The 144179-nt window shown below is 37.5% G+C and overlaps 1 protein-coding gene and 1 long non-coding RNA gene across 5 annotated transcripts; one reads left to right on the top strand and one right to left on the bottom strand.

Moving 5' to 3' along the window:
- Positions 1 to 24780: 24780 nt before the first annotated feature.
- EPC1 (enhancer of polycomb homolog 1) lies at positions 24781 to 117241 on the bottom strand. 3 transcript variants are annotated; one of them, XM_055334486.1, is made up of 15 exons: positions 116285 to 117241; positions 54811 to 54970; positions 43474 to 43619; positions 42895 to 43101; positions 42366 to 42514; positions 41322 to 41481; positions 40126 to 40302; positions 39954 to 40043; positions 39715 to 39863; positions 37337 to 37689; positions 29715 to 29833; positions 29548 to 29634; positions 28583 to 28724; positions 27925 to 28288; positions 24781 to 26163 (listed from the first exon to the last, which is right to left on the bottom strand). In XM_055334486.1, the coding sequence occupies exons 1-15, from the start codon at positions 116285 to 116287 to the stop codon at positions 26091 to 26093; spliced, it is 2379 nt and encodes a 792-aa protein (XP_055190461.1). In that variant the 5' UTR covers positions 116288 to 117241; the 3' UTR covers positions 24781 to 26090. The 3 variants fall into 3 exon arrangements, with proteins under 3 accessions (XP_055190461.1, XP_055190459.1, XP_055190460.1); XM_055334484.1 differs by lacking the exon at positions 116285 to 117241 and adding an exon at positions 91260 to 91639; XM_055334485.1 differs by lacking the exons at positions 29548 to 29634; positions 116285 to 117241 and adding an exon at positions 91260 to 91636.
- On the top strand, positions 92170 to 123989 carry LOC129515561 (uncharacterized). Of its 2 annotated transcripts, XR_008665600.1 has the most exons (4): positions 92253 to 92302; positions 105106 to 105295; positions 111628 to 111734; positions 123461 to 123989. It is a non-coding gene; the product is annotated as an uncharacterized LOC129515561 (long non-coding RNA). The 2 variants fall into 2 exon arrangements; XR_008665599.1 differs by lacking the exons at positions 105106 to 105295; positions 123461 to 123989 and adding an exon at positions 115456 to 116277 and having other exon boundaries at positions 92170 to 92302.
- Positions 123990 to 144179: the final 20190 nt, after the last annotated feature.

The following is a 144179-nucleotide window of genomic DNA, read 5'->3' as shown; positions in this document are numbered from 1 at the left end:
TGAATGACAATAGATTATAGGGAACTTAATAAAGTTACTCTGCCCATCCATGCAGAGATGCCTTATATAGCCTTGTTAGAAGAAAATCATGGCACCCATTAAGACATATCATCATGTACTGGACCTATGTAACCTTTGTCAACATTCCATTAGGACTTGGATCCAAAGACCAATTGCCTTCATGTGGAACAGGAGACAATGGACCTTCTAGGCATTGCCCCCAAGGTATCTCCATAGTCCCACAATTGGTCACAGGTTGGTAGCCAGAGATTTAGAAAAATGGATATTGCCAGAGAAGATGGTGCTTTATCATTATGTACTTGATATAATGTTAACTTGTGATGATTTATCCACCTTGTCTCAAGTAGCTGTGTCATTACAAGCATACTTGTAATGACATAAAGTCATGAAGATGGGAGGTAAATCCTGACAAGATCCATGGGCTGGGTCAATCAGTTAAGGTCCTTGGTGTCATTTGTTTAGTAAGACAAAGTGATGCCAGAGGCCATCAATGATGAAATACAGGCTTTCCCAACCCCTACAGTGGTAAAGGAATTACAGGCTTTTGTTGGTTTATTGTGTTACTGGAGACGTTTTATTCCCCAACTAGAGCAGATATTAAGACCTTCATGCACCTTGGTTAAGAAGGGAAGCCGGTGGGATTGGGGTGTTAGCCAGAAAGAGGCTTTCTTAAAGGCAGAAGTGGTAGTAAAACAAATACAGGCCATGGGGGTATTGAGGTCAGGGGTGAGTTGTGAGTTAGATGTGAATTCATATCCAGAGGGTTTGGCTGGGGCTTGCAGCACTGACAAAATGGGAAAGGAATCCCGTTAGGATTTTGGCCTCAATTATGGAAGGGAAGAGAAACCAGGTATAGTCCTGTCAAGAAGTAACTAGTGGTTGTATATCCTGTACTGCAGCAGAAGGAAGGACTGGCTTCTGACCTGCCCGTGAGGATATGAACCGACCTGCCAGTAGGAGGGTGGGTGAGGACAGGTTCAGCAGACCTAAGGCAGCCTGTGCCCGTACAGAAATTGGCACATTTATCTACAGCAGAGGAGCCCTTAGGATACCAGCCTGTTGTCTCATTGGCTGCACAGGCCAACAGTATGCCTCCTCCCCCCAAGGACAGGAAGGGGTAGGCTGGCCTCCAAGGGACATGCAGCACTGATGGTAGTGCCAGGAAGCCCTCCTAGTTGGCATTCCTCTGTCACTGATTGGATTATTTTTTAAAGATTTTATTTATTTGAGAGAGAAGGAGATCATGAGCAAGGGGGAGGTGCAGAGGGAGAAGCAGACTCCCCTCGAGCAGGGAGCCCAGTGAGGGCATCGATCCCAGGACGCTGAGATCATGAACTGAGCCAAAGGCAGATGCTTAACTGACTGAGCCACACAGGCACCCCACTGACTGGATTCTGATGTACTTTGCTTGGAACAAGTAATCAAAAGTAGTGAGCAGAATTGAAAGCAGTAGGGGTCGTGACGATGTGTGAACCTGTGCCCATCCATTTGACCACTGGCAGCTGGGCAGTGTGGGAAGGGTTAACATGGTGGAGGCCCCAGTAGCACAAAGGAGGCGGGGCTGCCTTAAACAGACCCCTGCAGGGAGCAGAGCTATGAGAAGATATTTGGGAATATGCACTAAACCTGATGCGGTTACCCAAATGTGGCCTGTCCACTCACTCCCCATCCACACCACCAGGCAGCTGGAGGCAGACCAGCTAGCCTGAGCCTGCGCCCTTCTGCTGGAGGAAATGCTGATTCCATCTGATGTAGCAGAACGGGTCTACCGTGAATCCGGACACTGAGATCCCAGCACTACTTGGGAAGTAGTAAAAAGATTACATTTTCCTTTAAAATCTGCAACCTGCTGACAAGGATTGTCCCAGGTGCCACTGCAGGCAGTGGCTGTTGTGTTGTATCAGGGCCATTTTGGGTGGTCTATGCCTTGTTTCTCACTACAAACAGACGATTTAGGTATCATCTGGTATCAAAAGGACACGAGTATACGCTGACCTGTGTGACATTTCCACAGGACTTACGTGAGACTTTGCCTGTAAAAAGAGCCAATTGGGCTGCGCAGACAAAGGGATTAGCAAAATGAGAGGGTATGTACCAAGGCCAACTCAGAGAGTGAGTGATTGAGGGGTACGGTCTACCAGCCATGATGTCCAAGTATAGGCAAAGGCCTTGGGATATGTTATGGACTTTCCACCTACCATACAATCCCACTGCTGATGGATTGGACCAATCGACTAATAAAAAAACACGTTAAAGACCCACCAGACAGCTCCCTCAAAGGATGGTCTCTAAGACTAACAGACACAATTCAAGTGTTTAACATTCACGAAGGGCAGAACAGACATCATGCAAACATCTAACCACCCCCTCAGCTGGCTTCCTATGGTCACAGGTACCTTCAGGAGGCTTGGGGCCTATCCACCAGAGGGGTACTCACTTTGCAATTACCAGGAGACCTCACACATGATAGACTACAGTTCACTGGAAATTCACATGGAGTGACCCCTCCACATGGCCTGGTGTCCTAATCCCCTGGGGCCAAGGGCTGATGTCTGGTATTAACCCCTTGTTCAGTATCAGTCAGGGCCCAGGGCACACTCACACAGAGACAGACACACACAGACACACACACACACACACACACACACATAACTGTTTCTGAACTCCTGATGCTTGGCACTGGGGTGGAGTTGTCAGTATGGGTGCCACCGAAATGCCTATGTCCAACATAGGCACATCTTCTGAGAATACTAGGGGACAAACTACATGGTATCATCTTCCATAGAAAATACCTAAGCCAGGGGTAGTATTGGCTCACGGGGACCAAACTGCTACCATGTTCTTGCTAAGTGAAGATTTGTCATCTCTGTTGCCCATAAACCATTTATCTTATCACCTCTGGTCCCACATTGCAGATGCTCCCTCCTGTCACATCAGGAAACACCTTTTTGTCATGGGCCACCGCTTACTCCGAAGTTCATAATTGCTCTGACTGTTGGGTCTGAGCCCTCCTCTATCTTCTAACACGGGGTAGAGAAAGGGCAAATGAATTTGGTACCAAGTTTTAGTGTAGGATGATAAAGTTCTAGAGATGGATGGTGGCACACAAGCAGAGGGGTAGAGGGAGAGGGAGACACAGAATCCCCACTGAGCAGGGAGCCCGATGTGGGGCTTGATTCCAGGACCCCAGGATCATGACCTGAGCCAAGGGCAGATGCTTAACCGACCAAGCCACCCAGACACCCCGGGTCCTTTTTTTTTTAAATTGGAGGAAAAACTCCCAAAACAACAAAGAATGTAAGGGACACCTTCTGGCCTTTCTGAAACCCCGATTGTGCATGATCATTCTTGCCAAGTGCTGCCTTTCCCATCACCTCTCCATGGGGGCAGTGAAGATGGCCTTCTTCCAGGGCCTTGGGAATCACATAGCTCAGCAGACGACAGACTGAAGAACATTTTAAGTTCGTTCCAAACGAGCTCTAGAGCTCTGCTGTCACTGAATTTAAAAGTCTTTTTCCCGAGAAGAAAATGTTTGCAGCTGGGGCCTGAATTAGCAGTTTTGTCTCCAAAGACCGGAAAACACCTGGTCCTAGCAGACTTTCTATTGAATTTTATGTGGTTTTCAAAAATAGACTAATTCTTAGCTGACTGGCAAGATTGAGTTATGTTAGGTTGTCTAACACAATTTTATCTGAGCTCAAGCATCACACAATATTTTTTAGCAGGGAGGAGAATACACAAAATTACTATCCTATCTTTCCTGGATCAAGTTGTAACTCTGATAACTCAGGAATCTTAGAGCAAAGCACATATTACTGAAGAACATCCAAATCAGAGTGTGCAATCGATTAAAAAACCTTCAAACTAGGGAGCCCTGTTACTCTGAGCTGGTTCTCAGACCAGCAATGTTAGCATATTCTCTGCGTTATTGTTAGAAGTGCAGGATCTTCAACCCTGCCCAATACCTACCGAATCAGAACCTGCACTTTAGGGACGCCTGGGTGTCTCAGTGATTGAGTGTCTGCCTTTGGCTCAGGTCATGACCCTGGGATGGAGTCTGGCATCAGGTTCCCCACAGGGAGCCTGCTTCTTCCTCTGCCTGTGCCTCTCGCTCTGTGTGTCTCATGAATAAATAAATAAAATCTTAAAAAAAAAAAGAACCTGCACTTTAGCAACATTTCTAGGAGTGTTCATTAAAGTTTGAGAAGCATTGTTATCAAGCCCGGCATCTCCGAGGGTGGTTTTTAGACCTTCCTCAGCAAAATTGCCTGGGAATACTTATTAAAAATGTGTATTCCTGGGTCCCACCCAAGACCTGTGAAAATTACCCCATATGAGTCTCAGGCAAACCAGCTTGAGAACCATTGCTGTAGTTCTTTAAAAAGAGAGAGAGAGAGAGGTTTAAGAAGCTATTCTGATGATTCAGTCTCCCCCACCCCTCAAAACTCCCTCCTTTGGGAACCACCTCTAAGAGTGTGAGGCCTCTCAGGGGGCATATGATGGGGGCGGGGGAGAGAAGCAAGACTGTCCGTGCTGGAGGGTTTCGAGGTGGCTTTGACACCACACGCTCAATTTGAATGAATTTTTAAGGATGTTTCTTTGTCGTATTCCATTTTCTCAATCTCAGCCTCTCTCTCTCACACACGCACACACACACATGTGCACACGATGGGGTTAAAATAAGAAGGGGAATCAGAGGAAGACAACCCTCGCAGATTAGCTTTCAGAGGGGTAGACTGCTACCTGACAAGAGGCTCAGACCTTCACTGCACCTGTCTCTGGGTAGCTGCCTTATGTGTTGTCAGGCCTCAGTGGGGCCCTCACCACTTTCTTCCTTCCCCATCTATGCAGTAGAGTTAATAACTTGTCAGCTTTTCCCCATAGGGGTGGCTCTGAGTAGAGAGACATGTGTGATGAGCCCTAATGGGTACTGGGCAGTGTCTCTCTCTCACAAGTCTCAGGTGGGGTACGTGCATACGTCCTAGAAGTCTCCTCTGTAGGCTGTTTCAGCTAACACTACAAAGTGGATTTGTTAACTCGAGTCTTAACAAGCCAATCTTCTCTTTGAGAGCGTAATCCCATTGACCTGAGATGAGGGCCAGAAGCCTAGAAAGAGAGGGGCTTGCAGCATTTGGATATGGTGGTGGTCATGTGGATAAGGGGGGAGCGAGAGAGGTCACTTACTTTGTGGGAACCTTGGCAGGGTTAGACGAAGGCATATACCCCACCACTCCAACTAGCCGTGGGACCTGGATAAAGGTGACAGAAAGTTAATTGGATACTGGAGCTGGAAGGGACCATACAGAGGGTCTGTCTCACCCATTCACTCTACATGTGAGCATCCTAACTTCACGAAGGGTTGGGCAACCTCAGTGAGCTGCAGAGCACTGTGGAAGTGTGTTAGAGGAGGTCACTGAGAGGCCGTGACCTCCCATGGACCCGAGAGCTGGAGGCGGGCTTCCAGAGGCTCCTTCCCCACTCCCTCGTCCTTGGAACATATGTTCAGCCTGCTATTCGCATCCTAGCATCTGCTTCAAGGACACAGCCTTGATGGTAACATGTTTAGACCATCTGGACCAAATGCATGATTGAAACGAGTTAAGGCCTCTATATAGGCTTTTCAGATTCTGACAGGTGGGTGCAAAAATGTACTCATTTTGCAGCTACCCAAGCAAACCCCACTGGTAAGTTCCCTTACTCATTAAAACTGCCACCTACTGATCAGGAGTGGTCTGCCTTTTCATTCTCTCCTTGCCCTCCGTCTATAGGGGCCAGTTTCGGATTTCATCCAGGGAGCTCCTGAAGTTCCAAACCACAAACTAGCAAAGAGTGACCAGAGCTGTGACCCGGGTTTCACAGTGCAGAGCTCTCTCAGTTAAATCTGCCTTCACAATGGAAGCCAGAAGATCGGATGTGAAAGAGCTGAGTCCTAGTCTTGCACTAAATAGTGAGTTTGATATCTGCAACCAGATGGCAGGTAGCACCTTAAGGAAATGGGCTTTGGTGTTAGATAGACATGGATTCAAATCTGGCAAATAGAATTTATTTGCTCAAGGGACATAGGGCCAGTGACAATTCTGTGAGTTTCAGCCCCTATATCAGTAAAATGGGGATAGTACCATCTGAATTGTAGAGTAGTTGGAAGATTTGATGGGGTAATATGTATAAATGTTGGTGTTTCTCAGACTTGAATGAGCATATGAATTACCTGGGAATCTTATTGAACTGCAGGTGCTGGTTCAGTGCTCCTTTGGGGTTGCCAAGAACCTACATGGCTGACAATGTCCCATGTGCTGCAGATGCTGCTGGTCCATGGGCCACACTTGGGGCAGCAAGGATATACAGGCTTATCAACTGGAAGACCCAAGTTTCCTTTTAAATTTGTAACTTAAAATTTTGAAATAATGTTGTCCTTGCAAAAAACTAAAATGAAAGCAGTACAAAGAATTCCCAGAGACTCTTTATCTAACATTCCCAGATGTTAATATCTTATATATAATCCTAGAACAATTATTAAAACAGAAAATTGACATTGAAACAACACTATTAACCAATCTTCAGACATTTTCCAAATTTCCTTAGTTGGCTCACTAGTGCCTTCTTTCCGGACCAGGATCCATTTAGGGTCACATGTCATAGTTCACTGTCTTGTCTCTTTAATCACCTTCGATATGGGACAAATTACATGAGAGACTTTGGGTGACAGATGGCTATAACGACAATGAAAACCCACCTGAATTTCTTACTCATCTTTGAATTCAACTGATTTTCAAATACTAATATTCATAAGAACCACCCAGGGGACTTTTACATGTTGACTCCCAGGGAAACAAAATCTGTAAGGTTTGGCTACTGTTTGGTAGTATGTCTTTTGATGCACCATGCTGGGTGACTCCGATGCAGGCAGTTGGGTACCAGATTTTAAGAAACCATGCTCAAGAGTGGCTGGCACTGCTTCAGTCAACACTTGCTGTATGATCTCTCCTTCTATAAGGACAAGCTATTTATTTTTTAAAGCATTACATGATATAATAACGTTTTTTGGAGAGCATATAGACTTGCTTTCTTATCCCTACTTCCTTTCGTAACAAAAGAGGAAGCTCAATGGCCGCATCCTGTTTTGCACTTTGTCTTGTCACCTGACATGCCCTTTGGTTTTCCCGGTTTTCCGGGCTGTTCTGGGCTCATGTCTCCTTCAAGTCTGCCACAAGGGGGCACCAATGACTTCCTCCTAGCGCTCAATATGCTACTCCAAATTCCCAAGCAATTAGCAAGTGTTTGAAGGAAGACTCACAGGCCATTTTATGAGCCAGACTTTACTACCGATGGCCTCAGAGATCTGGATCTTTTCACCTCTGAACACAGTAGGCTTGATGCCAGAGCCTCTGATTTGGGGCCATTGCTCTATTGATAATAGTGAAAGAGATTATTTCCATGGAGATGTGGGGTGTGCAAGGTTGAACTGGGCCCAGGGACTTCTGCCTGAGGGATTGGGTTTGAGTTGTGCTGGGTGGAAAGGATAGTTGTCAGTAATGCAAGAGTTGTATAGAGGTTCAAAGACAGAATTGCGGGTTTGACACACTTTCCCCATCAAGTCCTAATGATTTTATTTACATTCTTTCTCCCTAAGGCCAGGGAACAAAAACCACTCTCCACATGTGATCTCAACATCCACCCTCGTCAACCCCTAGCGCCTTCAAGGGGGCTTACAAAAGAAGGGCACCCCAGTGCCAGTGATTAGGGTCTTTTTCAGTGGCAGAGAAGGCCCAAACCTACATCTATGCTAGATCTAGTGGTGTGCTGGTAAATGTTAACACCAGCACTCCAAACAACTAACTGTTTAACATTTACCTATTTCTGTGGGGACAAATACTTTCATCATGGCTAACATCAAGCTATCAGTGTGATTTTACTACATGCCAAGCTGGGAAGAGATGTGCAGAAGCCCACCTGTATAGACCATGTTGACCACATAAATATAATAGATGTGACTCCAAGAGCACAATAATTAGAGTAAAAATAGTAAAGTGACTAGGAAGCCATGGGATTTGAGTGTTTATCATCCTTGTTCTTGACATCTTTTAATGGTGGTAAAACACATGACATAAAATTCACCATGTTAACTATTTTAAAATGTGTGGTTCCGTAGCATTAAGCATATTCACAGTGTTGTGCAATCCATCGCAGAACTGTTCTCACCTTGTAAAACTCAATTTCTATACTCAAAACAACTCCTCATTTCTACCTCCCTGAGCCCCTGACAACCAGCATTCTACTTTCTGTTTCTATGATTTTGACTACTTCAGAGACCTATGTCAGTGGGATCACATGGTATCTTTCTGTGGCTGGTTTATTTCACGTAGCTTACTGTCTTCCAGATTCATCCATACTGCAGCATGTGGCAGAATCTCCTTCTTTTTAAAGACTGAATTACACCAAAGTATGTACATAACACATTTTCTTTATCCATTCATCTGTTGATCAACACTTGGGTTACTTCTACCCATTGGCTATCGTTAATGCTGCTATGAATATGGCTTAAAAATAACTCTTTGAGATACTGCTTTACACATATGTATACAACCAGAAGTGCGACTGCTGGATTTTATGGTAATTCCATTTTTTTTTTTTGAGGAACTGCCATACTGTTTTCCATAGCAGCTGCAACACTTTTACATTTCTGCCAACAGTGCACAAGGGTTCCAATTTCTCTACTTCCTTACCAACATTTTTTATTTTCTGTTTTGTTTGTTTATTAAACGAACAACTGATACCACAGAAATACAAATGATTGTAAGAGAATATTATAAAAAAGAAAGCATATGCCAACAAACTGGACAACCTAGAAGAGAAGGGTAAATTCCTAAGAACATATAACCTACTAAAACTGAAGCAGGAAAAAAGAAAATTTGAACAGACTGATAACCAGCAAAAAAAAAAAAAAAAAAAAAATTGAACCAGTAATCAGAAAAATCCCAAGAAACAAAAGCCCAGGATGAGACAGCATCACAGGCAAGTTCTACCAAATAATTAAAGAAGAGCTAACACATATTCTTCTCAAATTATTCCAAGATAGAAGAGGAAGAAAATTTTCCGAATTCATTCTATGAGGTCAACATTATCCATATACTGAAAATAGATTAAAAAAAAAAAAACACCACTAAAAAAGGGAGCTAAAGCCAATATCCCTGGACCAAAATCCCCAAAAAACCAGCAAGCTGAATCCAACAATACATTAAAGACATAATTCACCACGATCAAGTGGGATTTATTCCTGGGATATAAGGATGATTCAACATTCACAAATCAATCAGTGTGATATATCATATCAGTAAGAGAAAGGATAAAAACTATATGATCATTTCAGTAAATGCAGGAAAAGCATTTGATAAAGTACAACATCTATTCATGACAAAAGGAAAACCTCAACAGGATATGTCTAAAAGGAATATAGTGCAACATAATAATGGCCTTATATGAAAAACCAACAGCTAATACCATCCTCGATGGGGAAAAATTGAGAGCTTTTCCCCGAAGGTCAGGAACAAGACAAGGATGCTTGCTCTCACCATTTTTATTCAACATAATACTGGGAAGTTCTAGCCACAGCAATCAGAAAACATGGAAAATTAAAAGGCATCCAAATTGATAAGAATAAAACTATTTGCATATGACTATTTCTCTATACAGAGAAAACCCTAAAGACTCCACCAAAAGACTACCAGAACTGATAAATAAATTTACTAAAGTCGCAGGATACAAAATCAATGTACAGAAATTCATTGCAAAAAAAAAAAAGAAAAAGAAAAAAGAAATCCGTTGCATTTCTATACACTGACAATGAAGCAGCAGAAAGAGAAATTTTAAAATAATCCCATTTACAATTGCACCAAAAACATAAGATACCTAGGAATAAACTTAATCAAGGAAGTGAAAGACCTATACTCTGAAAACTATAAAACATTGATGAAAGAAATTGGCAATGACACAGAAATGGAAAGACATTCCATGCTCATAGATTGGAAAAACAAATATTGTTAAAATGTCTATACTACCCAAAGCAATTTATAGATTTAATAATTCTGATTAAAATACTAACAGCATTTTTCACAGAATAAACAATCCTAAAATTTGTTTGAAAGCACAAAAGACCTTGAATAGCCAAAGCATCTTGGAAAACAACAACAACAAAACAAGTTATATTATAAAATTTACATAATCAGGGGATCCCTGGGTGGCGCAGTGGTTTAGCGCCTGCCTTTGGCCCAGGGCATGATCCTGGAGACCCGGGATGGAATCCCACGTCGGGCTCCCGGAGCCTGCTTCTCCCTCTGCCTGTGTCTCTGCCTCTCTCTCTCTCTCTCTCTCTCTCTGTGTGTGTGTGTGACTCTCATAAATAAATAAAAAATTTAAAAAAAATAAATAAAATTTACATAATCAAAACAGTATGGTACTGGCACAAAACAGATAGATCAATAAAACAGAATAGAAACCCCAGAAATAAACCCACAATATATGGTCAGTTAATCTTCAACAAAGGAGGAAAGAAAGTGCAATGGAAAAGACAGTCTCTTCAACAAATGGTGTTGGGAAAACTGGACAGCTACATGCAAAATAATGAAATCGGACCACTTTTTTACACCATACACAAAAATAAGTTCTAAATGGATGAAAGACCTAAATGTGAGACCTGTAATCATAAAAATCCTGGGAGAGAGCACAGGCAGTAATTTCTCTGACATAGACCTTGGCAACATGTTTTTAAGCTATGTCTTCTGAGGCAAGGGAAAGAAAAGCAAAAATCAACTATTGGGATTCACCAAAATAAAAAGTTTGTGTACAGTGAGGGAAATAATCAACAAAATTAAAAAGCCACCTATAGAATGGGAGAAGATATTTGCAAATGATGTATCTGATAAAGGGTTAGTATCCAAAATATATAAAGAACTGTAACTAAATGTAAACTAAACACCCATAAAACAATCTACTTAAAAATGGGCAGAAGACATGAGCAGACATTTGTCCAAAGACCTACAAATGGCCAATAGACACATTAAAAAACACTCAACATCACTGAGCATCAGGGAAATGAAAATAAAAACTACAATGAGATATCATCTCCCACCTGTCAGAATGGCTAAAAGCAAAAACTCAAGAAATTAGAAATGTTGGCGAGGATGTGGAGAAAGGGAAACTGTTGCACTGATGGCAGGAATGCAAATTGGTGTAGCCACTGTGGAAGACAGTGCGGAGGTTCCTCAAAAACTTAAAACTAGAACTAAACTATAATCCAGTAATTGCACTTCTGGATATTTACCCGAAAAATATGAAAACAGTAATTAAAAGGGATATATGCACCCCTATGTTTATTGCAGCATAATTTGCAATAGCCCAATTATGGAAGCAACCCAAGTGTCCATCAATAGATGAACAGATGGAGAAGATATGGTATATATGTATATATATTATATCTATAATATATATAATATATTTTATACCAGAAGATATGGTATATATAATATATATATAAAATATATTTATATATGTATATATATAAGAATATTATTTAGCCACAAAAAAGAATTAAATCGCCATTTGCAACATGGATGGATCTAGAGACTAATGCTAAGTGAAATAAGTTAGAGAAAGACAAATACCATATGATTTCACTCATATGTGGAATTTAAGAAACAAAACAAGTGAACAAAGGGAAAAGAGAGACAAACAGACATAAGTGTAGAGAACAAACTGATGGTTACCAGAGGGGAAGCAGGTGGGGGAAAATAGGTGAAGGGGATCAAGAGTACACTTACCTAAAAAAAAAAAAAAAAAAAGCACACTTACCTAGATGAGCACTGAGTAATATATGGAAGTATTTGAATCAGTATTTTGTACACCTGAAACTCACATGACACTGTATGTCAACTGCTTTGGAATTTTTTAAAAAGTGAGATTGCTGGATTATGATTATTCTATTTTCAATGTTTTGAGGGGCTGCATGTTTTCCACAGCAGCTGCACCATTTTATATTTCTGCCAACAGTGCACAGTGGCTCCAAGTTCTCCACTTCCTCACCAATATTTGTCATTTTCTGCTTTTTTTAAAAAAAAAAAATAGTCACTACCCTAATGGGTATGAGGTGGTTATCTCCTTGTGATTTTGATTTATATTTCTCTAATGATTAGTGATGCTGAGCATCTTTTCATATGCTTGTGGCTATTTGTTTAATTTCTTTGGAGAAACTTCTATTCAAGTCATTTGCCTGGTTTTTTTGATTGGGTTGTTTTTTGTTGTTTGTTACATAGGAGTACTGCATATATTCTTGATATTAATCCCTTATCAGATAAACAATTTGCAAGTATTTTTTCCCATTCTGTAGCTTGCCCTCTCACTCTGTTGATGGTATCCGTTGATGCATAGAAGATTTTAATCTTGATGTAGTCCAATATATCTATTTTTACTTTTGTTCCCTATGCTTTTGGTGTCATATTCAAGAAATCATTGCTAAATCCAGTGTCATCAAGGTTTCTCCTTACATTTTCTTTGAAGAGTTTTATACTTCTAAGTCTTACATATAGGTCTTTGATCCATTTTGAGTTAATCTGTGTGCATGATATAAGGTCCCAACACCCCTTGTTGAAAAGAGTGTGCTTTCCCCATTGAATGGTCTTGGCACTCTTGTCAAAGATCGTTTGGCCATATAAGTGAGGGTTTATATCTGGACCCTCTCTTCTATTCCATTCATTTCTATGTCCTTATGCCAGTATTACATTGACTACTCTAGCTTTGTGATAACATTTTTTAAAAAGATTTTATTTATTCATTCATGAGAGACAAAGAGAGAGAGAGGTAGAGACATAGGCAGAAGGAGAAGCAGGTTCCCTGTGGGGAACCCAGTGTGGGACCCCGAGATCATGACCTGAGCCAAAGGCAGACACTCAACCACTGAGCCACCTGGGCATCCCTGTGATAACTTTAGAAATCGTGAAGTGTGAGAGCTCCAACTTTGTTCTTTTTCAAGTGTGTTTTGGCTCTTCAGGGTCTCTTGAGATTCCATAGGAATTTTAGGATGGATTTTTCTTTTCTGCAAAAATTGTCATTTGGAATTTGAGAAGGGTTTCTCTGATTCTATAGCTCACTTTGGATTGAACAATAATAATATTAACAATATTAGGTCTTCCAGTCCGTGAACACAGGTTATTCTTCCATTTGTTGGTGATTTCTTATGTTCTCCCAGCAGTGTTTTGTAATTTTCAGTGTATATACGTCCCTTTCACCTTCTGGCTTAAATTTATTCCTATTTCATTCTTTATGACACTGTTTTAAATAGAATTATTTTTAAAATTTGCTTTCCTGAGCAGCCCGGGTAGCTCAGTGGTTTAACGTCACCTTCAGCCCAGGGTGTCATCCTGGAGACCCAGGATCGAGTCCCACATCAGGCTCCCTGCATGGAGCCTGCTTCTCCCTCTGCCTGTGTCTCTGCCTCTCTCTCTCTCTCTGTGTGTGTCTCTGATGAATAAATAAATAAAATCTTTAAAATAAGTAAATAAAAATAAAATTTGCTTTTCAGATTGCTCATTGTTGGTGTATAAAGACACTACTTCTACTTTTGTGTTGGTTTTGTGTCCTACAACTTTCCTAAATTGGTTTATTTGTTCCAACAAGTTTTTTGAGGAATCTTTAGAGTTCTCTACATGAAAGGTCTTGCCATCTGTGAGCAGAGATAATTTTATTATTTTCTTTCCACTTTGCATGCCTATTATTTCTCCCCCCCCCCAATTGCTCTGACTAGGACTTCCAGTATTATTCTGAATAGAAGCAGTGAAAGCAGGCAACCTTGTGTTGTTTCTGATATTAGAGGAAAAAGCTTCCAGTCTTTCACATTAAGTATGATGTTAGTGGTGTTGTCATTATAGATAGATCTTTATTATGTTGAGATACTTCTATTCCTAGTTCGTTGAGTGTTTTTTATCATGACAAAGTGTTGAATTTTGTCAAAAGCCTTTCCTGCATCAATTGAGATGATGGTGTACTTTTTTCCATCATTCTGTGAATGTAGTATGTTATATTGATTGATTTTTGTACGTTGAACCATCATTGAATTTCAAGAATAAATCCCACTTGGTCATGGTAGATAATCCTTCAAAGTACTATTGAATTCTGTTGAACTTTAAGATTTTGCTTTAATATTCATCAGGGGGTATTGTTCTGTAATTTTCTTGTATTATTATCTTTGTTATATGATTTATTTAACTATAAGCTTATATAATTTATTTTTTAATAATGTTTAACAAGCGGTTCATAAAATTCCTAAAAATTTAACAACTGATTCTCATGAGTCAATGTGAGACTGGTTCTAACACATGACTGGCTAGACTTGTGTCCCTTTTCTTTTTGCAATTTGGGGCACAGGGAGTTGAGAGACCCACTTAGTTTTGCACTATCATGGGAATAGCAAAAGATAAAGAGTACATCTATATGTCAATTTATTTTGGCAAACAAACAAAAATCCAGAAAAATATTAAGTTATAAGTTGTTTTTCCAGTCCCCATCTGACTGCATTGTCTTGACATCATGAAATTCAGTTCTTTTTAGGGAAAGGCACTATAGACTTTCTCTCTTTCTCCCTCATTTAATATTAGCAGGACTGAGTACTTCACTTGTACTTGTACTTGTAAATAAGGGTAATAATCCTTATTTTTATTACCCTTATTTTAGAGATAAAGACACTAAATTTAGGTAGGTTCAGTAACTCACACAAAGTCACACAGTTATTTAGCTGTACAGCCAGGATTTGAACCAGGGCTGCCTAACTTCAACTTGTTAAACTTGAACCAGTTTCAAGTGTCATCTGATCATAAATTGACACATGGTAGGATATAAATTGCCCCATTGGATTGTTGGCTGTGGATGCATCACTGTGTTCCTGTCTTCTCATACAGAGTCTCTACAGCTCTGGCTCCATCTAAGGTCTATCCACACTCTCTTAGAAGCATGGAAGGCCACACCTGGACTATGGGAAACTAGGTAAGTGTCTCAGGTATCAGTCGCCTACATATGCCACACAGTCACTTTTGGGGTGGTTTTTCTAGGTCATAATGTAGTATCCTTCAGAAACATTTATTGCAACTGATTTGCTAAAATTTTTTAAAAAGATTTTGTATTGTTGTTTATGTTTTTTGTATTGATCTGTAATTTCTTTTTTTAAAAAATCTATTTATTATAATTTGTGTCTTTTAAAGAATTTTTCCTCTTCACATAGATTTATTGACATATAATTTTTAATATTTCTTTATCATTTTAATTGCAGTAGAATTGTAGTGATGTTTCCTCCCATACTCCTCATCCTCCATACTCTTTTGTCTTTATTTTAATTAGTCTGGCTAAAGATTTATCAATCTTATTGAATTACTCAGAGAACCAGTTTTTGGTATCATTGATTTTCTGTATTGTTTTACTTTTTAAAAATTTCTTTGATTTCCTTTCTTCTGTCAGCCTTTAGGTTTAATTTGTTCTTCTTATTCTAGTTTGCTATGGAGATAGAATTTTAGATCACTGATTTATTTCTTTTTTCTTTTCTTTTTTTTCTTTTTTTTTTTGCTATAAACTTCCTTCTAAGCACTGCTTTAACTATATCTCACAACTTTTGATATATGTACTTCCATTTTTCCCTTAGTTCAAAATGTCTTAATTCTTCTTTTGACTTCTGCTTTGACACATATATTTAGTAGTTTGTCATTTAGTTTCCAAATATTTAAGATTCTAGATTTCTGTTAATAATCCTAGTTTAATTACATGGTGGTTAATGAAAACACTTTGTATGATTTAACTCTTTTTGAATTTATTGTCACTTGTTTTATGACCCACAGCATGGTTTATCTTGCTAAATGTTTCATGTGATTTGAAGCAAATGTGTACTTGCGGTTGTTAAAGTCATCTATAAATGTCAATTAGGTCAAGTTGGTTGACAGGAGAATTTAGTGATTCATCACTTACATACAACACCCAGAGCTCATCCCAAGGGTCCTCCTTAATACCTATCACCCATTTTTTTTTCCTATCACCCATTTAGCCCATCCCTCACCCACCTCCTATCCATCAACCTTCAGTTTGTTCTCAAATAGTTGAGTCTATTATGGTTTGCTTCCCTCTCTTACTGGCAATATTCTTTATTCTGAAATTTACTTTGTCTAATATTAATATAGCTACTCTAGATTTTTATTAGTGTTAACATGGTTTATTTAACCTGTTTGTGTTTTTAGATTTATAGTTTCTTGTAGGTGATATGTAAGTGGATTTTTCTTTTTCTTTTAAAAAATTTTTTAAAAAAGATTCATTCATTTATTTTATTTCATTTATTTTATTTATTTATTATTAATTTATTTTATTTTATTCATTCATTATTTTATTTTATTTATAAAGAGTGTGTGCAGTGGGGAGGGGCAGAGAAAGAAAGAGAGAGAAACTGAAGCAGACTGTGCTGAGCAGGAGCCCAGTGTGGGGCTTGATCTCACAACCCTGATATCACAACCTGAGCTGAAACCAAGAGTTGATTGCTCAAACATCTGTATCACCCAAATGTTCCAGATTCTTCTTTCTCAGCTGAAAAATCTTTGCCTTTCCATTGGGTTTTTGGACCATTAGCAATTAATATTTATGGGGTTGGGCTTAAATCTACTGTGTTTGTATGTGTTTTCTATTTATAATTTTTTTTCTGCTTTCTTTTGAGTCAATAGAATATTCTTTATGATTTTACTTCATATTCTTTCCTGGCTTATTAGCCATAACTCTGTTTTGTTATTTCAGTGGTTGCTTTAGGACATCTGGTGATATTATACCACTTCAAGTATAGCATAAGACTCTTTACTCCTGTCCTTCTCATTACCTTTGTGCTATTGGCATATGCTTTCTTTCTGTTATAATGCCATAATATACTGTTATTTTTGCTTCAAAAAGTTAATTATCTCCTTAAAAGACTTATAAATAAGGAAAAGGGATTTTTATATGTACAAACATATTTTTCTTTTTCTAAAGGATGAAAATCATTTTGTTTTTTTTTATTTTTTAAAGATTTTATTTGAGAGAGATACTGAGAGAGCATGAGTGGGGGAAAGGGAAGAGGGAGAGGGTTAAGCAGACTCTGCTGAGTAGGAAGCCCCACATGGGGTTCAATTGCAGGATCCTGGGATCATGACCTGAGCCAGAGGCAGGCGCTTAACTAATTGAGGCACCCCCATATTTTTCATTTTTTCTATTTCTGATACTCTTTATTTATATATCCAGAGTTTGATCTGATATTTTCATCTGCTTCAACAAAAGCTTTAATATTTCTGGTAGTGGATGTCTGCTTGTGATGAAGTCTCTCATTTTTGTATGTCCGAGAAAAGTATTTCACCTTCATTTGTGAAAGATGATTTTGCTAAGTATAGAATTCTAGGTTGAAGGTTCAATAAAGATATTGTTCCTTTGGTTCTTTAGCTGTCACATCTCCCAATGAATATCTGCTGTCATTCTTATTTTTATCACTTTTTCTTTTTTGCTAGTTGTTTAAAAATATTTTTCTCTTTATCACTGATACTTAGCAATTTTTTAATGATATATTTTGGTGAATTTTCTTTCTTTTTTTGGGGGGGAGGCTTGTGTCTTGTTGATTTTCTTAGGTCTGTGAATTATTTTGATAATAGTTGGAAAAGTTTTGGTCATTATTTAAGTATGTCTCTCTTTTCCCATCTTTCCTATACTCCAGTTACATATGCATTAGAAATTATACCATAGTTGATCGATTCTTTTTTTTTTAATCTTTTCTTCCCCCATGTATTATTTTGGATTGCTTCTATTGCCATGTTTCCAATTTCACTAGTCTTTTCTACAGTATCTAATCTGCTCTTAATTTCATTTCAGATATTGTATTTTTCACATCTTTAAAGTTCTGTTTGAGTCTTTTTAATATTTTCTTTTTCTAAAGATTTTATTTATTTATTCATGAAAGACACAGAGAATGAGGCAGAGATATAGGCAGAGGGGGAAGCAGGCTCCCTGCAGGGAGCCTGATGTGGGACTGGATCCCAGGACCCCAGATCATGACCTGAGCCAAAGACAGGTGCTCAACCACTGAATGACCCAGGTGCTGCTTTTTAATATTTTCTTTTTTTTTCTTTAAAGATTTTATTTATTTGTTCATGAGAGACACACACAGAGAGAGGCAGAGATATAAGCAGAGAGAGAGAAGCAGGCTCCATGCAGGGAACCCAACGTGGGACTCGATCCTGGGTCTCCAGGATCACGTCCTGGGCTGATGGTGGCACTAAACCGTTGAGCCATTGGGGCTGCCCTTTTTTTAATATTTTCAACGTCTGCATTTATTATGCTTGTTTTCCCATAAGTTCTTGAACATATAAAATATAGTTATAGCAGATTTTACATTTTTTTAATCTACTGATTCTTTCATCTGTGCCATTTAGAACTCTTCCATTGGATTTTTCTCCTGATTTAGTTGTATTTTCCTGCTTCTTTGCATGTCAGATAACTTTTTTAAAAGATTTTATTCATTTATTCATGAGAGACAGAGAGAGAGAGAGAGAGAGAGAGGCAGAGACACAGGTAGAGGGAGAAGCAGGCTCCATGCAGGGAGCCTGATGTGGGACTCAATCCCGGGACTCCAGGATCACACCCTGGGCTGAAGGCAGGCACTAAACCACTGAGCCACCCAGGGATCCCCATGCATGTCAGATAATTTTGAATTGGATACCGGAAATTCTGAGTTTTTCTTTGTAGGGTGCTAAAAAATTTTTATTAAAAAAAATTCTTGTGCTTTGTTCTGGGAAGTAGTTATAGTCAATGGAAATGATTTGATTCTTTTGAAGTTAGCTTTTCAGACTTATTAGGCAAATCTAGAGCAGACTAATCTAATTTTGCCCTACTACTGAGGCAATATCCTTCAGAGTATTTAAGCATAACTTAAAGACTCCAACAGTTTGATTTAGAAATACAGATTTTTTTTAAAATACAGATTTTATAATGTGTAGTAGAGCAAAGTTTGTATAATGCTCCTGCTGAATAAATGAGTTTTTGTACAAATTAAAGTTAATAAAATTGGTTTACAAGCAGCTTTGTCTTCACTCTATTTTACCATGATGTAAAATACTTGTACATGACTAAGGTTAGTTTTCCTTGTGATTTTAAACTCTGAATGTTCTACATTGGTTTTATGGATTAAGTACTTTATTATTTCCACAAAAAATTTTAAATTATAAAAATGTAAGATTGGGTTTTATTACGTGATATTTAGTGTATTTTTTGCCTTTCACAAGTTCAGGCCTCAAATTCATAATAATCAAACCATTTATGCCTAAACTATTAAATTTCTTGGAATGGCCAACAGGTAACACAAAGATTTGCTGCTTCACTTTAGAAAAAGGTGGACAGTTGTAAGAATTTCTTCCACCTTCTAATCTGATGAAGAAAGAGGGAATATTTCTTCCTAGAAATGAAGCCTCTTTGGTTTTTTTATAACTCAGCTTTGAAAGCACAGTCTTCTTCATATGATTTGCATTATTTATCCACAAACGTAACACTTTGCACTTGTCCTCACTAAAGCTAAACTGTTATTTATAGGTATGGCCTTGAGCAGCGCTGGTGGCGGAGCGGTTTAGCGCTGCCTGCAGCCCAGGGTGTGATCCTGGAGACCCGGGATCAAGTCCCACATGAGGCTCCCTGCATGGAGCCTGCTTCTCCCTCTGCTTGTGTCTCTGCCTCTCTCGCGCGCTCTCTCGCTCTCTGTGTCTCTCGTGAATAAATAAATACAATCTTAAAAAAAAAAAAAGTATGGCCTTTAGTTACATATGTGGTCTCAGCAGTTAAAATGGTTTGGAGTTACCACCTGAGATAGGTTGCTTTCTCATCTGTAAGTTGTGATTTGTAAATTGTGGAGCGGGGAGTTGGGAGTGTGCCATTTACATGAGACCACATGGTTAATAGCAGAACTTGTACATACAGCACTATATATACACCGTATATACAACCCAGTGGCCTTGGTTATGAGGATTACATGAGATGATGTAAAGTGCTAAGACTAGTGCTGGCACTTAGTAAGTGCTCAATAACTGTTAGCTCTTATTAGGGCTGGAGTAGAAAATATGAAGGGGAAAATGGCCAAAGATGGTTTTTGTAAACCATGTGAAAAAGTTTGGAAATCACCCCCAAAGGTATTCAATATAGTCAGATTTGAGTTTTAGAAAGAATACTCTGGTAGCAGGATGAAATGGGGTAAGTTTTAGAATTAAGACTGGAAGCAGGGGCACCTGGATCTCAGTGGTTGAGCTTCCGCCTTCGGCTCAGGTCGTGATGCCTGGTCTGGGGATCAAGTCCTACATAGGCTCCCTGCGAGGAGCCTTCTTCTCCCTCTATGTCTCTGCCTCTCTCTCCATGTCTCTTATGAACAAATAGTCTTTAAAAAAAAAAAAAAAAAAAAAAAAGACTGGAAGCAGAGCATTTAGGGAACCAGAGCAGTAATCCAGAAGAGAAATTAGGGTAGTCTGAACAAATGTGGCAGTAGGTTACATGGAAAGAAGTATACCAATTGAATACATAGGAACTTTTAAAAATCACTTTTGCCTGATGAATGTGGGAGATTAGGTAGAAGGAAAAAAAAAAAGCATTTCAGGTTTCTTGCTCAGTAAGATGGGTAACTGGTGGCCATTTAAGATAGAGAACACAAGAGAAGAACCAAATCACACATGTGGCTTCATTCTTGAGGCGAGGAAGAAGAGGAAAGATGACCTTGGTGTGGAACATACTGAGTTTGAAGTGTGTTAAAAGACATCCAAGTGGAAATGATCAATACATACATGGCTCTGTAACAACACTAAGAGAAATTTCTGCAGTGATGTAGATGTCTTCTGTCCAATATGGTGGCTACTACGCCAAATAGCTTTTGAGGACTAGAAATGTGGTTAGCATGACTAAGGAGCTGAATCTTGAATTTTATTTAATTCTAATTAATTTACATTTAAGTTGACATGTGGTTAGTAGTTAGCTTATTTAACTGCACAGGCATGGAGTCAAGAACTCAAGTGATAAGTTAATAAAATCTGACTTGAGGGGATCCCTGGGTGGCACAGCGGTTTGGCGCCTGCCTTTGGCCCAGGGCGCGATCCTGGAGACCCGGGATCGAGTCCCACGTCAGGCTCCCGGTGCATGGAGCCTGCTTCGCCCTCTGCCTGTGTCTCTGCCTCTCTCTCTCTCACTGTGTGCCTATCATAAATAAATTTAAAAAAAAAAAATCTGACTTGAGCCAAATCAGATTAGTCTAAGGAAAATTAGAGATGGTTTCAGGATGGCTACCTTGGAATATTTATCTTAGAGAATCCCTAGTTTGACCATATCAGCCTGTCAGTTTTATTATATATATATTAAACCTGTTTTGAACTTTTGAATTCAGCTAACTTCTAGGCACAGTTAGTTGACAGCTAAAATTCACTTACCGTAAACTTATAGTACTTCCTCCAATCATAAGTATTTTCCCAGAATCAGATGTGTGTGTGTGCGGGGGGGGGGGGGGTGAGGTAGGGAGGTTCTCATTTTCTAGAATTTCAGTATTTGGTGAACAAAATCAATGCTCATTCCTTGTATATCTGTCGTAATGACTTTAGTCATAGCTTGTTTCATCTTTCCAGACTAAGACCACATGTTTTTGGTCTACCCGCAATACAATTCTCTTATACCCATGATCATTCTAGATGCTTTTTCATGAAATCTAAGGATTTTTTTTCTTTCAGATAGACAACCAGAATTGAAAAGATAAATTTTATCAACTCACAATGGCTTAATACAAGGGTAAACTTTATTTTGCTTTGCTTTTTTACTATCTTTTGGTAGGTATGTGGAGCTGCAGAAGTATCATGTTATACTGGGTTGAATGGTGGCCTCAAATAGATGTCCAAGTCCTAATCCCCAGAACCTGCGAAAATTACAGGTTATGTGACAAAAGATGTGACTAAATTAAGGGCTTCGAAGGGTTTATCCTAGATCATGTGGGCATATGTAACTATAAAACAAGACAGAGGGTGTTTTTGGACATACTCAAGAGAAGGCACTGTGAATACAGAGACGGGCAGTTTGGAGCGCCGCCACCATAGAACAAGGAATGCCAGCCATCAGAAGCTCAAGTGGTAAAAAAATGGATTCTCCCCTAGAACGCGCAAAGGGGGCATGGCCTTGCTGACAGCTTGATTTCAGCTCACCAAAAACTTATTTTGGACTGCTAGTCTTCAAAACTATGAGAGGGTCAATTTCTGTTGTGGTAATTTACTATTGCAGCTACAGGTAACTAATACATGTGGCCAGCAATAAAGTCTTCAGGAAAGACTAATGTTATAATACTAATAGTCCTACATACTAACCTCCTTTTGTTTTATTGAACTACAAAAGTAGGGTAGATTATTCCCGAAGACTGGATTCTTTCAAAATACATGGTTATATAACATTTGCCTATGTGAAACTTTTTTTTTTCCTTTCGTGCCTAATTTGTGAAGAATATACCCTTGTGAGAAAATACTAGAATTGTCAACTGGTTCTTCCAATGATCATCAATGCATATCCTCTGAGAATGTCACTGACATTGAAGGCAAGGACTTTAGTAATTGCTGGGTTTCCAGCATCTAATAGTGCCTGGCACAGTTGGTAAATATTTGTTGAATCAATGTGCTATTTGTCTATTTCTCTATTGCTGTTTTTTTTCAAACCTTAAAACAGCAGAATCCTTTTGCTGAATTTGTATTTTACAAAGAACATCAATATATAAAATAGATACAAGTAGATCTGCTCTTAGTGAGGAGCGTGAAATCTGCTTACCTGTAAGATACTACACATTAATATTGTGGCATATTATACACTAATACAATATTTGTGAAAATTTGTGGAGTTAAGGAAACACTACTCACATAGTCCTTTTCAAGAAACAAAATTTATATCTACTATAAAAAGTCAGTTTGGAAGGTTTTTTGGGCTTCTGCTCATGAAATGGACAAAAGTATAACAATACCGGAGTAACAGAATCAGCAGTTTTTTAGTAGGAGCACAACAAGAGCATAGGTTCCTAAGAAATTAGGTTAGAAATCTGTTTCTGGGCTTAGTAGGGCAAAGCAAATAGCAATTGCTTTGGAATTTGGCAGGTAAGTTCAAATCCTGGACTGCCACTTACTGTATGATTTTCAGTGAATCTAACCTATAACACAGTGATAATCATGGCATCCATATGAAAGGATTACTTTAAGGACTAAATGAGATCATTACTATGCAGAGGATGTTATATTGTAAATACTCAATAAATGATAATTAACTAGACTAAATGTCAAAGTGCACTTGATGACATATTTTGCTAAGATATTAGTGTTTAAATTGTTCTTTTGTCCTTCACTTTTGGCTCTTATAACCTTGATAATGAAGTATTTGGAAAGACAGCAAGAAATTTAGAGGCTGAAGACTCCGTTTTGAATAAACTTATTTAAAAATGTGAAATATACAAATTAATATTTTCTCTGCCATCTCAGAATTGGTATGCTAAAATGAGGGAGTGTCACATGGATGAAGATTAATAAAATCTTAAAAAAAAAAAAATCCCAAGTCCCCTCCCCTGACATTCCCAATTCCCCTCTACTCTGCAAAACAAAACTTGTGGCCCATCTGCCACTTCTCTACCCACTGCAAGGCTCATTTCAAACTCCTAACTGGGTGTGTTTGTTCCTCAATTCATTTCTAAATTTGCCCGTGAACAACAGGCATTACTAGTGAGTCCAGGCCTCACTCTCTCTGCTGGATTTTGTTTAGAAATTTTAATCCTAATTATTCTTGAGTACATTTAAACCAACAGTTTGAATTTTAGTCACACTTACCAGCCACATGCACTGAAACACAGCCTTTTCACTCTTTTCCCATCAAAAGTTTCTCTATCTTTAAAAAAACTTCCCCTAATCTCTCTCCTTGGGGAATCAGCCTGAGGATTCTTTCCTTTGTGCTGCCTCCCTTGTGCTGGAGCACAAGCCCCAATTAAGCTCTGCCAGGAACTCCCTTTTGGCTTCTCATCGATTTCTATTGCTTAGCAATAAACCCACAGACCCACTATGGTATCCCTACCATCCTTGTCACTGCTGTCTCGCGCTTGGGTTATTGTCATTTGTTTCCTCATTGGGCTCCCCCTGTAGTCAATTCTGAACACCAGAGGCAGATGCACCTGTTCAGATCACATCACTTCTCTGCTCCCAACTCCCTTCTCAAGCAGAGGAAAAGTCAAAGACCTTAAAATCGCCCACCAGACCCTCCATGAGCAGACTCCCAGTTACTCCTCAACCTACCCTACCTGTCCCTTTCCGTCTGTACAACTGCACTGCTGGTTCCTTTAGTGAGCCAGTCACACTTCCACATCTGTGAGCTCTTCCTTGCCCACCCTAGCAGTGCTTCTCCCATTCCTTGCATTAATTTTTTCCCTAATACTTATCATAATACAATTTAAATCTTACTTTGTTTTTATCACTCACAGTGAGATTACAAACCCCACAAAGGCAGGCCTTTTTTTTTTTTTCCCACTGTTCCAGGATCTGAGCATTTTGAGCATATTGAGTAGTCATTCAGTAATTGTTGAAAAAGATGAAAATGAAAAAAATGAACTTAATCACTCCCCTTCCCAAGTTCCCCCTTACTGGGTGGTTTTAAAGTCACACAGAAGTTCTTGGGTTGAAAATAAAAGCAAAAGACCACTACACATTAGTTTGTCAACATGTAATGCCCTGGGTTTATTTTGTGAGAATTCTATCACAATTTTTCCAGGTGGGATTAAAAACCTTAAGGATAATGTATGCCATTGGACTGGGCATTCAGACTTCGGTACTGACAAAGCACTAGTAGTAGTCTGTTAAGTACCATTCTCTTCACAGAAGAGAGGTCAAATATTTCCAAAGGAAGGCACCCGATATTTGTGGTTCTGGCCTTGCAGCCTTCTGGAGAATCTTAAAAGGAAAAAAGCTGGCTGGCTGTTTTTAGAAACTGGAATGATGATACACGTACAGCAATTACTGCATTCTTCTCCCTTATATCCTTTTTGTAAGAACAAGTAAAGAATGAAGTCTTTTAAACAATTCGACAATAAAAAAGTACAATTTTTTTTTTTTGTGCTAAAAAAAGGGCAAGACAACATAAACTCCAGTTGTAAGGACTCCATTTGCATACTTGATTTAACACTTTTTGGTGTGGAAGGAAATGGGACTACTGGGCTGTTTGTAGAGCAGCAACATAACATTAGTGCTTTAAGTACCAGAAACTACCCACATAGCTCTGTGGGCAAGTGGGGATGGGAAGATTCAACAGACTTCATTTTTAGCTTGTTACTTGTCCTAATGATAGTAGACCAGGAAGATCCCCATTTAACAGTACATTCCCCATTTTTTAAAAACTGATGCCTTTTTTTTTTTTTTTTGTAAAATTCTGTATGTATGTCACCATTTTTTTCACATGATACACAGAAAACTCAGGGACCCAGAGGGGAACCAAGTTATGTTATACCATTTACAAAATACCAAGGAGTCCACAGCTACCTAACACATTTACTACAGCACAGGAACCAATGAAGGTACAGTGTACAAAAAACTGTAAACACGGCACAATAAATAGATAAAACAGCAGGTTCCGCACCATGCACATGATGTGATGACACTTCATCTCTATACAATCTCACATCTCACACTCTTTGTTGCGATTTATTTCCCTCCCACCCCCCACCCCCAAGTGCAAAGCATCACAAATGAACATTTCTGTATTCAAGTAACATATATACAAGGGTATTACAAATATGCAGTACTGTACAGATAATTGCTGTATTCTTAATTTACAGATGTTGATTTTTTCCTATTAACAGTAAGAAAAGAAAAATTGAAGCATGAGAGATGAGCATTGCTGTCAAGTCCCCACAGCTGCCACAGAAACGCATGTGCTGCATTCCATCATCCCTTGCATTCAAAATGCTACTGATGCATAGCACCTAATCAAGTCCCCAGGCTGCAGCTCCACTCCTGAGGAAGCTACGTCACCTCCATCGCTACTGTATTGTCTGCTATGTTGTTTAGTGCTGGCTTTTCTGATTCATGATTTTCCCTGTTGAAATAAAGTTCAATTAAATTACTTATCTGCAACAAATTTAACAAAAGACAAATTGAACAAATCAAGACTATCTTCCCACTAAAAAAATTAAATATTTTTAATCATAGAAAGAAATGTAACAAGTAGAGGAATATGAACTCTCATAGTTTATTATCAGGAACATACAACCAGAAGTCAGGTTTCTGTGTACCAAGTAAATTCCACGGTCAACTATACAACCGACAAAACTGTAGTAGCAGCCAAGTAACCCAGCTGCTAAAAAACCTAAAGAATTCCCAAGTGTTAGTCTATACTTTCCTCTTTTTTTAAACCTTTCCTAAAAATTTTTAAAAAGGAAAATAATGTGACCAAAGTTCATTCATGTCAGGACTTTAAGTCTGTATGTGCAGCTGAGTAGGACGGCTATGAGCTGGAAATCACAAGACCATGGTCACAGTTATGCTAGTGCCTAGGCTGCTGAGGGTGCTTGCAGAAATCTGTCAACGGCTCTGGATCTCAATTCCCTCATCTTTAAAACCAAGCGATTGAAATAAGTGATATAAAAGCATACAATACACGGTGAGTGTTCCATAGTTACACAATTCTATAGCAATGAACACCATGTATTACATATCTAAGTAAGAACTAGAATTGATTGATTACTTATGACTAGACCCAGAATGCTACTAAGAATGGATCTTAATGGAGCAAAGACTTACTTAAGCTGAGCAGCAGACAGGGACGCATGTGTTGGGAAACTTCAGGCTTATAGTCTGTTGTTGCAAAGCCTGCTGTTCTCCCACCCCGGGCCACTCCGGCCCGAGGGAGTTGACCTATCAGCCTGGCATCCAAGGTGTTCCAAAGTCTGCCTTCCTCCCACCATTCCAACGTCAACTACTAAACATTCCCAAACCTCTACACAAACGAGTTTAGCTATGCTAACCTTTGAATACATTTGTATTTCTCCAACTCTTCCTCTTTTCTTGCCTAACCAAGAACAAATCTGATCTTATTTTGCAGAACTTTCCCAGAATACCACTGGTGTGAAAAGATGTTCCCTCAAATTGAAATTATAGCCATCATCTATACAATTAATTTGATAAGGATATTATGCTTTATGATACAGAAAAGATGTTCACCTGTTAGTTAACATTATTTAATTTTTACGCTTTCATACTTGTCTTCTAACTAAATTGAAAACCCCATCTTTCTTTCTTTCCCCCGCAGTATTTTGTAAATAGCAGGATTCTTTACCACTAATATCTAAAACAGGAGAGTCTGAGCAAACATTCTAAACCATCTACTGAAACCCAAGAAGACAAATTAACATAAAAAGTAATGGGTTTGAGTAAAAACTGACCTGGCATTAATACTGTTTAAGCCTTTACGTTATTTACATTATTAAGAGTAGATTAAGCCAGGGTGGGTTGTATCAATTCTGTTTACACGAGAAGATATGGAACATAAAAGAAACATTCTAAAGAGAACTTCCTCCATCCAAAGATGGAAAATGAGAGCACTGAGAGCTATCATTCTACTGTGAAAGTGGTGTCCAAAGCACACAGGCAACATTCAGTATACCATTTAATTCAAATTCTCAACAATGTTGAATTATAACACTTACCTGTTTAGTCTTGAATAAATAAGGAATTCTCCTCTACCCATTTTCAATGTATGTAAGGAAAAGAACAAAACACAGAAGTAGAGAGCACTGCCAAAGGATTCAAGTCAGAGCTCATATTTTTTCAAACATTTTGGCTTCAAATAACTACTGACCTTGGAACTGAATCTACAGCAGATGAAGATGCAACCTTGGAGACTTGACAGTTTGCTGCGGCAGCCAGCTTTAAGGCAGACGACGGGACAGCACTTAAAGTCCTAGGTATGTGTCGTGCATTGATGGGGGCGATAGAGTTTACAGTGGCAACTGACGAAGGGACAGTTAATCGAATGTTGTTCCCGATCAGAACCTGAGCTGTTGCAGAATTGGCAGCAGTGACTTGATGACTCAGTGCACTGTGGGAACCTGAAGTCTGTGTCATGTTTGAAGGTTGTAACAATGTTGAACCTGCCGTTGACGGACTCGTGTGTACAAGTGCTGTTGGTGTAGTACTGCTGAGGTGTAAGCCCTTGTATACTCCTAGAGAAAGAGAAAGAAATGTATGGCTTTGCTGTTTACCACTGATATATGTTACAAACATCAGAACAATTTAGAAGTCTATCTCTTTTTAAAGATTTATGTATTTATTTTTGAGAGAGAGCATGGGGGGGGGGGGCTGGGGGGAGAGAGAATCTCAAGGGAACTCTGGCTGAGCAGGAGTCCCGATGTGGAGCTCGATCCCAGGACCCTGAGATTATGATCCAAGTGAAAACCAAGAGTCGGATGCTCAATGGACTGAGCCATCCAGGTACCCTTAAATGTCTTTATCCTTACCTGAGGCTGGAAGGACGCCATTCACCCCAATTCCAAGCACCACATCATCCTTCATCTTGAATCCCATCAGTTGTTCTGATGTCACCAAAGCAGAAGCAGCAAATTGAGCACTAGCAGAATCCAAAGTCTTGGAAACAAAACCCTAAAAAAGAAAATAAAAACAAATTTAATCAGCATCGTTTAGTCTCAAATTAACTTATTAAAGCTACACAAGTATACAACAGTCTGAATATAAACCAGAGTGGCAAACCACTGAAATATCTTCATGTCTTTTGAGTCGTAAGTTTGAAGAATGCTCAAGCAATCTAAGAACTCAGGGATTATGAATTTTGATCTTCATATGTGACAATGTGTAATATGGACAGGTCAATTACAAAAATAAACCTTCTTTAATGTGGAAGCACTAAACCTCTGACACAAAGTGTCAGACGAGAAATACGCTAGTAAAACATTTCAGTGATTTGCAAGTACATATAATGAAAAATGAGTATGTAAGGTTCTTTCTTCACCAAACTTACACACATATTCACATATAAACCAAGGCACCTTTGGGACAGTAAGCTAACTATCCCTTTAGAATTGATGTAACAAAATATCATACCATAGCTTGGCCTAGAAATTAAGAAGCTCCTCTAATTTTTTAAAATCGATTTTTCCTTTAAAACGCTAAGATTCAAATTTCAGCCTTTGAACCTTACATGTGTTTAAATGGCAAACATTCATCATACCTGAGGTTTAAAAGTGATTTCTTGTAATTAAGAGAGGTTTAATAATGATAACTTTACATAACTCTTAATAATAATTAAAATATCCAAGATAACGAGCTGGGTGAGATTATATGTTAAAGAGATAAATGCATAAACTATAGGACAGACTTGGAAAACAGTGTCTTGATCTCATTTAACTATGCTTTCTTAGTTTTACTTTTTAAAATAGGGAGCAGAGGCAACGGCTTCCATACTCACCTGTAATGCTCTTTCTAAACCCTGTATAGAATGGCTATGATGTAGATTCAGGCGAAAGCCACTTTTCTGCTGGTTAGATGCAAGGTTCTATGACAACAGTTGGTAATTAGAGATGAACTCTGGTGGGAAACAATGAGGGATAATCATAAGACAGACAAATCCCTCACCTGTGCAGTGGTGGTGGAGGAATTACTATTTGCTTGCTGTTGCTGAATTTGGGCAAGCTGCTGTTTCTGCATTAGTGCCAGTTGCTGTTGATGTTGCTGGTATTGTTCGGCTGTAAATGCTGAACATAAAACGAGGAAACACTTCATAAAAATGCACAGATAGCATACACATCTTAAAGTACCAAAAAAATTACAGCATTAAAAAAATTTTTGTGCAGAATTAAAGCATCTGACAAAGGCTCATGTGATCCTGCTAAAGATCACTTTCATAAGAAAAATTCTGCATTTTTTACAACCACACTTAACAGGAGTGGCTCGAGTTTAAAGCAACACAAAAGTATAAACTTCCCGAGTTATAACAACATAGGAAAGAGAACTCACTTCTCAAGTTTCAAAACCATTATTTTTATAAGCTATGACATTTGCGCTAGACAGTGTAAAAAGGTAATCCAGCTTTTTAAATCCACATATTTGGAATTCAACTTTGCACTGAGCTTGAGAAGAAATCTGATTAATTACCATTTGGTTTCTAGTTTACTCATATTACTGTCCCAATGCATTCAGATGATCCCTAACAGTTCTGTGTATAAATACTAATTGTTCTACATATTTTCTAATTTTAGCCATTATAAACATTTTCTCTATATGGAATATAAGATTGTTGGTTTATTACCTTTATTTTATTTTTTTTTAAAGAACTCATCCTTTAACAGGAAGAGGCTCCAAATGTTAAGGTTAATTAATTTTCCCCACCCAATTAACCCACCTGGAAAAAATCCAGTCAATAAGAACGGAGTTGTTTATGTTGATTTACTGTACAGAATGATGTCTGAGGAAAGACACTGTGTTATGCTACTTATGTTTGTCTATGGAGAGCTCAGTTCTAAAAAAAACAAACAAAAAAATGTTCATTTATTACCCCCCAAAAAAGTGTGTGCAGTTTTTAAAAAGGAAACCTTTTTCTTTTTTCTTACTTTTGCCAATTAAAAAAAGGAAAAAAAAAAAAAAAGGGCACATACAATCACAACATCTGACTTTAAAGGCTTCTTTAAGAAACCTGTGATGTTTGGATTAAGAATTATTTCAAAACACAAAAAAGGTTATCATGCATCCCTGAATACCAGGGAATCTATAAAACATGCAATGCAAATTTCCTCAATCTAAAGCTTAATGTTCTCAAAACACTGTCACCTAATTTGTTGTCTTTAATTGCATTTTAATAATTTAGTTGAAGAAAATATCACTTCATCAAGTTTTATAACTTTCACTCATAACTTGTAAAGAATCTTTGTCTTCCAGTATAACAGCTTTTCTGAGTAGTACCACTACAAAATGTTTAGGTAGAAATGCTACCGTATTTTCAATGAATCAGAAAATTATGAAACAATATTTAAGAAAACCCCAGAAATTATTAGTGTCTACACAGACTTTACACTTGAACTAAGTTCTTGGGCTACAAGAGCAAAAACATAATTTCTTGCTATAAAAACTGTCTTTTGATGCATTTCTTTTCCTACTATATAGTAATTCTCAGATCTGAATACTATAGGGAAGACTTATTGACTAGATAACTTCTAAATACTGACATAAAGTAACTTTGTGTCAAAATGACTACTTCCATAGAATAGGAATGTGTTGTATCAAAACCTGAAAATTTACAAAAATTAATGCTGCCCTGAAATAGTTTATAATTAATGTAACATTTATATTTATGCTTTTTAAAATCCATAAAAGTAACTGTTTACCCTAAAGATCCCTAATTTATTAAAACTAGAGTTTTGCTAGTATGTTTTTGAGATTAATACTTTTAACTTCCTAAATTTGAGTGAGTTGCTTAAAGTCTGAACATCCCACCAAGGGATATTCAATAAATTTTTTTTTAAAAAAGGATAATTTTTACAAGGTCAGGTCATTATATTTCTACAAACATAATAATTCAGCATTCATTGGAGAACTATATACAAAAAACTCCATTTACAGGAATGAAAGTAATATTTTATGGAAATTTGTATGTGTTTTAATAAAAAAATTAGCAATAATAAATAATAATAAATCAAATCGATTTTTTTTTGCCCTAATTTAAGTTCAACATTTTAATCCTTGGTCTCTGAGGATCTTGTGAATTTCACTTTTTTAAACTGTTAACTTCTCCCTAATACAAGATTTAGAAATAGAAATGCAACTGTCTAATACTCATCATGATTTTAGTAATATTTCTTTTGGAGTCTAGTTATGAAACTTTCCCCAGACATTTTTCATAAATGACCTAGAAGAAACACATAGGCTGAACAACATATAAGCTGAAAGTAAAAACCATGGGTCTAGGAGCCAGGAGACCTTGATTTGTTGTTGTTGGTGGTGGTGGTTTTTTTTAAGCTCTTGGCTCTATGGCTCTATCATAACTAGCCAGGTATACCTGGCCAAGTAACTAATCTTTTTGGGGCTCAGTCATGTTCATCCAAAATACTTGGATTAAATTAGGTGATCACTAAAGCCCTTTCCACCTCTGCGACACAAGGATTTTATATTTCTTCTGAGAAACAAATTTCCAATCCAAAAGGCTATATAAATAAGTAGGAAAACTTGGACAAAGGTAAGGTAGTAAATCTGGGGAAATACAATCTGAACTGGGTTTTACATTGCTATTTATACAGAAAACTGAGAAGACTTCAGATAGCATTATAATTAAAAGTCCAGTTAAATGCTATGTGGAAATAAATAAACATGACCATATTTTTCCCTAGTCTCTATTCAAGGTAGAAAGTGTTACAGTTCTAGGTTCTAGGTCTACCTCTAGACAGAGAGTGATAGTCAAGTATGCAATTAGCATGAAGATGGGCAGAATGGTTTCATGGACATATGACCAAATCTAGAATCAGAAGCATTTTACAGAACCCCAAATTTTTAGAGGCACCCTTGATTTCCTCCCACAACTTCACAATAAAGATGATGAAACTTTCATCTGAGGTCACAAAGATAGTAGTGGAATGGGGGGAAAATCTATCCATAAACCACTGAGATATTAAATATAAAAAGAAATAGCCATAAGTTTGTTTGTTTTAATATTACCTACAAGAAATAATCAAACTTTTAATGTACCCCACACTATGAATCAAGTCCTTTAAACAAAACAAAACAAAACACCCTTATCTATAGAGCACCTGAGAAGAGTCTAGGTATGGGAGAAGACTTATGTGAGGGACATGACTAAATGCTGAGAATAGGGAAGGAGCATGACAGGACTTCAAATTTTGAAGCACACTATGATGCTGGAAAGCAAGAAAACTTAGTATGCTTCTAAGGGCAACAGAGGAACTTGTAGGTTTAAACTTAAGGAGGTAGCTGTTGTTCATATATGGCCAAACTTTCTAAACAAGATTCCCAACCCTAGAATAACTTGATCTAGAAAATTGTTGCATTTGCCCTCACTAGAGGTGTCTATGCAAAGGCCAGAAACGACTGCTGCTTTGGTAGCCGCTAACAATTCTCTGGGCTAGGAATTTAGACAAAATAATCTATGATGTTACCAGTCCATTTGGACAGGAAACTATTCTTCTGTGGCACTCCAGCACCTGGAATAGTCATTTTCTTGCAGCTGGAGCATCTCAATGGAAATGATCAAAGAGTAGGAGTATGTGAGGGGGACAAGTACTTAGAAAAAAATTAATAATCTGAAAAGACATATTTAAGATTACCAAAATGTACATTGTTTAACAAAAAAAAAAAAAAAGCAAAACACTCCAAAACCCAAACCAAAAAAAACCCAATGAACCCAAACACTTATTTTAAAAGATCACCTTCAAACAGAAATTTCTTTGAGCAGTACACAGGCAGAAAATTATTTTAATAAAGGAAAAGGTAACTTTAAAGAGATAAATATAAAATAAAATGACTTCAGAAAATACTAAAGGATGATCAAGCTTGAATGATAGTTTTGAGGTTCATAAGCACTTATCAGCCACCCAGAAAATCCAACCTGAAAAGAAAAAGATGGTGTATTTCCTTTGATGGCCAAACATGGCTGAATCTGAATTCATTCGGCTTTGAATTACTTGAACATGAGATAATCTGTGACCCAACCTTCCACTTATTGTGAGTAATCCTGCACTTCAGCACACAACTATAAAACTATTAATTTTACTATGAGTGCTACTCTACACCCTGCTAAGGATGTAATTTTGAATTGTGAAACATGCTTGGATAAGGATTAAGGTCCTATAGGTTTATAAAGTCTAACCATGAGAATATTCAATGCTCAAATCTAGAATTCTTTTGAAATTTGTAATTGCATATTACAAGTTTTATGAAGTAAAATGCACTAATTTAAGTAAGCTACAGATCCTGAGACTTAGAACACATCATTCTAGCTACATATATCCTATTAATTTATGAAAATAAACCAAATCTTTAGTATAGGTATGTGAGCTTAGGAAAATTACTTAGAATGCTGAATGAAATTTCAGTGGGAACTAAGAATTCAAATCCTGAACATATAATGGTGGTTTAAAAAAATCACTTTTTTATTTAGTCTTTCTAAGTTATAAAAGTCCATTCTAATTATGAGAAAAGGTATTAATTCTGACATCCCATATCCCCCAAACTCAAACACATGCAAACTGAAAAAAACACTATACATTTTCAAAGGTGCTTTTATAGATTAAAAAAAAATAGAAAACTTTCCAAATCACATATAAACCAAAGATTATTAAATATACACAATTTATTCATAGTACTACAATCTAGTCCTAGAAATTCTAAATACACATATATTTAAGTCTTCCCAACATTGTGTCACTCTATTGTGTGTTATCCAGAGGATCATGCACTCGAGCACCTGACCAACCAGGTTACTAATCTATTAGGCCACACAACTATGCAAAATGACCAAGACTGGGAAGCAAGCAAAAAAATTCTGAGCACCAGGAACTACAAAAGTTGGTGTGTTAAAGCTCATGCCCTTTATTAAAAATAATGGGCTCCTGATATCCTCATTTAGAATTTCCTGCTTGAAATAGGATCTTTATAGGTGATTTCTTAGAAAAAGGAAAATCAGTCCAGAGGGCATCACTAGGCCACAGCATACATATAAATATTAATATTTAAAATAATGACAGATTAATAAAAAACTGCTAAATCAAAATACTTGGCTTAAGCAGCAAACGAGAAAGTATATATCAACTGACTTCTATCTCATATATAGTGGTTAAGTTCTAAAGTCAGTATAGTAAAAATTAAGCCTTGAAAATTCCTTTAGAGTCTACCACAATGGATGTGTCTCTTTCAATAAGCCCAGCACAGACAGTTTTTCCTCTGGCTTATGGTTCTGTGGTTGAGTACCAGATGAAATAGTTGGGCTTATATTTGGGGGCCATCTATATGAAAAAATTTATCTTTAAAATTACAATTACACAAAGGTGAGAAGATTAACCTCTGAATGAAGCGGCAAAGGAGGCATGGATATTCCGAGTAACAACAGATTCACTTCTGCCATTCCCAGAGTGGCCAACTCTGGAGAATATGTTCTTTTGGTTGAATTGTATTTAGAATCCTTATAACTTTTGAACTGTTAAAATTTTATTTTTTCTTCAGGGGCCTATAGTTGAATTTGCTTGAGTGTAACATACATATAATAGGACTCTACTAAATAGGAAAGAATAAAGCATGACCCAACAGCAATCTGTAGGCATCTATTCTCTACGCATACAAAAAAATCTAGTAAAAATTAAGGGAAAATTGAAACAATTATGTGCAACAAAAAAATAAATTCATTTTTAAAAAGTTGTATCACATTATATGGGGGAGGAAATGATTCAAAAGAAAATTATACAGTCATTAAAAATTGTTTTTCAGCTAAACTTTTGGTAACACTACTGGTTCAATGTTCACTTTTTAACGTTCTTGGAAAACACAAATCAAGTAAGTTTCATAAAATCAATGCTTACTTATGCAGTATAGCAAAATAATTTACATTTAAAATGATCATTAAAAGATACTAGGGTAGTTATACAATTCTACTTCTCTATTATTATTATTTTTTTTTTAGATTTTATTTGTTTAAGTAATCTCTACACCCACCGTGGGGCTTGAATTCACAACTCATGAGATCAAGAGTCTCATTGCTTTTACTGACTAAGCCAGCCAGGCACCCCTCAACTTCTCTTCTTTAAAGGGTGAGAAGATGGGGATTGATGGAGCATGCCAGTTTTCTATATAAGAAGTCTCAAGGAATTTATACAGCTTAAATATCTATCAGGGAAAACATGTTACAAGTTTACACCTTTAAAATCTCTATACTTGCATACTATATAGTCCTCCATATTGAAAAGTTCTTTATTTTGATTTTTAAGACTATAATAGCTGAGAGAAATGGACTCTGAAATTAATGGGACTATACTAATCCGTTAGACTTCAAAATAATTTAGATTATCTTCTAATTGATTTTGGAAATGTGATTATTTTTCTTATGAGTAAAGACTTCCATTTCATACAAGTACTTGTTTTCCAGACACAAAATAAATTAGTTTATGGGACCTTTTCTGGAGATCTTTAAGAATAAGCAGTACATTTTCGTATTTATTAGAAAGATTTAACCGTAGCCTTACCAGGTAATTAGGGCAACATAATAAATACCTTTATAGTCCCTTCAAAATCTGTGTTTAAATGATCTTTACAAAAATCTACGGTAACATAATTCTAACAGTGAATTTCCATAATCTACATGCCTCAAATAACAGATTTATGCTTTAAAACAGAAAGCTGGGGAATATAAAAAATAGTGAAAGGGAATAAAGGGGAAAGGAGAAAAAATAAGTGGGAAATATCAGAAAGGGAGACAGAACATGAAAGACTCCTAACTCTGGGAAACAAACTAGGGGTGGTGGAAGGGGAGGTGGGGGTGACTGGATGACGGGCACTGAGGGGGGCACTTGACGGGATGAGCACTGGGTGTTATTCTATATGTTGACAAATTGAACACCAATAAAAAATAAATTTATAAAAAAAATACAACAAACAAACAAACAAACAAAAAAACCCAGAAAGCTAAAATTTTAGGAATATTTAAAGACAGGATGTATTTTAGACACATTTCACAATGTAGCCATAATGCTAAAGTAGATGTTATCTGGAATTGCCTCCAAAATTTTAACAGTCCTATAAAATTTTAAAAATCCTTTAATTTAAATATTGTTCCTTCTTATAAATTATTCTGCATTACTGTCAGTAGATAAGACTTGTGCATATCTACAGACTTGCCAGACTACTTTTGAACAGTTTAAATAAAACACGAGAGAAGTGTCCAAGCATAAAATGGTAACAATTAATGGCCCATTTTCTTTTCATATTCTTTGATAATATAATTGCTGAATTGTAAATTGTGGGTTCACAGAGCATATCCAGGAAATAAATGTCATACATTAAGTAGCAGTAAATCACCTTTGCGTGTGGGTGTGTTTAAATGAAAACACATGTACAAACAATTCAAATAAATACTTAACCTAGGTCCTTTTTCCTCATTATTTGAGAGAAAGGACTTTTAGCTTTAAATATAATAAACCACATATTCAAAATATGGATGAACCAGACATTTCTATAGAAATGTACATCATAACAAATAAACATACCAAAATGTGCTGAACCACTGCTACTTTTACTTTGCGTGGAGGTACTGCATGTCTGGGTCCCAGGTTGTGCTGTTCCTGTTCGATTTATACTCCTATACAATTTTCTACAGGAGAGTTCATCATTGTCACTGTCATGTAGGGTTGGTGTCCGAGGCCTAAAATGCCGCCATCTACATGATTTGATATTGACTAGTATCTGACTGAGGTCTTTAGAGAAAGATTTGTCCGAGGTATTTGTTTCTGAGGTATTGGCAAACTGATTGACTGGAGAATGTTGTGGAGAGGAAAGCATTTCCAAATCCAGATGGCGAAACATACTGTCATAGTCTGAGTGAGCTCTGTCCAGTAAGACCCTGTTAAAAATAAGGCAGGGAACATATATGTAAAACAGCTATTCAAAAATTATATAAAAAAAGATCCTCCCAGTTCCCCCAAAGCCATCTCATACTAAACATTTAAAAGCTAGAAATTTGATTATTTCAGTATTTGACCCTCTAAGCTAAATTCTCGATTTGTTTTTAAATTCTCAATTTCTTTTTTTTTAATTCTCAATTTCTGATAAAAGTTTTTACTTTATAATGATCTGATTAAAGAAGAAAGCAATCCACCTTGAAGAATTCATTTTACATCAGCAAGAGCTTTCTAACAGTTCCACGAGCTGATCTACCAGTATGTTACTGATATAAAACCTGTACTCATCTTTCTTTCCAAACTGCTTTTCAATCAGAGATTTTTCTTTCCGTTACAAAGCACCAAAACACTTTATAAAATATCAGTTCTCTATTAAGCAAAAACTTCCTTCTTTTTTTTGGGGGGGGGCAGGGGTGGAGGAGGTAGGAGAAAGCAGTAAATGGTATGCTAACTTTGGGATATTTTATAGCATTAAAATTTCTTATCGACAAAATATTTGCTATCTACTACTGTAGAAGATATATTTTTATGTTATTTATCTAAACTTTATAAGTAATTCCATCTTAAAATACTAACAGTGACTAATGTTAGTATAGAATAAAATATAAATGACATGGAAATTTTTTTTAAATTTTATTTATTTATTTATTTATGATAGTCACAGAGAGAGACAGAGACACAGGCAGAGGGAGAAGCAGGCTCCACGCACCGGGAGCCCGATGTGGGACTCGATCCCGGGTCTCCAGGATCGCACCCTGGGCCAAAGGCAGGCGCCAAACCGCTGCACCACCCAGGGATCCCGACATGGAATTTTGGCTACTATTGATATCAATGTAATGACTGGGGGGAAAGCACTAAATAAAATAAATAATTTCAGTGTCCAGACAATTCTAAAGTAATTAAAAACTGCAATTAAGACTTGAAAATGAAAGAAACATACATATAAAACATTCATTAAAAACTACATCCTGGGATGCCGGAGTGGCTCAGCAGTTGAGTGTCTGCCTTTGGCTCAGGACATGATCCCGGGATCTATGTGGGATCAAGTCCCACACTGGGCTCCTTTTGGGGAGACTGCTTCTTCCTTTGCCCGTGTCTCTGCCTCTTTTTCTCTCTCTCATGAATACGTAAATAAAATCTTTAAGAAACAAAAAAAACCCTCTACATCCTCAGGTTTCTTCCTGAAAGCACCTTGATACTATGTTCTGCCTTTTTTCCCCTACCTATACAGGATTATCTTTCTTTTTCTTCACTTTTGTGTGTTCTGTAATTCCTTCCTGCCTCCCACACAAATTCTCACAAAAGGCATCTAGAGTGTACAGGGGGTACTATCATGTTTAAACAAAAGAGTGATTAGATCCTGAAAAACTGGGTGTCAAGGTCAGAGCATGCATGGATCCTGGAGCCTTTTTAAAAAAATATTTTATTCATTCATTCATTCATTCATTCATTCGAGAGAGAGAGAGAAAGAGAGAGAGAGAGAGAGAGAGAGAGAGAGAGAGAGAGAGAGAATGAATGAGTGCACATGAGCAGTGGGAGGGGCAGAGGGACAGGGAGAGGCAGAGTATCTCAAGCAGACTTGTGTGCTGAGCCCTGAGTGTGGAGCCTGAGGCAGGGCTCAATCTTATGACCTAGAGATCACGACCTGAGCTGAAACCCAGAGTCAGATGCTTAACCCAGTAAGCCACCCAGAGACCCCTTCTAGAGTGTTTTCACTGAGAAGTTAAACAACCTAGTGTACTAATTACATGACATTTCTTAGCCTATTCAGTCCTTTCTTCTAATATGTGCCAGAACTTCTGAAACAACTTTTTGTAATCTCTTTTAGTATTTTAGTCAAAAAATCATTTAAGAACAGAAAATGGAAACAAATGAGCTATTTAGAAGAATTCCCTCTCTAAAGCTGTAGATTTGATTACCCTACTTTGTCCCTACTGTACCTATGCTAGGAATACAGAAATAGTTACCTTCCACCACGCCCAACCCGTCTTCGTGTAAATCCAATACACCTCTGGGGTACAGTAAGGGTGGTTAAGCAGTATCTATATCGTACATCCCCTAATCCTCCATCTTTAGGACTAGTCCAAGGCCAGTTGCCAGTTTGGTCTAAGTGAGGCTAAAAACAAAACAAAACAGAACAAATTATTTTAGTTTGTCAGTTAAAGGCAAACAACTTATTATTTAAAAAAGAGAACCTGAAACTTACAGCATAGTACTGACAGCCTGCTTTCCTACGGAAAGCAAAAGGACCATCAGGATCATTTTCTTCTTCAGCTTCTGAAGAGCCAGACAAGACCTTTAAAATAAAATGAAGTGGGTCAAAACATGCGACTTCCTACATTTCTCCTCTATGCTCCTAGAGAAATTCTTATCTTTACCTGGGAGAGAGGTTCTTCATCTGAGCTGGGAAAGTCATACTGATTTAAATCTTTAGCATTAAAGACGGGCAGTGCAGCAGGACTCGTCTGTTGAGGAGTAGCAGCAGCAGACGATGGTAAGACTTTGGGCTTCTTTTCATATTTACGTTTAGGTCGGATAAGATCGGCTTTATCTTGCTGCAATAAAGTCGTATGTTAATCAAACACTAGAAACCATGTTCAACAAACCTGCAGTTTGGGGTATGCTTTAAAAACAGGGTTAGTGCTATAATGAAGTCATTAGCACTCAGAAGAGATCTAAGACGCTTATGTTTTGTCATCTTATATTATAAAGTATTACAGGTTGGTTTCTGTGAAACATTGACATGTTCCTACAACCTAAACATAATCTCATAAAATATTTTGTTTCATTTAAAGTAAAAGAAGAGAGGTTCTTCAGCTTCTGAAATCCTATAACTACAGTTAGTATTTATCATTGGTTCCTGTACCTTTTCCTAAATTTTCTATGAAAATTCTAAGAGAAAATAAAAAGGGCGGGGGGCGGTCTAGTCTTTATTCTAAAGAGTTAACAAATCCATTTTGGGAAAATAATAATGCAAACAATCTTATACATACACAAAGCACCTCAGATAACTTCTAATATGGAGGTGTCACAAAAATAAAGGGAAGTAAAGATTTGGCAGCTAAACAACAAAGGCTTTCTGGAGTGAATCTAGGCAGTTTTAGATGATATAGAGATGAAATCATTAAACAGGGACAACACAAGGATAAAATACAGAAGCAAGAGTGACTGAGCCGATAGTGCACGTTAGAAATATGTGTGCAGGTAAGAGCAAAGGCTAATTCAAGTATGAAGTGCGTGACAGGTAAGAAAGGCTACAGGTAAAAAAAACCTGTTGGAAAGAAAAAGATCACGGCAAGTATCATGGCTGTGTACAGATACTAAATGTCTGTATCAAGTTTTATGTAGTTTATGGCATTACAGTTTTTTTGGGGAAAAGTTAATTCTTAAAGAGTTCATCTATACACTATCTCTCTTTACTATTCCTACTGTTGTATTAACAGGTTAGCCTTGAATCAAAAGCTGACTTTGCAGCATAGTTCATGGTAGGGTTTATATGTATTTTTCTTTTTTCACTCTAATGATAAAACAACATTCTATTACCAGCTACTATTATCATAAAAATTTTTATTACCTTATTTGCTTTGAATTCCTTCACATCCATTGCTTCCTGATGTTTAAACTGACTGCTATTAGTGATTGGGATGATGGGGATGGCATAAGTAGGTTTCATTGGCTGTCTCTGGGCCATAACCTCAGACACGATCTCTCCATTATAGTCACCCAAATTATACCTGAAATTATAGAAAAGAAAGCTGCAAAAATTAAAGTTAGTTCTGTAAATATTTAGGACTATTAAAGTCTGAGATACGATTATAGACACTGAGTAGACTGAAGGCAATATTAAACTTTGATTACTTGCTGAATGCTAATTTAAAATGAAGATTAGATGATTCCTTTGGTTTCTTCCGTTATTTTTTGGCTTATAGCTTTACCTTTGCACCATAAATAGATAACTGTGGGGAAAAAAACAAAGGTTCAAATTTTAACTTACCAATTTTGGTGAAAGATTTGGTGGAGATATTGAAATTAATGCCTAAAATGGTGAAGAACTTTCTGCTAATTTGAATTGCCTGTACTATATAAAACTAATTTTCCTTAGATGAATTATGAGAAATTTAATAGTGGTTTTCTTTGGAGATACTGACTAGGAAATAGGAAGTGAGGCTTGAAGTTTTCATTGTGTATCTTGTGCCAAATCGTTGAGTGTTAAAATTATGGGCCTCTTCCCCTCCCTTCTTTATACTTCTGTTAAAAAACCCAGTAGGTGTTGTTTGTTTTTTTTTTTTTTTTTAAATCAGTACCATCTGGTGAGTAAATGAAAAACTTTATAACTGACAAATATTCTCTCCCTCCCAACACTGCACTCAAACTCAAATAAGGACAAAAGAATAAGATTATACCTGGCATATTTTAATTTACCGAGCCCACTCACTTTTAAAGAAAATAAAGAGAGGAACAGATGTAAAATTATGCAAAGTATATCATATCACACATTTAATAATCTCTACTTATTATTAAAGGATGGTATTTCTAGGGTTAATTGATTAGGAACCATACTACAATACACATAATACTAACGGTATGATACTGCCGACCCTATTAAAGTACACTTTACCTCTTTTCCATAATTTCCAGTGTTAAGTGCAATAGCTCCCTTTTACTCTTTTCTCTTCTTTTTATCATCTCTAGAATAGTAACAGCCCGACTGAGATCTCGACGCAGTTTAAGCATTTTTTCATAAGAAGCTTCATCATTTTTGCGATTCTGAAAATATGAAGTTGCTTTTTTAATGTCAATAAAATTTCCAACTAGTGGCATTCTGAACATAGCTATTGATATATAAGAATACATATTATTTGAAGGGCTGGTTAGAATTTAAAGGCACTGAAAGGGAATATGGATTACCAGGAAATCAATGGTATATATGATTTTTAAATAGTTTAACATTAAAACATATAATTAATAGCTGTGTAATGAATCCTAAGGTTGATACATTTTAAATTAGTAATTTTTTATTATTTTGTACCGAAAGTCTATTTAAACACAAATTAAGACACAGCCTTTAGATGCAGAGATATTCATAAATATAAATAAATTTTCTTTTATAAAAAAATTACAAAAATTTTTTTTTCAAATTCACTTACTTTTCGAGTCTGCATTTTTTCAGTACGCCTTCTAAAAGCCACATAAGGATCATTTGTGCTGGAACCATCACGCTTTTCTTGTTTTACTGATGGGATAAGAGATGGCCCCCGACAGTTTTTTCTCTTTTTAATCCAGTATTCATAAACTTCTCTAATTAATTCATCGTCTTCTTTTAGCAGTAGCTTGGCTTCCTGCAGACTGACTGGCTAAATGTAAAATCATTATGTCATTTTCATATAATAGATATATATAACGTCCAAAAGTACTTCTAACTTTAATGACAATAACAATATTAATAACAGCAAATGTGGAGTGCTTTATACATGTCCATCATTGATGCTTTATACACAATATAATCTTATTATGTTTATCATCTCTATTTTACAGAAGGGGAAACAGGCACAGAGGCTTTTTTGTTGTTGTTTTTTAATAACATATTGCTCAAAATTATACAGATTAGTACTGGGCAGAGATGAGATATGAATTCATGCTTGTTAATTCCACAGTCTGATCACTTACCCTCACTCCAACATTATCCTGCTTCTATACATATATAGGTATATACAATGAAGTTATACCTGCTGACCACTGCCTTTTTCTAGACGGTCAATCATCTCCTCAAATTGCAATGGGCAGATGTCCATTTTCTTTTTCAGTTTATTCACAAATACTTCATCTTCAGAATCCAAATCATAATCAGGCTGCTCAGCATCCAAACTAAAAGCTGACAGAAGAAACCATAAGCAATCATTTACTATGTGAAACCACTGACAAAAACCTCTCAACAGATGTCTGGTAAAAACAAAATCTAGATTTTCTAAAGAAATCAGAAATTTATGGCTTCCCACATTTAAAGTTACTATTATTATTGACAAACACATAAGTCATAAAGGACAACGGATGTGGGGATCCCTGGGTGGCTCAGCTGTTTAGCGTCTGTCTTTTGCCCAGGGCGTGATCCTGGAGTCCCGGGATCAAGTCCCACATCGGGCTCCCTGTATGGAGCCTGCTTCTCCCTCTGCCTGTGTCTCTGCCTCTCTGTGTGTTTCTCATGAATAAATAAATAAAATCTTTACCAAAAAAAAAAAAAAAAGGGACAATGGATGTGACTCCTTTCCCCCACCTCAAAAACAAACTAGAAGCCCATTAAGAACATAAAGAGATCATGAAATGTATTGGACTATATGAAAATCTTATAGATAAAAAAGATAAAGTATCAGCAATTTCATATGGTTTGATATAATAGAAAAGGATAAGGTCTTTAAGATTGTTTCTAGAATATTTAAATCCTACTTAATAGATTATGTAACTTACTTTACCAAATGCTTAGGGAATGGTATTTAAAGCAGAAGTGTTAGAAGCCACTGCCAAAAACAGTAACAGCTATCACTCAATGAGTGCACTTCTGCTGAGGTGGCTCGTTTCCTCATGACAATCATGGTGACAGAAATGTGATGTATCTCTTATATTTGTTAAGATTTGAAAGGGGGCCAGGAACCACTGCTCTACACTATATTATCAAATGTCATTCAATTACGTATCAAAATTAAACCAGACTAACAATAATATTAGTAAAATATTAAGTAGCTTGATATCAAAATGTCTCACACTCTTCCTTTGCTTAATACTTCTTAATTTCCCATCACCTCAGAATCCAAATCCTTACGACTGTATGAGGCCTTCTGACCTCATCTTTCTAGTCTCATCAGCACTTTATGATATAGCAGTATCAAATTTCATACATTTCTTTTCTTTTTTTTAAAACTAATCTCTATACCCAATGTGGGGCTTGAACTCAAAACCCTGAGATCAAGAGTCATGTGCTCTACCGACTGAGCCAGTCAGGTGCTCCTCAAATTTCACATATTTCATACAGCATACTGTTTTATGTCTTCAGGCCTTTATATTAGTTGTTGTCTGCCTCTACCTAGCAAATGATTGCAAACAACTATTTAATCTTTTCAAAACCCAACCTGATTATCAAGTCCTGTGGAATTCCTTCCTGACTGCTCCCAACTAGTAAATGTTTCCTTGTCACTTTTATCTTTTTTTGATGCTATGAACCCTCTCCCAGAAAAACAAACTGTGTGAACATAAAACATTCTGCATAAGTTACAAGCAATTTGTATCTCTAAAAGCTGTGGCACCAAGGTTAAAAATTCCTGTTCTAGATCAATGCCCTTCTTTTGTCCTATTTTCTACACATACTTTATAATCTACTTGATAAGTATTAGAATATGACTGATCTCCTGATCTCCTTGAGAGGAGGCATTGTGACTTAATTATCTCTGCAGAGACAGTATACATGTTCATTTTGTATGCCAACTCTATTTGCAGTACTCTACTGAAAGGAATTCAGATACTGCTTCTAATAAAGTGGGAAAAACCGCTGAAAAACTATGTAGCCACCCATTAGTGCTATCTGTGGTAGGAATAAGAGGGGGCCCTTTGGCTGCCCCAAACCTGCCCTCCTTGCTTCAAGTTTAACATAGATAGCATCTGGCCCATAGGAATCCAATAAATAGCTGTAGAATTGAACCTACTATATCACTGCCCATTTACAATTTTGATCTGTATTACACTACTGTAACATTCCTAATTAAAATATTTAGATTCCTTCATAAAAACCTCCATATGTTAATATCTCTGCACCCATGTTTCTTATGACCATAAGGCTCTCTCTCCAATGACTTTCCATGATCTATTTCTGTTTGTTACTGTTTTGTAAACAGGGCTTTTGGAGATCCTGAAATAGATTAAAACACTTGTTTGTTTGGGTCCCTAACCAAAACATTCCATATCTTCATTGTTCAATAGGATAACCACTAGCCACTTTAAATTAAATTAAAAATTTAATACCTTAGCCATAATTAATGAGCCACATTTCAAGCATTAAACAGCTACATGTGTATACTACTGTACCAGAAAGCACAGATTATAAAGTATTTCCATCATCACTGAAAGGTCTATTAAAGAGTGGCGATCCTGATAATCCAGAAAGCCAAATCAGGGACCAACTAGCATTGTTCTACTCCTTAAGGGTATATTATATATCTTTTTAGGGTCTTACCTATATAGGACTTTGGCATGTCCCACTATAAAAATTTTCAGATCCAATCACGCTTACAAAATTTAATTCTTCACAAAAACGAAACAAGTTCACCTAGTATCACCTTACTTTTGCATTACCAAAATATATTTGACATATATTATACCATGAATGACAAGTCACATCCAACATATCAGGGAAGGCAATCAAGACTGAAGATTCTCATGCTAGGGAGCTCAGTGTCTTTTCTATGAAAGTTAAACAAGTACCTGTGAGGCTGACTGCTCTTGCCTCTGCAAGCAGCTTTCCTTTTACAGGTCGTGCAAACACATATAACATCTTTAAAATATGAGAACCAAATCTTCTTTAGACATAAAAATATTAAAGCCCTAAGATGCTAACATGTAAAAATTCACTTTAGGATCTCATTCGACCAAAAAACCAGAGCCAATGATTAAAGTGAATTTAGCTTCAGCCTGACCTACCGCTTCCAAATGACAGCTCAACTACAGCTGATAAAGATGTAACACAGATATGGTCCTAGAAATAGGTGTATCTTCAAATTTTTTTGGGCCATCTAATGTGTTCTAAATAGAAAACAGGGTCTACAGAGAAATAGGCAAATGGATTACATCTTGTAATTAAGTTCTGTCAATTAAAATGAGACCCAGCTAGCCAATAACTGTTTAAAAATAGGAGCCATATTATAGAGGCTAATTCCTTTTAAAATATCTTGGTAGGGATAAACCCAGATATACAAATGGTTAAACAAAATACATAGATGGAGGAGAAAATGTGATAGAAAATAAATCCAAGCTAAAAGAATACAATAGTACATACATATAAATTATTTTTTTTAAAGATTTTATTTATTTATTCATGAGAGACAGAGAGAGAGAGGCATAGACATAGAGGGAGAAGCAGGCTCCTCACAGGAAGCCCAATATGGGACTCAATCCCTGAACCTGGGATCCAGGCCCTGAGCTGATGGCACACACTCAACCGCTGAGCCACCCAGGCATCCCTAAATTGATTACTTTTTAAAGAAGATACAAAGTAGTACAAACCAGTCCTTGCCCTTATGCTTAGAGTCAAATGACAGAGATGAAATGTATATAAATATTTAAGTAAAAATACCACAGAAGCTCAGACTAAGCGTGTTATGTCTGTAACACCACTAGTAAAAGGATATTTGGGCCCTGAAATGGCACAAATTGTGGATTGGAAACAAACAGAATGTAATCCGATTGAAAAAGAGGAACCCTATCCAAGGCAAGGAGAAATCTGTCAGCCCAGGAATGTAAGTGGGTTTCAACTCAAGCATTAACCCTCAATGATTAGTAATACCTACTTGCAAAAGTTCCTGAAACAAATTCTGAGCAGCAGAAAATACTGTTGTTAATGGTGATATTTACTATTATTACTATTATTTACCTAAGACAAAGCTACCACTGGCTAACTAGATGATCAAAGTCTTCAACTTCTTTATATTCATAAGCAGAGAGAGTAGAGTCACTTCTAGAAAGTAATTGAGGAGAATGACTGGAGATTCCCTCATTTGAAAGATTTGAAATCACACATATAGAATTCTTTTTGATAAAATTCTGTGGATGATGCTATAGATTTTATATTTAAGAAAGTAGAACCAGAAGAATAATGGGGGAAGACTGTGTGTTGTAAGTGAATGTGTAATTAGGCAAAGGGAAGGAGGAAATGTAATCTTTCAGAATCAGGGATAAGAGTATTCTGACAGGTACCTTAAAAAGTAAGTTCTATAAAGGATCTATTAAAAAAAAAAAAAAACAACCCTCCTTCTCCTCCTTTTTTTTTTTTTTTTAACAAATTCACACTTATAAAAATTGCAAAATGAGACTAGTATAGGTAGGGATGCCTAAGTGGCTCAGTCGATTGCGTGTCTGCTTTCAGTTCAGATCATAATCCGGAGGTCCTAGGATCAAGCCACACATCAGGCTCCTTGTTCAGCATGGAGCCTGCTTCTCCCTCACCCTCTGCCCTTCCCCTGTGCTTCTGCTTGCGCTCTTTCTCTCTTGCATTCTTGGTTTCTCTCTCACATAAATAAAATCTCAAAAAAATTGTACATGGAACACCCACATATCCTATATACCCAGATTCACCTACTGTTAAATTTTATTGTTATCATTTGAATGTATTCTCTATTTTATATCTCTATGTACACTCAGTATATTTTTTGAGGCACTAAAGGGTAAATTACATTCATAACGGTTCCCTACTGCTAAATATTTCAGAGTGTATTTCCTTAGACTCTTATATAATCACATTACAGTCACCAACTTCATAAATTTACACTCATACAACAATTTAATCGCCAGCCTACATTCCAATTTTCTCAGCTGATCCAATAATTTGTAATATTTATCCCCTCCAGCATGAGACCAGTCTAGGATCAGGTACTATTTTTGTTACTGTCTCTTTGGCCTCCTTTAATCTGGAACATTTCCACAGCCTTTGTCTTTTAAAAGACACTGATGTTTTTGAAGAATACAGAACTCTCCACAGAATATTTTATTATTATTATTATTATTATTATTATTCCTATTATGATTAGACTACATACTCTTAGATGGCATACTGCATACTCAACTTTCTTAGTCCTTCGCAGGGTATCACATCTAGAGGCACATAATGTTCATCTGTTCCTCATAAGTGATGAAAATTATTATCACCAGTCAAGAAATTACCCAACTGTTCCACAGTATAACTATTGTTTATTTTTCCCCCTCTCTTGTAACTAATAAACACTTGGTAGGGAGAGCTTAAGATCATGCAAATATCCTGTTCCTCATCAAAATTTCCTCTTATATTGAGAACACATTGATAATTCTTACATAATTCAGTCTTGGTCACAATAATTACAAAAATTTTCTTCCAACTCCAGGACTCTCCTCACATTGTACCACTCAGCTTTTGGCTTTATACTATTAAAAGCACGAGGCTACCCTTCATGATTTTTTATTATCAGTATGTACTCATGAATTCCTACATTTTTCACTGCTTTATTCATTATTACGTTAAATTATTCCCCTGCTTAAATTGTCCCAGAACCAGCCAGTGGAAGAAATTCTTGTGTCATTGTGATATGCTCCTGTCATTTTTTTAATGGTTAATTTCTGGCATAGTAAGAGGTTCCAGGTTCATCTTGCACCTACCCTGCCACAGCCCTGGAATCAGCCATTTCTCCACAGATTCTTGGTCTCATTTTTTTTTTTTTTAATTTATTTATGATAGTCACAGAGAGAGAGAGGCAGAGACACAGGCAGAGGGAGAAGCAGGCTCCACGCACCGGGAGCCCGATGTGGGATTCGATCCTGGGTCTCCAGGATCGCGCCCTGGGCCAAAGGCAGGCGTCAACTGCGCCACCCAGGGATCCCAATTCTTGGTCTCATTTAATGTAGAATGGATTAGAGAAAGGTGCTAGGTATGCTCATTACTACTGAATAATCTTGCTTTTTGGCTCTTCCAGTAGGCAGAGCTACAATATATCTATCTGTACCTCCACACACAGGCATCTATACATATGTAAATGTACATCAAGATTACCCTTTAAAAAAAGGTTTCCTTTCAGTTTTAATAGGAGAGCCTTGAGACCCAAGTGCAAAAGGAAGGAGGAGAATTGTTTCCATCTCTTCTGGTCAGAACTGTTCTGTCCTTTCTCCCAGTATAAACAAGAAAGAAGTCCTACCTGTAATAATCTAGAAGCCTTACGGATCACCAGCAAAATAGAAACATTACATGATCCTTTGGATCAGGAAATGCTGAGTGTCAAGAACTCAGTGAAATAGCTTAGAAAGTACCTAAAGAAGGGGATATGGGTTTCTTCCTTCGAGCTCTGATTGGATAAAATAAAGAAAATTATGATATCTTCTCCAAGTCAGTTGAAGTAAGGATAGAGTTGAACTTTTCCAAACTAATGTTCAATTAAATGTTAACAGAGAACATGTAATAAATACAATTGGAAAATGCTAGATTAAAAATAAACTTGCCTTTTTTTAAAAAAAAAACCACAAGATTCTCAGAGCCTATAAATATAATATGCATATGACTCTGGCGGTAGGTAAGAGAGTAAAAATGTGGAATTATTCTCAAACGTGTCTGACCATTCCTTTCTTAGAGAATACTAGTTATCACCTTAAAAACTCTCAAGAAGAGTTTGCATAACATTATTAGCTTAAGAGCTTCACAAAATAGAAATTAAGGGAACTAAAATGAATCAGTCCATATTTATGTCATAAGCGAATTTTTTAAAAAGATTTTATTTATTTATTCATGAGAGGCAGACAGACAGAGAGAGAGAGAGAGAGAGGCAGAGACACAGGCAGAGACACAGGCAGAGGGAGAAGCAGGCTCCATGCAGGGAGCCCAACATGGGACTCGATCCCAGGTCTCCAGGATCAGGCCCTGGGCTGAAGGAGGCGCTAAACTGCTGAGCCACCCGGGCTGCCCTGTCATAAGTGATTTATTAGACCACCTAGCAGTCAAAATTCTATTTTAACTTTGCAGAAATTTATACTCTATTTTTTATTTATTGTAGTATATTAAAAGCCAATATCAAATTTTAAAGAATTAACATAAATCTTATACATTTTTTCCAGAAAACAGAGTAAGAACACTTTCCAACCTGTTTTATGAAGTCACTATAGCTCTGATGCCAAAGCCAAATAAGACAGAACACACAAACGTGCACACACACACACAGACAGCCAAACTACTTCTCGTGAACCTAGATGCAAAATTCCACAATTAAAATCTTCTCCAACAAAATATTTAAAAATAATATACTACAGGGATCCCTGGGTGGCGCAGCGGTTTGGCGCCTGCCTTTGGCCCAGGGCGCGATCCTGGAGACCTGGGATCGAATCCCATATCGGGCTCCCGGTGCATGGAGCCTGCTTCTCCCTCTGCCTATGTCTCTGCCTCTCTCTCTCTCTCTGTGACTATCATAAATAAATAAATTTAAAAAAAAATAATATACTACAGTCAGGTGGTATGTGAAATTGGTTCAATATCTGAAAATCAACCAATATAATAGCTTATCCTATCAACAGGCTAAAGAAGAAAAAAAATCACACCATGCTACCCATTGATGTAGAAAAAGCCATCTGACAAAACTGAATACTGATTCATGATAAAAACTCTCAGTATGCTAAGAATAAAAATCACGATCCATAAGAAGAAAACTGATAAACTGGATCTCAGCAAAAAGCTTTTGCTCTGTGAAAGAGTTGGTTAAGAGAATGAAAAGGTACTATACCCTAGGAGAAAAGATTTCCAAATCACATATATGACAATTTCATATATGTGAAAAAAAAAAAAAAACCTTACAGGGGATATAATACTTAATGGTGAAAGACTTAATTATTATTAATTATTTCCTTCTAACATCAAGAACAAGGAAAGGATGTCTGCTCTCACCACTTATATTTTAACAATACTGAAGTTTTAGCCACTATAATGGAAGAAATAAATTAAAGACAGAAATAATGAAAAGGAAAAATAAAGTTGTCTCTAATTGCATGATTTTCTATGTAGAATATCCCAAAGAATCTACAAACGCCTAGAACTAATAAGCAATTTCAGTTAGGGCCATAGGGTATAAGATAAATAATTTCACCTGCATTTCTGTACACTGACCACGAACAATTGGAAACCAAAATAAAAAGTGCAATACCATTTTCAATTGCTCCAAAGAAAATAAAACACAGGTATAAACCTAAAGAAACATATACAGGATATGTATGATGAAAATTATAAAGTGTTAATGGAAGAAATGAAAGAAGACCTAAATACCTGCAGAGTCATACTGTGGTCATGGACTGAAGACTCAACACAGTAAAGATGTCAGTTCTCCCTAGAGTGATCTATAGGTTTAATCTAATTCCTATCAAAATCTCAGCAAGTTTCTTATTTTTTTTAATATTTTATTTATTCATGAGAGACACACAGAGGCAGAGACATAGGCAGAGGGAGGAGCAGGCTCCATGCAGGGAGCCTGATGTGGGACTCGACCCCGGAACTCCAGGATCACACCCTGAGCTGAAGGCAGATGCTTAACAGCTGAGCCACCCAGGCGTCCCACAGCAAGCTTCTTTGTAGACACTGACAAGCTTATTGTAATATTTATATGGAAAGGCCTTAGAATACCCAATACAATTTTGAAAAAGAAAAATAAAGAAGGAATGACTCTCCTTGATATTAAGGGTTATTAAAAGCTGCAGTAATCAAATCAGTGGTACCATCTTGGAATGAACAGAAATCAAGGGAAGAGAATATAGAACCCAGAAATAGATCCGTATCAATATGCCTAATTAATTATTGGCCAAGAAACAAGCAACTCAATGGAGGAGGGATGGCTTTTTCAATAAATGATGCTGGGGCAACTGCACATCCAGGAGTAAAAAACAAAACCAAACCCAAAAAACAAAAATCCTTTGACCTCACACACTCAAATACTGATGATACACTTAAATGTGAAACTGTAAACTTCTAGAATAGAACACAGGAGAAACTCTTTTGTACCCAGGAAAGGCAGAGTTCTTAAGAGTTGATACCAAAATCATGATCCATAGAGGAAACTGATTAAACCGGATCTCATCAGAATTATAAGTTTCTGCTGTATGACAGACTGTTAAGAGAATGAAAAGACAAACTGTATACTGGGAGAAAATATTTCTAAATCACATATATGACAAAGACTTTGGGTCTAGAATATATAAAACAGAATACTCAAACTCAATGTTAAAAACAATCTAATTAGAAAATGGGCAAACACAAGGACAATCACTTCACCAGAGGATATATAGGTGGCAAATAAACACATGAAAAGATATTTAACATATTAGCCATTTAGAGAAATACAAATTTAAAGTATAATAAGAGATCACTGCATACCTATGAGAATGCTTAAAGTAAAAAAGTGCTAACCCCAAATACTGAATACAGGAAAAACTGGGTCACACATACACTGCTGGGAGATAACGTAACACAGCATAGGTATTCTCGGAAATACCGTAGAATTTCTTGTCAAACTAAAAACGGACCCAGCAACTGCACTCATAGGTATTTATTCCAGGAGATATAAAACTTATGTTCACACAAAAGCCTGCACATTAATGTTCATAGCAGCTTTATCTCTAATAGTCAAAGCCTGGAAACTACTCAAATGTGTTTCACTGGGTCAATGGTTAAATAAACATATTAAGGAATACTACTCACCAATAAGAAGGAATGATCTATATTATATGAAATAAGTTGGATGAACTTCAATGCTAAGTGAAAAAAGCCAATCACAAAGGATATACACTGCATGATTCTGTTATATTTATGAAATATATATATATATATATATATATGATGGTACAGTTGAGTTATCCTGATTGAGGTATACAAAGGCACATATATTGTCCTTTGAATTTATAATTATTTAAAACAAAAAATTAAAAGAAACTCAGTGGCAGCTAACACCAACACTAATTTGCAGACTATCTTGATTAATATTCCAATGTACATATCTTTCTGAGACAACACACTTCAAATGTACCCTGATTAAAAAATTTTCTCCCTTGGGGATCCCTGGGTGGCTCAGCGGTTCAGTGCCTGCCTTGGCCCAGGGCGTGTTCCTGGAGACCTGGGACTGAGTCCCGCGTCAGGCTCCTCAATGGAGCCTGCTTCTCCCTCTGCCTATGTCTCTGCCTCTCTCTTTCTGTATCTCTCATGAATAAATACATAAAATCTTTTTTTTTTTTAAAATAAAATCTTAAAAAAAAAATCAAATGCCAACACAGTACTGATAAGAGACAATACAGACACTATATTTTTGGATTTTCGTATTTAATAAATAGTAAAATAAATGTTTAGAATCTAGGACAGAAACTAGATCATACGAAGAAAAGGTTAAATGAAAAAAACAGTTAATTAGTTTTACAGTAATTCCTAAAAAAAAAAACCCATCAATTTACATGGTCCTGAAAAAAGATTAGACAGGTGGCTGGAAAGACCTCTTAATCAGAAAAGTCAACCACACTATAATGAAGGCTGTACCAATTTTACCTTAGTAAACTTTAAACTACGTTTTAGAGTTGTCAACTACTTGGGGATTGAGTGAGTGAAATGCATTCTCTAAGTTTTACAAGCTCTCAGCTATTCATCATCAAATGTGACAGGCATCAAAGGATCATTACTAATGAAGAACTCATCACTACCAAGTGAAATAAGTTACTACCTAGAACACTAAAAATTGGTAGGATCGGATCACAAATCAGAGGTTGGCAAACTGTTGTCCATGGGCCAACAATGGGTTGCTATCTGTTTTTCTCAATAAAGTTTTATTGAAACATAGTCATGTTCATTTGTTTACATATTGTCAACTGCTGATTCTGCCTTTCTTTCAACAGTAGAGCTGAATAGTTGTGACAGAATGAATGACCCAAAAAGGCTAAGTTATATACTATTTGACCATCTGATCCTTTTTTAAAAAGTTTGCTGATTCTTTTACTAAGAAATTCTTTAAGGCTACTCATATCACTATTTCTGAAAAGTAAGAAAATCATTTCTACATCTGAGTTATATTATTTATCCTATTTGTCTAAAGTAGTTTAAGAGCACATGTTGAAATGAAACGTTTTTAAAAGCGTAAGATGAAAATGCTATCATTTCTGTCAGGCAGAAATCTCCATTTTAAAAGCTGAAAATAGACTCCTCTGGTAACTCTCTAGGTGATGCTGGTCAATAAAACGGATACCGAAAATGATCTTGAAAAGGTAAAAACATGTCAAGAGTTAAGCAGAAAATAACTATAGAAAATATAATCATGAAAAGAGTAATTACTTACGCTGTATGTGAATGAGCTGCTTTGGCATCTTAAATTCCCCAGGATATATAGACTCATAGTAGGCAATATTACTTTCTGCCTCTGGGACTGGTATGACCATATTATCCCTCTTCTCTCCATACACCTGCTGTGCTGAAATAGCCCGCTGAAGATGGTGTTCCTAAAACAGGAATAAATAGTTAAGTTTATGTATTTTAAAAATAGCAAACAGAATGTATAGCCTCATGAAGACATTTTTGTTCATGTGTTTTAAAACTGAAAGGACTGTACCCTTGAAAGGATGCTAACAATACAATTAGTAGTAAAAACATTTTAAGTAGAAATAAGGTTTTGTTAGATTCACTGTATACTTCCTCAATTTAAGAAATGTACTACATAAAAATTGAATTAAATTATACAAAAGATTCAAAAAAACTGCCTCAACTGTTAACTTTAAGTTTCTATTTTACAGATGAGATTCAAAGAGTTAAAATATTTATATTTGTATGAAGAAACCAGGCTATGGATAAAAAAAATTCTAATCTTTTCATAGAATGCTTCATGAATCTGGAAAGCACTTTCATACAAATCAACTAATACAATCTTTTCAAATAAGAGCAGAGAGTATCCTCTTCATTTTTAGTTGATGAAACTGACACATTCAAATCCAGTCTTTTGTCTCGATAATCCCTTAAGCATTTCCAGAACCTAGTGTAGGGGTCGAAAGTACAGGCTTCAAAGTCTATAACTACTAGAGAGACACCTTAGTTTTCTGTTTCCTATAGTATGAGAAAAAAAATCTACTTTTTAGGGCTGGAGATTTAAGTAAGATGAATGTGCATAAAAAGTTTCGTATAATGCCTGGCATGTAACAGTTATTCGAATAAGCTTTGGTTTAGTCACCACACAGAAAGATTTTACCAGTTTGTGATACCACCAGCTGCCATAAAAATATCTGTTCTCTCTCAGCCCTATCATCACAGAATTTTTGGTAAAATATATAAAATACAAATTCAAGGACAAAAAATATTCCAATGATATGAAAACAGAAAATTCCAGTCCTCCCAAGTACTCTGTTTTAATTTTTAAAAATTATAATTTCAAATAGGATTTAAAAGTCAGACAAAATTCTACAATGCAACATATTATAGAGCTTTATACCTAGGGCTTTGGTTCACTAGATACATCCTGGAGATCTTTTTTCTACACTGTACTTTTACTACAATTTTTAGGACAGCTGCAGTGTATTCCATTATATGGATGTACCATAATTTACTTAACCAGACATAATTGATAGGAAAAAAATCTCCTGGAAACAACCTGAATGCCTACTCTTCTCCCTGAATGCTACAAAAGTCACACCTGTACTGTTAAATACAACACATCTTTGTGGATTTGTGAAGCATCTGTAGGACAACTACAAAAAAGTCCACAAAGGGCATATGAGGGTCCCACAACATACACTACCATTCTTTGTAATACTTTTTTTAAAAAAAGATTAATTTATTTGAGAGAGAGAGAGAGAGAGAGAGAACACACAAGCATATGAGCAGGAGGGGCAGAGGGAGAATCTTGCCCCACATGGGGCTGGCTCCATCTAATTACCCTGAGCCAAAACCAGAAGTTGGATGCTTAACTGACTATATACTACATAGGCGTGTCCTCCTTGTAGTATCTTATTGACTCTTTTAAATTTTAAAATCATCCATCTTGTCACTTTAGGTTAATTCTTTTATAATGATTTTTTCTTAAATGTTGTTGCTGTTTGTTCATTTTCAAAAGAGCTACTTTTTTCTTGACACTTAAATAGATTGTTTCCTTTTTAATATTAAGGAAATTGGCCCTGTGTAATAAATTTTCCAAATATTTTCCTGAAGCACTTCTTGTCTATGCAAGAAAGTTCTATTAGTCACATTTATTAATCTTTTCATTTGTGATTTTTGTCATACTTACTATCAGGTATAAATTATATAGTCACAAACTAGGTGTAAACAAATACTTTCTTTTTTATAACTCAATCTGATCTTTGATTCAGGCTCCCTAATGGCTAAATGTATCCTCTTATACTTTGGTATACTATGTTGTTTTATCTACTGGCCCTTAACTATTGACACAGGATGCTTCTGTAAACTCCAGCTGAGAAGTCAGTCACATGTATACTTTTTCTACTCTCAGATGCCCTCAAATGTCAAGAAAAAATTTTTTTGACCTTTGCCCTACATACATGTCAAACTCAAGGAGGGAGTGGGAAAGCAAGGCACCTTATTCTTAATTTGCATTTTGTCCCTAATTTAGAATAATTAATCTATTATCATTTCTTTGTGTAGGTGAACACGTGAAAAATATGGTTTATCTTTTTATTCTTTGTATAAGGAGAGATAATGGCAAGCCACTTGTCCTAGTGTCATACGTAAAATCTATTCTCTTTAATAATTAAAAATGCACCTATATCATAGAATAAATTCCCCTTGCACTTGGCAGCATTCCTAAGTCTTTTTTCCTACTCTACCCAAACTGGCTCTTAAGCCAGTATTTAACTTTTTTTAAAGTGTAGCCTCATACAACATTTTATTATCTAGTAATGCAATTTTTCCTTTGTAATTCTTCTTCAGAATATTCCTGGCTATCTCATTTATTTTTCTAGATGAACCATAAAGAAAGTTACTTTCTAGGTGTGAAGTGGGACCTCTAAAGTATTTTGATTTTTACAGGCAATATATTATGCTGGTTAAGAACATGGACTTTGGTAATCAAGAGTGTTCTGGATTTGGATGTTGGCTTGATAGCCTAGTAGCTCTAGGACTTTAGGACAGGAGATAAGATACTTATCTCAGTATGTTTTACTATCTGTAAATGTACAATGTGTACCTACCATATGGAATTGTGCTTAAGATAAAATGCCTGAGATCTACTAATTATCCAACATCTGGTAGCAAATATAGATCTTTCATTATTAGAAAAGCTATTCCATTTGCTTAATAGTTACCATTTATATTCTCTTTAGTATGAAGTGTTCTGTAGAAAGAATTTTTTCCTTATGGTTTTATCCATTTTCCAAAACTGTGGACTCAAATTTTTATTAATAACAGAGTGAAGACTTACTGCTTTAAAAAAAAAAAAAAAAACAAAACCTTACTTGTAGTTGTTTTATAAAATATTTCACAAAATTTCCTATTTTTAACAGTTAAGAAAATGATTTCCCCTTAATACATGGCTTATAGGGGTGGTGTCATGAGTACAACTACTCTCATCAAATGGTTCAATTATAAAAACATTTTGTTAGAATAAGAAAAAATACAGCAGAACATTAATTTTGGAATCTAGGCTGAGAGTAGTTCATGAACTATGTTCATAACATAGTTATGAAGGTTTTCTCTAAGTTAGAAAATTCTTATAATAAAAAGATAAAGAAGAATAGGGTATTAAGGACCCTAAGTACATATAATAAACAATATCTATGGTTAGGTTCTTCTAGGTCTTGCAAAAATATTCTCCAACAACTGGGGTGCAACTTTATTAAATACTCCTATTTACTCTCTCCCATGTGTGTCAGGACCAAACATAGGCCAGTATGGCTGGAGCAGTGTGAGTGAGAGGGGAGAATAGCAGATGCTACCTGCTCAGGGGATGAGCACCAGATCATGCAGAGTCAGTCACTGGTCATGTCCTTTTACTAAGAGCAAGAGTGGCTATAAGGTTTTAAAAGATTGCCCTGATGGTTATATAGACAATAGACCACATTCTATAAAATGGAATATGTGTATTCCAATTTAAATGGTTCAGAATAATATTTAATGATATGGAAAAAAACCCATCAATTTATTAAGTAAAAAAGACCTGAAAACTCTATGTTCAAGATATTGGTATTAATCTTCTTTTAAAAGAAAAAGACACAACTGAACATAAACACATTCATAAAAAAATCTTAAAGTAGATGAGCATATATATACGAATCAATCCTCTCTATATTCTTTTATTCCTTTCCTTGCCTTATTCTTTCATAGCTCTTATCATCCTCTGACATGTCATTTACTTGTTTACTGTTGTCACCCTTTCCTATCCACTTTCTCTCCACCATCCCAATCTAAACAGCATGAAAGCAAGGATTTTTGTCTATTTTGTTCACTGCTAAATAGCCACCCTAAAAAACAGTGCTGGACACAAAGCATAGTGTTTATTTGCTGAATAAATGAATGTGTATGTACATATCTGTGCATTGCTGTACAGATATATACAAAAAGTTTTTTTTTTTTTTAATTTATTCATGAGAGACACAGGCAGAGAAAGAAGCAAGCCCCATGCAGGGAGCCTGATGTGGGACTCGATCCGGGGACTCCAGGACCATGCCCTGGGCCAAAGGCAGGCACTAAACCACTGAGCCACCCAGGGATCCCCTATACATAAAGTTTCAAAGTATATATACCAGAAAGTTAATGGATTATCTCCAAGGGATACAATTTTGAAATGCTCTTTTGTAATTTTATTTCCTAAATTTTCTACAATGTATTTATAATACTTTTTGAATAAAAAATTTGATTTCACTAAATGATTTTCTAAAACACCAATACTTTCTAGAAGACATAATTTATTTGGTTCAGTAAAACCTGTCCCATATAAGTTAGTTTAGTTCAAGAGTAAAATACACTTGTAGCTTTCCAGGTAAAGAAAGTTATTTTTAAAACCCAAAACTATATACATCTATTCTAGGAACCCGAACAGTTACATAAAAACATTAATTTATAAGTGGAAATGAGATTTTTGCTTTGAGTAAAAGAATGTAGAATGGTGAAGCCAAGTAACAAACGAAATAAATTAGAATGAGTTCTGAATTCAACCCAGTAATTACTGAATGCCTTGTATAAATACCTAAGATAATCCAATTTTAAATTATAATTATATAAAAAGTTAGATGTTCCTTGAATATCTGTCATTGAAATTTTTGAATAAATCTACTTGCAGCATTAAGAAGGCCAGCTGTGTTCAAATAACTTCAAATAGTCCAATAGAGTTGGACAGTTTTTTAACTTTTTAACAAAAAAAGAGTGATGGATTCTAAACTTAGGTTGTTTTTTTTTTTTTTTTTAAATGTTAGGACTTCTGAGAACTTTGAACACATTAATGTATATTGTGGTTGTTCAAGAGTGGGATATAGTCATTCCAAGCCTATGACTAAAAATCATTTTTTCAGAAAATATCTATTAATAGTTCATAGAGAACTTTTGTTAATACACAGCTTGGGCAATATTGGTATAGAACAAAAACTACAGATATGAAGCAGAGTATCTAGGATTAAGTTTATTCATTCATTAACTTAGTCCATGTTTATTGAGTGCCAGCCCTGTGCCTGGCACGGAAAAACAATTTTGTGAATAAAACACACACAGTCCCCTAACACTGTAGAGCCTATACTCTAGTAGGGAGAACAGATACTAGTAAAATAGTTCTAAAAATAATTTGCACGGTGTGCGAAGTGCTATGAAGAAAAAGTACAATGTGTTATGGTAAAAGGAAAAGGATTTCAAGGACAGTACTTTCACTAGCACAAAGAGAAATTTAAGCTAACATCTGCAGTAATGGGAGTTAAAAGATTGTTTTAAAAGGGGGGGATAACTGAAGACTACTTATACATTTGACATAGTAGATAGGTAAAATTTCTTTATATTATAGAATATTTATATTAAGCACCAAAACACCAAATACAATTCCAATTTTTCATAAAAATAACAGAGGCATAAATTCCAGTTTGGTTTTACAGGAAACAAGGTAAATAAAATTAAATAACCTAAAGAATTCTTTAATATTTGATCTTACATAAAATTGAATTAGATGAACTATAACTTATGATTAAGCAAATAACTTAAAAAGCTTCTTGCACTACAAGTAATTATATTTTGTATATGCAGCAATAAAATAAAAGCAAAAGAGCCATAAAAAAGAGGATCTGAAAAGACTGAACAATGATCTTTACAAAGTTCAGAGGCATACTGTCATGTCTCTATGAACCTTGCTATCACGGCACTGGGCTCCAAGAGTATTCATTCATGTTACTTCAGCGTGCCTAGTACACTGAAAGAGCATGGGTTTTACAGAGACCTACGTAAGAATCTTAGATTCCTCCTCAGACCCCAAGTCCGGAATGTCACTCTGCTACCTATTTGTATTATTTTGTTTTTCCCCCCCTTACCCATCTTGCCCTCTCTTCTCACCAATAGTTGTTTTTTTACTCTCCTCTTTTATTTTTGTTTACCCCTAGAAAAATGTTGCCCTTTCAGATTGCCTTATTATGGTCTCCTTGTTAAATGCATTATTGGTAGCTAATGTGAAAGGGTTAAACTGGCTCTGAACAGGGTATTCATTTATATTTGAGAAATCAGAAAATACCATTTTTATTGATAAAATGAGAGTGACACTAGCTTTGTGTAGATAAAAACTATCTGTAAGGACAGTACTGCGAATGTGTCTTAACATTTGCTCTGTGCCTTTGCTCACATGGATGGATACATCTGCTGACATTACTGTTCACCATGCCCCCACTCCACCATGGGAAATTCCGGCTTGTTCTTCAAAGTCTGGTTTAAAATTATCTTTCCTCTTTCTCCCCTTAACAGAAATGCTCAATTTGTGCTTCTACAGTACTACAGTCCCTACTTAAAAACTGTGTTGTAATTATTTGTTTATATACTGATCTCCAAAATGTAGACACTATGTTTAACTAACCTTTGTATTTTTTTCCTTTAAAAGATGTGTTCTCTTGTATTATTTGGGGGCTTTACTGTTTTTTTTAGGATGAAGACTAAGTACAATTACCTCTGTAACCTACTCAGCATCTAGTATGGTATTTTGCTTTATTACAGATACTCAACACTTTGTATCATTACAGAAAAATGAGAAGTATCAGTCTAAATAAAATGGGTGAAAAAAGAAAAAGAAAAAATCTAATGCATATTAGCAAAGCAAAAAGACCTATTCAAGGTTATATTGTACAAATTACTAAACAAAGATTTAAAAAAAATAAAGATTAAATTATATTCACTTATTCATTAAAGTTTTATTTAAGCAAATGATAACCCTAACACTTAGATATAATTAAGACCATATTAAACCTCTTGGGTTATGCAATTAAAAAGTTGATTATAAGCAACAATATATAAAATTCCTGATGGGGAAATAAGTGACTAATAATTTGTAAAAAGCCACTTAAGAAATTTAAATCCCCCTTCCCCGTTATTTATGCATGTAGAGCTAGACTCCATTGCTACTTGAACAAAGGCACTGAACTGAATTACTTTCTCTCCTATCATACATTGACATTTCTAAGAACTAAAACATCAATGCCTATTCAGGAATATGGTTCCAGCAAGGACTCCATAGTTTTTCTACATCCAAATACCCCGATTCTTGATTGGCTCATTATGATAACTTTGTGACTGGTTTCCCTGAGTCTATTTTTTGTTCATTCTTCACAGAACAGCCAACCTGTTAATATACAAGTCAAATCATACTATTATTCCATTTAAAATATTCCAATTATTTCTTACCTCATTCAAAATAAAAGCCAAAGTTCTTAAAACTGCTTAAGAGATCCAGCATGATTTGCATTTCTCTGTTACCTTTCTGGCATCATTTACTAATCTCCTCACTCACTCGGCTTGCTCTTGCATACTAGATTCTTTGCTTTTTTCCAAACCTAAATAGCTTGCTCCCTCACCTTTAAGTCTTTGTTCAAAAGTCATCTTTGCAAACACCTTGCCAGCTCTCCCACTATACATCCACCAGAAAGATAACCTTGAGTCCAACAACATCAAATGATGGTGAGGATATGGAATAACTAAAATTCTCATACATCATGTTACTGAGAAAAAAGCGATGGGCAGATCTCATAAAACCAAACATACATAGTTCACATGGCCCAGCAATCCCCTGGTAGGTATTTACCCAAGCCCACAACAAGACCTGAATTAAGACTATTCATATGGTTTTATTCATAATAGTCCCAAAGTGGAAACAACACAGATATCCATCAACAGGACAGACGAACAAACTATGGTAGAGTAATACAATGGAATGTTATTCCACAACAAAAATATACATGCAACAATATGAGTAAATTCCAAAAATACTGAGGGGAGTAAAAACAGCTTCATGTATAAGAGCACATGTTCTCTGAGTCCATTTACATGAAGTTTTAAAACAGACAAAATTAATCTATGGTAAAAAAAAAAAAATCTAAACAGCACTTGTTTCTGGAGGGGTGGGGGCAAGTTTGAGAAGGGGAATGAAGAAATTTTCAGTGATGAGGGTAATAATACTCTCCACATCTTGATGAGGGTTGGGTTATGAAAATTTATGAATTGTCAAAATTCAGCTAATATATACCAAATATCTGTGTATTCCTTTGCATGTAAATTTTACCTCAAAAGAAAAAACAGTGAATACTAAACTGTAATTAATGACATGCATGCTTGAGTATTAAGTAAAACATGCACTGAAGCCTGCAATTTCCTTTGAAATGCCCCCCCAAAATGGAGAGATGGATGGATGTGTTTAGATAAAGGAGAGTAAACTGTTAATAGGAGAATCTAGCAAGTAGGTATATAGGTGGTCACTGCAAATTCTTGAAATTTTACTATACACTTGAAATTTTCATAATACTGCAAAAAATATGGAATCTTTCCCTTCTCTTAACCCCAGAACACTTTGTTTCCTTTCTAGCACTTTATACCTCCTTACAGACTGCTGAATTTACTATTTTACTGTCTTGTCTTCTCTCCTTAAAAGATCCATGAAGGTAGGAATTTATTTTTTCCTTACCTTTATCTCAGGTCTAGAACTGTGCTTAACACATACAAATATCCCATAAATGTTTACTGAATAAACGAGCCAGTGATTTGTGTCAGTTATTTAAGGTCCACAAATACTTCTGGCTTGGAATAGAATTCATAAAACTAAGATTAAACTTCATATAAACAAAGCAAAAATTAAGGCTTGAACACATTTTGCTTTTGTATTTAAAATATTCAGGGTGATCAGTTAAAATAGTTGAAGGAAGATATGGACTATTTGGGAAGAAAAAGAACAATATTTATTATTTTCTACAAGAAATAAATGGTAAAAGATAGTAGGACTTTTACCCTCTACCCCTCCTCCCACTTAAAGCTCAATACCCTGAAATTACTTTTATTTCCAGAGCAAAAAAAACAGTAAAAAATCGCTAAACTACAGGTTAAACAGTCCAGTTTTGTTACTTCTCTTCAGTGTGAAATATTTGTCAATTTAGCTCTTTTCTTAACAAAATATTCAGGACATAGAGTTACTAAAAGCAGTCCAAGGCAAAATTAAGTTCAATTTTGATGCTTGCCTTCTCATGTCCTTTATTTGTAGCCCTCATATACCCCTTTAGACTTGGATTGTGCTACATCTGCTTAAGAGTCTGCATGCCCAATGTGATGACTGGCATGTGAAGGGGAAGGGACTAAAATTAGCTTATTTCCATTCTCACAAAAAGTGATAATCTAAGTGGAATGCTTCCCTAGAAATTATATATTTTCTTTCTTTCTTTCTTTCTTTCTTTCTTTCTTTCTTTCTTTTCTTCTTTCTTTCTTTCTTTCTAATTTTTTATTGGAGTTTAGAAATTCTATTTTAAAAGGCTCAAGAATCTCTTTGTAACAATTTTATTTATTTATTCATGAGAGACACAGAAAGAGAGAGGCAGTGACACAGGCAGAGGGAGAAGGCAGGCTCCATGGAGGGAGCCCGATGTGGGACTCGATTCCGGAACTCCAGGATCATGCCCTGAGCCGAAGGCAGACACTCAACCACTGAGCCACCCAGGCGTCTCAAGAAGCTCTTACCCTTGGTTATCATCTTTATGCTGATGATTTCTAAACTCCAACGTAGCCTGGGGAGCTACTCATCTGCCATTATTTAATACCTTTTAACTTGTGCAGTCAAATAAAATACAAATGGTGCTTACCATTTTGAGGGGTTAATACCCTAAATCAACAGATTGAATAATCTTAATTTAAACCTCTTTAAAAATGGGATCCTTGGGTGGCCCAGTGGTTTAGCGCCTGCCATCGGCATAGGTCATGAACCCGGGGTCCTGAGATAGGAGTCCCACATCAGGCTCCCTGCATGAAGCCTGCTTCTCCCTCTGCCTGGGTCTCCACCTCTCTCCTCTCTCATGAATAAATAAAATTAAAAAAAAAATAATAAACCTCTTTAAAACTAAACATGTTTATATTATTTAACACAAGCAAAAGCCATGCCAAGACTTAGTCCTTAGCCCTTATATATACTCACTCTTGTAATTTCATCCATTATCATGGCTTTAACTGCCATTTGTGTGTTGATGATGTGATTCAAGATCTTTTTGTGTGTGTGTGTGTGTGATTTGAAATCCTAATTTCTATCCCAGATTTCTGCTAAATTCTAGGCACGTGTATAAAGACCTCTTACTATATGTTCTACAGACAGACCTCATGTAACATGAACATCCCCATCTGCTGACTCTCCAAATCTGTTCTTCCTCCTGTTTTACCTACTGAAGTGAATTGCACCATCATATATCCAGTCGTTCAAGCCGGAAGCCTTGAGTTTTCCTTCTTGGTCCCGCTTCCTACTTCCCCGTTTCCAAATAAGGCCATCAAATCCTATAGATTTCTCATTCATTTTATGTCTAGAAATTATTTAGTGGTTTTTTTTTTTTTTTTTAAATCCCATCGTCTCAGTTCAGGCAGCAACTAGCCTCCTTACTTTTGGTATCACATTATTCTCTACTTTCAGTAGCTGCCAGGGTCTCTCTAAAAGTTGGATCCCATCACTCTCACATTTCATCCTTGGCTCTCTACTGCCTTTATGATGAAATTCAAACTTCTTGGCATGGCAAACAGGGTCCTTCATGATCTACCTCTAGCTAATTCTTGCCTAATACCTTAACCAGTTTCTGTTCTGAATTTCACACTCTAGCCATAAGGGACATTTAAAGACCTTTTTAGTTAATACCTATATGGGATGTTTCCTGTCTTTTACGTCCATCTAAACTGCTCTGTATTCTTTATAATTCTACTAGGATATCTACCCTTTTCAAAAAGTCTCTTACAACTATTACATAACACTATTTGGAAAAACTGACTTCATGAATTCCTTTATAACTCTGGGTTATAAAGCTTTAGGCTTTATTACTATGCCTGTTAATACACCTTTCCAGGACTAAAATAGTAATAGCTGACATATACTGATCATTTATTACATGCCAGGCCTAAGTTTCATATATCTTATTTCATTAAAACCTCTTAACTAGGGATGCCTGGGTGGCTCAGTGGTTGAGAGTCTGCCTTCAGTTCAGGGTGTGATCCTGGGGTCCCAGGATTGAGTCCCACATTGGGCTCCCTGCAGGAAGCCTGTTTCTCCCTCTGCCTATGTCTCTGCCTCTCTCTGTGTGTGTCTCTCATGAATAAATAAAATCTTTAAAATAAAAAAAAAAGCTCTTAACTATATTCTATGTATTATATGTATATACATATGTAGAAAAAGGCATGGCAACTATCATCTTTATTTCACGTATTACTAAACTTGCCTAAGTTCATATAAAATGCTGGATTCAAACCCAGCTGTGACTCTAGTATGAACTCTTTTAAGATTTTATTTGAGAGAGAGAGAGAAGGAGCATGGAGTGGGGAGAGGGAGAAGCAGACTCCTTGCTGAGCAGGGAGCCCAATGTGTGGCTCAATCCCAGGACCCAGAGATCATGACCTGAGCTGAAGGCAGATGCTTAACCAACTGAATCACCCAGGTGCCCCTAGTATGATCTCTTAACAACTTCACTCTACCAATTCTTAAGAGGATGTAGATTCCCCACAGGTTGTTTATTAGTTGCAAGGGAAAACTAGTAACTATACAGTGGAGAAATTGGCCCATACTTTGGGTGATCAATAACATTACTAACATTACCAATCAGGAGCAAATAAATGATGTGCCTACAGATGTGATACAATGAGACCACAACATCCTTTATGTAAATTTCTACCTGGGAGTGCACAACCTGAATCTAATTGAGAAAACAAACTCAAATGGGATCCTCTATTGAAAAATTAAAAAAAAAAAATGAGACTGTAATCTTCAGAAACTGCATCATAGTGTAGGCCATGCCATGAAGTAAGCAACTTACTCAAACAGTTTGGAAAAATATGTGTGTGTTTGTGTATGGTAAGAGTATGTGAAAAAACAATAAAGCAAATTGGGCAAAATGTTAACAAAATGTATGTGTGGGTATACTACTCTTTTTCTTGCAGTCTTTTTTGTAAGCTTGAAATTATTTCCAAATAGTTTTTTTTTTAAGCTAAGAGTAAAAAGAAGAAAAAAAAGACTCTCTAATAGCGAGAAGAGATGGAAGTACTCCCAGAATTACTGCCAACTAACTGTACAATCTCTGATCTCCCTAAGTCAGTGAAAGTTTTCTGGCTCTTAATTTCCGTATCTAAGCTAGATATTATCAGAATACTGTCTTCTAAATAGTAGTTCTAGAGATACCATTAAGTGTTAGGTGAAGAGTTCAATGATTAATTTTGGGAAATGCACAGACGGGGTAAACAACGTTGAACAGTTTCTTTACAGAAGAATCTTCACAGATTTTACACGTCCTAAAACACACCATGATTTTTCAAATCAGTACTTCAGAAGTAAACATATCCTAATTATTTGTTGACCACCGTTAGTGTGATTCACCTAAATGTTTGGTGGGACCAAGCCTTTAATTTTTGGGACTAAAAACTATGATAAGCATTAAAATAATGTTAAACCGTGATATATAAAAAACCATTCTCTTCTACAATAATAGAATCTGTCAATTTTGGGAAACCTAATCTTACGACTCCACTGTTCAATTCATACTGAGATTTTTCAGAGTTTATTTTTAAAACTGGGGTTATTTCAGGCTATGAAATCTCTGACAATAGAACTCCCTTTTATGGACAGTAACACAGATTAGTGGTTGGCAAACTACAGCCTGGGGAGGCGGGCAAATTGAGCTTACCATCTGTTTTTGTAAACAGTTTTAACAGAACATAGCCATACTCATTCATTTACATATTGTCCATGCTGCTTGTGCCATACAACAGCAGAACCAAGTAATTGTGATAAAGTGTAAGGCATGCAAAGACTAAAATACTTACTACCTGATCCTTATGCCAAGTTTGGAGATTCCTGATAATGATATTTTACACTTATTTACACTTTTTACTTTTGCAGATTCAGCAGTTGGGTTGCGGGAAGATGGGTCATGGACAAACATGAAAACATGCTGTACTATTTAAACATGGTGAAAATGACAGTGAGAAGAGGGAAGTTTATTTTATTTTTTTTAAAGATTTTATTTATTCATGAGAGAGACAGAGGCAGGCAAAGGGAGAAGCAGGCTCCGTGCAGGAAGCCTGATGTGGGACTTGATCTTGATACTCCAGGATCACGCCCTGAGCCAAAGGCAGACACGCCTAACCGCTGAGCCACCCAGATGTCCTGGAAGTAAATTTATTGAGTAAAATTTTATCTCTATGTTCAGACCCTATATTAGGTACTTCACTCTTTTTTTTTTTTTTTTATTTTACTTTATTTGAGAGAGACTGAGCACGTGCATGCATGAGCAGGGGGTGGGGAAGTACAGGGAGAAAAAGCAGACTCCCCACTGAGCAGGGAGCCCAACGTGCTTGCTCAATCCCAGGACCCAGAGATCATGACGCTTACCCAACTGAGTCATCCAGGTGCCCCCACGTCATCTTCATTCTTGAGATCTATTACTATACCTATTTTACAGGGAAAGTGAAGCTCGGTATAATTAAGTCACTTGACCAAAGTGGTAGAAGTAGAATTTGCATTGAGGTCTGACTCCAGAACCCCATGGTCTTTCTACTATGGCTTAATTCCTTCTTTTTGTCTTCTGCCTTCCCCATGTATGGCTGAGTTCTTGTTGGTACTCAGGGGAGGACCCAATAGCAAGAGAGAAACAGAAAGGACTTTAAAAAGCTGAAGATATGTACAGCAGTATCAAGGCTACAAGGATCCATGGAGAGTTACGACCAGAGAGGCGGAGGAAGTAACAGCAATTTCCTAATAACTACTCTTACAGAATTCTCTTTGGGGTGCTTTATTAAATCGGTGCTCAAAAAACTTAACTCTGGTGATTCCCAGGTACCATAGATAAGAAAGGAGCTGTGGAAGATTAAGTCCTAGGAGAACCAAGACCAGGTACATGTTTCCTGTGTAACTACTCTTAATCATTAATATATTATCTTTACGTGTATAGAGGTCTACAGTAATGGGTAAAGTATGTTTCCTTTTTGTAAGTACTGTTTTATCTTGCTGGACAGACAGTAGAAATACATGAAAATCTGTACTTCTCCCCCTGGACTTCCAACACTTTGCTATTATATCTTTGACACCACATTTACCAAAAGTGGAAACAAAATAATCCTTTTACAGAAATAAATAGGGGTTTCCCTCTAAGAAGAGAATTAAATTTGAATTAAAAGCAAATTAGAAGGGACGCCTGGGTGGCTCAGTGGTTGAGCCTCTGCCTTTGTTCGGCTCAGGGTGTGATCCTGGGATCCAAGATCGAGTCCCACATCGGGCTCCTTGCAGGGAGCCTGCTTCTCTCTCTGCCTGGGTCTCTGCCTCTCTGTGTCTCTCATGAATAAATAAATAAAATCCTTTTTTTAAAAAAAAAAAAATTAGGAAGAAATTCATTTTGGCTTTAAAGTATTTTATATAAAAAAATATTTAGGTACAATTACATAATTTGCCATAAAAGAAGAGGATACTAAATATTAACCCTCCTAGAGAGATAAGGATCTATATACTAATCTAAGATTGAAACAATCTCAAGTTAGACTAAATTTGGTGATTGTCTGTTCTTCCATCAAAAATAACAGATTGATCTATTGATTGATTCCCTGCTAGTGATGTAGCAATGTAGCTAGGATGCAGCAATCGAGACAGCTGTTACACTGTTCTATTTTGTTTAACCACCAAAATATAAACTTTCAGGGGGCACCTGGGTGGCTAGTCAGATAAGCTTCTGCCTTCAGCTCTGGTCATGATCTCAGGGTCCTGAGATACAGACCCACGTCCATCTTCCTGCTCAGTGGGGAGCCTGCTTCTCCCTCTCCCTCTCTGTCCTGCCCCCTACTCATGCTGTCTCTCAAATAAATCTTTAAAAAATATATATATATATGAATATATATATAATATTTGTGCATGTTTAAGGTAACTGTGGAAAACGTTGTAACATGACTAATATAGGAAGAAATCATAGCTCGTGATACACTAAAACTAATTACACAAAATTTTCTTCCTTCACTAACACCAAGTCCCTTGGTTCCACCAAAACCACAAAACTCCCAGTAGAATTTCTGAAGTTCTGTCTTCTTTAGTGGCTAAAAAATAAAAAGAGCTCCCACAGACTCAAAACATTCTTGTTTAAATTATGTTTCCTTCACTTACTCAAACTCACTCCCCCTTTATTTAATACAGTGGTAGATGAAAATAAATACTTCATAATTTCAAATTATTCTAATGGTATTTTGTGCCACAAATTATATCTTCTTACAAATTATAAAATATATTGCATGGAAATGAAATTTCTAATTTTTATTTTATATTAGAATACTCTTTATCAAATAGGAAGAGATATACAAAGTATACTATCTAAAAGCACACATTTTTGATATCAGAAACCTAGATTGGAATCCCAATTCTGTCACTTACTAATTATTACTTAACTTCTCTGACCCTAAATTTTCTTATTAGTAAAACGAGGTAATTGCTATTATAAAGATAAAATGAGATAAGAAATGCAGCTAACCTCTTAGTACATACGTAGCACACTTGTTAGCTTTTTATAACATAATGACACCAACTTTACCTTTATCCCTTATTAGTAAAGGGCAGGAAAATGCTGCCTAATTTATAAAGGTTGCAATGAAAAGTGAAATTATTATTACACTACTACTATAAAGTGGTGGTGTATTATTATTAAAATAGCAAATTTCAAAAGATTATAACCTATATTAATAAGAATTGTTTTACTGTAGCTATATTTGGATCAATAAATTAATAAGACTAAGTCTACATTTACCTTATGTTTTCTTAAATGACATCCTTTCTCCTACTAATCCTATAAATGAGGATACTTTATTTTATTTTATTCTATTTTATTTTAGTAGGCTCCAAGCCCAGCATGGAGCCAGCCCAATGCCAGGCTTTGAGCTCATGACCCTGAGATGGAGAACTGACCTGAGCTGAGATCAAGAATCTGACACTTAACCAACTGAGCCACCTCAGTGCCCCAAATGAGGACATTTTAAATCTCCAATTAATTTTTATTGGCAGACTGTCACTGTTAAAGCAATCCTAACCTCTGAAGACAGTCAACTTTAAATGACAAATTCAGGCACCATACTATAGTGACTATACTCACTTTCACAGCTTTTATGGAAAAATGAGGTCTCTCTACACACTTTAAAGGACAAAAGGAAGGACAAAAGTACAAACGGAAAAAAAAAAAAAAAAAAAAAAAAACCATGCACTGCAGTTATAAGGAAGCCCTGTCCTCCCAGCTTTCTGAGGACAGAGCAAAATTAATGGCAGTAAATCATTTCAAAGATTATTTTTACCATAAACTTTATACCACAATGGATATGAGGTAACTCACTGGAACATCTTATAACTAATTTAATACTACCTAAAATAAATCCAGTTTCCTCTTTCCTATGGAAATGAGAGAAAAATATGGAACTTTTGAGGAAGAAGTGCAAAAAGTTGTAAAACTTGAAATGTATGTATAACGCTTTTAGACTTAATCCTAACACATTTAAATTATTATCTCTAGTTGGTATTTATAGACATAAGAGAAAGGAAATTATATTCTTTCTTGCAAAGATCTTTATTTAGGCTCATAGAAACACAACACAAATTCTCTTATTTCATAGCAGAAAGTGATGAAATAACTAAATAAAGCTTCCAGACAACATTTAAGACAAGTTTCCTACAAAAGTATTAAATCATGCTGAAAAGTTTGTATCATCTCAGGAACTACATTAAATTTGGTCAGAATGAACGGCTCATTTTTCTATACCTAAACAGAGAATAAATAATATACTTCCATGATCTCATTTAAAGAAGTAAACTGTGGCAGACACTCATTTTATTTAAACTCCATAAAGGCAAATTAATTTTCCAGTAATAAATGGTAGCAGAGGGCTGGTGTTGAGACACCTGTATGTAATTAGGAATTTATGTTTATTTCAAACTGATGATGACAACCAAAATAAACATCCTAGTGAGATATTTATAGTCTGACCAAACTATGGTCAGAATGCAAAGCTTACTATTTAAATGGAGTGAAGGATGTGTTAAAAAACCTTACGTTCAGGAGACTTAAAACATAGTTTACTGAAGGTATGCTTAAAAAAATTTTATTTTAGAAAGAATGAGCAGGGGGGAGGAGCAGGGGGGAGGGGCAGAGGGAGAAAGAGAATCTCAAGCAGATCCCCCTCCCTGCTGAACCAGGAATGCAACCTGGGGATTGATTCCAGAACCCTGAGATCATGAACCAGAGTTGAAATCAAGTCCTTGGTCAACTGACTGAACCACCCAGGCACCTCTAAAGATATACTTTTTATCTATCTTCACAAATGTCCTCAAATATCCCCCTTTCTTCATTCTCTTTCTCCAATACACAAAGATAAATACGGAAAGTGTAACAGCCTTCAGTTCTGTTCATCAAATTATTCCTGGCTGCTTTTCAGACACACAATAATACTGCACTTTCTGGCTCTCCCGTGGCTGGTGGCGCTAGGTGACTACCCCTGGTCAATGAGTTGTGAGTCAAAGTGACTTATTTCTAGGCCAGAGTATTTAATTGCTGGTGAAAGATTTGAAATCTCCTTCTACCTGCCATCATACTTGAGACGATGATTGTTACATCTGCCTGGTTCCCCGTCTGATCCATAAAAAACGTTACATAAAACAAGAAAAAAAATGTTTAGGGTTGCTTGTTATCACATCATAACCTAGTTGATTCCGAATGATATAAATTGGTTCAGAAGTGGGATACTAATGTGACACAAAGACTAAAATATATGCCATTAGTCTGGGGGCCAAGCAGCAAGGAAACTTCTCTGAGGGTGGAAGGCTGGTAATGCGTATCAGGCAGTACAAAATACTTGGTTATGCACAAATATGTACAAACCTGCAGCTCTAGAAGAGTTTAAAAAACGACATTAAATGGTGTGTTGGTTGTTTGGTATTATAAAAAACAAATATTTAAAACTATTAGTAAGCAGGAATGAAAAGGAAGAGTCCAAACATTCAGGGACTTGTAGTATTTGAAGAATGCTTCTCAACCCAAGCCATGTGTCAAATCAAGAAGGCCTTGGCTAACAATGAGAAAGAGTAATCAACCTTGAGGGTAAGGTTTAACTCACAGTAGGGCCATGATACTTACAATACAGTATTTGGATGTATTAGAGTCTTGAAAGCAGAGACCCAATCAAAATTATGTTAATGTTTTCAATTGAACAAAATGCTCACAGGAAAAAGAAGACATTAAGAGTGTAGCTTTTCCTGCAAAAGTTATTAGGTTTATGCTCCTAGCAATTAGGAGACTGACATCTGATAAAGACTATGAATACAGGCTACTGGCATATGGAACCAAATGGAAACCTATTAGAAGCCTACAAAGTTGTGCTGACAAAAACCGAAAGTCCAGATTAAAATCTGATTTAAAAGTACACTTACATTAGCTCCCAAAAGGGCATATTTTCTAATACCAACTTCAGATGACGCCAAGGAAGACAACAGAGAATGAAAGAATGCTAAGAATCTCAAAACAATGACTGGGGAGACCTTCAAGGAGAGAAGATTTAGTACCTAAACAAGAATATTCCCCAAATCCAGGGGAAGGGGACCCTTTTAAAGTCAGCCTGGTAGAATTTCTGAGTTGCTATGGAGAGAGTGCTATGTTTTCCTCAACCTTCCATCATCCAAATGGGAATGTTTATTGCGGTTATCAAGGCTCTGTTATTCTGAGTATATGGTGTGTGTGTATAGTATAGCAGGAGTAGGAGGGTAGCAGGTGGTGATACAGATAGTGTTTTCATTCACAGATCTCCAGACCAAGAGGAAACACATCCAAACCAATGTAGAGAATTATGTGCTTCACCTGATCCTAATACTTCCACCTTGATGCTGGGACTTTAGGGCTGGGTTCACTAGGGAGAAGAAGAATATGTTTTGTGGTAAAGACAGCAATTCAAATCTTTGGTTGACTAGAAGGGCAGATCTGACATTGATGTTGTTTGCCAAATATTTTTTTTTCTTTGCCTTTTGATCATATGGTAGGATTGTACCTCCTGGTTCCTTCATAGGTAGGTGGAAGGGTGTGGCTTATTCTGGGCAATTAGCTGTGAGCCTAGGTGGCATATAATTTCTGGCCAGAGCATCTGAGTAACTGATACAAGGTAAGAGATCTTACAGAGTTCTCTATTACAGCGTCCAGCAAAGTTCAGAATAGAGGCTGCTCTGTCAGCTGAATCCTAGAGTGGGGTAAAAGAGAATAGAACCTCCAAATCAACCCAATGGACAATGAAGTTAGAAGTCAATCTTTGGGGGCGCCTGGGTAGCTCAGTTGGTTGCATCTGAGTTTGGCTCAGGTCATGATCTCAGGGTCCTGGGATCAAGCCCTGTGTAGAGTTTCATGCTACCCTCTGTGTAGGGTTTCCCTTTATGTGTGACCCTCCCCTCACTTGTGCACATGTGTGCACTCTAATAAATAAAATCTTAAAAACCAGCCTTTGTCCTGATGATTAAGGGAAACCATTAATATCACCCAACATCTGAGTCAGAGCAAGCTTATACATCAACTAGTTCCAGTTCCTTCTACAAATGATAAAAGTGAGGTCTAGTAGTTAGGACTTGTCTAATCACATAGTAACGATATGTTAGAAAAATCTGTTGGAAACATTACCCTCATGTAATTCTAAATTACAATGGGATTCATGCTCTTCATCTCTAAACACAACTCTGGGACAAACTGAATTAGAAACATATAAATTAACAATAGGCCAACCCAGCCTTTCATTCAACAAAAAATGAAGGCATTAAAAGTTCTGCTGCTAAAGGTACTTGGGAGCTAAGAGTCATATAGTAAAGATCAGTCAAATAATCACATAAATGAAATGGAAGTTTATAACTAATTTCTAAAAAAAGATATATTATGGGAGCATGTAACAGATCTATCCCAGTGTATGGATACCTCAGGAAGTGACCTGGATCTGAGATTTGAGGGATCTGTGGGAGATTACTAAACCAACTTGTAGAGAAATAATGAATCAGTACATGGCAATAAATGAAAAGTGATCCTGTAGATGGAGGGACCTGGAAAGCTTTCAAGGAACTAAAAGAAGGCAGGGGCCAGATTACATAAAGGCCTAATATATAAGCCACTTTAAGAGCAATGGGAACTCTTTATAAGTTTTCAGCAGGAAGTAACACAACAAGATTTCAGTTTGCAAAGAAACATTGGTTCTGTTAATACTGGGGAAGGCAGTAATTGCAGTCTTGGGAAGACTTGTTAGGAAGGTACTAAAATCTTAGCAAGAGATGACAGTACTTTGAATTAAGGAAGCGGCAATGGAGATAACATGTGAACTACCTAAGAATTTTTTATTCTGGGGACTGTAAGCTCTTGCTAGCCTATCTGAACTTTCACCCTGATTCTCTAATCTCTCCACTGTAATTCACAGTAAATCTGAATGCATTAAACTGAGTGAAAGGACAGCATAACACCAAGATGTTATGGGTAACATACCTGTATCATAAAGATGCCTCTCCAACAGGCCCCAGCAATATGGTTAGAAGATGCACACATACTATGAAAAGAGTAGTCATCTTGTTTCATGCCACTCCATAAAGTAAACATTAGATTATATTTCATTATTTCCCAACAGATAAGGCAGGGTATTTAGTGAAAACTCTGACAAATTACAGATGCTTTTTATTCAAACTTAAGATTTATTCCAGGTAGGATTTAAGGTAGCTGTGTGGAAATAAAGGGATATTATAGTTGCTTAATTGGTTTCTTCCTACTGATAAAAAATATTACAAATCCTTAAGAAATAAGAATTCTAGATATGAACAAGAACTGAGGTTCAACTGAAAAATTTTATATGAAAAAATCAAATCCTAAAAATGTAAAGACCATGGAAAATGTTAATCCTATGAAGCATTTCTTTACTCTGTCCCAAAGAAAATGTTTCATCACTACAAGGGTTAGGAAGAATTTCCAAAGTCTATTTTATAAAATCACAAAAGTTCAGACAAAAAAAAAGAAAAAAAGGTATTCAATAGATGTTTTTAGATAGTGCACAGAAAAACTCAAGACAAAAGAATATATTTGTGTGTAGCTGGTTCTATGATATGCTCTTATTTTATTGGAATTGCACTGCAAAAGAAAAACTCACCAAAGGCAAAAAATTCATAAAGAATTCTCATATACAGTTCAAGATGTCACTATGGTAGAGGAAAAGGAAACTTCAAAGGGAATAAAGTGATACTTGCAACCAAAATCTTGGTTTTCAAAAACACTTTCAGATCAGAGAAAAGGCATTTCAATGTAAACACCTAAATTAGAGTAAAATGATTGATTTTGATCTTAAATGATTTTACTTAGATTTACCTCAAATAGGGGAAGAAAGAGGACTTTTCAGGAACTTAATGTTAGAAGATAGTTCCCACAGTTTTATTAGATTCTGAGTGATAAACTACTCAAAGTAAAAATAGATATTTCTCATCTTTACAAGGACTTGAAAAGACTGCCTTAGATTACAGTTTATCATATGAATTACAAACCCCTTGAAAGAAATGACATGTCTATAGACCCCATAATATTTATCATTATACTTTGTAAGTGTAAGTTTACAAATAGTTGATAAATCAATATAATATAAATTAAGCACTTTTCAGCACCATGCTTTACAAAACATACTTTTGGCAAGGTCATGACATTTTCTCTGGCTTAAAATTCTGGCATAATTATTAGAATGTCTCATGTCCTTCCTAATCTTACAAAAATTATAGCTTAAACCCTACTTCATTAGCCTCACTCCAAAAGCTCAAAGGCAGTTAAAATAGGTTTCTAATTACCATTTTAGAACACACCAAAAAATCATCAAATACCTAGATTTTCTCAGAACACTTACACATTAAGAAACGTTTGTGCCAGGGATCCCTGGGTGGCGCAGCGGTTTGGCGCCTGCCTTTGGCCCAGGGCGCGATCCTGGAGACCTGGGATCGAATCCCACGTCGGGCTCCCGGTGCATGGAGCCTGCTTCTCCCTCTGCCTGTGTCTCTGCCTCTCTCTCTCTCATTCTATGTGACTAACATAAATAAAACAAATTTTAAAAAAATTAAAAAAAAAAGAAACGTTTGTGCCAGAACAATATTAAAAGATACAACTCCGTTTCTTTCAAAGGGGTTTCAGAATAAGAAATAATCAAACACATTAATTTATTTTCTAGAAGTTCAGGTTTTGTATGACAAGGCTTGAGAAGGCACGTCAAGAAAGCCTTCATAAAAGTTGATAGCAAACAGGAGTTTGTTGAGTGAATCCATGGAAAAGAAGAGGGACAGTGTAAACAAAGTCAGAGGTGAGCAACTGAGAGAACATTAAGTACAATATGTAGTTCAGTTTATTGAGCAGAGGGCTTGTGGTAGCATACAGCAGAGATGACAGGTATAGCACTTAAAAAAAAAAAAAGATTTTATTTATTCGTGAAAGACCCACAGAGAGAGGCAGAGACATAGGCAGAGGGAGAAGCAGGCTCCCCATGGAGAGCCCAATGCTGGGCTCAATCTTTGGACCCTGGGATCACAGCCTCAGCCAAAGGCAGACGCTCAACTACTGAGCCACACAGGTGCCTGAAGGTATAGCACTTCTAAGACTAGGTTATAAAAGATGCAGCTTCTGTGAACACACTCTTTCTATTGCATCATTTGCTAATGGGAAGCCAGATGTCAGGTTGTTAGGACAAACAGGCAGTAAATGGAGAGGCACATGTGATGAGGAACAGAAGACTCCAGCCAACATAAGCCAGGAAGCAAACTTCCCAGTTGTGATGACTGCAACCCTGAACAGCTTTCTGCAGACACTGAGCCAGAATCACCCAATAAAGCTACTCCCAGATTCCTGATCTTGAGAAAAGGTAAATCAGATTGTTTGTTTTAAGCTGCCAGGGTTTGAATAAGCAGTTACGTAGCCATAGATAATCACCACACATGTTGGTACGGAGTCCTTACTGTATAACAAAAATCTAAAATGTGGGAATGGCTTTGGAACTAGACCATGACCTTCAAGGACAGTATTAGTGAAGAAACTGTTAATAAACGCTTCGTGGTGTTGGATGGATGAGGGCAGAAAAAAAGGCAGATGTCAGAGGAAGGGGCAGAAAGTTTGGTAACACTGTTACCGTTAGTTATGTGAAAAGTGGAAAATTTACCTCATCAACTGGGTGATTTAGCTATGGAGATTTTTTTTTTAAAAAAGATTTTATTTATTTATTCCTGCGAGACAGAGAGAGAGAGAGAGAGAGAGAGAGAGAGAGAGAGAGAGAGAGGCAGAGACACAGGCAGAGGGAGAAGCAGGCTCATTGCAGGAAGCCCGATGTGGGACTCCATCCCGGGACTCCAGGATCACGCCCTGGGCCGAAGGCAGGGGCTAAACCGCTGAGCCACCCAGGGATTCCCCAGCTATCAAGATTTTAAACCAAGAGCTGAAAGCGCTGCCTTGTTTTTTCTGCTTTATGCAGTCAAAAAGTGACAAAAACTAAATTAAATGAAGAAATGTTAAAGAAGAGCCCCGAGTTGATGGTTTTGAAAATGTGCAGTCTCTCCAGGACGCAAACACTAAAATTTAAAAATGGACTCCGAGCCAAGATCAAATCCAGAGCACCAACAGAAAAACACTGTCTAAAACTAAATGGAAGGAGGGACTATACAATCTTTTGTTAAAATCTAAGAAAGATCAGACTGTGCCGGACAAAAGACCTGGTAAAGAGAATTATTCACTTCAGATTCTCTCAGACAATGAGGATTTTTTTTTTTAGGGGCTTAAGGGTGTGGTCTCTCAGCAGCCTTTCATGGTAGTAAAAGGTTTATCCTAAAGATCCCTATGGGTGTGGTATTCAACTAATGAAATAGACCCCAATAACATACATAGAACACCCACAAAGTTTTTAAATGAATTACATATTCTGAAACACTGTCAGCTTGAACTAAAAGAGACAAGAGACAATACAAAATGAAAAAAGGTCTTCAGAGTCCCAAAATATTGGCAGGAAACAAGCTAAGAAAACTCCGTAACAAACACGTTTTACCTTTCAGGAAAAAGAAAGGGTGAGTAGAGGGCAGAACCAAACGCCCAAAGGGCAAAGCTGAGAGCTTTGTGTTAATTATACTCAGGAACTGACTTTCAACCAAGGAACTACCATAATTTATATGACTGGATTTCAAAAATGCTTTGGATGGGGAACTCCAAATTATGCCTACCACCCCTCACCTTCTGCCTCCTGCTTTGAATGGGGAATGCTTTATAGGATTATCCTAAACCTTACCCAGTATTGTATATTCTGTAGAAGAGGAAGCGGGCAGATAATTCTCTTTAGCTTAACAAATTGAGAGAAATTAGAGAAGTTGTACTTAAGTAACTACATCTGAGAAGCATCAACGCATCGGAAACCAATTTGGATGAGATTCTGGACTATGAGCTGATACTATAAATGGGATGAGACCTGTGGGGGCTTTGAAAGAGAGTCAGAGTATTCTGCATGTGGCTACTGTGTATCCAGCCTCCAATGATTCCCCATCTCCTGGCATCCACAGCCTTGTGTGGTCCCTCCTACATTTACCAGACTTGGTTTGTATGACCAATAAATAGCATATCACAGAAATGACCATATATAACTTCCAAATTTAAGTCATAAAAGACTTTCTTTCATGCTCTCTCATTTGTGATCTTTTTCTTTTGGGTCACTGCCTTTGAGGTAAACCTGCTGCTATATTGTGAAGACAATGAGACAGCAATGGAGAAGTTCATGAACAAAGGCCTCCACTTAAGGAATTGAGGTTTGCTAACAACTATGTGAGGGAGCTTGGAAGTGAAATTCTCCAGACTCAGTCATGCCTTTAGAAGACTGCAGTCCTAGCCAGGAGTTTTACTGGGACATTATGAAAGACCCTAGGCCAGGATCAGTCAGAAGCTGCTTATTAGATTCCTAACCCTCAGAAAACGTGTAAGATAATAAGTATTTGCTGTTTTAAGCTGCTAAGTGTAGGAGTGATTTATTATGCAACAATAAATAAATAATACAGAATTTAAGGAGAGGAAAAGGAAAAAACTGGATAATAGAGGTCAGATGACCAGGGCCCAAGAAACCCCATTAAGTTTTGTACTTTATTCTATCAGAAAAACAAACAACTTATGGATTTTAGATATCAAAGCGACAACCAGATTCAAATTTTAAAAAGATCGTCCTGACAACTTTGAGAGGTGGTTATAAACTTGAAAACCAGAGTAAGGAGACCAATTAAGAAGCAATCATCAAACTTTAGGAATACAAGAGCATCCTATCCTTCTACAAGGAATTCTCACATTCGAATGTGTAGATTTATGTGAAGGAACAGCCTTAAAAACTAAAAATCACTGAAGTGTACAAGACCTGTTAAAAAGTGCAGAAAACTGGGATCCCTGGGTGGCACAGCGGTTTGGCGCCTGCCTTTGGCCCAGGGCGCGATCCGGGAGACCCTGGATCGAATCCCACGTCGGGCTCCCGGTGCATGGAGCCTGCTTCTCCCTCTGCTTGTGTCTCTGCCTCTCTCTCTCTCTCTGTGTGACTATCATAAATAAATGTGTAAAAAAAAAAAAAAAAAAAGTGCAGAAAACTTTTTTCACCTGATGAATTCTTCGAAATGTATTTTATACATCATAGCATCCACTAGGAAACCAAACGTGTTTAAGCTGAAAAGACAATCCACTTAGTAGACATACTTGTCTACTTAAGGCTACATTCTTTGATACTCTGCTTAGTATTTCACATCCTATTATACACAACCATATGTGTATCAAAATTGGTACTATCAAAATACTCCATAACAAAAAACATTTGTTATAATGGAAATTTGTTGAATTTTTTTTAAAACAATCTAAAGAACACATTCTATCCTTCAAGGACTAAAAATGAAAGTAAAATAAGTAAGTTAAAAGATCTGAGCACTTACTATATGTAAGGCATCATGCTATAAATAACGTAAGATCTCAATTATACCAGACTTAGGGTTAATTGCATAACCAGAACTTTAACTAAAGCTCAATTCTGTAGTTCATGTTTTGAGCCAAGTTGAGTTGATGTTTTCAACCCTATCAGACTCAATGCTCCTTCTTTTCAAATTCCTTCACTATTCTGCCTTACACATTTTTAAAATATTCAAACCAAAACCCTAATTGCAAAACAAAGGAGAAATAAAAGGAAAGTAATCTATAATATATATATATCAACATGTAAATGCTTGTATGTACCTAGGAGACAAAATGAAGCAATCACAGATGCTACATGTCTACAAAGAATCATTGTGAATGTAACAGTATAAAAAGAACTTTATGCTTTATGTCTGTTGACTCAAATACCACAAATGATGTTGATGAAGTTATTTCCAAAATGGTAACAACCCCTACAAAAGTTCTAAACAGAATATAGTATACTGTAAACATAACTTTTAAATGCTCTGGAAAACCAAAATATTCATCTGACTGGTCTTATTGTAGTATTTACTTAATGTAATGGTCTGAAACTGAACCTACAATTTCTCTGAGTTATGCCTGTATCTAACTGCAGGAGTGATAGATACTCCTTGGAATTCATCAGGCAGCCAGTTTCTACCTACTGGGGATGCCCTTCTTTCAGGCTATCACACCATATTTAGCCGCAGGAATGGCTTCATACAGTCCAGATTATCAACTAGGAAGGTATCTTGAACAGTTTGTGCATCTGAAGTTAGCCTGATAAACCTCTCTTTACCAACAGAGCCCAAGATTTAACAGCATTCCCTGGCTTCTGACCTCAGTATTACCTAAGATGACCCAACCTTCCACCCTTCTCTGCCTTCCTAAACTCTTCTGCTCTGTTCTCTAGCATAGAGATTTATCAGTAAACTCTTCATACAAGTTTCAACTTCTTGCATTGTTCCCTCAGCTTCTTGTCCTAACTGAAGCCTGGCAGTGTCTTCCGGAAATAGTACTCCCTGTAGCCCTTTCAAGCAGAAGCTGTTTATTTTCCCATGTCCTTCATACTTATGGGTGCATTAACTATTCATCTTCCTTGTTTCCCACTGCCAATCTCATACTATTCCTACTTTGCTATCCTTCCAAAAATCATAACCCCTGAGAAATTCATACCATCACACTTTCCAAAACTGACATACACACTCTCTTGGTTAAGTCACAGAGCTCCCAGTCTTCCTCTCAACTACTAATACACTTCTGCCATCATGACCTTCTCACCCCCATTCATCTTTTCCTCCATCCCACCTCAGCCACCACTCCTGTGATTATAATCTAGCTCTTGCCTTCACTGGTAACTGTGCCACCACCTCTGACATCTAAAATCAAGCATCTCACTTTTTAACCACCACCCTCTCCTCAGTTTCACCTATTCTAGTACTTCCCTCCCACAGAGCCTTTTATTTCAATGACTCCTACCACTTCCCCTTCCTTCCCTGCCTACCCAGTCTAGATTCCATGGTCTATCATGATAATCTACCTCACAACTTTTCATGCTCTTACGCCTCTCTTCTTCCTCTGTTACTTGCTGGGCAAATCTTAAACCTAGAAAAACTCCTATGGTATTCCTACTTGGTGCTTGAACCCAAGGTTAATGCTTACATTCAACTGCTCAAGTGAGCTGACTGGTCTCACTTTAAAGGATACAAACATTGAGCCCTCAGCTAGTCCTTCAATTATATCATTTTCTAGTAAGTTAGCTTCCCCACACATACCTTCGTCTCTCTTAAGGTCCCCTCCTCCCTCACTCTGAGGTGATGACCTCACCTCATACCTCACAGAGAAAACAGAATCATAGGATAAATTACCTCATTCTCCCACTGCCAATTCCAACAATCCATCTGCATTTCCCCTCCCATATCTGCCTTCTTACTTTTAAAGAGGAAGAAGTATCTCTGGTCTAATTAGTGAGGAACTCCCTCTGTGAAATTGATCCAGGAGAGACAGTTTGAAGGAAATAGTTTTTAAAAACAAAGTGCTAAGCAGATAGCACTCATTCTTCATCAGATCTTCACAGGGTTGGCTCATTCCCACCATTCAAGTTTCAGATCCAATGTTTCTTAACCATCTATACAGAGAGAACTCCACCTTCCTCCTTTACCTGAAATTATCTTGTTCCACTGCCACATAAGAGTTGTATTTTTTACTTTTATTTGCCTTCTGGGTTTTTTGTTTTTGTTTTGTTTTGTTTTTTTTTTTTTTTTTTTGGTTTGTTTTCCCATTAGACTTCATTCAATTAAACAAATATTGAACACTTACTACATACCAGGCACTATTTTGGGTGCCAAGAACACTTAAATAAAGCTAGATAAAAGTTCCTGCCCCAATAGAGCCTGTATTCTAGAATCTAAGATCCATTAAAAGAGGAACCCTGTTTGTTCAGTGTTACATCCACAGGTCCTTGCCTCCAAGCAAATGCACAAGTATTTGCTACCGAAGTGAATGAAAATGGATTTATCTCCGTTTTCTCAGTCTTTGCACAACAGACCTCAAATATCTCCATTATCAATTAGAATAATGATCAAATTCTTGCTTTAGACTTCGAAACAGCCATATTTATATTCTGTTTCCCTTCAGCCTCCATTACATTACAGTAAAACACAAATTTGCAACCATCACTACAAAACCATTCTGGCTGCAATTTCAAATTCTCATAACAATAAAAGCATTGTGACTACAGCACCCATTTATATTCTTTAAATACTTTAGAACCTGTGAACCTTCCTAGACTAAACCAAAACCAATTATCTATGCACCTAGACTACCTTTACTTCTGTTTAAATTATGTTTATATAATACGCAAATGAAATCATTAATTCAAGATTGAATGACTATTCTATAGTCACATAAAGTAAATGTGTGAAACAAACTTATTGGCAACAAAATATGCTCATTACAACAGGAAATTATCATAGCCTTAACTTCATTTTGCAGTTAAGAAAACCCAGGTGAGAGGGAGCATGTATGCACACACTCAACTGTCAGACCTTGGATGAAAACTTGAGTCTTAGATTGATTTTCCCAATTATTACCTAAATTTTAAGGACACATTTTTCACAACCATATACAATTCTACAAGGAAAAAGAACACATCCAACACATTCGTTATCAGATAAACACAAATACAAGGGATGATGTAGATATAGCAGTTTTTCAGAACCAAGAAAAAGGACATTCTAAAAAAAAAAAAAAAGCCATTCTAAACAATCAATTAGCATTTGGTAATAACAAAAGTCACCTATACACCATTTTTACATACCCTGCCTTATTCACTCCTTGGAGCTATTTCAGAGTAGGGTCAGAAGATGGAAGACATGTTAAGAAACTGAAGTTCACTCAGTAAGGTTAAGTGATTTGTCAAAGGCCATAAAAAGCAAACTACATTTTCTCAGAGAATATACAACTGCTGGGACACCTGGGTGGCTCAGTGGTTAAGCATCTGCCTTTGGCTCAGGTCGTGATCCTGGGGTCTTGGGAATCAAGTCACACATCGGACTCCCCGCAGGGAGTCTGCTTCTCCCTCTCCCTATGTCTTTGCCTCTCTCTGTGTGTCTCTCATGAATAAATAAAATCTTAAAAAAAAAAATACACAACTGCTACTTGTGATTCCACAATTATGAAAATAATTCATCTCAGTATATACCAAGATTTGAAACTGTATTAAGTCATCCACAGATGTTTTATTTATTTTTAAAGAAGATAGAAGTTTATTGAATATACTGCAAAGCAGCAGCAGGCAGGACAGCAGAGAAGAGGCTGTCTGCCCATCCATGGGGATGTTTTAAACCTCACATTATCTTTGCCTCTGGATTCACTCCAAGGCCGTGTCCTATTTCTTCAGCAAGAATTTGCTATACTGAAATAAATTCAAACAAAATGATTTACTTTAATAATCAGTCACAAAATTCAGCAAACTATGTCACCATGTATAACTGAAGCCGAAGGAACTTTTCAAAGATAACTTCCGTAACAACAAATAATTGAAGAAGAGTTATTTCTTTTGAAGAACTGATTATACCCCATTCATCACAGCTACAGCTCAAATAATGGGTTATAGATTTAACTGCAACATGTTTTTGTTTTCATCTACCTACTACCGGGATGCTGGTAGTTGAAATTCATTTCATATATATTTAAAAGAACAAAGTTGGGTCTCCATTATGTTTAAAAATGCTATAACATAATTGCTCAAAATCACTACCTATGATCATAGGTTTTAAGTAACATAAACTTGAAAGACTTGCCATAATTTATAAATGTGCTGAAGCTTGAAGTAACTGAACGTAGTTCTAGCAACTTATTGAAAACATTTGAATCATTTCTCATTGATTTCCCAATAAACTGATATATCCTTACAAAAAGGGTATTATAAAATACTAATGTAAATCACACCGTAGGGATTCAAAAGTTTACTTTAAAAAGTAAAAGACATACTCTAAAATCCCTGTCTTTCATATTTTCCCAAGTATTTCATATTTTCCCAAGTATTTTCATATTTTCATACCACCTTTTCACTTGGGAATTCACAATTCACTTTATTCCCAAATTACAAAATAAAGTTCTCATTCCCTCCTTGGTTATCTTAAACAGCAGAATTACAACTATACCATCATTCATTCCATGGTATTACTGCTCCTTTTAAAAAGCTATCTACTACTTTAAACTTTACTGTTTTTTACCAACTGCTGATAACAAATACCCCTAACTTTTCAGGAAAATTAAATCATAGTCAGATTCCACATCTTACTGTATACAAACAGAACTCTTGTCATTAGTTACGTATGTACATAGACACATGTATCTTCCATCTGTTTAACTTTACCACTACCATACACCATGAGACCGTAAAATGCAAAATAGAAAACTAAAATGTTGTTTTTAGGAGTGTTGATTTCATATTCAATCTAGCCACAAATTCACAGTCATGTAAACACAGGTTATTACCGTTTACAAAACTTAAGCTACCCTACATTTAGTCCTTTTAATTAAGTACTGTTGATTAAGAGAAAGAAATGGTAGTTGAGGACAAAATACATTAGAGACCACAAAGCATCCACAAAACATGATTAGATATGTAGGCCTGTTTTTATTATTTTTGTTTTATAAGAAAATGAAATGTAAGTACAAATGGTACCAACCCAAAATTTTACATATCAAATAGTACACTGAAATAAGAGCTCTTTTGGCACCTAGAAACTATAGTTTTCAAGAGGTTCCTTTCGCAGTTAAGAGTACTCAGTCTCTATGAGTTGCCAATTAGTTTTCAATTGTCCTTCTCCTAGTAATAAGTCTACGTAATTATACGGACAAAACCAAAGTAAGTTCATTTGAAATTTCTAGGAGAGTAAGTAGTGCTTAACTTTGAGCTTTCTTCTCTACCTCATTACCAATGTTTTGAGAAACGGATGAAAAATGTGAACTTTTCTCCTAGAAAAATACATCATCACAAAATTTTATACACATATTGTGGTAATTCACTACTTCCAGGATTATTTCCATGTAATCCTTAGAACCTCAGCTTAGAAACTTCTATTCAAAAATATCATGGTAGGGAGCGGCACTTGGCTGGCTCAGTCAGTAGAGTACGTGACTTGGTCTTGGGATCATAATTTCAAGCCCCATGGTGGGTGTAAAGTTTACTTAAAAATCACTAAAAAAATTGAATAAATCTTGGCAGGATGGAAGCTAAATTTGACTACTCCTCAATTATCTTGGGTTTTACACAGACTTTTTGCCACTTAATGAAAAAAAAAAAAAGACCCTCAATTTCGAATTCTTTTCTAATTATAAAATTTGTTTGCAAAAATTAAACTTTGCTCCTACTGTAATTGAGACTTCACATATTTTTCTTCACTTCCAAGACAGAAGGGAGAAATCTAGATTAATTTTATAGCTACAAATTACAATGACTAGGGCAGCCCTGGTGGCGCAGCGGTTTGGCGCCGCCTGCAGCCTGGGGTGTGATCCTGGAGACCGGGGATCAAGTCCCACATCTGGCTCCCTGCATGGAGCCTGCTTCTCCCTCTCCCTGTGTCTCTGCCTCTATGTCTATGAAAAATAAATAAGTAAAATCTTAAAAAAAAAAAAATTACAAGGACTAAAAGCTCTTAGTTTATGAAATTTTAAAGGAAAAAAAGATTCTTGGTTTCTTTCAAAAAGTGAGAAACTTTTAAGTTGATCATTTAAATTTTTTTTATAAAATAGGAAAATGAGACTCTTAAGTCTTGAAAAGGTAGTGCTTACTTTTCCTATCAGAGATATATATTTCCAAGTTTCCCTCTAATTAAAAACAAAAACCTGCCCACTTTATAAATGGTCCTTAACTGGGGTTTAATAATATTGCATACAGGACCAATAATGAAAGGTGGCAGTTTTAAAAGAGAAAAAGCAGGTGTATGAGACCATTTTCTCTGGTGAGAGAGAACCCTACTAAACAAGGTGTTGGACTGTAAAGGCTAGACCCTACTTCTAACAGTGTCAAAGGTGGCTATGTAATAGGTAATATCAATGCGATATCGTTAACATGTCAATGACATCACCTATCCTGCTAAAACCGGACTAGGTACCAGGAGTAGAAAGATGAACTCTCCACTCATAACGGAGCCATAACATCCTAAATATCCCAATGAAAACGTTATACACAACAGGAACCAGGTAGCTCCAATTTATCATTACTTTAAAACCAGTATTTCCCGAATGCCTTTCCTAAAGGGTAAGTATCCATAAAGGAAACTATAATTTAATGTAAAGCTTCGATTTTAACCAACATAAATCAATTTTAATAAAAACATCAATAGTACTGACATCTTGGAAAAGTGATGTTTTCAATTAAAGGTGAAGCTGTGGCACTAAACTCAGTATTTGAACGTTCCCTAACTTCAAAGATCTCAAATTTAAGATCATAATTTTAATAAAAGTGTTCAAGTATTATAATGATGCAACATCTGCCCTCCTAACTTGCTTAAACTTTTGTCTTTTTTAACCCCCAAAGGGATTCATATATCTCATTTTGGACCTGACAGTCTATGGATTTTTATTTGGAAAATTACTTCTAGGGGGCCTGGGTGACCCTTGACATCAGCTCAGCTCTTGATCTCAGGGTCATGAGTTTAAGTCCCATGTTGGGCTCCACCCTGGGCATGAAGCCTACTTAACAAAGTTATTTTTTGAATTAACAAGTTACAATGTATTACAGTGTACCCATTCAAACATTAAATCCGTAAACATCTAACACTCAGTCAAATCCTTCAATTTGTTATAATCTGGAGTTATTTTTCAATCGTACTACAATAATAAGAAATAACTTTCTAAAATTGAGCTAAGTCATTTTTGGGCAGGGAACTGAGGATTTCTAAAGTTGTTTCTTAAAAATTAGGAGGCATGTCTAATTCGGTGTGTTCAGCTTACGTTATTAAAATTGCTTAAATGGGAGTACATTAATAACTTCTAATTTTCTTAGTGTGAAGATCTAGAATTTGTTATTCGCCATAGAAACAAAATATGTTAACAATTACCAGATACAGTTCACATGACAATTTTGCAGATACATACTGATCATGAATGCTCTTAATTAATCAGGTGGTGTATACAAAACTATCCTCATTTAAATCTGTCCCATTTTTCATGATCAACACACCATTATACTTTTTCTAAACTAGACCCTCAATTCAGGCTCTAGGGCACTCTGACCTAAGAGACACCATAAATGTCAATCAAAGGCAAAAGTTTGTTTTAACCATTTGTCATTTTAAGAAGTGTACCATGCTTCAGCAAATTATCAGAAAGTTTTGTTTTTCTAAGGTTAGCTCAGAATTCAACTACCCTTACTTAAATTTAGTCTGTATTTTTAGTATCATGTAACGTGCTACTTTCAATATTGTGAATTATTTGGCCTACTACTTACTACTACTGACAGCATGAACCACAGGACTGGAGAGCAGTCGTTTCCCTGGTACTGTTTACATTCTTCTGTTAAATTCAGAATCTATTCCTGAGGTCTATGTTGCACTGATCATAGTTGCAGTTGCATGTAAAGTGAAACAAATCCTAACTAGATAGATGATGGTAAAGAAGTCTGAAGAAAAAAAAAAAAAAAATCCCTCATGTCCCTCAGAAAGAGAGACTCCACGTGTTACTAATGATAGGCACTGCAGTATAAAATGTCAAAATTATTTCTGTGAACAAAAACTATCTGTGAAATTTAACAAGTATTGATACTTCAGTTGAGCTCAGCTCTGATTTCAGGTTGTAGCTCTTGGGACTGTCCAAATAGTCACAGAGGCAAGACTTAACTACCTGTCTAAAGTGTACTGTAGTGCTACCCTGTTTTTATCAAAGGCTCTCCCCACCTTCCTCGGCTGCAAAACAAGAACTAGAAATTAAATTCCAAAGCAGTATAACACCAACACCCCAACTTGAAAATATTATCTGTAAAACTTATAAACTGAAACAAAAATAAAACCAAAAGACAAGATTCTGCAGTCACAAGTACTTTAATTTTTTAAAAACAAATCACGTATTCAAAAATAAACAAATGGCACCAGTCTACTCTGAAGTTGGTACAAGTAAAAATAAATTAAGAGGTTCTGTCTCAGAGATAAGTGCTGAGAAGTCAGGACCACACCGGACCATCTCTACTACATACTGATCACTTGGCTAATCTGTAAAGTTGGATTCAGTACACTGCCCTCAACAGTAACATTCAACTGTCACAGCTATTTTACTTTAAAAGGTCAAATAACCCAAACCGTTTAAACAGCTTTATTTTCAAAAATCAACATTACAAAGCACAATTTCTACATTTGGAATTCTTACAGTACCAAGTAGAAGTATCACAGTACAATTTTCCACAAGATCGTAGCACACAAATCCAGGACTCCTTCACTTCCTTCAACTGTCAGTACCCTGCACCCTGTTTAAGTGGCTGCACCTGAAAACCAAGGTATGCGATTCCTTAGGGTTAGGAGCCGTCAAGCATCTGGGGGTGAGAGAAGAGTCTATTACCCCTGGGTCTGAACCCGGTTTCCACGACACGGTAAAGCCGCGGCGGTGATAAAACGTCTACGAGCGGCCACCAGTCCATACTGGAGCCCCCCGCCCCGGCAGACGTGGCCGGCGCTAACACTTCTACACCAACTAACTTTAGCTCGGTTATCGACCAGGAAGGACCCTCTCGCGAAATCTAGGTCTATAACGTCTTAGGTCGGGTCTTGTCTTCCCCTATGTCGAGAAACCAGAAAGAAGGCGAACTGACACTTTATTACTATTATTTTTAAAGGCAATAATATAGTTCCAGGCTTTAGAAGCCCTACGTACCCCACGAGGAGTCTGCAACAGAGTCTCCCGAGATCGAAGGGAAAATTCAGGGTCGCTCTATCAGCCTCCGACTAACTGGACCCGGGGAGGAAGGAGGGCAGAGTCCCAGACAGAGAATACAGAAAGCCACAGGGTCCTCTCCTCCGACAGTCAGGCGTCCCGCGCACACCTGGGACCCCCGGGGCTGCAGCGGGGCGGGGGACCCCTGGACCTAGACCTCTGAGCCCGGCTATCTACACCAGCTGCCCCCGGAGCCCGGAGCCCGGAGCCCGGAGCCCGCGCTCCCCAGCGCCGGCCGCGCGCGCGCGCGCGCGCGCGGAGACCCAGGCGGCCCTGGAACGCCACCCAGCGGCCTGCGGAGGGGCTGCAGGCGGGCGCTCCGCGGCTCCCGGCTCCCGGCTCCCGCACCCCCACCGCCGCCCAGCCCGCTCCCCTCTCCGGATGCACAAGGCCCAGCCCAACAACTAACACCACAAAATGGCTGCCGGCAGCTTCGTCACGTGACCCCTTTGTGCCTTTCGGGCTCCCGAACTCCGCGGGACCCGGGGACAAGCGGCCGGGACCGGCGGGTGGCCTTCGAGGGGGCCCCGCCGGGCCGCAGCGGCCGGGGGCCGAGGCCGGGGGAGAGCGGGGGGAGGCCCGGCCGGCGACCGGAGTCGGCGGCGAGGAGAAGATGGCGGCCATTTTGTGAGGGTCTGCTGCTCCGCCGCCGCCGCAGGCAGCAGAGGGAGCGGGGCCTGGCGCCGGGTCGGACAGGGGAGTTAACACGTACCGACTCCTCTTCCTTCTCCATTCCGGTGGGCATCTGCGGCACGGCCCGGTTTATCGAGGCGTATTCGTGCAGGTCGGGCAGATCCTCACAGCGGAACACCGGCAGCGGCTTCGAGGCGTCTAGCGCCCGCGCCCGAAACGACAGTTTACTCATCTCAGGCGCAGCAGATACCTCTCCGCTCTGGGGAAACGGCCCCGGCCAGCGGGATCATGGAGAACCGGGGGTTCGGTCCCCACTCGCCTGCCGCTGCCGGGGACTTGAGGGGCGGAGCGCGGGGCCCGCCGTCCGGGCACTCACAGCCGCCGGGAGGGTGGGAGGCTGTGCCGCTCCGCGCCTCGCTCGCTCGCTCTCTTCAATACGCCATGGCCAACATGGCGGACATTAAAACTCCACTGTGCGCTCTTCAGCCAACCCCAGCCATTCCCCACACTGCATCGCGCAGCGGCGCGGGCACGCGGGGGGGGGGAGCGCGGGCTCGAGGCCGGCGCCGGCACGGAGCGCGCGTCCCGCCAACCCCCGGCGCCCGCCGGCCTCGCGGCTCGCCGCCCGCCGCCCGCCGCCCGCCGCTCCCTCTCGGCGCCCGCGGCCCCCGCCCTCTGCGGCCCGCAGGCCGGCGGGCGGGCGTTCGGGCCTCCGTTCCCTCCCTCCTTCGCGGTGCCCCGGCCTGACGGGCGGAGGTGCAGGCAAGCCACGCGCACCGGCACGCCGGCCAAGCGAGAGGCCGCGGCGGGACGACTGCGGGCGGGCGCTGCCTCAGCCCCGGGCACCGGTCGCCGCGAGCGGCCGGCGGGGGCGGGGAGACGCCGAGGCCGCCGCGCCCTCGGGGGTCAGCGGGCGCGCCCCCCGGGCGGACCCGGTGGGGGGACGCAGGTCTTGGAGGGGAAGACACCGACGACCTTAGGGGCAGGATGCCACTTGGGGCGAACTTTCACGGCGACGATGTTTACGTCCAGTGAGGCTCTGGGCTGTATCTGACGGGCTCCTAGCTCAGCTCCCACCTCTCGGGCTCCACGGAAGCGGGAGGCATCCTACTCCGCTCCAAAGTAGGTGTCGGGTTGGTTTGTTTTTGTTTTTGATGTTGCATTTTATCTACCTAGATTCGCTCTTTTATTGTAACCCAAGCAAAAGGAGTTATTACCGGACCCTGTCACCTTAAGGGAAAAGAATTTGAAGACCTACTTCAAAATTTTAGAGTCAATTAGTTATATGTACCTTACAATTGTGTGTGTGTGTGTGTTTTTTTTTTTTTTCTGAAAGAAAATGCTGCTTCAGCAGAGCCATGGGTTCACACTTGGCATGTGTCTTCTGAAAAATTTTCTAAAATTGAATCATACAAAGACCTGTAGTGCTCCTGCCAAATCAAAAAAGAAAAAAAAAAAGGCGGGGGGGGGGGGTTGAAACTGTAATATTATTATAAGAGGTTTAGATGGATGTGGTTTATATAATGCATGAAAATTGGTATCTAGAAAAGTATCTCCGTGAGATATTTTAGAAATCTAGAAAGACCGTTGGGGTGGGTTTCACAGGCTTGCCAACAAATACTCAAACGTTCACTGAGATACAGAAATGGTTTATTAGTCTGCTTTTCCCCTTGGGGGCTACAGAGTAAAAATAATCACTATTCTGAAATACTGGGTTAGATAGGAACTGTTCCTGGCTTCAAGCACATACACAGGCGACTTCTACCTTTCAGGTTGCCATGTGGGCAGAAGACATTGAGTGCGTAGATCACAGTTCTAAAAAATTACCCGAGAACTCTAACAGTGGCAACTGACCTCTGTGAGGCCGAGCGACTTTCATCTACATTTCCTATACTAAGACTGCATTTATTCAACAAGCAAACATTTGGTGAATCCTCCTGGCCTTCTAAGTATGCTGCTGATTACCTGTCACCCACAGAACTCGTGGAAAAGGACCTAGAGATGACCACGGCCACATGTGAAGCTTAATGATGGAAGTGCAGGCCATCGTGAGAAGAGGCAGGAGTGGCACCCAGTCCACATGCAGTGACTCTTACGAAAGCATTCAAGGAAGGTTTTTTGGAGGAGATGATATCTGAGTCAAATTGTGTAGGATAAATATGAGTTAACCTTGTCCAAAAAATGCAGAGAAGAAAATCAGCAAGGGAAGCAGCAGATGCAAAGGCAGCCACGAGAGCCCATGTCAAATTATGGGAGCCTCAAAACTGCCAACCATACTGTAAATAGACCCCTCTTTAGGCAGGTTTAAGAGTTTCAACTCAATATTATATTGTAGTCTTCTCCAGCGTACAATATTAGATTTCTGGGATCCCTGGGTGGCGCAGCGGTTTGGCGCCTGCCTTTGGCCCAGGGCGCGATCCTGGAGACCCGGGATCGAATCCCACGTCAGGCTCCCTGTGCATGGAGCCTGCTTCTCCCTCTGCCTGTGTCTCTGCCTCTCTCTCTCTCTCTATGACTATCGTAAAAATAAAAAAAAATTTTTTTAAAAATTAAAAAAAATATTAGATTTCTGAAAATCCTACAAGTAGACTTCTGTTGGCTTTACAAATGACTTCATAAAGTCTTTACAGACTTTATAGACTAAGACTTTATAGGACAAACTAGGGTCTTAAGTTATGAGTGAACCACCAAGGGAACAAATATATGTATTTTTAAGCGGCATTAAAATAACAGCTTATGGGGGTTTTTTCTACATCCCTACTGAGCACTGTACAAATCAGGTCCTTGTTCTCTAGAAATTCTAGAATCATCCTCCATGGCAAGTTTGGAGAGATGCTTACAAGTTAAGCTTGCCTTTTTGCAAATAATATGCCTGCTGAGTGACATTTTTCAGACTCCCAGTCCTACTGGTTCCCTAAGGACTCAAAGGCTGGAATCCCAAACCTCATACTGAATTCACTTCCCTCCCCCCTAAGGGTCAGGAGTACATCAGGTTTAAATGTAGGGAATACAAGAAAGATTGTGATAAAGGGATACCCAGTTAACCAAATGACCAGTACAAGGCAGTATGGTGAAGGATAGTGCTATGAAGTTCAGAAGAAAAAGGCAGTTCCAGCAGCACTGATTATGGAGGGGATAGCATGTGATTTGGTTGTGAAGGATAACATACTCCAGTTGGCAATGGCAATGAACTAGTAGAAGATAGAGTATTGATGGGAAAAAGCAACTGTAAGAACAAAACAGTGAGAGGAGGCAAACCTAGCTGGTATGTGAAGGTAAAGGAGCTTTATCTGGCCAGAGTTCAGTAGGAGACTCCAATAACAAACCAGGGAAGGGTAAAACTGGTAAGAACTTGGGTTGAGGGAGTAGGAGCAGAAAGTTAAAGAGATAAAAGTTTTAATCGTCATTATGATTACTCAAAATATCATCATGCTGAAATATGCTTCATTTCAATTTATACTGAATACAGAACTTTTGCTGAAAACACAACAAAGAATGTGTGAAATGCAACTGCTCTGGCACTGCAGTTTGCTATATATAATAAACCTGAAATACGGTTCTGAATTTTAGTTCATGGCCAATATGTGTCTGAGTCTTACTATTTATTCTTGGAAATTGTACCCAGGATTCATTTCCTTATTTCCATTCCCATCATCTTAACCATAGTCCCAGCTCTCATCACTTCCTGTCTAGAAGCGACCTACAATACAATTCATCCTTTGTTCATGCATTCTTTCAATAAACTGATATTAACCACCTACTTTACAGAAAGCTGCAGGTACTCTCATAACGGCTAGTTGTGACCAGTAGTAGCTGGAAGAAGCTTGGTTTCATGGGGATATGAGGAACAACAGGGGTTCATAATGCATGCCACAAAATCAGTGTGCCTAAATCCCCATTCCATATGTATCCTCCCTTACCCAAGTCACTTATTTATATCTGCTCTTTATTTGCCCATCAGAAAAGCCAATTTTTTATTATTTTATTTTATTTTATTTCTTTTTTTGGTATGGTTGCTAGGGCCTCAAAACTTTGTCCAACCTCGTTTCCTGCTATTGCCTAAAACAAACTCTTCACTCTGGCTGCTAAGTCTCATCACCATCTTTAGAAATCAGCAAGCAGGTCTTTCCTGCCTCTGGATTTTCATTCATTCCTTTCTCTCTATTCTCCCTGTCTGGCTTCAGATTGACCATATATTTCTAGCTACTGAAATGCCACCTCACAGGAAAGTTCGGAAGATTCAATAAAACAATCCATGTAAATCCATGGTCTCTGACCCACAGTAAACCTTCAGTAGTTGTAAACTATTATTATCTTTCAATATCTAATTCAAATATCATGTCCTCCATGAAATTCTGACTACTTAATCACTCTGGGTTCTAATTTCCTAATCGGAAAAGTGAGTGAGTGGTTAGGCGAGTTCAAAATCATTCTTAAACCTACACCATTCTTTCTCATCTCTGAACTCCTATTACACTTTCAATCAGTAAGAATAATAACCACCATTTACTATGTGCCAGGCAATGCAGAAGTACATTTTAAATGCATTATCTCATTTAATTTTTATTGAGTTCTATGAGATCTGTCCTGTGAGAGAGGCTGCAAGACCTGCCTGTGGTCGGTCACACAAGGCTGGTGAGCAGCAAAGCTGAGGCTGAAATCCCTGATGTCTGATTCCAGAGTGAAGCACACATAACCAGATTATAAAGTGAAGTGAGGAGTGAACTAGAAGTGAGGAAAAAGAGATGTTGAATATGGCCTACCCTTTCCAGAGGCCTGGCAATGAAGGGAGGAGAAGCAGAGTCAAAGGGGTAGCTATCTGGGTCACAGATTTTGTTGTTTCTGAAGGGGGGAAAGATGTGGCCATGTTTGTATACTAAAAGCAAATGTAAATGGATTAACTTTAGACGTTCCTCTGAGGCAGGAAGGAAGGAGGGCAAGAAATTGTGATCCAAAGGATAGTGATCCAAAGAAGTTAAACTCTCTTTGATGGGACAATAAGATTTAAAAAATCATGATGCCAGTTCTGCTCGCAAGAATCTAGATTCTCCATTCCTTTAAGTATTCAACAAATATTGATTGCAGGTTTACTAAGAACTAGGTAAAAAAAAAAAAAAAAAAAACTAGGTAAAGCAGTTTGTGCTGGAGAACAATGATAAATAAGACATGATCCCTATAGCCTCGCAGAGCTAGTAATAAAGTGAGATATTGCCTTTATATTTAATTGGGAAAATATGAAATTCATTTCTTTAAAATGTGTGAATGGATAATCTCAACATGAGACAGTGATACAGTGCCATAATGGAAAGCATTGTGCAAAAGCACTGAAGACTGACAATACATTTTCACTTCAAGTTATCATTTTTAACTGCTTTTTATTTTCATGATAAGCTATATATAATGAAATGCACCAAAGAATTCTTCCAATATAAAATGTAGGAAAATTAAAAACTGGAAACTCTTTAATGTGTCTCCCGCCACCCCGGGAAATATATAATTGCAATATATTTAATACAGTGTCGAAGAAACAATACCTGAACTAATTTATTTACAGAGTTGATTTATACATGGAATTCTGTACACAATATTTAAGGTCTAGCTTTGATATATTCAGAATATAACCAGAAATAATTTATCTCTACCTTAAAAGAATAAAGAACAAGTTATTAATCTTAGAAAACTGTAGCAGGATGGATTCAAAGTTATTTCATTTCACCTTCATCCCCAATACAAACTTTAACCAAAATTAAAAAAAAAAGGAAAAAAAACAAAAAACAAATTGGGCTTGTTTGAGAATGAATTAGAATATTTTTAATAATTCATAAAGTGGTGCCAGCAGTATTGAAATTTAAAACTTAAAGATAATAAAGTATATCTTGTTGTGTAATTTAAAATCCTAAATTTAAACAAAATCTACCTTGATCACAGAAGGAATTTTGCCTGAATTTAGACCACACGCCCTAGAAACAAAAGGGGTGATTAGGTAAGTTTAACCATTTTTAGGACTCGGGTTCCTTAATTCCCAGGTCCCATACATCATCTGGTCTCCCTCTCCTCCCAATTGTGGTAGGCAGTTGATGAGGCCTCTATGGCATCATGTTATCAAGGATACTACTAGGCTACCTGATGCATGATACAGTTGGATGCATAAGTGGGAGTCATAAGTGGGAAATCATTTGAAACTTGAACAGTAACAACCTAGTAACTTTACAGGAATGTCATGCATTCCACAATTAATTTGCCAGAAAAACAAAAGTCCATCTTAGAAAACAAGGAAAGAGGTGCCTGGGTGGCTCAGTCGGTTTAGGGTCTGCCTTGGGCTCAGGTCGTGATCCTGGGGTCCCCAGGATCCAGTCCACATGGGAGGGAGGCAGCCTGCTTCTCCCTCTGCCCCTCATCCTGCTCATGCTCTCTCTCTCTTTCTCTCTCTCCCTCAAATAAATAAAATCTTTTTTTTAATAAATAAAATCTTTAAAAAGAATGAAAAGAAAACAAGGAAAATTGAAGAACTAAAGATAAATATTTAAACAAATATTTGGTAGTACTTATATAAACTGAATTTTGTTAAATTACTATTAACCCATTTAATCCAATGACTGGCACTAATTGACAGACTGCTGTGTATATCCCAGGTGTGTGTTAGTGCAAGGTTGTAAGGGGCAAGGGCATAAATATGAGAGTTGGGAGAGAGACCAGAGGAGAGGGCCAAGGGGGGGAGGAGAGGGAGGGAACGGGAAGGTAGGATAACCTTTGGTGCCTTACAGTCTGAGCACATAAAATATACTATACCTTGAGCACTAGTTTTACTAAGCAACATATACAAATCAGTATGGGATAAATGGTACATGGGATGAAGAAATGAAACTTGGAGAAACTAGAAAAACTGTTAATGAAGTAGAAATTTGTGTTGGAACGTTTAAGACAAAATTATTGTCTGTGTGTGGTAGACAAAAAAAGATTGACAGGGAAGAAGGCTTTCAAGAGAGACTTTTGTGAGTTACTATTGCTTCTATGACCCAAGGAAGGAGATCATTTTCCTTTTGAAACTCAGGGCACAGAATTATCTTCTCTATTACCTAGGACGTTAGTATTAGTGAAATTAAAGTTTTACTTTCACTCTATTCTTCTTTATGATACTGTGAGTAACCATTGTGCCAGTTACTTAGATAAGCACCCTAAATACAGTTTCTCCTCTCTTCCAAAATAGGGAAGGGAAAGTGAGTGATTTCAGCCCCAAGGAGTAAGATTATAGGTGTGAAGAATGATTCATGGAGTGAGAAGAGAAGGGCATGGAGAACAGAGCTGGAGGAACACCAACATCTAGGAGACAGCAAAGGAACAGGAGCCAGGAAGAGAATGGAGATGCAGGGACGCAAGGCTGGGAGAATGAGGTCAATGATATTTCAAGGAGAACCAAAGGGGTCAATAAGGAGGACCACAAAGAGGGAGGTGATCACTGGAGATGATAGCAAGCACGACTTCTATAGGGCACTGTGAGTGGAAAATTTACTGTGGTGAGCTGAGACGTGAATTGGAGGAGTCATAGGCTGAGTGGTGCCTGAAGCATGTTAATCAATCATTTACCAGGCAAGCCAAAGCCGAGTAAAATTTTGAAGTGATTTCCCAGTACTTTTCTGTGATACTTTAATGTTACTTGCCCACAAAGCGAGAGCACCTGGAGGCCAAAAATCAGGACATAGCCAGGGACTGAGAAGCTTTCATCAGCACCTCCCACATGAGATATAATAAAAGGGAATACATTCTATTATTTCACAACACAATCCTGGTTACAGGAGGAAGTAAAACATAGCTACCATCTTTAAAGTTGCAGAAATCAGTAAACAAAAAATCAACCCAGTCTGTTCAAATCCTTAGTGATAAGGACACTTGTCATGTCCAGATCTTAAGATTTCTTCTGAATTAAGTTTCCCAAACATTAGACTCCTCAGCCAGAAAACAACAGAAAACAAACAGGTACACTATGGTAAACATGTACTTGGATATTATATTTTGGGTTTAATTGATTTCTTTATAATCAAGTTAACATTTTGGTGTTTTTGTTTCTTCCAGTCTTTTCCGGGTTTTATTTTTCTTTTGCTTGTTTTGTAATATTGGAATAATACTGAATATTGTTTTGTGGCCCTCACTTCTAAATATAATCTGAGAATATTGTCACCTCATTAAATGTCTTTAAGATTATTTTTTGACAGATACTTACCCTATGAATATGCAATAACTCATTTAAGCATACCCTCTTCAGGGACATTTATAAAGTATACTGATGTTTCTTTATTATTACAAGAATACATACTGCCTTAGTAGAACATTTAAAATAAACAATGAGTTTGAATTTTCATGGCTTGAGACACAGAACAAATGTTTGCTGTTATTTATTTTACATTTTTTAAAAATGCATTTATTTATTTGGGGGGGGGGCAGTGTGTGCAAGCAGGGAAGAGGGAGAAGGAGAGAAAGAACCCTCAAGCAGACTCTCTGTTGAGCACAGGGCCCCGCTCAGAGCTGATCCCAGGACCCTGAGATCATAACCTGAGCTGAAACCAAGAGCTGGATGCTCACTGACTGAATCACCCAGGCACCCCTCTGTTCTCTGAATAACAATAGTGCTAAGTCTACACAAATTAAGGTTAACAATTTTACTGTCATTCTGAGTTGATGGCAAATATAGGTCTTAAATATCTTAAATATCAATATTTAAGGTCTAAAATTGAAGCATTTCTTCCGAGATGTTAAGCATTTTTCTTCTCTTTTTTTTTTTTTAAAGATTTTATTTATTTATTCATGAGAGACACAGAGAGAGAGGCAGAGACATAGGCAGAGGGAGAAGCAGGCTCCCTGTCGGGAGCCTGATGTGGGACTCGATCCCAGGACCCTGGAATCACACCCTGAACCAAAGGCAGACGCTCAACCACTGAGCCACCCAGGTGCCCCAGTTTAGCATTTTTCAAAAGCATGATCCATAAAACAATCCCAGAGCGTGTACTCTGAGATGAAGTACATAGTTACATACAAAACCAGTAAGTTAGAAAAATACTATTTTATCTTTCTTTTAAAAATAGGTCTGGGCTCACAATGCATAGAATCAGGACAGAAAAGAAATCTATCTATTCACTAATGCTTATCACAGTATTTTTGAAATTTCTCTAACCATGCAACCCCTTTCTATGTACTATCAATCATTATCTTTAATTCTATGAAAGCACACTTTGGAAAATTCTGATCTAGGCAATTCAAGGAAATGAAAGTTTTTCTGATCAAGTTATTCTTTTAATTGATGAAGTACGACATATGAACTTTGAAAGAAGCACAAAGATCTTATAAATGTAAAGTACCATTCTTATTACCAGTTAAGATTTCTATCCTGTGAAACAGTGCAAAATAAAATAGGTTTTTATACTTATATAAAACTGAACAGAATTCTGACACAGAATTAAGCAGATTGCTATACTTTAGCAATATATTTGGTATTTAATACCAAAATATTAACCAAATTAACCAAAGTGTTTAGCTACATTTATTTCCAAAATTTTTTCTTTCAAAAAGAACATGGTGAACCACTTTGATCCAGACTTTTATTCTAACTCAAACTCTGGTTTCTCCATCCATAATATAGGAATCAATGGAATCTATCATGTAGGTTGATACACTGATTCAGTAAAATCACTAATGCATACTGTTTATCATGGACCTGACACAAAAATAACGCTCAATAAACATGAGCTATTTTTACAGGACACTTTAATCCTATTTTATCCTATAGATTGTTTTATTTTTCTGATTCCAGCGCCCCCCGACCCCTACCTCCACCCCCTGTATATACAGTATAAAGCGCTAAGTCAACAAAACAAAGCCAAGTTAAACATGTCCTCAAATGAAATCAAAGACCAACAAAATATCTATCTACCTACATTTGAGTGTACCTACATATACACTTTATATAACTAAGTTATATAAAATATACTCATCTCCTTGAATTTTTTGTTTCCCTTTAATAGCTTTGTATCATTCCTATGTTTAAATCTACAAAGAGCTCTGCTACGCACTCCCCCACAGAGCAAATTGCCAAATGATTCATCAGGTGGCTGCCCAGTGACTGCTCAATCTCCAAATCTGGTCAAGCAAGCTCCCCAAGGGGTCAGCGCCTCTCTGATACAGGCTGCTACTGTTTCCCTTAGGGTGAGTACTTTGTGTAAAAACAGTCAAATCATAAGTAACATTTTGCATTCAAAATAGCAACATGGTACAGTGAGACACAGCATTATGTAGTGAAAGGAACACTGGCTTCCATGTTTGAAGAGCTGGATGCTAATCTATGTCTACCATTTACCAGCAGTATGACCCTATAGAAATGATTTAATTTGAGCCAAATTCTTAGTCTAAATAATGCTTGTTTTTCTTTTTTAGGCCATTACAATAAACAAATAAGATAATATAATGAAAAATCTTTGACATCTGCAAATACAAATATTAAGGAAGAATATATTATTTCAATTTCATGGCAGTTGCTACGAAGAACATACATATACATGCCCCCAAATAACACACTGGAACAGAAAATCTATGACCTATCCAAATCTTGCAGCTGATCACAGCAGATTTGATTGTGAGACTAGGGTGCTTTTAACATTTCCATAAATTGGGAATCTTTAACACAACACTGAGATTCACCCATTTTATTTTTCAATAACCCTTTTTCACTCCTTTTAATTTGCCTGGCCATATTTTTTTTCAGTTATTCTAAAGAGTGTCTAGCACAAAATAGAAGTTTATAAAATCTATAGTATGTTTGAATTGTTCTAAGAAACATATCTGTATTACAATTTTTACAATTATAAATTTTTATAATGTATTTTTCTCAAAATTTTCTTATCACTTTATTTAGAACAGAAAACCAGTAAAAATGTTTTTTTTCCCCCTGAATCCCCCCCACCCTCCCCACCCCCCCACCCCCATTTTAAAAGCAGCATTCTGGGCAGCCCAGGTGGCTCAGCAGTTTAGTGCCGCCTTCAGCCCAGGGTGTGATCCTGGAGACCTGGGATCAAGTCCCACGTTAGACTCCTTGCATGGAGCCTGCTTCTCCCTCTGCCTGTTTCTGTTCCTCCCTCTCTCTCTCCCTCTGTGCATCTTTCATGAATAAATAAAATCTTAAAATAAATAAATAAAAGCAGCATTCCAAGTTTTTAGCAGATAACATGCTAAGAAAACAAATGGCTAAAGTGTAGTGGTTGGAACACTAGCTCCATAGTCAGACATGATCTGGTTTTTGTAGCTCTGTAAACTTAAATAAAATTATTAACTTCTGTGCCTTGCAGTTTTCTCCTCTGCAGCATGGAGATAGTTCATACTTCCAAGTATTGTTTGGAATAGATAAAGAAGTCATGTAAGCAAATTTACTGAGTTCTTACTTTGGCTGGGTGCTTTACATGCACTATCTTGTTTAATCCCTACAAAATGTTATCATAATATCATAATATCAGTGCCTGTCATTATATGTAGTAAGATTTCAGTAATTATTCTTAGATAATACTATTTCATTAAAAAGCTGAGCATTTTTCTCAAAGAAAAATTAAGGAATAGTTGTCAGTATAGGGTAGGAAGGTGGTTGCCCTTGAGTAGGCTGCACCAGGTCTTTATTACTTTCGTTTTGACATACATGCTAAACTGGGTTTACATGGCTGTTTAGTCCTTTTCTTTGAGCAGAAATACTCAAAACCCAAACTTATTTTTTTTAAGATTTTATTTATTTATTCATAAAAGAGACAGAGAGAGAGAGGCAGAGACATAGGCAGAGGGAGAACCAAGCCCCCCATGTGGAAACTGATGCCGGATGCCAGGATCACGACTTGAGCCAAAGGCAGACGCTCAACCACTGAGCCACCCAGGCATCCCAAAACCCAAACTTTCAAAAGGAAATGCTATCCAAATGAAAAAGTGTTCCTTCTTGAATAATTTTTCGAACCCTATCTTTTGTCCTTCCATTCACAAAAGTGCTAGCATGTACACATAATATAAATACACACATTTCTTTTATCAGGCTTGTAGGGGACACTATTGTGTGTCTCTTTAGTACCCACTTCCATTCTTTCATCTTAATAGAACTCTCTGCCTTTATTTTCTTGGGTTGTTCAGAATCTGTGCTGCTTCAAATAAACTTTCATGGTCTACTTGAAAAATAATGGTTCTTCAGGAATAATTTTGAACTATATTCTGTCTAATGGTCTTTGTTAAAATTCTATTTTGTTAATTCTCAGTGGGAATAAAAACAACTATTTTAAGTGTAGAGAAACGAATAACTTTCTAACAGTACTGCCTTTAGCATGTGGGTTTTTTAAGACTATTTTTAGAAAGAAAAGGTTTAAAAACTTTTTTTCAACTGTTTTTTTTTTTAAAGATTCTATTTATTTATGAGAGAGAGAGAAGAGAGAGAGAGCATGAGTGGAAAACTGGGGAGGGTTGGGTAGGGTAGTGTTAGGGGGAGCCTGACTGGGCCTGGATCCCAAGACCCTAGGATCATGACTTGAACCAAAGGCAGACACTCAACCAACTAAGTGTCCCAGGCACCCCAGGAAGGAAAAGGTTTTAAGCCATGTTACATTTTTATAATTGAGTCATCAATAAATTAAAATTTAAAAATAAGCCATGCTTGGCTATATAATCTGTACTGAGTGGTAATTTATGAACATTTTATGTTAAAAGATGTAGCTTCCAATTCTACTTCTACCACCAGCTAGCTGTTTAATCTTGATCTTAATGTCCCTTGGCCTCAGTCTCAACTTTGAAAACAAGGACTAGGACTTGATGATCCCTCCCATCTTTTCCAATTGTCAAATTTTATGAATATCTCCCCTTATCTAACTGTTGATAGAAAAAAAATGAGGATATATGACATTTTTTAAATGTGAAAAGCTAAGAAAAGATCATTAAATTTGAGGTATGATTTCTATATTGATTATGCCTTTAGTGTTTCCTGGCTATATGTTTACATAGTATAGAAAGCTCCTATGAAGAATGTTAGGAGCAAATAACATCCTGGAAGCTATGCCCTAGGGAGAATAATTTCACTGAGTGAGTGGTAATGCTCTGTTAGTTGATAATTAGTAGCACTTTGATGCTTAAACAAAAAGTTCTTAGAGGATGCTTAGTAAAAATAGCTTTGCCATAAATATGGTCAAATATGAACTGAGGAAAAAAATATGAACTGAGAAATCCATGTAGCTTATAAATTTATCATTAAAACTGGAAAATAAAGATTCAGAATTAATATCAAAAGAAAGAGACAAACTTCAGAACAAAAGTTGAAGCAGAAATAATAATAATTCTAGTAGTAAAAGATCAGCAATTAGCCTGAAATTCTCACTGTAAAAGAGCAGGGAATTTCTATGTAATAAATTAAGAAAATAACACAATACTATTATGTAGGCACTGAAAAAAATACCAAATAGCAACAACCAGAACAATAATAATAACAATTTAACCACTTTCACAATTTGAAAAGTATGATGAAAGGATGAAGAGTACATTTAAATCTAACATCAAAAAACTAGATTGTGTTTCATATACTTTAATAAGTTTTCCTTGTGTTGTTTCAATTATTGGGCCCTGTGTCCGAGCAAGCAAGCATCTTATGATGAAGCATGGGAGATACAAAAGAAAAAGGTGTTATTTCCCTTAATGGGCTTAGTTCTTGTACAAACACCAGGGCATGACCTGTGTGTATATCCTGGTAATCCTGGTTTGAAAGGTAACATTTTAAAGAATTTTTTTTATTTTTATATTTTCAGATTTACAAATGATTGAAATAAAATATACAGGAAATGCTTCATAAATTTATAAAGTCATTTGTTTTCATCTCCTTTCATGATATTTAAGGACTAATTTTCAGGTAAACTTTTTTTTTTTTTTTTTAGATTTATTTATTTTAGAGAGAGCACACATAAGCAGGAAGGGCAGAGGGAAGAGAGAGAATCTTAAGCTGACTCCTCACTGCACATGGAGCCTGACCTGGGGCTTGATCCCATGACCCTTACATTACATCATGACCTGAGCCAAAACCAAGGGTCGGATGCTTAACTGACTGCAACGCCCCAAGCCCCTCAGGTAAATTACCTTAAACCAAAAGTTTATTCATCATTTCGGATTTTCCTTAATGAAGGTAGAAATCAATATTCAACAATCATGGAATAGTCAGACAACAATTCAATGGGGCATTTAAAGTGACAAGTAGAACATACCATGTCAATACATGGAAAGAAGCATATACAGAAAGGTGAAATAAGGGAACAGGGATCACAGCCTCCTAAACATGCGTGATGGGCATTGAGAGAATCATGAAGGAACAAATAGAAAGTTTCTCTGTGTGTAATATATGAGAAGTATACGTCTTCCTCATGCAATGAGAGAGAAATCTCTGATGGTGATTTTCTGGTGGGTGTAATGTAGCATTCACAATGGTAAATTCCAGAGCTAAAAAAGAAATTTACTTGGAAACTTCTAATTTTCTACTCTTACTATCATGAGCCGTCCAAACTTTTGAAAAAGTTAGTAAGAGGTGAAATCCTCCAGAAAAATATAATGAAATTTAATATAGAAAGTCTCGAATTTTAGATATAAAGAAAAAAATTACATTTGAAAGTCCAAAACTTCAGAAGCATACAAAGCCAAAATTTAAAATTCCATACATTTGGTATGTAAAATAGGAGGTATATTAAAATTTCTATTCATTATTTAACTAAAATTTTATTTTCAAGTGTTTCCTCTTTTTCTTTTTTTCTAATAGTTTCTTTAAAGAATGCAGTGTAGGGATCCCTGAGTGGCGCAGCGGTTTAGCGCCTGCCTTTGGCCCAGGGCGCGATCCTGGAGACCCGGGATCGAATCCCACATCGGGCTCCCGGTGCATGGAGCCCGCTTCTCCCTCTGCCTGTGTCTCTGCCTCTCTCTCTCTCTCTCTTTCTGTGACTATCATAAATAAATAAAAAATTAAAAAAAAATAAAGAATGCAGTGTAGCTGAACAAGGTTACTTCAAAAAAACGTAAAACCTTTAAGAGTCATAAAGGTTTTCTAAATGAAAACCAATTGCTTTCCAATTGAAATTTAGGGATTTTCAAATTTATATGAACTCTGAAAGGAAATAATACATAAACAACTGTTCATTTCTATGCTCTCAAACAGCAATGTCATTCTGCCATCAGCCAGTCTGTTACTTTTCTTTTACTACTCTCTTAATTACTACTCTCTTAATTTCTATTCATTTTGGGGAAAAGAATGGTAAGTTATTATTAATATAAGTAGCCTACATTATGTAAATTTATAATTGTCAAGAAATGTTACAGAAGCAAATGCCCTATGCACTCTTTGGATGTTTAGTGCCCTCATGCTGCCCCCTGCTGCCTAGTGTCCACACTTACTGAAAATGTTCCCAAACTTTTTAACCTTTGCTAATTCTCCATACTCTCCCCATCAAAATTTATCAGGAAAAAAAAAAAATTATCAGGCCAAAGATCCAGGCTATTGAAATTTTCCTCTACTCAGGCTGGTGGGTAAATGGTAACATAAGAGCTACTTTCCTCCTACTTATCCCATCACCATTTTTTGGCTAATTACGAGCACTTGAGTTGGTGTTCTCCCGGCCATAAATGACATCCAGATTCCCTAGCCCGGGACTCCAAATCCTGTGCGTGTTGATGCCAAGCTATCATCACAGGTGCATCTCTTCCAGTCTCTAACCCCCACACATTATAGCTAACTTTCTATCCACACTGGACTTCTGGTTATTTCCAAATGCTATGTGTTTTCTGTCTTTCTTGCCTGTCCACACTGCTTTCTTTACCTGGAATGTCTTCTCTCAACTTGGGCACATTGAAAGTTTATGTGTCTTTCAAGGCTCTGGTCAAAAGTTATTTTCTCCATGCAGTTTACCCCAATTCCCAACTGCTTCTCTTCTCTGTAACATGTTAAGGTTCAGCACAATGTTGGTGCTATTGTTTTTAACACAGTAGAAGCTCGATAAATATTTATTTAGTGAGTGAAGACCAGGTAAAAAAGAAACCTTAATTGTTGGAAAGGCTATCTGACTTACTGACTTTTGAGAGTAGCTGCAGACAATAATGAGAGCCTCTCTAATAATGCTGCAATATCCATACACTTGAATGGACTGATCTCTTTAATTCCTATCACAGTGTGTACAGCCTATTTGGATTCCTGAAATAAGGAAGGGGTCCACCTATTGGAATAAGAGGTCAGCCTCTTAGACTTTAAAGTGCAATTCCTACAAAGTTATATGTAGGAGATATACTTATATGCAGTTATATGCAGAGATATACTTGAAACAGTACAGAGAACTTAAGAATCACCATACTTAAAAATTAAGTTTAAAGATATGTAAAACTTTCTTAACTTCTTGAAAATGTTTACTAGATGCCAAAGGAGGCACCTGTATGCAGTAAATTATAAATGTGGCATAAAGCAGAAAAAAAGTTGAAAGGTATATAATCAAGTAATAGTGCAAAGATTATTTAAAAACTCAAATTAATTTCAGAATAGTCTGTCAGTATGCAAGACTGACAGTGGCTTTTGGGCTGTTTTTCTTCCAGCTAAAGTTGGTGTTCATTAGGTGGTCAACTTAATATTTCAGCCCATAGAACTGGCCTGACTGTCCAGTTATTCTTTATTTTGCTTTGAACCTTCTTCACTTTCTAGGAAATGAGATTATAGCTTTTGAGATATTGGGATGAGAAGTAGCAGCACTAATCTACTCACCTCTTCATTTTGGTTTAGTGCCTTACTTCAATAGAGTAACTTAGCAATTCTCAACTCCTGCTGTATATTGGAATCCTGGCAAGAGCTTGGAAACCAGAATCTCTGGGGATGTGTGCAGGCATTTTGCTTTTAAGTTTCTGGATAATTGTAACTATAGGAACAGGTAAGAACCACTGTTGCAACAGCGTGAGCCTACCATGGTCTGGAGCGCCAGTGCCATCCAATAAAACTTTCTGCAAACATGGGAAGTGCTATAAACTGAATGCTTATGTCCTCCTAAAATTCATTTATTGAAATCCTAACCCCCAGTATTATGATATTTGGAGGTGGGGCCTTTGGGTGGTAATTCATGTCATAAGGGTAGAAACCTCACGAATGGGATTAGTGCCTCTGTAAAACAGACCCCAGAAAGCTCCCTCACCCCTTTTACTGTATGAGAACACAGCAAGAAGATGGCCATCTATGAACCAGGACACTATGATCCTCACTGGACGCTGAATCTGCTCACCTTGATCTTGTACTTCCAGTCTCCATAACTATAACTAATTTTTATTGCTTATAACCCACACATGCTATGGTATTGTTAGAGTAGCCTGAAGAGACCAGGAGAGAAATGTTCCATAAATCTGTTGTCCAATTTGATGGCCACTACCTAGGTGTAGCTCCTAAATTTTTTATTTTAATTCAAACTTAAATTTACAGAGCTACAGGAGGCTAGTGACTACTGTGTTGGATAGCACACTTTGGCAGGCTTAGGCCATGTAAAATTATCTGAGTTTATTATTATATAGATGCTGAATAACTCTTTTTGATCCTGGACCACACCATCCACACTTACTACTCTTGTCTCTTTGGGTTACTTCCTGCTAGCTTCTTGACAAAGCCTCTAGTGGTATGAAGGGATAACTCAAATTTTATATAGGCTCGTGGGAATGTTAAGGACATTGAATTTGTTGATGGTCTTTTACTAATTTATGCTGGCAGTTTGTTTTTTGGATTTCATACTTTTTTTTTTTAAGATTTTATTTATTTACTCACTAGATACACACACAGAGAGAGGCAGACACTGGCAGAGGGAGAAGCAGGCTTCCTGCAGGGAACCCGATGTAGGACTCCATTCCAGGACTCCAGGATCATGACCTGAGCTAAAGGCAGACACTCAACCACTGAGCTACCCAGGTGCCTAGACTTTATACTTTAATGAAAAATGAGCAAAGGCCTTCAGAACCAAAATTTCTTAAGTGTCAAAGCAGTGGAGCAATGAAATAGGTCCTCTTCGCTCCTTGGCATGTGATAGTATTTTTCAACTGGAGGTCGTGACCTTTGTCTTGGAGGTTGGAGAGTTTCCAGTGGATTGAGGCAGTGGCCTGAGTTTCATAGCTAAATATAGGTCATCGGCATGGCAGCCTCTTTCTCACTCTCATCGAAACCACACCCTATTAATGAATGTGGGGCATTAGTGGCTGGGGGGGATACAGTCTTGAGAAAAACCAGAAAAATGCCACAGATGCAGAAGTCTTTCTCAGATGTAACTTTATATTGAGCATAACTAAGTTCTAGTTTTACCTGCTTTTAAAAATAATTTGTAAATTGTAGATTGCTATTAAAAAAAAAAGGTTAAAAATACACACATATTTGATTCATTGGCTAATCAATCTGAAATGTGATATTCATGCTGAGGCATAAGAAAAATCCCCCTTCAGGTCATTGTTCAACTCTTGCCTTTTTGGTGAGGCTGTCCTGACAACCTGATTCAATATTTCAATATATTTATATTCATATATTTGCCAAATATTAAATGACATCCTCTTAAGTTTGGCATATTTCAAAATCAAAATATTTACCACTGTAGGTGCCATGTGATTCTCTAGAGCGGGGTCTCAAAGGGTGAGATATTGCTGAAGGACCATAGCACCTGGGAGCTTGCCAGAAATGCAGCTTCTCAGGTCCTGCCCCAGACCAGTTGAGCCAGGAACCCTCACTGTGGGGCCCAGCAATCTGTCATTTTAGGTGATTCTGGTGCACAATGATGTTTGAGATCCACTGATGCAGAGCGCATTGCATCTCCCAAGAATGTCCCAGAGGCGTAGACTTCCAAACAACACAAACTTAGTTAAGATCAAAACATTGTATACATAAAATTGAACTTGTAAGTTGTGAAAGAGATGCCAACATTCTATTTGGACCTAGTGTTATGAATCATGAATTCACCCAGTTCTAAGCTTCAATGAATGTCTAGTCTTTGATCTTTTTTTTCCCCTTATAAAAAAAATCAAAGTTCTAAAAGAATTTCATGAGATGTTCCTCAAAAGATAAGATGCAATACAAGTGTGGCTTCAGCAAATTCAGCACACAAAAATTCAAATATATACAACTGATAAGTTAGGGGGCCATTTACTGTTTTTTTTTTATTTTTTTATTTTTTTTTCATTTACTGTTTTTAAGAAAATATTATTAGATCTATAAAATTATTCACTAGAGGATTCATTTAAAACAGTGACATTGTATAGTGCATTTGAAATATCTCCATTTATAGAACATAAATTTTACAAATGTCTAATATGATAGTATAGAAGTGTAGGTAAGTATACAGCCTCTGATCTCAAACTTCCCAGGTTCAAACTCCAGCTTTTTCATATACTGGGCCAAAACTTACTAATCCTCAGTTACCTCATCTGTAAAATGGGTATAATAATTGTCCTATCTCTAAAGTTTGTGTGACAATTTAAGAATATGATAAAGGTAACATTTAGCTAGAAGCTGGAACATAGTAAGCTCTAACTAAATGTTTGGTTTTAGTTGTCTAGGCTGGTCTCTATGAAAACAGATATTTATGTTTTATCACTCAAGAATGTTCATGCAGGGGATCCCTGGGTGGCGCAGCGGTTTGGCGCCTGCCTTTGGCCCAGGGCGCGATCCTGGAGACCCGGGATCGAATCCCACGTCGGGCTCCCGGTGCATGGAGCCTGCTTCTCCCTCTGCCTGTGTCTCTGCCTCTCTCTCTCTCTCTCTGTGACTATCATAAATAAATAAAAAAATTAAAAAAAAAAAAAAAAAAGAATGTTCATGCAAAGCAGTTAAAGTTTATACAAAGCCAAGTAGAAGTTAACCATATTGAACACTGGATACTGAGCAGGTATTCACCCTCCCAAGAGCTCCTCCCTAGCCAAATTAATTGTGGGAATTTTAATCTCCTTGTCCATGACTGGGTAAGGTATGAGCATGTCCCACAGACCTAGTCAATGAACTGTAAGAAGCAATGTGCTGTAGGTCACTGGAAAAGAATTTCTTCCCTTAAGGTATGCATTAAGAGAAACTCTCTTCCCTTTGGAAATTGTAGTATCAGGCTATGACACTTGGAGCTGCTGCAGCTATATTGTGACTATGAGGAAAGACATTGCTGAGGTTTCAATGTAAAAGAATGGAACTTGCTAAGGAACTTGGTAACACTGTTGGACTCCTGAACCAAACATAGAACTGGCTTGCTTTTGGTTACTGATTTAACTGAAATAATAAATGTCCATATTTTTTATGTCACTATCCGTAATGTTCCATGCTAGTTCAAAAGCAAACTAAATGACATTAATACATCTATAGCTAGTATGAATTAATTGGCTCTTTGACAAAATAATTTGGTGACTTTATTCTTGATGTCTTCTTAAATCACATATAGAGAATCCTTAATGAAGAGATCCGTCTCCAGATCATCTGCATATAACAGCAGTCCTACTTTCCTGCTCCATATGTGACATGCTTAACTATAAACTATTAGCTAAATGTGTAAGTATGTTATCTTTGTAAATTAAAATGTTTTAATTTTTAAAATTCTGTTATATCTATCACTAAAAATATTAAAGATTTTAAAATAAAAGTAAATATTTTAATTTTGATACAATCCTTTAACATTGTAATGTATTTCCCTGCTTCATTTATATTCACATTGACATTTTTTTCATGACAATGTGAATAAAATGTACAAAATGAAGCTCTACCATATTCAAGTTTTCATTAAATAGATTTTACAAGGACACACCCCCAAATTCCTACTACCAGAGTGATCTCCATTTTCTCTTCACATGCAAATAGGTTTATTTCTCACTTTGCAACAGAAATTTGAATTAGTTAACTATTTACACAGCATTTATTTGGGCTATCTCTAAAATCTGAGGGCTATTTTCCCTATTCATGTGTGAATATATCTGGTGCCCAAATAAGGGTGCTTCAATAGAAGAACACTTGTTAAATCATATGATTGTCATATGATTATATTTAAATTTATTACTATTAATATTTTCTCCAGAAGTCTCCATTGGCCTTTATTTCCAAATGGGAACCCCCATATCTAACACCTTAGATTAGAACTTTGAATCTTCTTGGGACTATAAACTCCATGAAATCAGGGATGCTTACCTCTTCTTAATATTATACCCCAGCATCTTAGCATAGTAGCAAATAATAGCTAGGAAAATCTAGAATAAATAATTCTCCAAATAAAAATAAATGTTGAAAAAATCAAGTATAAAGTCCAACCCTTTCATCTTTTTCATAAAGAGATAATTTCTTTGCTTTACTTTCTCTTTAGACTCTACATTTAAGAATCTTTTTTTTGGGGGGGGGGGGGATTCCTGGGTGGCTCAGCAGTTTGGGGCCTGCCTTTGGCCCAGGGCACAATCCTGGAGTCCCAGGATCGAGTCCCACATCGGGCTCCGGGCATGGAGCCTGCTTCTCCTTCTGCCTGTGTCTCTGCCTCTCTCTCTCTCTCTCTCTCTCTCTCTCTCTCTATCATAAATAAATAAATAAATCTTTTTTAAAAAAGGAATCTTTTTGGAAATATATTTTTAAAAAGTTATATTGCAAATACCCATTTTGTCTATTACTTTCCCCCTTCTCTTTCCTTGCACAACCATGCTGAGGACAGTAGTGAATCTGTATGGTCTTGTGGGAAGTAATGATATGTCCAAAAAACAGCAGGGGTAAATATGCACAAGAAGTGGGTAGAACTGGAAATGTAAAATTTCAGGTCTGTATTGAACTTGGTTTTCTGAGGACAAAATTTTTAGATATTTTTCCTTCTTCTAAAGAAGTTCATTCCAAGGTATATTGGATTGGTCCTGGCTAATATTTTTAGCATTTATATTAGGTCATCTTAATATCTCTTCCCTTTGTTATCTCATCTTTCCTAATACATTTGGCTAACCTGAAAATTTCCTCAATTTTTAGCAATACTAATGAGTACAAATAAATAAATAAGGAAATTGTATTGGTTTATTACATTAAGTCTTAATAAAATTTAAAGCTTTTTTCTGTTATTGACCAAACTCCATAATTTCAAGTTATTTTTTGAGGTTTATTGTTTAGAATTTGATTTACAGACTTTCCATGTCATTGGCATCATTTATTTATTTTTTCTGCAACCTGTTTTTGGCTATTTCACTACTCAATGACCCCTCCCTTTCACCAAAGGGATGGGCAGGGTAAAAAAATATGGTATGATATTTTAATGTAGTCAATTTTACTACTTGCTACTATCTCTGATAAAATGGTGTGCAAGAAAGAAATTGTTAACTAAAATGACATTTCAGGATTTTTTAAAAATAATTTTTTATTGTTCACGATCCAGCAACTGTTACTATGGAAAACTGAGTTCTCTCTAGACTACACTTAATAAATAAAGATTTTTTTTCATGATAAAAACATAGTTTATAATAATTCTAATCTAAATCACACCAAACTCATGAGTAAATGCTCACAAAAATATTGTCAGTTAAAAAAAGAATTAATGTCCAAAGAATCCAGAGCTAAAATGAAGCACAAGGTGGATTTAAAAATGGAGAATAATATAAAATAATAAATTGTTTTTGCCTTGTAGTCTAAACCTCCTTACCTACATAGTCATGTAAGAGTCACATATAAAATAATACCTTTAATATAAATATATATGGATGATTTTAAAAAGTGAAGATTTAACTATAATGGTTACTTCATAATCAATGATGTAATAGTCAATGATGTAGGAGAACAAAGAGCATTGCATAGCTACATATGGACTTCATAGCATCAGTTTGTTTATAAAAGGGGGGCTACAATATATAAATATTTTTAGTTTTTGCAGATTAAAATATATCAGCAGCTGAATAGCAGAATATTTTAGCAACAAACATAGTGGGAAGTTTATTTTATTCAGTAGATCAACTTCAGAGAACTAAACTCTCCAGAATAACCAGAGGGTTAGATAGTATATTTACACCTGCTGTATTTCATTCTATAAATAATCTATAATGTCAAAACTAGTCTTGATGGGGGCACTTAAATTTTATAAAGGGATAAAATGTTACAGTGGACATTTTCAAATTTTTATAGTATAGTATAAACAAAATATGGACATGATACATAATTATTTTTGAAGTTCAAGGAAAGAGTCCTATACAAATAAATTATATGGACACAAAAATGAGAAATACTAATCTTAGTCATTTTCACACATTCTTTTACTTCAGAATTTTAAATGATTAGTGAAGTAAACTTTACCTATTTCAAAGTGAATAAAAACAATAACTCCAGAAATTTCACTCTCTCCAGAATTTATTCAATCATATGGTAAGGTGGTCTTGAATAGTATTTTGGTTGTTTTTATTTTATTTGGCAAAATAATCTGTCTTTAGGCATGATTACAGATTCCTTCCACTTTCTTTTTGAAAGAAGGCTATACCTACTACCTTCATAAACAACTAAAATGTTCACAGGGATGGGTATAACCTATGTCATATTGTAATATACATTTTGTTCTTGGGAGGCTTTGGGCCTAAACCCCATATTCTCTAATCAGATAACTCTCAAGAAGAACAAAGATGAAAAACATTTACCTGCATTTAGACACATGAATACCAATATTTTTAAAGTTAGAAGCAGTTGTGTACATATTCTCAAAAGATTATCTTATTCTAGAATACTTACTCTTTTCAAAACAAGGATATACATAAATTCAATTGGAAGTATCATTTCAAAATAAATAATAATGTAGGCATTATTCCACGTCAAACTACTAGAAAATTCCCAGGAGAAACTTAGAATAGTTATTTAAGAAATCCCTAGGTTCAATACGAAATTCAACTTTTACAGTGTTGAGTGAACTAAAACTCAAACGTTTTGTTACATTGAAAAGACATTAACACGTATAGTGTTGTAATATAAAGAAAATGCAAAATATTACCGAGAAAAGAGAAGGTAAGCCAACAGCTTATTATTGAAAAATTCTGATCTAGCGATAATCAGATCAGATAAAACTGCAAACTGCATGCCTGTCCCTGATGCTCCCTGGACGGGTTGTGACGACATGTCTGCTTTCAACCCACAGTTCACAGTTCACAACAAACATTTAAATAATACAACTGAATAATTGATTCCTCAGACCAAATTGAACTTTCTTTAAGGAAATAAAGGGATAAGATAATAGATCCAATCTTACCCCACCTCTTTTTTTTTTCCTCCTTTTTTCTTTTAGTGAAACTGACATAAATTGTTGAGGAGCACTACAGCGCCACCAACACAGATCAATGCAAAACAAAAAAGATCTCCTACCGTGTGCAAAAAAGAAAAAAAAATTAGAAAAATGCCAAAAATTACAAAATGTCTCCCAAATGTACCTTTTTGGAGAAAAACACGGTAGATCTGCAAAGATTATCTAATGAAGAGCTTCAAAGAATTAATGTGATGGAATACAAGTTTAGATCTGATCAGCAAATAAAAGATCCACTATTTAGTAACAGCCATAACTTAATATAAACCCGGTTATGTCAATCTCCACCTTCATCATACCAAGGGCAGCTTTTCTGTAGTTTGTATCCAAGTAATCCATCAAGAAAACCACAATAGGCCTATTTAAAAAGAAAAAAAGAGAGAAGAAACAAAACTATATCCACAGTTTGTCTGCTGATAATTTAGTCCTGGACAAATTAGGTAATACATAATTTTTATAAAGAGGATATGCACATATTTGGCATTACCAACACTGCTGGCACAAAACAAGTCCATCTTGAAATAGCTGAGTTCCCCTGTAGTTCACAGTAATCAAAGTATAATTCATTTCACAAATATTTAGCTTTCAGGATGATGAAAAAAAAAAAAACCCACAACTGTGGGGTTTTTTTTAGTACATTTTAGTAAAAAATGTACCAGCCAAGATTAGGTGGAATACGCAGAGAGATCAAAGCTAAAGAAAAAGAAAAAAATACAAAGATTGGTTCTGTTAGAAGAAACACAATGAAAATCCTCTTTACCCGGTGGCTCCTTCAAAGATGTAACGACATAAACGTTTAAAATCACAAACTTACCATTCGTGCAGGCAAAGAAGAAGGCAGTTGTTGAAAAATAACTGCAACAATATAGGCTGGATACTCGAGCCCCCAGAAACAGCAGCCTCCCGGCAGCGTACGGGCCTTCAAACATCCTTAAAATATTTGGCAAATAGAAAGTAAGACTTTGTCCCATGGTCGCGGGCGGGCTGGGGTGGCCTCCCCGGGCTCCGCGGGCGTCGGAGGGCGTCGGAGGCCGCGGCAGGCACCGCGGCGGAGAGCGGGGAGCGGGGAGCGCGGGGCGCGGAGCGGGGAGCGCGGAGCGGGGAGCGCGGAGCGGGGAGCGCGGAGCGGGGAGCGGGGAGCGGGGAGCGGGGAGCGGGGAGCGCGGAGCAGGCAGCGGCCGCCGCAGCCGCCGGGGTTAACAAGTTTGCGCCGCGGGCAGGCGCGCCCCGATTGGCTGCGAGCGCGGCGTCCGCGCAGCCTGCGCCTCCCCGCGCCCCCGCCTCCCGCGGCTCGGAAAAAATGCGGTGTGTGTGCCATTTTACACTGGGCTTTTAAAAGCACAGCCACCCCGATGGCAAAGTCTAAGCCCGCTACGAAGTGACGCTGCAAAACAATAGCGCCCGCGCCTGCCCCGAGCTCCCGAGAAGGCCCCTTCGCGCCCGGAGGCGCGCTCCTCCCCGAGCCGCGGCTCCGCCGAATACAAGGCTTTTTCTGATGCGGATTGCCTCTCGGCTCGTCCGTCTGTAATTCGGGTCCAAACACGGCCATTGAAAGACTATAGTCACTGAGAAACCATGGCCCTCGACAGGTGTTTGCTTTGGCACCGTTGGGGACCCGAGAAGGCGGCCCTCCGCGAACAGAATTCACGACTCCCGCAGCTCGGACAGCCTCCATTCCTTGCAGAAATAGAATTCCCGAGCAGCGATAAGTACCGTTTTGTGCAAAGGATGAAAACGAAATGACTTCAGTGGTCACATTTAAGACAATAGGCATAACCCCCCACACACCCCACCCCGCCCCACCCCGCCCCACCCCGCCCCACCCCGCCTTAAAAATTCTATTTCAAAAACCCTTCCAGGCTGACACAGTCCTACCACTCGCTCTGCCTTACAAACAAAATGGCTGTGGAGCTGAGTTTTTTTGGATCCTCCCACTCTGCCTCCTCCTGGCCTCCAGGAAGTGGTAAAAATCCAAAATAAATACAGTACTAAAAGTACATTGTCCAGTCTGAACTCAGGGTGGGATTTCTGGGAAGGGGGAGGGTGTCTTAGAAACGTGCTGCTTTTATGAGTTTTTCTTTTTTAATTGTTTTGAAAAGAACACCAGTCACCAGAGATTTACCTGACTGTAATTTGAACTTCCTGCTTTACATACGTATAAGGTCTTTCGACTGGGCTTTTAAATGAGAACGAAGTCTGAGACTTAAAAAAAAAAAAAAAAGTGTATCCAATGGAATATTCCTCAGCCATTAGAAATCACAAATACTCACCATTTGCTTCAACGTGGATGGAACTGGAGGGTATTATGCTGAGTGAAGTAAGTCAGTCGGAGAAGGACAAACAGTGTATGTTCTCATTCATTTGGGGAATATGAATAATAGTGAAAGGGAATAGAAGGGAAGGGAGAAGAAATGTGTGGGAAATATCAGAAAGGGAGACAGAACATGAAGACTCCTAACTCTGGGAAACGAACTAGGGGTGGTGGAAGGGGAGGAGGGCGGGGGGTGGGGGTGACTGGGTGACAGGCACTGAGGGGGGCACTTGACGGGATGAGCACTGGGTGTTATTCTGTATGTTGGCAAATTGAACACCAATAAAAATTAAATTTATTATTTAAAAAAATGTGACACTAAATGCGACACAGTGATTGCAAACGTAAAGTCGAAATGGCAGCAAATATCGAAATGTGTCGAATACAGCATATGTGCATTAATTGAGCACACTCAGGATACAATTCTTTGCCAGCTCAATTTCTAATGAGCCAAGGATAGAACCAGGTTTGAAGGGGCTGGAGGAAGACAGAGGTGGGGATTGGACTGCCTACGTTCTTCACCATCCCTCTCTCCAGACACACACACTGTTGGTATCGCATCCCCATCCCTGCCTGGCGTTTAATAGTTAACATTCATAAGGAGCCATGGTTAGGGTGACTGCATTTGCCGTCTTAACCAGGACACTTGAGAGTGAAAGGGAACGTATTTTTAATTATATGATGACCGGAATAAACAGGGACTCTCCACCACAAACCAGGGGGTAGAGCTCACTATGCATTCGGAGACACCTACTTTAACTTTTGCCAGACAGGGCACCTACAGCCGAGGTCCTAGGCCCATTTAGATAGAACCTGAGCTAGACCCCCTCTCTGGGCTATGTCTACCGTCCCTGCTCTAGGATCAACTGAAGTAAATGATGAAAGACTTGGATTCAGATATATTTAATGAACAGCTGCGTTAAAGTGGATGTCTAAATACCTGGGTTCTTTTGTAAATCAATAAAGATAAGAATAAAATTCATTGATATTTATTTCATTATAATCAAAAAATATCCTTAAAGAGTCATCTAATAAAGAGAGAAGACTACAATTCTTGAGTGATTTTTAAGCAGTTTTCCTTCCAGTAGAAAAAAACTTGTTAGAAGCCATTTTCACTATGTCCTTTTGTCTTTCCACCACCCTAGCCTTGTTCTTTTCTTTCCCATCCCTTCCACCACTGATACGTGCATGCACATCGATATATGTACACATACATACATGCAATTATACATTCATAATTATACATATACATCTGTATATACATATATGGATGCGCATGCAATGTATACTTTATTATCTATAGATTAGAATCTTCTGTGCACATTTCACAATGTGCATATTTCTAATTATATGATTTTTTTTAAAGATTTTATTTGTTTATTCATGAGAGATACACAGAGAGAGGCAAAGACATAGGCAGAGGGAGAAGCAGGCTCCAAGCAGGGAGCCCGATGCCGGACTTGATCCTGGGACTCCAGGATCACGCCCTGGGCCAAAGGCAGGCGCCAAACTGCTTAGCCACCAGGCGTCCCTTATATTCTTTCTTATGGGAGAATTTTCTTTTTTTAATTTATTTTTTATTGGTTATTGGTGTTCAATTTGCCCACATATAGAATAACACCCAGTGCTCAACTCATCAAGTGCCCCCCTCAGTGCCCATCACCCAGTCACCCCCACCCCCCGCCCACCTCCCTTTCTACCACCATTGTACGTTTCCCAGAGTTAGGAGTCATGGGAGAATTTTCTTCGGAGTTTTTGAGCCAATATTCATGATATACAAGTTCTGAACACCTTTTTTTTTTTTTGGTTAAGGTAAAATGTAGAGTGAGATGTCTTGGAAAAATTATCACTGAAAGACATAGGATAAATAATTCTCATGTTGTTTATTCGAATAGTTCTTGAGAATTTAGAATGCGCCAGGCATGATGCTTTGAGCTACACTTATATTCATGAACAAGAGTTTTTCATCTCCTTCAAGGAGTTCATAGTCTAGTGGGGAGTCTAGTTAATGTACATCAAATGCATTAATGTCATTACATTTCTTTAGTTGTTTGGCCTTAAACAAATTCTTTTAATTTTACCCTTTAATATTTTTCCTGTATTTTCAGGAGAAACAGCAAGCAAACAAATATAAAATTGTAAAATTACAAGTGCTATTAAAGAAATGAACAGTGAAGTCTTAGTAAAAAATAGGGAGGGAAACACATAGATAAGTTTGTAAGGAAAGTTGTTTCTAAGCAGGTGCCGTTGAAGCTAGATTTAATGGATAAGAAGGAGCCAAACTTGAAAAATATGTGAGAAATAGCAGAGCAGAAGGAGGTTACAACATGTGCTAATGTCCTGAGGCAGAATGGATCTTGAAGTATTCCAGGAAGTAAAATGAGGCCAGTGTGGGTGCAGCATATTAGAAGAGGAGAAAATGACATCAGGTGAGTTCAGAAAGGAAATGATACCCTGCAGAGGCTTGTAAGCTACAGACAGGGGTTCCTCTGTATCTAAGCAAGTGAATTATATTCAAAGAGTAGAATGTTGGAATTCGAGATTTGGGGGGTTTTAGTGATGATAAGATCCAGAGAAGTTTTGGTGAAGTAGAGAAAAAAAAGCAAAACTCCGTGCAACTTGTGAATTTACATAGCTGGATCACATTGTCTTGCTATTAGATTTTAAAAATCTACGTTTCATCGCATCATTGTAGCCATTGATTATAACTTAGCTCATCTATGATCATATCTATGATCATACATATTACTAGTAAAATGAAAAGAAAGAATTCAGGCAACCATTTGCCTCATTCTCCGCTTCTTTTTTTCAAGGGCTGACTTTGGTAATTTTTATTCCAAAAACCTTGTATTTCATATCAGTTTAACAAAGCTCAAGTAACACTTTTTAAAAAAAAATAAATAAATGAGCCAATGCATTATTAAAGCTAGAATTTAACTAATACAACTGGAATCAAAACAGTTATCCTTTTTGAATTTACTCTTTGTCAGCAAAGCAAAATGCTATGTATACGTGGACAGAAATAATGTGTTCAATTTCTTAGATTCTAAGACTTAGAAAAATTTTGAAAGCAATGACGGGTGATTCCTTTAATGAGCTTTGGGAATGATAGGAATCTCTAAACAAATCAAGCTGTGAACCACTTAGGTAATGCAGTTTTTCAGACCTTTACCTCCCAGAATGGTGCGGTGAAGGAAGCTGTTTCAGAATTCGGAGTTTTAAAATACAGAGTCCCCCTTACCCACAGTTTCAAGTACATAGCCCTACCCTCTGTCAGGAACCAGATGATCCTCCTTCTGACAAATCATCAGGTCACTAGTTTCCTGATGCTACGTCATGATGCCTGTATCATTCACCTTATTTCATCCATAACGTAGCATTTTATCAGCTCACATCATCACAACAAGAAGAGTGAGTATAGTACAATGAGATGTTTTGAAAGAGAGACCACATTCACATAACTTTTATTATAGTATATTGTTATAATTGTCCTATTTCATTACTAGTTATTGTTGATCTCTTACTGTGTTTAGTTTACGAATTAAATTTTGTCAAAGGTATGTATGTGTAGGAAAAAACATAGTATATGGATGGCTGGTACTGTGTGAGGTTTTAGGCATCCACTAGGGATCTTGGAAGATACCCTCTGCCGATAAAGGGGGACTTCTGTAATTTTAAAGTAGTCATATGATGCAGCACCCCTTAACCAAATATAATAACAAAATATATGACTGATCATGCTAAATGAGGTAAAGAAAGACTCTAAATAGCCCCATGTCAATTCAGGTCAGTTTTGTCACCCAATAGTACAACTAGCAAAAAAGTTTTCGGTTTTCAAATTTTGGGAACTCAAAATTGTAGATAAGAGATGGTGCAACTGTACACTCTAGGCCCGTTCAGTGTGTTTAAAAAAAAAAATTCCTAGTTTAAATCAAAGCTCATAATCCCAATAATCATGAACAGAGTTACAATTTGGAAATGGCCAAACTGCCAGTTTTGGTCCCTAATGAATTAACGTACATCAAATGCATTAATGTCATTACTTTTCTTTAGTTGTTTGTGTGATCTTAAACAAATTATTTTAATTTTACCCTTAAATATTTTTCCTGTATTTTCCTTCTTCAGAATAGAGAAAAGTTATGTTATTTTGGGAAACATATTTTGAAGCAGTACCTTACTAGAGTTTTTATTTTCCAAATGTTTTAATATTATATCTGTAGCAGAGATTATAGGAATGCTTGTTTCAGAACACATTACCCATTGTGGGACAATTTCAGATTGCATTTATCCATTACAAGCAAAGTGGCATTTTCAAGAAGGGTCATTCATTGGAGCAATTTGTGGCTGTTGGTATGGCCGAGACCACTGGGTAACCAATATCCATCCTCTTTTTTTTTTCTTATTCATAAAATCCAATTTTATTTTGGGTTTGCCACCCAAAACTATTTGGCACACAGTTTTAACCCTTGAGATTTAGGCAAACGTGGTTTGGTGGAGCTTCCGAGAAAGCATTGACAGGACCCTGACTCAGCAGGTGGGGCCTTTTGCTCCTTACCTTTACCCTTCTTCCTGCTTGGGTGGAGTCGCCAGCTCTATGACAACCCAGAAGGTTGCTCCTGGATAAGGGTAGCATTCCAGGAGGAAGGAAACTAGGTCCTTGGGAACTTTCATTCCATCTGGACTTCTTCCCACATAAGGGCAAAATAAAACCACTAATGTGTCCAAAGCACTGTTTTGTGGTGTCTCTTCTTCATAGCTGATGCAATTTCTAGTACAATCAATGTGAGTAATCTTCAAAGTATTTTCTTTGTTAAAATCAGCTACTTTATAACTGCTGTATATACTAGACTGAGAAGGGGAACAAGGGGACTTTATGGAATGTAAGAAATCTTCCATCTTAATCTGGGCTGTGGCTACATATTTATAAGACAGGCACATTCATATGTATATGTGTGTGTCATATATGTATACATATGTGTGTAAAAGTTATTGAGCTATACATTGATTAGTACACTAAATATGTTTTACAGTCTGTATGTTATCATTCTCTCTTTCTTTTTTAAAGTAGGCTCCAAAAAAATAAATAAATAAATAAATAAAGTAGGCTCCACACTCATCCTGGAGCCCTAGGCAGGGCCTGAACCCATGACCCTGAGATCAAGACCTGAGCCGACATCAGTCAGATGCTTAACCGACTGAGCCACTCAGGAACTCTGTATGTTATCTCTTAATTAAAGAAAATATTTGAATTATTAGAGAGTGATAGGAACCAATAATTTGCATATAGACATGGTAAAAGAGTTGGACAGATATAATTCTTTTAAAGATACCCAGTAACCTCTAAGTGCCTAAGACAACTACTCATTTCTCTTATTGAAAATTAGTTCTCCTAGGGCAGCTGGGTGCTCAGTGGTTGAGCGTCTGCCTTTGGCTCAGGTTGTGATCCCAGGGTCCTGGGATCAAGTCCTGCATTGGGCTCCCTGCAGGGAGCCTGCTTTTCCTTTGCCTGTATCTCTGCCGTTCTCTGTGTATCTTTCATGAATAAATAAAATCTTTTAAAAAAATAGTTCCTCTATATTTATATGTTACCCCATAATCAAGTTGCTGGCAAATATTCTAGAACTGCATATTACATCACTTTTCACTCTCTTCATATTCTTTTTCTTTTATTCTTGACAGCTAGATGCATGCCTCCTTCAGCAGCAGCCATTTTCATTGTATGAACCCTAAATCTTGGGCGATCTCAGCTGGAACTCAGGCTTCTCATTCCTTATATGGCTTATCAGAATTCAAGACTCTCTGGTGACTGACCTATTGTGGACCTATGGACATGAAATGTCCGTTTTTAGGTTAGTAAACCTAAACCCTCACTTGGAGTTTTCTTGTAGTATGCTATAGGAAGTATCATGGTAAAAATACAACAAAAAGGAATTTTTCATCTAGTATTCAATATGAAAGTTATTCTTTTTGTTATTAAAAAAAAATCCCAGGACTATAGAGGGCCCATGCCCCTCCATGACCCCTGTGACTCCCAACTGCAGATTAGTGATGAAAGAAACCCTATACTCATGTACTGACAGAGACTATCCTGCTGAAAATTTAAGCCTTGTATAAATTTGAGGTAAAAGAGCAACTGGAATCTCCGGAGCAATAGAAGGACAGTTGGTAAAGACTCTTGCTTAAAGTATGCACCTTGAATAATTATAGAAATAGAAATGAAAATTTTCTGTAAGAAATCATTAAAGCTTCCATATGAGAAAGATCATTTACTGTTATGGAACATGAATTATTATTGGGAAAAAAGTCAGCAAATAATGCAGGCCTGGGATGACAAAGGAAGAAGAGTTTAATGAGATCAAATCATAAATAATTTCCCTACCTATATCTAGCTAAGGATTCTTAGAACTCCTTAGTGGGGGGTGGGGGAAAATGGGGGTTGATTTTCATGATGGAATCTATACAGGTGGCTTATTGTATTCTAATGTTTAGGTCAGTTACTGGTAATGAATTTCATTGTATCGCATTAAAAGTACACTTCAGGGGCAGCCCGGGTGCCTCAGGGGTTTTGCACCACCTTAAGCCCAGGGCCTGATCCTGGAGTCCCAAGTCAGGCTCCCTGCATGGAGCTTGCTTCTCCCTCTGCCTGTGTCTCTGCCTCTTTCTCTCTCTCTTTCTGTGTTGCTCATGAATAAATAAAATCTTAAAAAAATTATTTTAAAAAAAGTACACTTTAGGCATTGTTGTAAGTTAGATTTTGGGACTGAATAGCCCTCAATTGACAATTGCAATAGAAATTCTGGTGCTCAGAGTAGGTGGTGCAGAGAAACAGCTTCCCTTAAAAATCTGCTTTTACAAGGCTTATTCCTGTGTGTCTGGATTAACACCTTATTGTACCACGCATTGGGAAGCAGGGGCCTTTCTCTTGCTAGTAAGGGTAACTAGTAAAAGAGGCAGTTCTTGGGATCCCTGGGTGGCTCAGTGGTTTAGTGCCTGCCTTTGGCCCAGGGCATGATCCTGGAGTTCTGGGATCAAGTTCCACATCAGGCTCCCTGCCTGTGTCTCCCTCTGCCTGTGTCTCTGCCTCTCTCTGTGTCTCATGCATAAATAAATAAAATCTTAAAAAAAAAAAAAAAAGTAAAAGAGGCAGTTCCTACAAAGCTGGATTGCTAGTGTAATGACTCACTTTAACTTGACCATTGAAAGAAGCATTATTTTATATATATATGATGTAAATATATATTTTTATAACCAGCAGACTCTTATCTTATGTCAAATCTAGCCTTCAGATTTTCTTATTGATAAAAATAGTCTAAATGACCTTCAATTTTTTTTATATATTAATTTCTTCTGTTGTATTCATTTTCCCCCCCCAGATGGTAAGGGCAATATAAACTCAATTCCAGACATTTGGAAAATATGGAAATGTGTAATAAAGAATATACTAACCATTTGTGATTCTGCCTCTTTGGATCTTTTTCCAATGTCTTTCCTTGTACTTCTTTTTGTGTTGGCAAACTTTCAGAATAAAAGGTGCCAAGTCAGGGATCCCTATTATATAACTGAACAAGTGTATATATAATAGCAGTCACAAAAATAACTCAGACAGAAGTGATTACATAATTAACACAATTGCACCTTACTTTGACAAATGGCAGAGATTTGCAAGAGGCATTAGAAAACTATCCCCCCTTATATGGTCTAAATTATTTGTAAAATCACAGATAGAACAAATACAGACTACTTTGTGTGTAAAAATCAGATTGCTTGCTTTCTAAAAAACTTACCAGGATCACTGGAGTTGAATGAATTAGGTTGCATGGGAGTAAAGAGTGAATACTGAACAGAGGAGTAACTTTGGAGCATGAAACACTTAGAAAACAAGGAAAGACAGCCAATGGGCAAAAAAGATGATAAGAGATTCATTGGGGATGAGGGACAAGAGGATCAGAAGAGGAGGTGAAGCATAAGATAATGTGAGATGGTGCCATATATAGGGTGTCTAGGTCATTTATAGTAAACCCAGGACATTTTCAAGAATGAAAATGGTACTATTAATAATTTCCCTGGTGCAACAGGCTGGATTATAGAGGGAAAATCAGGAAATATGGTTATTTTAGATCAACTTTTTATAAATAAGCCTACAGCCCTGATGGCAGCCAACTGCTTGCTATCTTTATTATATATATATGATAAGTTCTTTTTTTTATATGATAAGTTCTTGATATAACATTCCTTAATTTTTGACTCACCATCATTTACGTCTCATCAGTTTTCACTAGCAAAAGAAAATGCCAGGTGGGTGTTATTTATCCTTACTGAGGGTTCTTTAAAGAGGTTGCTTATCCAGGAGTTAGTGTAAAATGTTGATGGGGCCAAGATTGGGTTTCAGTCATCATGAGATTGAGTTAGTCACTCTATTTTAGGGGTCAGACTTCATTCTCAGAACTGCTAGTAAAGATCTGTACTATTGGCTATTTATTTTATGGTAATTTTAAGCCAGAAGCTGGCGTACCAGACTCTTGTCTTTGCTTCTCTGAAGAGATTGTTGCAATATATTCACTATCCTCCTAGAAGTCTTAATATGTAGTTTTCAGTAACAATATCTTAAACTATGTGCATCTTCAGATCAGCATGCTGTGTCCATTGTACATATTTGGAAACCAATACATTGAACGTCAATTTGCAAACCATAATTTGAGGAGTACTTAAAATAGGAAATAAGGCTCAATTCCTTTCTATTTTGAACTGATTCTGAAGCACTCCTTCCGGATCTGCTTTTACTCTGGGGCTGAACTGTTCATTGAGAACTGCAACCCTTTCAGTTTGGAACTCAAGCTGAGCATGTTGCTGGACTTTGTGTTCCCAAAGGAACCCCCAAAACATCCCTTTGTCAGTCTGAGGCCCCTCAGAGTCAGCACATGGCACTTGGAACCATCAGAACAGGTTTATTGTAGCCAAATCTCTCCCTAATGTCTCTCTTTTTCCCCATGGCCTATACATCAAAATAGGACTCAGACTGGCTGGACTCTCCACCTGAAGATGTCCCCAAGGAGCCCTGGGTACATGATAGAAAGAGGGGGAAACTTGGAGGAGGAGAGGCATTGCTTTGAGACTTTCTTCTCTTACTGGCAGGAGGCAGTGCTCCAGGGCTAGCTTCCGGCAGTGGACTGGGGTAGGGTTGCACATCCCATTACAGAGATCATCTGCTCCCTTGGTTTTTAAAGAATACCATCTGGTGGGATTTTTTTAAATGAGAGACTCTGGTGTCTGAGCTCTCTGTGACAATTTAAAACATTTTTATTTTCATTTAAACAATAATTTAAAAGTAATAAGCATATTATGGCTCATCTAAAGGACCTCCCTACAGCCAAGTGCTACTCTGCAATTTTAGTCTGTTTTTATAATTGAATTAGCACCAAGCCATTCTAGTTTAATCAGATAACTAATGAGGAAAGACCCAAAGCAGACTTAATATGTAAATGAAGTGTTTATACCAAGTGAAGGCGTAATGTCACTACAAGGTGTATGAACAAATGGTTTACAGTAATTTGGATGAAACACAGTGATGAAGCAATGTGTCGTGCAGTACCCGATTTTCACCTGACTGTGCTAGTATCAAATTCATGCTACAAGTGGTGATGAGGAATGCAATATTTTCTGCCACATAAAATTAAGACTTATAATTTAAAACTTACTGGTTTTATTGCTTGGTTTATATTCAATTTATACATTGGTATTTTTATAGTTACATAAGCCCTGTAAGTATAAAGAGTTTATACCTACTTGTATCTGTGCATAAGGATGATTAAAAGCATGGACCCAGAGGACAAATTTCCTGGGTATCAATCTTAGCACTGCCACCTACTAGCATAGTAATCTTGAGAAAGTCACTTAACTTCTTTAATTTCTTCATCTGAATAGGGAAATAAAATAGTATATACTATTATTGTGAGGAGTAATGGAATACATGTAAATTATTAGACTAGTATCTGGGGATGCTAGATATTCCTACAATAAAATAATTTAGCTCAGTAACTTAAGATCCCAAAGTGTGAGAAGCCTGCTCTATCAGATAAAGCATAAAGAAAAATAAGTGACATTTATATAGCACATTAAGTTTATAAAGTACTTTTTCATTTGCATTATTCCACTTGGTATTCAACATCTAACCTGAAAGCTATGTAGTATTTTTTATCATTTTAAGGATGAGGAGATTAAAGCTTTGAAAACATGATTGCCACAAGACCTTGTATTTTTCTTCCTCATGGAGAACAAAGGGATATTTTGTAATTAAGTATTTTCCCATTTTCTTTTGGGTTGCTAGGAAGCCCAGAGCTAATTTGTAATTTAGTACACATTAGTACTTGTGAAAGACTTACTGGTCTGAACATCTATGTTACACTTTCTCTTCTCACCTTGATTTTCTATTCTAATTTATATTTTCCCTGATTCTGAAATTTTATGTGTATTATTTTATTATTTGTAATTTTTATAATCTGCCTCATATACATTTTGGAAAATTTTGAGCCATACATAAATAAACTGACTCATGGTAAGATTCAGGTCTTGACCTGAGTTCTTTTGGCTTCATGGGGAAGTCATATTTATTGAGCATTAGTGTGACTTGGTGCTTTATATTCATTATCTCATGTAATTCACACAGTAATTAATGTGAGGTATATTGTTGCTGTCTTTATTTTTATTTTTATTTTTATTTTTTTATTTATTTATGATAATCACAGAGAGAGAGGGAGAGAGAGGCAGAGACATAGGCAGAGGGAGAAGCAGGCTCCATGCACTGGGAGCCCAATGTGGGATTCGATCCCGGGTCTCCAGGATCGCGCCCAGGGCCAAAGGCAGGCGCCAAACCACTGCGCCACCCAGGGATCCCTGTCTTTATTTTTAGATGAAGACTTTGGACTTCTATAAGTTTCAAGACTTTCCAAAGGTTAATAAATACTGTTCTAATTTTTGGTCCTATGTATTGTTCTTAAACAAAAATATGAGCTTCCTCTTCTAAATTCTGCCCTGTTGGTAAGGGTTTAGTTGTATCAATCTCCATACTCTTTCTTCTCCCTGCCCCCCCACTTATGGCTTTGCCAAGAACACAGTTATCCTTCCAACTACCTGCCACTTAGATATTTATCATATATATATATATATATATATATACACTTTTTTTTGTTAAAAAGAATACTCGATATAACAGAAATACCATAAATACCAAACAAAGATCCCTAACTTACCATGTGCTTAGCAGACTTTGAGGGTTTCCTAGAGCATAGTTGCTCTTTCTGTCACTGTCGTATACTTGCCCAGAATCCCCACCTGCTTTCTTGAAAGAGAAAAAAAAAAAAAAATTCAGAGACTAGTGCCCCAAGGGTTAGGTGGTGTGCAAATCTATTCTCCTTGATCCTGGCCAACTGTCCTGTTTGTTTACTTGGGCTAGTTTTATATTTTTTTTAAAGGACTTAAAGATTGTCAATCAGATTGGCTCTTGTCACCATATTTTCTGGCTATTCCAAGCCTGTGACTGGATTGCTTCTCTAATTGGCAGCCAGTGGCGAAGTCAGCTATTGGTTAGAATAAGGCATGGGATTGGTTCTTGCCATTATGATCTAATCCATCTCATAAGGAGCCACAAGAAGTATCAGTAAGTACCATCCAGAGAATAGAGTAAACGACATTTGAGTTTCAGCTGCCTTGCCATCATTATACACCAGTGTTTATAGTGTTTCCCAAATAGTGATGTTTTCCAAACCTCAGTCATTTGATTACCACCATTTTTGCCATATCCTCATATCACTTTTGCTATTATTTATTTAAATTTTCTTTAATGTAATAGCATTTTTACTTAAGTATTTTTAAAGGGAGACTCTATATTGCTATAATTAATGGGAGAACAGTTTCACTTATTATTATTATTTTTAATTTTTTAAATTTATTTATGATAGGCACACAGTGAGAGAGAGAGAGAGAGGCACAGACATAGGCAGAGGGAGAAGCAGGCTCCATGCACCGGAGCCCGACATGGGATTCGATCCCGGGTCTCCAGGATCACGCCCTGGGCCAAAGGCAGGCGCTAAACCGCTGCGCCACCCAGGGATCCCAGTTTCACTTATTATTAATAGAAGATAATCTTAAAACTAAATAAAATGACTGTGAAACAATAGTATTAAATTCTTTCCAGACTCAGGGTTTGGAAATTAGGAGGCCTGTCATTTATTTCTTACAATTATGTAAGCTATTACATAAACTATAGCATGGTATGCAATCAATATAATTTTTGTGCCATCATTTTCCTCATTTGAAAAAACTTCAAAACCATTTACCATGATATTTGTGAGAAAAGAGGAGAAATTTCCTGTGCCAGTTGCAGGCAGTCACTAGAGACTAAAGGGCATTGGGTTATGAAGTGAAGGAGCTAATAGAGGTTTGAAGGTACAGATAAAGTATCCACAGCATGATACAGACCTTAAACCAGAGGGTGTCATGTTTGACAAACTTGCCCTTTGGTTACACCTAGAAAATTTGCTGAACCCTACTTTCAAATTTTGAGTAGTAAAGATGAATAAAGAAAAGCAAAAACAGGGTAAGATCTTAGAATAAAGAGCTTAGGCGCTTTTCAAATGAAGGTAAGAATCACAGCAGTGGAGAAATTAAAAGAGTGGAAGAAAAAAGGATAACATAATTTGTCAGTGTTAAAAATTACAAGTCCTGGTTCCTAAGCAAAATTCTCCTTCAGATGATACTTCTAGATTAATCTATTGACTTTGAAAATATATGCACATCCTGAAGAGTTCCTTTATTTTTTTATGATCTTATAAAATACACGAGCTGCTCAGGTCATAGCTACGTTTGTGGATACTATTGGTCACTAGGATGAAAGACCTAGAAAGAGTCTCTTAGGAAAAGTACACAGATCATGGAACCATTCTAAATATTGTTATTCAAGAAAAATTTAAATAAATTGTTTATTGTCCAAATATAGGGATTATATTATGAAAGCCCTGATAAAATTATCATTGGGAAAGATTATCTGACACATTCTTTCAGTGATTCAGCTGTCAAGAATGCAAGAATATAACTTGGTTAAACCTTGGATAACTTGTGATTTATTTTGGAAAAAATATATGGAGTAAAAAGTGAAAATTGCTAGTTAGATATTGTGGCAGCTCTATGAATTAGGCTGAGTAAAAGGAATGTTTACAAATAATTAACAAAGGAAATAAACTGCAAAGATGACATAGTAGCAATAAAAAAGTTAGAAAGCGTCTTTAAATCAGTTGAGCAAGATTTGGGGTGTGAGTAGGTGTGATGATAGTAACAGTAAGAATAAGCAGAGCAAGACATCAACTTGAAACTATCACAGGGATATGCTGCTGTGAATGTTCAGTAGGGGCACATCTTCATTAAGTGTGGATAGGGAACAGTCAACATACATGTTATCTTCAGATTAGATTGCTTCCTAGAAAGACAAATGGGAAGTTCAAAAACTTCAGTGATTAACATCTTTGAATACCTATGAAAAATAAACAAATTTTAGTTATCTTTTTTTCTCTTCTGCAAAGCAACAAAAATCCAAGTTTCCTACCAATTTAGGTCCCGTAGGTATAAATGTGGTTCTAGACTCACATCATTCTGAAGGGCAAGGAATCCTTCGGGGGTATGGGGAGTTTTCAAAACTTTCTGCTACTTCAAACTAAAAAATTGGATATAAGTTCAAGATTTCTGGATGTTCGAAATCTTAAAATCAACATTTTAAAGAAGATTGTTGAATTTTCCAGCTTTCTAGGGATGTTTACCTACCATGATTCAATTTTACCACCTCCTCAGGATGAATAGGCTCCAGGTGTGGAATGTGCCTTGGTGTTCAGTAGGCTCTCAATGAAATATTAGCAAGTTTGACTTGGAGAAAGTCAACTTTCTCAAAAATATAGGTATAAGCATGGAGATCCAATCACATCCAAAAGTCCTGTAGTCACTAATGGTACCCACGTGGTCTTGGAGCTATCTGATTCAAATCTATAGGGCTAAGGCCAGTCAAAGTAAGCTGGCCTTGGAACAGGGGAGAAGACCACTGCCATAGCCAGGGGATTTAAATATTATGATCTTGCCTGGATATGTTAGAAAGTGACCCAAGAATGGTCTTTGTCCCTGAAACTTCTGGATATCCTTAAGGATCAATGGTGTTTCATTCAAGGAGTCTTTCGAGGTATACATATTTTATTGAGTCTAACATACATACTAAAAACATACAAATTGATGAAATTTCACAAAATGAATAAGACTCAGATCAAGAAACAGAATAGTATTGAAATTGTGGAACCCCCCCCTTTATGTCCCTTCTAGTTTATTCCTCCATGAGTGACCACTATTCTGACTTGTAGTACCATACACTAGTTTTGTCTATGTTTGAACCTTGTATATAAACAGAATCATACATGTTGTATGACATAGTGAGAGGCAGTGAGATGTTTGTGAGATGCAGTGCTGCTGCATGCTTGCAGTTCACTCATTGCCATATAATATTTTACTTTTGAATATACTATACTTTATTTCTCATTTCTACCATTAGTGGACAGCTGGGTAGCATTCTGATCCCTTACTGAACAAATCTGGTCCAGAAGTTTGGCTTCTGGACTTTAAAGAAACATTTCTAAAGTTGGTTTAAGTGTTGAGGAAGGCTTAGTACTACCTGGACTAGAGACTTCTCTGAAGGATAAGTTATTATCTGAGGAGGGATTCAGGTTTATCATTGGAGTTTGCCACAAGTTCTTTAAGAGGAAGTGAAGAATATTATTCATATATTGGAATTTTGTTGAGGTCTTTTAAGCATGATCAAATAGTCATCCTCCACAGATGTCTATAAAGTAATTTCCTACCTTTCCTTAAATGAAGTTATGTGTGCCCTGGAATTTTGTAAATTGCAGAGCCTGTTATCCAACATTGCTACTCTGAAAAACCCAGAAATTATTATTATTTTTTATCACTATTCTAAAAAGAATATAAAGACCTTTTCTTGAGAGGATGGGAAGGCCTGGTAACTTCTCATAAAAGTATCTGTGTCTTACATTTAGTCTCCAAGAGCTTGAGCCTTCAATATAAACACTTCCATGGGGAACGGCTGTTTTTGGCACTACATGTAGTCTCCCGATATTATGACATGGTGGTTGATCATGGCCAGGTGTGTGAATATTAATTAGAAGAAATATAACGGGGGAGCCCAAATGGGGACACTACTGTGGCAAAAGTAAGAATACCCTCAACCATAATTACAGTATCTGTAGGACTCTGAAATTATTATTGACAGAAGTTTTAGGTTTCTGCAAGAAGCACAGACAGTTAAATACTGATCAGACTCTATTTCTTTTCCTGTTTGGCATTTGGAAACACTAATAAAAGCTTGCCTTTGAGTAAGCTCTTGGTTTTTTGAACAATCTGTTGGTGCCTTAAGATGGAATTGCTTCCCCCCCCCCAAAAAAAAAGATGGAATTGGTTCCTCCCTCCTTCTCTTCCTTCCTTTTTTCTTTCCCTTTCATTAGGCCACTCTTTCTATCCATTCTCCTCCCCTGAAAGAGGCGGTTGCTGTGGAGATGGCAGTCCCTGGGGTTGAGCAGGCAACCAACATGGTAGATAGATCAATTACATGCAGGTAGATTGAACAAATAAATAAACACATTGAGGATCATGGGAGTCAGGTTTCTTATGGTTGGAGAAAGAACTTACTAATATGGAAGGAGGGAGGCTGGAGAGAACCCCGACATGCTGGATTGGAATTGAAAGTATTGGTGTGTAAACTAATGAGTTAAAAATAAGTATATACATGGATAGATATATATAGAGAGGTATGTTTATGTATGTCTATGTGTACACATGCATATTTTTCCTACTTCTCAGAGGTTTAGAAACAATGACATCTCAGTAGAAATAAGAATACTGAGTGCTTAGATCTTGGTTTCCAAATATCAACATCCACTAAAAGGAAACAGTTCTTGTTGGAAATGGTAGGTTCCAGAGCTGAGACAGAGAAAATACAAGATGATTTGGATAACCTGTTGTTCAAGAGAGTAAGGAAATACAGAATTATAAACACTTGTCAAAGGATGTAAAAGCTAGTTTGAAGGGATACCCATTGGCCAAATCTGGATCATTTTGAACCTCAAAGTACATAAGGATAGTAACAGAGTACAACACATTAAATAAAATAGGATACAGGGGATCCCTGGGTGGCGCAGCGGTCTGGCGCCTGCCTTTGGCCCAGGGCGCGATCCTGGAGACCCGGGATCGAATCCCACGTCGGGCTCCCGGTGCATGGAGCCTGCTTCTCCCTCTGCCTGTGTCTCTGCCTCTCTCTCTCTCTCTACTGTAGCTATCATAAATAAATAAAAAAAAATTTAAAAAAAAAAAGAAATATTAAAACAGGATACAAAGGGCAGCCCCGGTGGCACAGTGGTTTAGCGCCCCCTGCAGCCCGGGGTGTGATCCTGGAGACCCGGGATCGAGTTTTACCTCCGGCTCCCTGCGTGGAGCCTGCTTCTCCCTCTGCCTGTGTCTCTGCCTCTCTCTCTCTAAGCCTCTCATGAATAAATAAATAAAATTTAAAAAATAGGATACAAATGTCGATACAGAGATAAACAAACCAATAAACAGAAGAGAAAGCTTTTCCTTACAGTAGAATGCCAGATTTTCTAAAAATTTAAAATTATTTCAAAAAGGTATTCTATATAGTACAAGAATGTGGTCTTCATAACACAAATATAGTTGCAAAATTATATAGTTTTAAAACAATAACAACGTATCAACATGATTCAAAGAAAAAAAATGATCACAGAAACACAGCTCATGGATGAGATGAAATGGCATATTTTATTTTTCAGTAGGAATGTGTTTTTTCCCTGTGGACTGAGAATTCCCAGCAGAGCTTCCTTCCATGCTGCCACCTACTGACAGGAGTACCTCACTTCAGCAAACCCCATTCCTAGCAAGAAAAATGAAGGGTTATATTATCATTTCCTTTGGGAAATGAGGGAGAAGGCAAAATAAATATTGAAGTATTTATTCATTAGATAAGAAGTTGTTGGACTTTTAAAAAGCAGGAGAGAGAGAAAAAAAGAGAGAGAAAAAGGAAGGGAGGGAGGAAGGGAGATGGAGAGAGAGAGAAGAAAGAGAACCTTATCGCTTGTTGGTGCCCCCACGTGCAAATATGCAGGTCCTTCTGAATGTGGGCTTGGACCATTTGGATGAATGTGGTAGCTCGAAACCTCTCTCCTCACTGGCATAGGCTCAGTTTGGTGCGATTAGCGGGTGGAAAAGGACACGAGAACTGGGCCCGATAGTACTCCCCAGCTAGCAGGCTGCAGAATTTTTGTTCACCACATGGTATGAAAATGCTCTCAAGCTCTGGTCCCTGTTTGCGGTGCCAGCCCTGTCTCCCAGCACACTCCCAGTCTGGGCTCCAGCCATACAGAATCACTTGTAGTTCTAGAATATGGTATATTCTTCAGGATGTGGCAATCTGTTTTAAGCTTCTGAGTATCTGAATTCTCTTCCTGAAACACCCTGGTGGCAGGGACTTTTGGAACAAAGAGGCCCTGGTGGGCCTCCTGTCTATTGAGTCATACTGGCTCTGTAGTCCTTACTGCCAGGTGCTGCCACTCATCATGACAGCCCACGCAGAATAAACCTGTGCTCTGTTGACTGTGACAATGGGGTTGGAATATCTGCTTGCCAGACTAAACTGCCATTGAACCCTGGGCCTCCAACTAGTGCTTTCCATACTTGTGATTATTTAATGTTTGTCTTTGTCTTTAGTCTCTTGGAAAGCAACGCCTCTGTCTTGCTGGCTGCTCTGGTTTTGGACTTAGCACAATACCTGGAACATGACACATACTCAGTAAATGTTTAGACTTAATTTCTGAGCATCTAGGGAGGGATCTGTTCTTCCCCTGTCTGTCCCATGTGGTTGGTGGGGTAGCTTCAGATCCCAACCCCTTCCAGTCCGTTTTGCCACCTGGAGAAACTGTGACTTGCCTGGCTCTGTTCTGCTGTTAGATAGCTACATAGATGGCATTAGAGATCAGCTTTTGATTACCCAAACCATTAATTACAGTTTGAAAAAAACAGATCCCTGGCAAACAGCCTTATGATTCTTATTAAGGTTGTAAAGGATGTTTGACAAGAGTTTGGATCTGACCAAGAATATTGAAAATATTGAGAGACAGAAAATAATCAATTACTTAAATAATTAAAATGATTAATAATCATAGCTACTATTATCCAATGTTAGGTACTGTCCTAAGTATTTCATATGCATTAACTCATTTAATCCTTGCAGTAACCACACAAATAAGGGATTCTTATTATACCCATTTTAATGGTGAAGAAACAGCCATTTGAGTAACCTGTCCAAGGTCAAGTAAAATGCTAAGCTGGGATTCAGACTGGGGGAGTCTGGCTCTAGAGTCTTGCTTGTAACCTCTGTACTGTTCTGCATTTCAAAACTGCAAAGCTTAATACTCTGGAAGAAAATACGGTGTGACAGAGACAGAAAATTAATATTTTTCAGTTTAAAATTGCAACAACAAAAAACAACTGGCCAGGCAAGGCTTGACCTCAGATGTCAACATACCAGGGATAAAAGTAAAAGTAGGGATAAAAGTAAAAAAGACTTTAAATTTTAGTATGCTTATAAAACCAGCAGACCAAATTACATTCAACTTTTGTGTTCCCTTCCTGTCCACATCCATATACATAACCATAAGCATGACAGATACAATTTTGAATTCTGCCTTTTTCATTTAACACTGTCATAACCATTTCACCATTGTGCTTTTTAATTGTCAAGACAATGATACCAAATGATAGTTTCTATTTGGATTTTTCATTAACTCATTGAAGATTTTTTTCCATGTTTGTTTACAAATGGGGTATTCACTATGTAAATTATCAATTTATACCTTGCCCATTTATCTCCTAAAATCTTAACTTTCCTTTTTAAAAAAATTTATTTATTTGACAGAGAGAGCAAGAGAGAGAGAGAGAGAGAGAGCACAAGCAGGCAGAGTGGCAGGCAGAGGGAAAGAGAGAAGCAGGCTCTCCACTGAGCAGAGAGCCTTGATGTGGGGCTTGGTTTTAGGACCCTGGGATCATGACCTGAGTGGAAGGCTTCCCACTGAGCCACCCAGGAGCCCCTTAACTTTTTTCTTATAAATTTGATCCCTTTTTGCAATATAGACATTGTTTATTACCCTTCTAATGACAAGATAAAATTCTACTTTCTGTAGCTTTTCACCATTTAAAAATATGTATATAATTTACACACTAGGTTCATTTTTGTGTAAAATATGAGCACAGATAAAAACTATATTTTCATATTATACAGTTTCTTCAATAATATATATATATTAAGATTTTATGTATTTATTTGAGAGAAAGAGAGGGAACATGAGAGGGGTGAGGGTCAGAGGAAGAAGCAGACTCCCCACTGAGCAAGGAGCTTGACATGTGGCTCAACCCTGGGACTCTGGGATCATGATCTGAGCCAAAAGCAGAACCTCAGAATGCTAACCCACTGAGTCACCCAAGAGCCCCTTTTTCACCAATATTATTAGCTCAGTTTCCTCACCTTTGATCCCTCCCTCCTGTTTTTATCTCTAGAAATCATAGACATCTAGAAATTACAGACATTCCTAGGATGAGATGCATGACCAGAATGTGGTAATTAAAAGACATAGTTTATGAACACCATACTATCAGATCTGAATATTGGAAAGGAGAATAGCAATACATTTACTCATTTGTTGCATACATTGAGTACCTACTGTGTTCCAGGTGCTATTTTAGATGCTTGGGACATACCAGAAAATGAAAGAGTAAATCACTGCCCTGTGAAGCTTACACACTTGTAGTAGGAATCAAAGTAAATAAAAATAATAAACCTTGTTTAAAAGATGATCAGTGTGATAGAAAAAAAATAAAACAAGGGATACCATCAGGAAGAGTCAGACTGGCCACAAAGATTCTAATTTTAAGTTAAGTTGATTGGAAAAGTTTCACTGTGAAGGAGGAGAGCGAATCAAGTACACAGCTGAAGGAAGAATATTCCAGGTACAGGAAATAGATGGCAAGTGCAAAGTCCCTGGGGTAGGAGCATACTTATTGTGTTTGAGGAACAACAAGGAGGCCAGGCCAGAGTAGCTGGAGTGGAATAAGAAAGGAGAGGAAGACAGAGAGATGGAGGTGTGTGCAGATTATGTAGGTTTGTAGAGCCCAAAAAGGAGATTTAATTAAGGATTTATAAATTGGAGCATGGAAACAGAAAACATTTAGGTTAGTACAAAAGGAGAGAGGAACTAAGTGGCATTACTCTGGAATATAATATAACCTGCCCGGGCAAATGCAGGTTATGTGTGTCACATTCCTAAATGGATTTTAAACCTATTACAGGTGTATCATTCTATAGTGAGACAATTATTGTCAGAGTGAGTACATGGGTTTTGTAATTATGTGAATGGTCTCAAAATTCAAGCAGAATAATCTTAGGAAAGCTGCCAAAACTTTCCAAGACTCAGTTTCATCATGCGTAAAATGGTCACATACTCTGAATTCAAACAGTATTTGTTGAGCATTTTCTAAATGAGAGATATCTTAAGGCAAAAGGTAAATTGTTATAAGAAGAGACCCAATGATAATGTAGCCTAATGAACAAAGAAATTTATTTCTCCACACAGTGATATGAGATGTACAGACCAAGTGAGTGGGACACCTCTGCTCTGGAGAGTCAAAAACGGACCTGGCTCCTTCCAGATTGTGGCTCCACCCCAGGTGGAGCATAGGTCACTTATGGCCTTGCCATTATTGAGGCTGTCAAGAGACAAAAGGGCAAGGAGGAAACACAACCACTTAATAGTGACCTTGTACATTCAATCATCTGCGTCTCCCTGCCTTACCCACATCACTCTTCCTGGGGGAATGAATTCTTTTCTTTCTATACCACAGCTTCTACTCCATTTGCTCTTTCCTGCTCACCTGACTGCTCCTCTCCTCAAGTTTTCAGCTATGGATTTGCATTACTTTACCTCCTTGCTTTTATTCTTCTTTAAAATATTTTATTTATTTATTTATTTATTTGAGAGACACACAGAGAGAGGCAGAGACATAGGCAGAGGGAGAAGCAGGCTCCCTGCAGGGAGCCTGATGGGGGACTCCATCCCAGGACCCTGGGATCTAGGATCATGCCCGGAACTGAGAAGGCAGGCACCCAACCTCTGAGCCACCCATGTGCCCCTGCCCCCTTGCTTTTAGTTCCTAAACTTCTGTATCCTCCTTCTTATTCTCTTAATTTCCAGTCCCCTCTTATTTTGTAGTTATAATCCTCCTCCCCCACTTCTTTCCAAAGTAGAGTAGGATTGGGTTTTAACCTTCTTCTTTTTGTGCTTTGTCACATAAATTTATTTTTGGCTTTTTGAACATACTTTTATTCCTCAGGATCATATTGTGTTGGATTTGGTCTGTGAACCTCTTGTGGTCTAGGACCATGAGGTCTTCCTCTATGAGTGTCCTGCAGTATCCAGTTGAGTGACTGATGCAGACTGCGTAATGAAAGGTTTTCAGAATGTATTAATTTGTGCTGTTTAGTGTCTTGCACATTAGAGCATTGCTGAAAGCAGTGATTTTTAAGTTTTATATATTTTATTTTTTAATTAATTAATTAATTAATTAATTAATTTTGGAAAGCAGTGATTTTTCAAACCAGACTTGCTTAACGTCATCTTTATCTCTATGGTGCTTTATGTCAAAGGGCATCTTGTATACCAGAAGTCCTGTTAAAGTACCTTTCTTTATATATACAGGTTGAGGCAATCTCCATCTCACCTTTCCTCCCTGAAATATGTGGGCCACAGGTCTAGGTACCCTAGGACTGTTGGCTGGTGTTGGTTTATGCCACTAGCTAATGGAACACACTATGATAGCAGAGGTGAACTAAGTCAGAAACTTTAATTGAAAAAGAAAAGAAGAAAAAAAGGAAAGGAGTGGGGAGGGACTAGAAAAAAAAAAGGCAAAGCAAAGAAAAACTGCCACAGCATTGCATTCCAAGATGCTGGCAAGAGCATCAGAACATATGCCAACTCAGGGAGGGGCAGAGTGGATTTCAAAGATATCTAAGTAGCCAGTATTTGGAACTTGGGGATGAGAGTAAGCAAGTAGGTCAGGACTAAATGGTAGTGATGGTGGTTTGGAGGGAATGACAGAGGCCATTCCTGAGCAATTGCCAAAAATATCAGCTTGTATATGTGGCTTCCTTTCTTGGGTTGGCAGAGAATTGGACATGTCAGGAGTTGAACTTAGCTAAGGAGCTGGGAGACAGGTTGAGCATTAGGCCCATCCCTTTGTCTACCTTGCTCTCCAGGGGTTCTTGAGTCTATTACCTGTATATCATCTACCCATGCCACATAATGGTCTACAACAATACTGATATGGATTTTTTTAACTCAAAAACTTGGAAAGACCACTTTGAACATGAGGCAAGAATGACGGGATTCCTATTTTGAAAAGAGAAGTCTATATACCTTCCCTATATAATTAACTAAGCAGGTATAAACACACATCTAAAGTAATGACAGATGATACAAGATACGATTCTGATGAAAATTTCAAAGCCTTTCTCACCAAGGAATGTATGAAAACAGTAACCTAGTTGTGGCTAAGGGAACAGACTGTGTTTTTGGTTTGGATGCCTCTTGATTTTTCCAAGTTGTACTGATTCTCGTATGTTTGTTCTGCATTTTTTTTTCTCTATCATGTTCTTTTTTTGCATCAAGGTTCTTATTACCATTTTCACAAAATATAATTTCTATATATGTAATTCCTCAACACTTAGTAAATTTTTCTATCGCAAGGTAATCCTAGTCATTGCATCTAGTGAAACAATTCAAGATGTATAAAGAATATTAGTAATCTCCTTCAGGACAACACACTGTTCTGTCAGAACTCTAAGAAAGAACCAATATTAATAATAAAATCTTGTAGATTGGGGCATCTGGGTGGCTCAGTTGGTTAAGCATCTGCCTTCTGCTCAGGTCATGATCCCAGGATCCTGGGATTGAGCCCTGCATTGTTCTCCCTGCTCAGTGAGGAGTCTGCTTCTCCCTCTCCCTCTGATTCTCTTCCCTGCTTGTGCTTTCTCTCTTATTCTGTATCAAATAAATAAATAAATAAATCAAATCTTTAAAAAATTAAATAAAATCATATGTGTTTTCTACACTATTCTTTATGTCTGCACAAACATAAAATCAGATCTATGATATATGGGATCATACCGAACAGATTATTTTACTCCTTTTCTCAATAAAAATACTTTGTGACATCTTCACCAAGTCATTAGACATATATCTTGTTTATTTTCAGGATAACTATTCTTAGTGCATTTGTACCAGGTACTATGCAGGTGATACCCATTGATGGGCATTTATTTCTTTTTGCCACTATTTTGCCATTATGAATCATGCTGCAGTATATGTACAAGGTACTCATTTAAATATAAGATAGAGTCAATGATTTTTCTAAGGAGGTGTTATTCCCTCTAAATAGTTTCTTTAAACACTGAGAAAGGCCTTGACAAGTTTCCTCTGACACAAGGATTGTCCTTTATACTTGGATTCCTACACCTAAGACTCTGCATCCTGCAGGATCCATCTTTCCCTTTATGTTTTGGTGATAAGGGCTGTGGTCTGCTCCTTTTGGTGAGAAGGTGAACTTTCTAATTGAGGTTTGAGCTGAGAGGAAACATCTCACATTTGGCAGAAACAGAAATGTCTTATTTTCTTTGTGACACCTTAATTGGGATCCCAACAGGAGCTTGGGGTCAGAGGTGCTACTGTTTCAGTGTTGATCAGCCATTTTATGTGGACATCACTGTTTCAGGCTGACTTTCTTTGTCTGCCACCTCATATACCAAGTTGAAGGAACAACAGCAGGCAAGGACAGCTTACAGCAGCCTAGATCTTCCCAACTGATTAGAATCTCACTGAGGGATTTTTATCCTAGAATGAGTATTTTGTCTCAAGGGTTTGGGCATCAGGAGTTTCTATTGACTAGAGGAAATGACATATTGTTAGGTTTTAAAACAAGCTATATAACAGTGTTATAATGTGGTTCCAAATCTATCTTTAAAATCTGTGTATGCATGTATGTGCATGTGTATGCTTATGTCTGTGTTTATTTGTTTCTAAAATACATTTTAAAAAAAGGAAAGAGGGAGGAGGGGCAAGATAGCGGAAGAGCGGGGTCCCCAAATCACCTGTCCCCACCAAAGTACCTAGATAACCTTCAAATCATCCTGAAAATCTACGAATTCGGCCTGAGATGTAAAGAGAGACCAGCTGGAATGCTACAGTGAGAAGAGTCCGCGTTTCTATCAAGGTAGGAAGACGGGGAAAAAGAAATAAAGAAACAAAAGGCCTCCGAGGGGGAGGGGCCCCGCGAGGAGCCGGGCTGAGGCCGGGGCGAGTGTCCCCAGGACAGGAGAGCCCCGTCCCGGAGGAGCAGGAGCTGCACCAACCTTCCCGGGTGGAAAGGGGCTCGCAGGGAGGTGGAGCAGGGCCCAGGAGGGCGGGGATGCCCTCGGGCTCCCTGGGACACTAACAGACACCTGCGCCCCCGGAGAGTGCGCCGAGCTCCCTAAGGGCTGCAGCGCACGGCGGGGCCGGAGCAGCTCCGAGGGGCTCGGGCGGCGGCTCCGCGGAGGGGGCTGCGGGGCGGGAGCGCGAATCCCACAGCGCAGGCCCCGGAGCACAGGGCGCCGGGACACAGCCCAGGATCCGGCCTCCCCCGGGACAGGCAGAGGCCGGGAGGGCCCAGGACAGCAAGGACGCTCCTGCCCCGAGCTGAGCAGATCAGCGGCCCCGCCCCGGAGCCTCCAGGCCCTGCAGACCGAGAGCCCCGTAGTTCCTGCGGGGGCTGACTCCAGGGCTGCAGAGCTGGCCCCGCCACTGCGGCTGTTCCTCCTGGGGCCTCACCGGGTAAACAGCCCCCACTGAGCCCTGCAGCAGGCAGGGGGCAGAGCAGCTCCCCCAAGAGCTAACACCTGAGAATCAGCACAACAGGCCCCTCCCCCAGAAGACCAACTAGACGGACAAGTTCCAGGGGGAGTCAAGGGACTTAAAGTCTACAGAATCAGAAGATACTCCCCCGTGGGTTTTTTTTTTTTTTTTTTTTAGATTTCTGATTGCTTCCCCCACCCTTTTTTTCTTTCTCTTTTTCTTCTCTTTTTTTTCTTTCTTTCTTCCTTTTTTCTTTTTTCTTTTTCTCTTTTCTTTCCTTCTTTCTCTCCTCTCTTTTTCTCCTTTTCCCAATACAACTTGTTTTTGGCCACTCTGCACTGAGCAAAATGACTAGAAGGAAAACCTCACCTCAAAAGAAAGAATCAGAAACAGTCCTCTCTCCCACAGAGTTACAAAATCTGGATTACAATTCAAAGTCAGAAAGCCAATTCAGAAGCACTATTATACAGCTACTGGTGGCTCTAGAAAAGAGCATTAAGGACTCACGAGACTTCATGACTGCAGAATTTAGATCCAATCAGGCAGAAATTAAAAATCAATTGAATGAGATGCAATCCAAACTAGAAGTCCTAACGACGAGGGTTAACGAGGTGGAAGAACGAGTAAGTGACATAGAAGACAAGTTGATGGAAAAGAGGGAAACTGAGGAAAAAAGAGACAAACAATTAAAAGACCATGAGGATAGATTAAGGGAAATAAACGACAGCCTGAGGAAGCAAAACCTACATTTAATTGGGGTTCCCGAGGGCACCGAAAGGGACAGAGGGACAGAATATGTATTTGAACAAATACTAGCTGAAAACTTTCCTAATCTGGGAAGGGAAACAGGCATTCAGATGCAGGAAATAGAGAGATCCCCCCCTAAAATCAATAAAAATTGTTCAACACCTCGACATTTAATAGTGAAGCTTGCAAATTCCAAAGATAAAGAGAAGATCCTTAAGGCAGAAAGAGACAAGAAATCCCTGACTTTTATGGGGAGGAGTATTAGGGTAACAGCAGACCTCTCCACAGAGACCTGGCAGGCCAGAAAGGGCTGGCAGGATATATTCAGGGTCCTAAATGAGAAGAACATGCAGCCAAGAATACCGTATCCAGCAAGGCTCTCATTCACAATGGAAGGAGAGATAAAGAGCTTCCAAGAAAGGCAGGAACTGAAAGAATATGTGACCTCCAAACCAGCTCTGCAAGAAATTTTAAGGGGGACTCTTAAAATTCCCCTTTAAGAAGAAGTTCAGTGGAACAATCCACAAAAATAAGGACTGAATAGATATCATGATGACACTAAACTCATATCTTTCAATAGTAACTCTGAACGTGACGGGCTTAATGAC

The sequence above is a fragment of the Nyctereutes procyonoides genome, unplaced genomic scaffold (genome assembly GCF_905146905.1).
Source record: "Nyctereutes procyonoides isolate TBG_1078 unplaced genomic scaffold, NYPRO_anot_genome, whole genome shotgun sequence".
NCBI classification, from domain to species: Eukaryota; Metazoa; Chordata; class Mammalia; order Carnivora; family Canidae; genus Nyctereutes; species Nyctereutes procyonoides.
The sequence above is the reverse complement of the archived record's forward strand: the minus strand, read 5'-3'. Positions and strand labels throughout refer to the sequence as shown.

Coding starts and splice junctions, on each gene's coding strand:
- EPC1 (XM_055334484.1), bottom strand. CDS start 91,412: ATGAGTAAACTGTCGTTTCGGGCGCGGGCGCTAGACGCCTCGAAGCCG. Junction 39,864..39,953: donor CAGGCTGTCAGTACTATGCT/GTAAGTTTCAGG, acceptor TTTTGTTTTTAG/CCTCACTTAGACCAAACTGG. Junction 29,834..37,336: donor CAGTGGTTCAGCACATTTTG/GTATGTTTATTT, acceptor TTTTATGTTCAG/CATTTACAGCCGAACAATAC.